The 126,786-nt window shown below is 41.6% G+C and overlaps 1 protein-coding gene and 1 long non-coding RNA gene across 2 annotated transcripts; both read left to right on the top strand.

Moving 5' to 3' along the window:
- Positions 1-4,169: 4,169 nt before the first annotated feature.
- Positions 4,170-10,164, top strand: sost (sclerostin). The gene is made up of 2 exons (XM_067969227.1): positions 4,170-4,543; positions 8,121-10,164. Exons 1-2 carry the CDS (start codon positions 4,324-4,326, stop codon positions 8,546-8,548), a joined length of 648 nt encoding a protein of 215 aa, XP_067825328.1. The 5' UTR covers positions 4,170-4,323; the 3' UTR covers positions 8,549-10,164.
- Positions 10,165-73,456: 63,292 nt separating this feature from the next.
- LOC137300141 (uncharacterized) lies at positions 73,457-117,786 on the top strand. Its single transcript, XR_010958032.1, has 3 exons — positions 73,457-73,547; positions 112,843-113,015; positions 115,365-117,786. It is a non-coding gene; the product is annotated as an uncharacterized lncRNA (long non-coding RNA).
- Positions 117,787-126,786: the final 9,000 nt, after the last annotated feature.

Below are 126,786 nucleotides of genomic sequence, written 5' to 3'. Positions count from 1 at the left end.
AAGCTATTTAGCCTTGAAGAGCATAGCTGCCAGGCCTGATTCCGTTTCCTCATCCGACATCCATGCTTTCCAGCACGGATCATTGCAAGAGGATTTGAGTATGGGAGCAAGGATGTCTTACTGCAGTTATACAGGGTCTTGGTGAGACCACACTTGGAGTATTGTGTGCAATTTTGGTCTCCTTACCTAAGAAAGGATATACATGTCATAGAGGGAATGCAGCGAAGGTTCACCAGACTGATTCCTGGGATGGCAGGACTGTCGTATGAGGAGAGATTGGGTCGACTCGGCCTGTATTCACTCGAGTTTAGAAGAATGAGAGGGGACCTCATTGAAACATATAAAATTCTGACAGGGCTAGACAGACTGGATGCAGGGAGGATGTTTCCCCTGGCTGGGGGATCCAGAACGAGGGGTCACAGTCTCAGGATACGGGGTAGGACATTTAGGACTGAGATGAGGAGAAATTTCTTCACTCAGAGGGTGGTGAACCTGTGGAATTCTCTACCACAGAAGGCTGTGGAGGCCAAGTCACTGAATATATTTAAGAAGGAGCTTGATAGATTTCTAGAAGGCATCAAGGGGTATGGGGAGAGAGCAGGAATATGGTATTGAGATGGAGGATCAGCCATGATCATATTGAATGGCGGAGGAGGCTCGAAGGGCCGAACGGCCTACTCCTGCTCCTATTTTCTATGTTTCTATGGGTCCAGCATGGCATCACTGGACAGCAATCGAGAGCAGGAACACTGGTTGATGTTCCATGCCCAGAGTTGCTGAGGCCTATTGTGATAATCTAATTGTTGTCTCAGCTGAGATCAGTTAACTCGGCACTAATTGGGTATCCAGTCCGGGTCCTTCTGATCCTCATGGCCTAGTTACACGCTGGTCGAACCATCTGAGCTATTGATGGTTTTTAATGTTGAAAATACACTGCAGCAAATCGCACATATCCCCATTCTTTATTGTGTCCTTGTTATTGTAACTTTTTTCCTGATTTTCAATTAATTTTAATCTCAAACGGTCCAGTTTTAGTGTAAATTCCCACCTGTTACTATTTTATGCACAAACACACACGCACACACAAAGTTATGAGCAGATTATCTCACCATTCAAAACCAACTTTACATATGGGGAAAACCTTCACAAAACTGCACAAATTTCCTGTAAAAATGACTGCCTTTTTCAGGTTTTTCAGAATCCCTACCATTGTGACATTAATGACAGATATGGCTGGCAAATTGAAATTGACAACAGGAATCTACTTTGGTATTTCCGTCACTTATTTCAGGGTCATTCTTAGATATGAGGTTAGACAGGTCATGACCTCCTTAGATCTCAAGTGTGCAAATATTTAATGTTGTCAATAGACTCTTTGCTGAAATACGAGTTAATTAGTGACAGTCAACTTAACTAAAGCCCCTTATCTGGCTGTGTCGTTATGTTTATTCGAGATAGTCTGTGTATTTGAGGCAGTGTTTGCTCCAATATTGGCTTATCTAGCAAAACAATGTATTAAGATTAGCTTTAATACCCTTTATTTGCATACCCTTGTTACTAATAATTTGCAGATGTGAATAACAATGAGCAAAGATAAATAATTGAACGATAGGAAACAAAGAGATTTTTTGACTAAAGAAACTTCAACAACCAACACATTTTGATCCTGTCCCTTCCTAATATTAACTCATTGAATCATAGGACTTTCAGCACAGAAGACCATATTGGTTTATTGAGCCTGGGCTGATGCTGACTCCCTACTGGAAGTATCTACTTTAATCCATTTGAAACTTTAATATGAAAGAATGGACACAAAGTACAGTATTACATGACCACAAGAACCAAGCCATATGAGGCTTTAGGCTACTTGTCGCCCATCTGTTTTGGGAGGGGGGATGTGCAGTGAAGATGTTTCTGAATTGAATCAATTATTTGTTGTTTGCCCCGGAGTGAGTCCTTCCCTCACCACCTCTGTTTATCCCAGTAAAGTGCTGGGACCGGGGAGAGGCTGCGACAGACAACAACTGATCAGAAAACCGCTAGCAAATTGTAATCTGACCAAACAAATTAATAATCCAAAATGTCCATTGACAAGGCAAGCGATATATGGGACACCTTTAACTCGTCATTTTATGTTTTTCTAGATAAACTTGACTGAGCTACAGCCTCATTTTTTTCAGGTGATTTGTGTATGTGTGTCTTACGAAGTTGATACTAAGCCAGATTCCCCGGTTTGATCTCCTGCCTGTGCTCCATCAGTCAGGGTGGCAGTAGAGGCTAGACAGTTAGCTGTAGTATCCCTGGGGTAGAGAGGGGGAAAAGGCCAGGCTTCCTGTTCCTGATTGATGTCCAGTGAGCCTTGCTTGAAATTGCAGATACGTGAACATAGGGTGATGCCACCTATAGTCGAAGAGCCTTCCAAAACTCACTGCTAGCCTCACACGGGAAAATGGAAATATGACCAAAGTACTGGAACGACATGGGATTGGGAATCTGTGCCTTCAGGTGAGGGGGTGTAGGTGCAATAATTGGGGAACACCAAAATAGTTGGTAGGTATTTGTGTATGTTTGTGTGTGTGTGTTTCTGGAGGATAAAACTTATGGTGAATAGAGTCTGTGCACTTTGTATGGTAGACAGAAGGGTTAATTATGGACTTTGATTTATGGTGATGTTATGACTTTGGCACGCCATATTTTCACATAAAGGCCACGTCTTTCTGCGGGGCATTTGAACGCAGCCATCAAGTGGTTATTATTCCAAAGTGTTCAGGAAGTTGTTAAGAGAAGAGAATTGCAGCCTTTGTCACTGTTTATTTAACGAAACGTCGCCTTATACAGGAAAAGGAAGCGGCAGCACTACAGTGCATAAAAATACCCTGCCTCAAAAGCTCGGGGGAGTGCCATGGCGACTCTCCTTATCAATATAATAATTTGACCGAGAATTACTGACCGAAAAAAAAGCTTGGAGTCACGCTTGAAATGGAGACTGAAATTATACTGATTTATTTACCAGAAGAATGCAATATCTGGCATTCTTTGGGGGTGCAAATGTTTACCTCGGATGTAAGACGCCACTGCGCTGGCCGAGATTATCATAATAAAAACCTTTAGGCGAGATTACTTGCTCCAGACAATTACACGTCTCTTTTGTTTAAGATTAAACGGCTCTTGTATTTTGAACTCTGCAATTAGTTGACTGTACAGACCATAATTATACTCTTATTATCGTACAGAAGTTCCTTTTAATACAAGACATGCGACATTCAATCGATTAAACAAAAAAATCTCAAACTGATACTATCTCAGAAAGTATTAAACCGATAAGATGAAGTTAATCAGTCCAATGTGTTATGTTCAAACGGCAATATAACAAACAGCCTACCGTGTGTGTGAGGAGCTCACCCTATCACAGAATAAAACAATGATCTTAAAGCAAATGCTACGGTCACTGCCTTTTCATTAAGATTTAGTTGAGTGATTTTTTTTCCCGCAAAGTCCCAAACCAAGCAATGAATGTGTGTGTGTGAGAGAGTGTATGTGTGTAGGGGCCTCTGAGTGCAAGTAAATAAAATGCTATTTCTACTTTTGTCCAGCTGAGTATATAGTAAGTAAACTGGGGCTCACTTTCTCCGGAGCCTTGCATCATCCCATTAACTATTGTATAAAGCTAAATGTTTCTTCTCCCCTCGTCCCCCGGCAGTAAGCTGCTGCATTGATTCGTCACAAATTTACAGCTGTAATTACAATTAACGTAATTATAATTAACATAATTGCAATTAACATAATTACAATTATCATAATTACAATTAGCGCCAGTGCTCTTGAATCCAGAGCACTGCATTCATATTAATGTCTTCAATAATATGCATTAGGGATTCCAGTTTTAACGATGAATACATTATCTGTGGTGCTTCTCAGTAATAAAAGAAACTTGCTGTGTATGTCTTTAAATATTTTATCTTTTTTATTTTAACATGAAAAATGAAATAGAAACGATTATTATTTGACTAATCACAGATATTAGTGCTCCTTCTTTATAAAAAATAGTTTTGAGAGCTTGAGAGGAGGAAAAGTTCTGAAACTGCACTCGACTTTCCAGTAGATGTGAAAGTTTGCAAGTCTTTGGCTCTGGGCCACGCCTCTCAGTAAATGTCAGTCAGCCCCTATCTGAAGATTGGTGTGAAGAAAGTCGACGTAACTCCTCTGCTCCCGACGTTGATGACCAGTTTTTGGGGGGGTCGAGGCTGCCTTATAAAGGAGGATGTTTGAGGATTTTTTCTCCAGGTTAGGGGTTTAGGAGTTGTGGGGCTTTGCTGAATAATCATGGGGCTCCTTCAGTACGTCCAGCCCTGTCTGATCGCCGCTTGCATCTGCGTCCTGGTCCGAGGGAGTCTGAGTCTACCTGCAGGCTGGGGGTCTTTGAAAAACGATGCGACAGAAATCATTCCCGAATACCAGGAGATTGCCACCGAGGTGAGAAATCACAGCATCAACCAGGCGAAACACGGGGGCAGAAGGCGGATCCAATCAGTGCAAGTGCGGGGTAAGGATGCAATAATTCATTTATCTTAAATCATGAAAAATAAAATATAAAAGATTATTATTAGTTATAGATGGTTAAAGCACTTTGGAACAACCTGACTTCGTGAAAGGCGCTCTATATATATATATATATATATATATAATGCAAGTTCTCCTTTCATTAAAGAAAGTTTTTTTAAAAAATCCGAATTTGGATGTATTACATTTGCAATGCAGTTGTTCGCCTCTAATTATTTCTAGCATTTATCTGCTTATTTTGCTGCTCCCTTTCCACCCTGTGCATATTTGCATGCGGGTTGTGTAAGTATTTGCTTATTTTAATAGCTTTCTTGTTATTTCCTTCATGAATCGTGCGCCTGCAGTGTATTGTCATTCGTCAAAGGTGTCAACCAACAGCCGCAAACCCCGCTCTGTTTTATAGCCAGTTACAAATTATAGGATATTAAGGTGTACAGATTCTGTTTCATGGAGTTTATTTTAAAAACTGCCTTGTAACAGACACCGCCTCCCAAAAAAGAAATACGGTGTGTTTAGATTAGACTTTATTCAGATTCCCCACTTTTTGATCGGCATATCCTGCAGCTCCTGTTTGAAATCATTAAGTATTCCTATTTGTCACATGTCCTTTCTTTCTGTAGGTATTCTTGTTTTGTCTAGATCTGTTTCTCCCCCTTTTTAACTGCTGATTCAACCATTATTTCCTGATTAATAATACCCAATAATTGTGGTAAAGTCCTTTTTTAAAAATAAAAATATTTTATACATCATATACACACAAAGCAATAGAGCCATTGCGATAAAGTTTCAATAATGGGAGGTATTATATGTGGATTTGCATCTAGCAGGCAGCTGTCACTCATCAGAATTCTCCCACCAGATTCATACTTTTGTTACAGAAGCAGAACAATCTTTTTAAAAAAAGAGAAACCCTGGGGTAGATTTTCAACTTTTCAATGGAAGTAAAAATTGGTTGGTTTCTATAACGTCGACTGATCCACGAGAATAGGCAGCTAGTTTAAAAAATCTACAACACTGTCTTGACTTGGAGCCTGAAATTTACAAGCAGTTGTAACAGCCCTCTGATTAACCTCAGCAGTTTATAGGAAGTGTATCTAGAATTACCTGAATTTGCCTATTTAGACCAGTGGTCTTAACGGCAGAGGCCAGGTTACCAACACTAGCTAAGCAACACAGCCATGCTCCAGACCTGAAACTATCTGTGAGCAATGCCATGGGAGTTCTGTTAGTATCTCAAAATGCTACAAGAGGTGTCCGTCTTCCTGTGTGTTATAAACTCAATATAAATAAACAGTCTCTGTTTTATAGTTCATTATGCTTAGAAAAATTTTGTTTTATATTTTCATGACCATAACATAATTATATAAAGTACAGTCTAAACTTTGCTGCATTTGGATATGTTGTACGTTAGTTTTCTATTGTATTGTGGCATAGGTGGAATGATACTATGAGAAGCATGTATGTGTTGGGTGTGGGGGCCATCACAATTTTGATTTGACCATCAGTTTGCTCAGCAGTGAAAACTGTAGCAAATGAACAGGGACTGAAAAACCAATTTGTATGAAAGCAAACATACTACAATAGTATCAAGGGATTGCAAATCGACACAGCTTTTGATGCTATATGGTGTAGCTTGTCAACTAAATAGTTTTTTTTGCCGTCTTTCCAGCAAGTATTCCTCTTACTACTACATCAATAGAACCGTTCTACCACAGTTAAGTGATTCAGTACAGACCTCCGCTGTATGCTCATTCAGTATTCTAGGCTCACAATAAGGACTGTTCCATGATAAATAAATAATACTTGCATTTGTACATCACATCATTTCAAAACATCTCAAGATGCTTTGCACAATGAAATACTTTGAAGTACAATGATTCTCATTATGTTTGCAACGTGTGAGCAGACTTTGCTCTTGGGTCATCATTTCAAAACATCTCAAGATGCTTTGCACAATGAAATACTTTGAAGTACAATGATTCTTATTATGTTTGCAACGTGTGAGCAGACTTTGCTCTTGGGTCATAATAGAAGTGTCTATCTTGAAATTAATATGAACAAAATATTTCTTAACAACCTACAACCCATTTTGAGTTTAATACCTTTGAAACAATACAATTGAGTAAATAAATGTATGTCAATCAGTGAGTAAAATGGAGAAACACACCCTAGAATAATTTAATCTCTACTCATATATAAAGACTATGGTATTAATGTGTGTACATATATGGGTAGCTAGTGGGACAGCACATATATTTAACTTGATAGTCTGCTAAAAAGAAAAAAAAATCACACAAACTAGTGTGCTGTACTCGATTGACTCCTTGTTTTCCAGTAGTAATTTCCACATTGTTTATAAAAAAAAACGTTTTCTTTTATCAAGTACAACCGAAACAGACATCCCTTATTCCTGTGCAGATCCTTGCACAAGTCTGTAGTCAATAGACTGCCAAGATTCTGATTTTGGTAGCCTGTGGCCAGTGATTTAGTGTGAATTTTGAATTTCACTTTATGTGATTGATGGGAATGTGCATAATAAATCTGTACTGAAGGTAAATATGACAGTTAACTGGGGAAATTGTTGTATATTGACTTTAAAGACTGTAGATTGTTAAAACAAGCAGATTCGTGCATTGCTGCTCTTGTAACTCTGTTATTTTATAATGCAGCAGTATTTCAGGCTAATAAGAGTATAGGTATAGAGTGTACTAATTCAGACCTGTACTGGCCACAACAGGGTGCATTTTCTTTTGATACAGGTCCTTTCTCTCGTGAAATGGATGAATTTGTGCTTGACTCTCTGGCACTTCATCCCCAGCTCCTTCTGAGTGTCCTGATATTGATTTGCGCCATGTCTTCTGTAGCCTTGAGTCATCAGATCTGTGCTGAATTAGGGCAATGGAACTTTGGCTCAGTGCCCTTGGTTTAGGGAAGGGAGAATTGCCCATGATTCCCATTCCTGACTGCTATCTAGCAACCCCTACTGGAAGTGTGGATGTTAGTTGCAGACAGGATCATGGTTGGCTATGGTTTTCCCCCTTGTGATACAGTAGCCTGCTGACACTTACTCTGTAGGCTCACAAACAGAGAATGGTCACTTAGGCGATGCAGCAAAGGATTCAAAGCCTTCAGGAGAGAAGGAGAGAAAATTGACGGTAAAGGAAAAACAGATGAATATAAACAGAAGTGCTGGAAAGGCACAGCAGGTTGGTCAACATTTGAAAGAGAAAAATAAACATTTTGGGTGCAACTCTTCATCAGAACCATTTTGATTTATTATTGCACAGAAACTTGAACCTATCTCTTTTTCAGATGCTTAATACCTGTTGTGTCTTTCTAGCATTTTCTGGTTTTGTTTCAGATTCCCAGCATGTACCTATCTGTTTTTCTTTTGATTAGGAATGTTTTTTAATTTGAGCAGATTTGAACAGTGAAAATGTTTTTTTGCAATTTAATCCCTGTTCACTTTTACCATTAATTATTTGGCGTATTACACATGTAGCTGGTTTCAGTGGTCATGTCCTTATACTAATCGGTCTGCCATGTCTCTCCCTGTGTAGGGGCAACAGAGTTCAGCTGCAGAGAGCTGCGATCCACCAGGTACATATCAGATGGCACATGTCGCAGTGTGAAGCCAGTGAAGGAGCTGATTTGCTCCGGTCAGTGTTTGCCAGCCCACCTCCTCCCAAATTCCATTGGCCGGGTTAGGTGGTGGAGCAGACATCAGACCTCCGACTATCGGTGTGTACCGGCCCACTCACGCACCCAGCGCGTCCGACTGGAGTGCCAAAACCAGGAGACAAGGACCTACAAAATCCAAGTGGTGACTTCCTGCAAGTGCAAACGGTACTCGCGCCACCACAACCAGTCGGACAATAAGCAGTTTAGGAAGGAAGCTGTTTCGAGGAGGAGAAAGAACAAGAAGAAAGCAACACCCCCCAAAAACAGAGGCAAAGGCAACCACCATGACCAAGCTGACCGATATTAGAAACTTTTTTTATCAAGTATAATATTATGCCCTACTTTTTGGAAATTCATTGCTGGATGAAAAGTCAATATAGTTCCATTTTTCTAAAGCACTTACTCTAAAGTGCGTATAATCCAGCATATAACAATGATTCTTTTTAAATCTGCAGGAACATTGCACTCCCTACTCAGTCTGGGGTTAAATATTTCCGAGCTGAACAAAATGTCCTGACCAAAGTATATTCTAGGATATCCTATTCTAATATATCGTAGAATCCTTCACTTCCTTTTAGAAACAAATTCTACATGTTTTATGGGGAACCTGTAAATTCTACAGTCTGTTACTATGTCTAGCAGGATATAATGTTACCCTATAGGACAGCTTTTATATGTTACAGTATTTAATTTGGAACGAATGTTGGCACTGTTTATAAGTGCAGATGCAATTATTCAATTGGAAAAAGGCTGTACCTCATTTGGGTCTGTAACAGTTCAACTCCAGATTAAACACCAAGGGAAGCTAATGTAAGTGGGGATCCTAAGTAAATCCTATAAACTACTATTTGCCAATATGGTAGAACAGGGACAGGTGACAACATAACCCTCAGTCATTCTACCCTGTGCACAAGCAACAGGCACTAATGTAAATTTGTAATTGCCCCCAGTTATACTGTGGTGTAAATAGGGACACTCACAACTTGAGTATGGGTGGGTCAAAAACTGACATATAATTTCACGGGGAAGTCCAGTAGCTCAAGTATTTGAGTACCTGACATGCTGATCAGAAGGCTGAGAGTCTGAATCTCATTCCCAGGGTTCTCTGCCACTTATATCCATCCATGATAGCAATCAAGGGATAGGCCCACAGACGAAACCTCCCAACCCTCCCAACTAGGAGAGGATGCACTCTGTCAGGGAGAAGAGAGGAAGGTGGAAGAAATAAATCATCCAGGAACAATATATAAATCCTTATTCATAATATGTTTGATGTATATATCAGATACCTGGTACCTAAAGATATCCACAGCAATTTCTGAAAAACCCAAGCTCCAGAAGTGAATTATATTACTTGTTGGGGAATGGGGGGAAACACAGAATCTTTGACCCTCCCCTTCTATTGTAAACATTTTTAGAACTTTTTTCTCTGAATAAAACCAGTTCCATTTTTATCATAATTTACCAATACATTTATAAAAAATGTATGTAACTTCATTGTTTGCTTTGTCCTATATTTACAACCTGAAACAATAAATGTTAAATGGCTGTACATATCTCAAACATTACACTGCTCATTAATTTAATAACAGGATAGGATATGGAATCCACACCAATGGCTATTTTGTGAAGTGTTTATGAGCTCTTTGTATGAAGTTTTACGTGTAAAGTTTCCACAGTGTGATGAAATGGTACAAGAAACTATTGTAGCCTCCTAAAGGGATTTTGAGATAAGTGGCCAAAGTGCATAGACACAAGTAATTGTTTTTAAAAAATAATGAATCATATTTATTTTTCTCATTTAAATTATTTATACTGCCATGTTTCATGTAGATGCGTGAGAACTATTCTTGCCATATAAAGTATTGTATTATTGCAGACTTTTAAATGTCATGAAAATAAAGTAGCCAGAACTGAAACAAACCATGTCCTTGTCTTGTTTTATGTATCATTAGTCATCCCAATTGCTTAAATCAAATAAACTACTAGTAACTGGCAGAAAGGACACATTGAGCAACAGAGACAGGAACAAACATGCCCTGGGTCTTGACTACAGAATACTCAATGACTACAAATAGCATCATAGGTGATAAAATGGCAGTGTGTCTGTAAGAGAAACAGTCAACAGAACATCAGCTGCCTCACGTTGATGTACCTCATGGTTAGATCTAGTGTTCAGAAATTAGTTCATTTACACTCCAGTTTCCAGTTTTGGGGGTCAAATATTGGAATCACGTAATGCATAGTGATGTTCAGCGTGCTTTGTAAATCTGATTTTACAGTGTTTCATTATTGAAGGATTGCATCAGAAACATCTAGTGGTAGGACATAAACACTGTGATCTTACTTTGGTTGTATTGATATTTGTTCACTTTTGATGCTTTCTGTGGTCTCCATTTCATTTAGAAAGAAAGAATTTGCATTTATAAAGCACCTTTCACAACCAATGAAGTACACCTGAAGTATAGCCACTGTTGTACTGTAGTGAAATGCAGCAAGGTCCCACAAACAGCAATGAGATAATTGACCTGTTTTATTGATAATTGCTTGAGGGATAAATGTTGGACAGGAGAACTCCCCTTCTCTAATCTGTCCATTGGGTTTACGGTTAGATCTAACACAGAGGGACATGTGTGTTGATTTAAATTAAGAGTTAGATTTTGAATTAGAGTACCTCAATGAAATTCTGAAAGTATCTTGGGGTCACTAGGAATAATCAATTGTTTTGTGGAAATGGAAGAACATGAGTTTTATGATGCTTTCATGAACACAAAGTTGACTTTAAAAAAAAATACTCAATTGCCTTCTCCATTACTGGAGTTGGAGAGGGTAGTGCATGAAGTTGTGTTGTCCAATAGATAGGGGGAGCATTGATGGGCCTGATGGTCTTTTCTCAATCTTCTTATCATATGTTCATAAACCAGAACAATGTACACCTTAAGACTTGATGTTGCTGTGTATTGAGTTCCTAATCACTGCTACTACTGGATTACTACACTGAATGCATTGCCAAGGATATCCGATAGATTTACCATGGGATTCCTTGCTGTTTATGTGTTGTAGCTTTACAGTATTTACATTATGCAGCTAAGTTACGAAGAGCTCCAGTAAGCCTTTGAGAAACACAATACTATTTGTCTCACTAATGTGGAAATTTTGAAAACAAGTTTTTTGTAAGCAAATAGCTACACATAGTGCAACTAAGAAGCAGGAATCAAATCACAATGAAACTAAAACAGGAATAAATATTTAAATATAGAAAAAATAAAATGTGTTTGAATCATAAATGGTAAAATGTTATTGATTTTTGCTACTGTTGTTTCTACTTCTATGTTTTGATATTTTATTGATGCTCTGAGAAATTAAGCATGCTCATCAAGAAAATCTGAGCAATGTACATAATCTCACAGGCTGAATGAATATGCTGGGCTATATCCCATGTCCACATTGAAAATGATTTTTTGTGCTCAAAGTCACTATTTTAAAAACATTCAACAGTTTTGATAGACTACACAGGGAGAAACTGTTGCCACTGGCAGGATGGTTGATAACCAGAGGACACAAATTTAAGATAATTAGCAAAAGAACCAAGGGGAGATGAGAATTTTTTTACATAGTGAGTTGTTATTATCTGGAATACACTACCTGAAAAGGTGGTGGAATCAGATTCAATAGTAACTTTCAAAAAGGAATTGGATATATACTTGAAAAGGAAAAAATTGGAGGGCTATGGGGATAGAGCAAGGGAGTGGGACTAATTGGGTAGTTCTTTCAGAGAGCTGGCACAAGCACAATGGGCCAAATGGCCTCCTGCTGTGCTGTAAGATTCTATAATTCTATACTTCTAATTCAACTTTTTTACACAGCGAATGGTTAGGACCTGGAATGCACGGCCTGAGTTGGTGGTGGAGGCAGATTCAATTACGGCCTTCAAAAGGGAACTGGATAAGTACTTGAAAGGAAAAAGTTTGCAGGGCTACAGGGATAGGCCGGGGGAGTGGGACTAGCTGGATTGCTCTTGCACAGAGCCGGCACAGACTCGATGGGCTGAATGGCCTTCCTTGCTGTAACCTTTCTATGATTCTATGATCAGAAGTCTACAGAAAATTATTTTGATCGTTGTTGTATGATGCCACATAATAGACTTGTTAGCAAAATTGAAGCCCATGTGATTAAAGGGGCAGTTGCTACATGGATACAAAATTGGCTAAGGGACAGAAAGCAGAGAGAAGTGGTGAACGGTTGTTTTTCAGACTGGAGGGAAGTGTGCAGCGGTGTACCCCAGGGGTCGGTGTTGGGACCACTGCCCTTTTTGATATATATTAATGACCTGGACTTGGGTATACAGGGCTAAATTTCAAAGTTTGCAGATGACTCAAAACTTGGAAATGTAAACAGTGAGGAGGATAGTAACAGACTTCAGGAGGACATGGACAGACTGGTGAAATGGGCAGACACATGGCAGATGAAATTTAACGCAGACCAAGTGATTCATTTTGGTAGGCAGAATGAGGAGAGGCAATATAAACGAAATGGTATAATTTTAAAGGGGTGCAGGAACAGAAAGACCTGGGGGTGTATGTACACAAGTCTTTGAAGGTGGCAGAACCAGTTGAGAAGGCTTTTAAAAAGGCAAACGGGATCCTTGGCTTTATAAGTAGAGACAAGGGAGTGATGCTAAACCTTTATAAGACACTGGTTAGGCCCCAGCTGGAATATTGTGTTCAGTTCTAGGCACCACAATTTAGGAAGGATGTCAAGGCCATCGAGAGGGTGCAGAAGAGATTTACTAGAATGGTATCAGGGATGAAAGACTTCAGTTACGTGGGGAGACTAGAGAATCTGGGGTTGTTCTCCTTAGATCAAAGAAGGTTAAGGGGAGATTTGATAGAGGTGTTAAAAATCATGAACGGTTTTGATAGAGTAAATAAGGAGAAACTGTTTCCAGTGGCAGAAGGGTCAGTAACCAGAGGATACAGATTTAAGGTAATTGGCAAAAGAACCAGAGGCGACATGAGGAAAAAAAAATTTACGCAGTGAGTTGTTATGATCTGGAATGAAAAAAGGGTGGTGGAAGCAGATTCAATAATAACTTTCAAAAGGGCATTGGATAAACACTCGAAGTGGAAACATTTGCAGGGCTATGGGGAAAGAGCAGGGGAGTGGGACTAGTTGGGTAGCTCTTTCAAAGAGCAGGCACAGGCATCTTGGGCTGAATAGCCTCCTTCTGTGCTCTACCATTCTACGATTCTATGATGTAAAAGGTACATGTTTGGAAAGCTGCCAGTAATTTTCAGTATTCAGAGACCAACACTGTCTCAATTTTGAATTAAAGCAGAGGATATGCTGGAACACAAACTTTCTTCGTTCAGTTTCAATTTTCAATTATTGTATTTCCTCCTCCCACCACCACATATTTGACCCACTTCAGTTATCATGATGTAGGGTAGAACTAGATAGATAGAATCCTCAGGATTGCTGAAACTCTCATCCCCCCACCCTCTTTTGTCATTTATCTGGGGTTTCCACAGATCTTCCACCAAAGTTACAGCAGATGATCAGTCGACACCCCATGGAAATTTCACGCCATTGACTTTGGCATCTTCAGACCTTAGCTATCTTCCCCTATTTCTCCCATTGATCTTCCACTTAATTCCTCTCTATTTAGGGGGATTTTAATTGCCTGGATCTCTTCCTTGGCTCTCCACGCCTTTACTCTGCTATTTTCATGCTCTTTTGTTCTTTAATACCTTTTCACTCCCTCATTGAGATTATCTTCATTTATCATCCACCAATTTTCACCTTTTTCTAGCTTTTTTCAACTTGGATGTAGACCATTAAACCAATTAACTGTCTCTCTGTGACAGGTGTCAGCACTCCTGACTCTTGATTTTTACTTGTTCTCTCCCTTTCATTTTGTTCAGTCCTATTAAGGATTTATCGATCTTCCAGTTCTGACAAAGGATATATGCCCAAAATGTTAACTTGCTTTTTCTCTTTGCAGATGCTGACACACCCTCAAGGCTATCTTTAAAATGATAGTTTGTTTTCTGAAGATTGTACTTCATATTCGTGTGATGGAATAGGATCAAGTCCAGCATTTTCTCTATTTATTTCAGATTTCCAGTATTTACAGGTTTTGTTTCTTTTGATCGTGCAATGACGATAACCATATTGATAAAATCAAGAATGAATCTTTTCACCATTCTGGTAAAAAAATTTCCAATTTCCACAGGTTTGTTTGCACCAAAAAATGCTTTGCACCGAAACACATGGACCTCTTGTAGTAAAACCATTAATACAACCTGGCACATAAATCTCAACCAGCCAGAAGGAGGCAATTTTAAAATATGGACAGAATTCAACTTAAAAGATTTTCACCCTTAATGTGATGCTATCAGACTCATGGTGCTGATGAACCCATGGTTTGCTTTCCAGAACTTTTGTCTACTTAAAACATTTAAATCATAAAATGACTTAATCAGAATGTCTGAATCAGACAAATGTTATATTCCATTGATAGAAAACAGCACCAATTACTTCCATGGCACTATTAACTTAATATTTCACATTAAATTCATTGGTGACTTAATAACTGCCTTGGAAATATCCTTTTACATGGTACTCAATATTGAAAACACATGTCTGGATTGGAACTCTGAACTAATACAGTTTTTCCCTGTTATGGGCTCTCATTTTCCTAGGTTGGAAGGTATGATAAATTGGCTCTATTTAGAAAAAAAAAGTATTCAAAAGGTGAACAGTGTATCATAAGTATTACACAAAAAAGTCTCTTAAAATTAAAGCAATTCACTAGATTTTGGAGAAAAGGCTCATCTTTTCATCAACAGATGAAATAAAAGATGGTAAATGAATGTCCTACTATTCTGGCAGATAGTTGTGTGGGCCTCAACAACATCACACAGACCTGCAGATGCAAATCAGGATGTCGTGCCCTTTTTATTAGCGATAGTTTTAAAACAAGCATGTTCAGGCTTACAATTGAGCCAAGTTCTAAAGATTGCAGGGGTTAATCAATCACACTCCAGTTTCCTTAACTTCAAGAATGAGGTAATCGAGCTGATGCACACCCTCAAGGCTATCTTTAAAATGAAAGTTTGTTTTCTGAAGTTTGTACTTCATATTCGTGTGATGGACTAGGATCAAGTCCAAAAGAAAGATCCTCAGTGGAGGACATACCGGAGCTATGGAATCAATTTTCACTCCAGCTTACATTTTCTTTGGCTCCAGTAGGCAATCACAGATTTACTCGGACTGACTTCCAAATGATCCCTAGAGCTGCTCTCAAATTCAGTTTAGAGTTGAAGTCATTCCTCCTGAGTGCTGACTCTGCTAATCATCCTGATAATTCCACTTCTCTGTGACTCAAGCAAGTACTGAAGGAAGCAACCTGACTGCACAAATAACCATCGCAACATCAAGCAAATGTTCAGCTCGAGCCACTGCAGTACATTTGTGGAGCACGTATAGTACCAGTATGATAGTAATAGTAAATTTGTTTTATTTTCTTGATTAGTTTACACAAAAACATAAGAAATAGGAGCAGGAGTAGGCCATGTGGCCCCTCAAGCTTGCACTGCCATTCAATAAGATCATGGCTGATCTTCTACCTCAACTCCACTTTCCCGCCCTTTCCCCTTAGTTAGTGTCCAAAAGTCTATCAATCTCAGTCTTGAATATACTCAATGGCTGAGCATCCACAGTCCTCTGGGGTAGAGAATTCCAAAGATTCATAACCCTCTGAGTGAAGAAATTTTTCCTCATCTCAGTCCTAAATGACCGATCCCTTATCTTGAGACTATGACCCCTAGTTCTAGACTCTCCAGCCAGGGGAAACAGCTTCTCAGCATCTACCCTATCAAGCCCTCTAAGAATTCTATACATTTCAATGAGATCACCTCTCATTCTTCTAAACTCCAGAGAATATAAGCCCATTCTATTTAATCTCTCCTCCTGGGCAACCGTCTCATACCAGGAATCAATCTAGTGAACCTTCATTGCACCCCCTCTAAGGCATTTGTTCATTAATTATATTTACAGGAATGTCCATTGTCCCTGTGTCCATCCGTCTTGGACGAGTGGATATTCCAGAATGAGGCGGATTCCCACACAATAATGTGTTCATTCCCTGTGGCAATGGGTTGATGAGTTTCTAAACTGATTGTCAACAATTTCTTCCACTTATTTCTTCAGCCACTGGTAAGTGTCTACTATGTTTTAGTAAACTTTCAGCAGAGACAGAAAAAATTCCATGTGATCAGTCTTTCAATAAAGCCATTCACTCCAATCACATTTCCACCAAAAATTTGGATTGAGATGCAAGGATTTCCTTTTCCCATAGCACTCCAGCGCAACCTCCTCTCTGAACAGAATCTGTGCAGAGCTCCATGGGCTAAACTTGGAACCAGAATTACGGAAAAAAATAATGAAGGAGAAAACTGAATTGCCTGGGATTTATGGCAGGATAAGTACATACTATACCTAGTACTTACTCCAACACCAAAGTCGCTGATTTCATGAGACTGGCTCCAGGGTGACCACAGAATTAATTGGAATTAACTGCTTGACTCCAGCCATAGTTGTATTTGCCCACAACAGACATATTGAAAATATATTCAAAACCCACACAAATTGATGATCTGGTCACTTGTAAAGTAACCCTTCAATAACTGGTATTCTAAAGAATTATTTGTATCATGAATTTCATAACAGCAACTGAGAAGAAGACAGACTTAGAAGTTCTGAGGGCAATTTTAACCTTATTTGCCCGGCATAACCCGAGTGGGTGGGCAATTAATATTGTTCATGTTACTAACCCGCCCAGAAGCCGCCGGGAACTGACCAATCGCAATTTTAATCTGCTCAAAGCCAGCAGAGTTCTTATTTGCATATGACATCATCGGGACCCAACTGCAATTTTTACTTGCCGGCCTAAACGGGAAGCAACGATAAGTTTCCCGCCAGGTCAAACTAGTGAGGAAGTGAATCGGGGCCAGAGAGGTTCAAAAAGATATGTTTTAGAATTTTTTTTTACTTTCCTTATGATGTTTAAAATGATAATATGATACCATAGAGTAGATACAGGGAGGCTATTTTCTCTGGTGGGGGAATCACAATGAGGGGGCACAGTCTTCAAATTAGAGCTAGGTCATTCAGGAATGAAATCAAGAAGCACTCTTTCACACAAAAGGTAGTGGAAATCTGGAATTCACTCCCAAAAGGCTGTGGATGTTGGGTCAATTGAAATTTTCAAGACTAAGATCGACAGATTTTTAACAGGTAAGGGTATCAAGGGATATGGAGAAAAGGCAGGTGAATGGAGTTAAGGTACAGTTCAGTCATGATCTAATTGAATGGTGGAATAGGCTCAAGGGGCTGAATGGCCTTCTCCTGTTCTAATGGACAGAAAATCATATAGGATACAATGACCTCTACACCTAATTTCCAATATGTGTCCTGTTGTGTCATGCTCTGCACTGGGAGACTGCTGTAAAATTTTGTTTTACGTCACTGTTTAACGTTAGACAGTGTTTAAACAAAATATTCCAAAAAGACCAACAGAAACACCTAAATAAATTAAATGATCTTAATGACAGCCCTTTGTATCATTTATACTTTAAGAAGGGGGGGGGTCCTATAGATTATATTTTCACTGCTATTCCGAGGGCATTTTGTTCAAACCTAAAACATAGGTTTGCAGTTATTTTGAAAATGACTTGTGGTTATTCAATGGCTTTGTGGAGAGTAAGCAGTTATATTCATTCTGAAGGGGGTTGCTTTGGCCAAGAAAGCTACACAGAGCCCACAGGGTGACCATTAGAATACAAAGCAAAAAGCCTCCTTTCAAAACAACATTGCTATCTTTCCTAATTCCCATGACATTTCAGGAAATACTATAAGTCTCTTAAGTGATCATTAAGTTATGGTGGAACATAATAGTGCTGGGGTTAACCACATGATACAGATCTCAATTTACGGGGGATGATCCCTATATATGAAGAATGGTTCAAAGCTAAGGATCTGGTAAATACAGTCACTGATATGCCTCAGGTTTGATCTTACTGTGTGTGCACTGAAGTATGGGGAAGGGACTCTGCAGTTGGCCTAGAGACATAGAAACATAGGAACAGGAGTAGGCCATTCAGCCCCTCAAGCCTATTCCACCATTCAATGAGATCACGGCTGATCTGTAACCTAACTCCATTTACCCACCTTAATCATATAGTTCATCTAGTGGGTAATACTTCAGACATTGCGAAGGGACTTGGACTTGACTTTAGCTTGGAACTTTTCAAAGACTCAAAATTTGGGCCATCTAGAAATCAAAAACAAACTGAACCAAACAGAATGCTCAAATCTATTAACCACATGGACATAGCTTGAAATCCTAACTAGTTTCATAGGAACACTGACCTACTTAGACAGCTCAAACTTCATTTGCGAACATGCAAAATATAAGTGTTAAATATATGATAGAGGAGGGAAATGAGTCCTGATAGATGTACAAAGTAAAAACTCCAGTATGTTGCAAGTGACTGTAAAAAAGTTGAAAAGAGGAATTAAAGTTAATTAAATTAGATGGAGTATATCTTGTTCTGATTACAGACAGGAGGAAATTCTTGAGATACATTGTAAGTTACTGCGTCTGCATTGAGGAGGACTGAATAAATAAAGTACTGGATGCAGTGGATTGTTTAAAGGGCTAATATTAAAAAGGACTTCTTTTGGATTGAGAAGAGTCTTGATCAGTTCCAATTTGACCAGAATATATGAACAATTATGCAACTGACATTTGTTATATTTACCGACGATGTGGCTAGTGTATCAAAAGTCAAATCACTTCTTTAACTTTTTATTCACGTTAGGGCCACCACATTGTAGAACAACAGAGGTCTTAATGCGGATGTCTTCCCATGCAAGTTTTGCTTTTTCCATATTGAAGTTTTGTACAGTGCTTGGATCACATAATGTAAAAAGTGACACAGTGCACGCTCTGACCATTTCCAGCCTAAAATGGCAATCGGGGTCCTAGAACTCGGTTTGCATATTGAAATGAGCCTACAGACTGAAACAGGAAGACACTTTGGGCACTCAGTGATAAGCCCTTTTCAAAATGGATCAGCTGCATTGTCGGGGTTAACAGGGTGATGAGGCTCCTGAGCCCATTTTGAGGCCGTTACTGCCCCATTAATGCCAGGCGATACAATTTAAAATTGACCCCTTTGTGTTCAACATTATGATAAAATGACCTCATTTTCCTTCAGTTACATTACTGTCTGTAGTTACATTCCAGAGGACTGAAGCTTGTGGCACAAGGTACTCGAGTTAATTAGAAATGGTTATAGCAGCTACTTAGCAGCATGGTGTCTAGAACTCATATGACTCACTTGTCATTCTCCCAGTGTTAACGTTCTAAATGATGTGAGTTCTTGCAGTCACGATCCAGTTCGCATTGACTGTGAGGGTACATGAATATCTATTTTTGTGTCTGGCAAACAGGAGTGGTGCTCCCCACCCCAAGATCATGGCCATGATTACTGACTGTTGTGGTTCTCGATTGAATATGCCATAAAATTTGTTCAACAACTCCAAAAAGTTTATATAGCTGTTTTTGCACTTGGAGAAAATGATTTAAGCCCTGTAAGCCTTGAAAAGAATATACAGGATGCAGGTTATGTTGAAACCAGCTGTGACAATGAAAGAGTTTCCAATAGAGTGTTGGCAATTTTTTTACATTCACGTTTCAAGACAATCTGGGTGTGGAATGAATCTGTCAATGTGTTTTTTAAAGGATTACAAAACTTTAGAGTGAAGCGGATGCTCCACTGTTTTTCATGGGGACACTTATACTCAGAAATATTTACACATATAAGGAGAGTGAGTTGGCTTTGCCTGAATAAATAGATGAAGTAAGCTCCTGTCAAATAGCGAGATGCCCCGGAGAAAGGGATACAAAGAAAGTGCAGTACAAGAACTGCCAAGTAAGTTCAGCAAGTTTGCAAGCTTTTTCATACATATCTTCTCTTATTCTTTGACATTTTTCTCTTTCTTTTCTTCACACGTCAGCATTTTCTCACTTTTTTTTCATAGTATCATTGTCATAGTATGTTACAGCACAGGAGGAGGCCATTCGGCCCATCGTGCCTGTGTCGGCTCTTTGAAAGAGCTATCCAATTAATCCCACCCCCCGCTCTTTCGCCATAGCCCTGTAATTTTTTTCCCTTCAAGTATTTATCCAATTCCCTTTTGAAAGTTGCTACTGAATCTGCTTCCACTACCCTTTCAGGTAGTGCATTCCAGATCATAACAACCCACTGCCTAATAAAATGTTTCTTCATGTCGCCTCTGGTTCTTTTGCCAATCACCTTAAATCTGTGTCCTCCAGTTACAGACCCTTTCTGTTAATTTTTTATTTATATCATATTTATTAATTATATCATACCCAACCAGTTCACTAGTTTCCATTAGGGAAGGAAACCTGCCATCCTTACCTGGCCTGGCCTATATGTGACTTCAGCCCCACATCAACAAGGTGACTCCTAACTGCCCTCTGAAGTGGCTGAGCAAGCCACTCTGTTGTATCAAACCACCATAATGCAGCTGTTCAAGAAGGCGACCTTCTCAAGGGCAACTAGGGATAGGCAATAAATGCTGGTCTTGCCAGCAACGCCTACATCCCGAGAATGAAAACAAAAAGTTGGCTAGGCAGTGTTAGCTTTCATCAATCTGCTGATGACAGCAGTCCATGACCTGCTACCTTTCTCCAGTCAGCTCATGGATTTTGCTAGTCACACCTTTGTAGCCCTGGTATGATTATTTCAGCAGCTCAAGTTCCAATGTGGCTGAGGTATCACCCCTCTGAGATGCTGACACTTCCATCCAAATTTCTGCTTCAAGCAATGTTTAAAGTTTTCCCTTGGATAATTAGCAGAGGCAACAAACTTCTTTTTATGGGGGTGAAATTTGCCTTCAGCGATAATGGCCCAGAAATTGTTTGGAAAAGAACGTTGAGCTCAACAGCGCTCACCGTTGTTAGTGGCAAAATTGAGGAGCAAGTTCCGGTGTTCGCACATGCGTAACGAAATGCGGAAATCCAGAACTTGCTCCTTCTGGTTCGCCGGCGATGTGATAGCTTCAAATTAAGGGTATATCGCATGCATTGGAAATCATTGAACCAGCACCAACTTGCTCATCTGCCCAGCTGGAAAGTAACAAAACAGGTACGCTTAAAAATACCAGGTCTAAACTAAGTTTAAATCTTAGTAAATCTTAATGAATGCCAAACAGCTAAAAATTAACATTTAAAAATTATTTGAATAGTTTTTAGTCATTAAATTTTTTTTAAATTAAAAAATGTTTAACATTTTTTTTACTTTTCTCTTCTTGTCTCTTTTATTTAATTTAATTATTTCTTACTCTTTTTTCGCTGTCTATAACTGTTTTTACAATGATTTTAATGTTGTACCTTTCACTTCTTGGATTTAACGTTGCAGCCTACAGAAACAGTTTCGCAGCTTGTGAAAAATGCTGCAAACTGATTGTTCGAGGGGAAAGACTGATCCTCTCACTTGTCCCATGGGTCCTAGCTTCACTGGAGCTAACGCTGGGCTCTTCTCTGCTTCCTATTAAAGGAAGTGCATGCAGTAAATTAATGGGTTAGTAAAAATCTATGGAGTGGCGAGCACTGTTGGTTCACCACAATTTCTGGGCCAGTGAATCAGCATTCTATTTTACACCCTGCCTGACTTGACTCCCAATGACTTCAATGGTTCTAGATTTGCGATCGCCTGTTTTGCGCTATTGCTGAAGACCAATTTCAGCCAAAGTGATTAGATTTTCCATAAAGTTCTGACAGTATGTCATGGGATACCAGTGGTCACATTTAAATGGATTGAAGCCTCAGCTAAATATTCACATGGTTCTGTCCCACCGCGTAATTTCAGGACAAAAATGTATGCCTTTTTTGAGGATTGTTAAATTAAAATCACTTTCACTTCTTTATTCAATTTTTTTTTCAATTGCAGAAAACAATTTCTAATAAAAAATATTGTAAAGTGAGTGCTGCTAGATGCTTGGCACTTTGCTTTCCTGAATTCTCTGGCAAGTTGAGCTTTTCCTCTTTAGATCCTTATTTTCCTAATATATTCATGTGGCAAGTGCTTTTCTTATGTTGGGAAGTAAAAAACATAAGGGGAAGCCAAGGACAAGAAAGGGTCTATCTGCCCATTGAAGCTTGCAAATTACACGTATCCTTTATTTGTTACTGTATCTATAAACAAACCATGTAATACAATACAATCATTGTAGCCAGACAGATATTGCTTAAAAGTCCCTTAGCTACTCTATAAATATATAATTGAGAAGCACCCAGTGCCAAATATTCTATAAATCACAGCAGCAGCAGATGGAGTCGAGTGCTTATGGAAGATATGTGACAAAGTATTTTTCTAACAGAGGAGATCTACTGCAAAATTCCTTGTAATTTACATTTTTAACCCAAATAAGGTTGTAGAAAATTCTAGCTTATTTTAGCCAGAGATGCATTTACGAATCATTGTTTCAGTTATTGTTATGCATCAGTACTTTGTTTAATGTGGAAAATGTGACTTTGCAGTAGTTATGCCAAAATATTCATCCTGTGATCGGTACCATTACAGTAGAGAGGACAGTTCAACCCAGAAAATTAAATACAATTGACCCGCATGAGCATTTCATTCAATGTGAAGTAAAGAAAGAAAAGAAAGAAAGACTTGCATTTATATAGGGCCTTTCACAAGCTCACGACATCCCAAATGCTTTACAGTCAATGAAATACTTTTGAAGTGTAGTCACTGTTGTAATGTAGGAAACACGGCAGCCAAATTGTGCACAGCAAGGTCCCACAAACAGCAGTGTGATAATGACCAGATCATTTTTTTTTAATGATGTTGGTCGAGAGATAACTGTTGACCAGGATAACGGGGAGAACTCCCCTACGTCTACCTGAGAGGGCAGTTTAACTTTTCATCCAAAAGTCGGCACCTCCAACAGTGCAGCACTCCCTCAGAACTGCACTGCAGAGTCAGCCTAGATTTTGTGCCCAAGTCTCTAGAGGGACTTGTAAAACAAGTAAATAAGTCACACTGCTACAACTTTTACGCTGAAATTCAGTAGCAAAAAATTGTCTCATTGTTTACATCTCTAACTTTGCAGGTTACAACCTGTGTAAATGCAGGATTTGTAAACCGTCATATTAGAAGAACAATCTTTGGAGTGTGTGAAAGTATTTTTATTTCACTTGTTTTACTATCTTAAAACTTTTTGCTAAACTTTTGCTTTCACCAAAGTGACAGCTGTTAGTGTTGGGGATTAACTTATTATTTTAACTTTTTGAACTCAGTTTATGCATCAAGCACACCCATCCCTCATATAGTACAGGTCACATGAAATCATGTCTTCATCTGAATTTTCCCAGGGTAGGTAGTAATGGATTTATCTGCATATGTGCCAGGGCAAGTTGTTGCAACTGGTGAAAAACTAAACTGTCCCTTCGCCAATATTATTGAGAAATAAAAGCATTCTAGGGCACTAAATTGAAATCCCTTGTGCCATAGGCACAGGAGTGGCACAGAGGGATTGGAAAAGCTGGATTTTGATTCTCACACCAGTCCTGTGCCAGCCTTGTGCTTTCCATTGAGTCTGTGCCAGGGAGTGTGAGAAGCTTGCACTCGTCCATGGGGAAAGCTTCATTCAATGTGTCTTAGGGGCATACCGGGGAGTATCCAGGTTTCTCCAGACATTACACTCCTTTGCATCACTGGCACAGCACCATTTTGGTTTGTTAGAAAAAGCTGGAGCACAGGGCTATGCAACCAGCACAGCTCCTCTTAAAGGTGAACTCACTGGGGGTAATTTTGGCTTTGGGTGATAGTGTAACACAGGTGATAGCGAATCCGCAGCCCGTTTTACACCTCTCCCGATAGACTTCAATGGAAATTAAAATCGGGAGAAATGCAAAATGGGCTGCCGATTTGCTAATGCCCATTTTACACTATTGTCCAAAGTCAAAATTACCCCCATTGTCTTTGTATCCAACTTTCGTGAGCTTGTTGCTTGCTGTTTGCTGTTGTGCCAGTATATATTTTGTTTGATTTGCGAAGCTCTGTGTACTTCTGTCTAACGTAGAGTGGGACAGCCATTTGCAGATGTGTTCGGGAGCTTGACTTCCACACTCTAAAACATCCACCTTGCCTGGCCAAGGCAATTGGAACCACACCATGGGCATTCCTATAGGGATTTCATCAGCTCACCTCCACTTTTAAGACTCTGCTCCAGAAATTATGCTTCCCAATTACTGCTGCACTCCCACTGTGCCAGGCAAATGCGCTGACATCACAGCACCCATATATTAATGAGGGAGCTGTATAAAATCTGGAAAGGTCACCACAGTGCACTGACGATGCAAAGTGCACTGTGTAAATTACCCCTGCAGTGACAGTGCATCAGGATTACAATGTTAGGCTTCTAATGACTGCCAAGCAGACCTTAAATGCTGAAGTTGCCATTTTTTTTTGCAAGCTGCCAGAGATTACTGAGCAGAAGCAGATAGCAATTCTGCCCGTATTGTGTGTCAAACACCTAAACTAACAAAAAATAATTTACACCACACAGGACTCTAGGTAATTATTATCCCGTAATCGTGGTTGTGTCAACTTAGGGAACCGACTTTTCCATTGGTGGTGGACTTATAACCTCTTCTTTGTAGACTTATCTCTGCGACTGGGTAGTAAAAAATGGAAGGACCTTGCATTTATATAGCACCTTTCACATCTTCAGGATATCTCAAAGCACTAAGCAGTCAATGAATTACTTCTGAAATTTGGCCACTACTGTTTTGTACTGACCACATATCCTCTCCATCACAAAGAATGTCTACTTCCACCTCCATAACATCACCCATCTCCACCCCTGTTTCAGCTCATCTGCTTCTGAAACCCTCATCCATGCCTTTGTTACTTCCAGACTGGACTATTCCAATGGTCTCCTGGCTGGCTTCCCATCTTCCACCCTCTATAAACTTGAACGCATCCAAAACTCGGCTGCCCGTATCCTAACTCGCATCAAGTCCCGTTCACCCATCACCCCTGTGCTCGCTGACCTACATCGGCTCCTGGTCCGGGAACGCCTCGATTTTAAAATTCTCATCCTTGTTTTCAAATCCCTCCATAGTCTCGCCCCTCCCTATCTCTGTAACCTCCTCCGGCCCTACAACCCTCCGAGATCTCTGCGCTCCTCCAATTCTTGTCTCTTGCGCAGCCCCAATTTTCATCGCTCCACCATTGGCGGCCGTGCCTTCAGCTGCCTAGGCCCTAAGCTTTGGAATTCCCTCCCTAAATCTCTCTGCCTCTCTACCTCTCTCTCCTCCTTTAAGATGCTCCTTAAAATCTACTTCTTTGACCAAGCTTTTAGTCATGTGTCCTAATACCACCTTATGTGGCTCGATGTGAAATTCTGTCTGATTATGCTCCTGTCAAGCACCTTGGGATGTTTTACTATGTTAATGGCGCTAAATAAATGCAAGTTGTTGTTGTAGGCACACATGGGAGCTAATTTGCACACCACAAGGTCCCAAAAAACAGCAGTGAGAGGAACGACAGGTTAATCTGTTTTTTAGCGATGTTGGTTGAGGGATAAATGTTGGCTAGGACACCAGAGAACACCCTTGCTCTTCTTTAAATAGTGCAGTGAGATCTTTTATGTCTACCTGAGCAGGCAAACAGGGTCTCGATTTAACGACTCATCCGAAAGACAGCACCTCCAACACTATGGTATTCCCTCATTACTGCTCCAGGGAGACTACCACGAGAAAGAGTGGAAAATTGGACAGCAGACTGGGACTCTCTTAAGTGCTTTTTCATTTGACCACTTCCCTGAACCCAGAAGTTGGTTCCTGCTGGTGTTGGTGTATTGAGGAAATCAGAACCTAACAACAGTTTGCTTTTACTGCTGCTCTCAGGTATAAAATTAAATAACCACTCCTCAATGGTACAAAAGGGGAAAATCCTGTCGTCAACCTCAAAAAACATTCCCTACTGCATCAGTATGACAGTTTCAATAGCTCTGCACCAAGCATCATTATTGTTTCTCTAAGTAACAATGCACAATTGATGCCGAATTATGGAGGATTTTTGCATAATGTGCACTAAATTCCTGAGAAGTGATTTCATATAAGGAATCGAAGCAACGCCCAAAATTTAATATATTGAGTCATTAAATGTTCAAACGTTTGTGTCACAGGCTACTTCTAACTAGAACAGTTGCCTAACCCTTCCATTCTTGTTAGGGAAATGTACTGGGAACAACTTTCCTACCTGCACCCCCTTCAACTCCAGCATTTGTTGGACGGTGCACGCTTCCAATCCACCTGAATGGAGCATAGCTGAACCCAAATAACTTTGTGGGCTTCGGCTTGTTAGTATGGCCTGGCTGGGACCCAGGTGGGAGATTGCCTCAACAATGGGCAAGCACCTCAGTTTTGTGGGAGGGAGCTTGTGTGCTGCTGCAGGTCTAATGCCCATCATCTTCTGGGCCTTCTGACTGCTGTCAAAAACAGCAGCAGGTAGACCTCCAATGACTCTCTTTACCAGCCCAGAACAATGGAAAGTTTACCCTTCTGGAGAGTATAGGAGGTTGTTGGCATTTATTTTCAAATCCTCTAATCTGAAGAGACCGGCTGCAACTTCTAAGGTCTACTTTCACTTAGCAATCTTTTTGGCCGTCCATTTGACAGAAAGTTAGGACAATAATGCAGAAGGCGTTTTGACGTCACTCCTGCGTCATTACCAGGGTGGTCCAGGAAATGCGCATCATGTGCAAAGGGGTAGAGGCCCAGCATAACAGATCTCTACCTTGATTGCTGTGTTTTATGTGCCGAAAGAGATGCCCGGGGTGCAATGCAGAGGAAAGTTGGCCCTATTGAGTACTGATACATCGAAAGAAAAAAGACGAGAATGTAGAAACTAGTGTTGGATAAGTGCTTAATGAGTTTGTATCACATGTATGCTTTAAAACACAGACATTAGTCCATTTATTTTAAACAGGTTAACATCTCTGCTAAAATAGCTGAGAAATAAACAGTGGAAGGACTGAGAAGGAAGTATAAATTAGATTGGATGAATTCAATGTCAAATCAGGTACAGAAAGAGAATTAAAGAGAAGGAAAGAAAGATTGGATTAAGAGAGAGAGAGAAAAAAGTGGCAGAAAGGAAAAGTAAAAAAAAGTAACAATTTTAAATTTTACATTTTTAAAATTTCCAACAACAATTAATACCTGAAGGAATGAGACTCTACACTTGTAATGGTTAATTTTCAGTGCCATGGAAGTTGATTGGCAGTAATTAACAGTTATCATGTCGTTGAAAGGGTACTTAAGCTTGTAATGACAACTCTTAACTTTCTGTGGCGAGTTTAGTTCGTATATACTGCTCAAATACAGTAACTTCACACCATTCAATCAATACATTTCAATGGTGTGGCAGCCAGCGAGATGCCATTTTTGCGAAGCTAAAGGCGGAGTGGCACATCTCGGACAGCACATTTTGGATATTGGCATTTAACCGCATATCTGCTCCTTGCCTGAAGTTGCAGTACCATTTACACGAGCCTCACTGTTATTTTGACAGCAAAATCTGGCCCATTAAATGAGAGACTTAAGCATTCATCTCCTGATACAGCCAACAGTAACTTGGAGGCTCAGAAAACACAAACATGAGATAAGTGCCAGAGCTATTTGTAATGAGTGTCATCATTTGGATTGCCTGGTGGATTGCTTTAATATAACTGAATTATTAAAACTGATACACTGCCAGTGTATTCACCTTCCACAGATATAGTGGCACTCGGTAACTGAAATTGCTTTGCACCAATGCTGAACTTGGAGTGTAAATCAACTGATTCCAAGTGAAGTGGAGGGAGACAACGCTCTTCCAAGGAATCTCACTCTGCTTCATTTCTGTGTTAGGTCAGGCCCTGACGCTGGATTCAGGCCTTTGCACTATTACAGCAGCATTGTTACAAAGCAAGACCACTTTGCACCAACACTATGGTTGCAATATAAATGCACACTACCTTTCTTTCCACGACAACCATGGCATCAATCAACAGTGATCCCAGTGCAAAGTCTGTGCCCCATATGCCCATAGCTATAAGAGACTGCTTGAATCTGATGCTACTCAATAGAAATTGTAGAGAATTAGGAATTTTTGATGTAGTCAGTACATTTACTATCCAATTTTACAACAATTTTTGCCATCTTCCTGCCAGATAAATCTATTTCCCAATGTTGATCCTGACTGCTGATAATAACAGAGAGAAAAAGTTAATCAGGGACAGGGATCATGGAATCTCCCTTCACCCACTGATTTTTCAGAATTAGACACATTTGTTTTCCCGTAACTATTTAGCACTCACCCATATGAAAGTCAAGGCCTATGTTACAATTATCAGTACTGTGATTGGCATAAAAGGCAACATTCAAAGATTTAATGACACCCAGAACTCAGTGCCACCCTGGTAGCACAATCATGAGGGTTAAAGGAGTTCTGGGGTATTATTCGTCGTGCTGGGTGACGTCAAACCGGTGGTATCGCATCAGCTGCCCATTATACGTCCGTTATATGCCCGCTTAGTATTCAGTTCTATTGAAGTCAATAGAACTGATATAACAGGTGAGGAGAATATCAGGTGGGTGGGGAGTATATCGGGTGGGGAGTATATCGGGCGGGGGGGGATATCAGGAAGGGAGTATATCAGGCGAGTGGGGAGTATATCGGGCGGGGAGTAAATTGGACAGGGAGGATATCAGGCGGGGGCTATATCGAACGGCAGATATGATAGCACTCATGTGGTGCATAACGAATTTCTACCTTATAACTGTTCACTTTTTAACTTTTATTTTTACTTTAAAAAGCAATTTTGATGCTCCACACAATCCTGTTAGCTCTATTCTCACTGTAGTGATTAAACAATTTTTGGCCCACACTGGATTAATTACCAGGAGTTTAGATTAGTACAAAAAGTAAGAATTTTCTATTACACAATATCCAGCATTCTTTCAATAGCAATGGAAGATTTTCAACATAAATAAAGTAAACTGTTCCATCTTGGCTTTGAACTTGCTGTAATTTAGTACATTGTTAAAACAACAGAAGTCTTGGAATATATTATACAGAAGGTGACTGATGCGTGCAATCTGCACAAAAAAAACCTTTCATTCACATCACAGGAATCTACAGCTCAAACAATACAGCCAACAGGAATTTGCCTCCAGCATTACTTTCTGCAAGTAAACCAGGTTGAAAGAATTTAAATTAACTTTCTTTTTTAATTTGCTGCAACGGCAAAATTGATGACTAAAGTCATAAGTTAGACCTTTGTGCACCCATAATCCTCCAGTGGCAAATTTATGGCAAAATTTGCTGGAGAACTGACTGGAATCCCGAGGATAGTTGGCGAATCAGAAGTGGAGCAGCCGATGGCCAATGAGTGACAGGCCCTCAGGGCCGCTTCGGTGAAAGATCCATCTTTGTTGTTTCAACCACTGTGCAATTTCTGTTTTATGAACATACGAAATTGACGGGCAGGAAAAGACCAACTGGCCCATCAAGCTTGCCCCGCACTCATTATGACCGGAGCATCATGACTAAATACTTGTCCACCACTCCTCCCTCCCCTGCAGCCATGTAATCTCCTGGGAGGGGCAAAAAAAAAAGAGTAAAAAACCTGGGGTAATAAAGGTAAAAATACCCTGGAAAATTCCTCTCCGACCCCTTCAGGCGATTGAAATTTTTCTCACTACATATGGTAGTAGGTCTGGTCTGGTCTAAGTAGGCACTAATTTTAGAGGAGGAATTTAGTTTTAACTTTTATCTTTATCAGGACATTCAAGAAGCCAAGCTTTTGAGGCCATGTTAAAATAACCTCGAACCGAAGACACTGGCCTAGAAATTCAGGCGCAGCCATTTTAAGGTGCGCAGAGGTTGAGGGGGGGGGGGGGTGCCTGAGGATCCCCCGAAATTGGGCCTTGAGCATCAGTTCCATCAAGCTGGTGAGCTGCCGAGAGTAAGAGACAGCTCGCCAGCAAAGCATATTTGAAGCTGGTCTTTGAAGTAAATGAGGGAAGTTGTAGGTGGGGGGAGACCAGGTCGAGAAGGGGGATAACCGGGTCAGGAGGTAGTGGTGGCCGGGTTGGAGGGACAGTTGGTGGCCGGGAAGGGGCGGATTGGTGGCTGGAGGGGCGGCGATCAGAGGGGCGAGCGGTGGCAATTGGTGGGGGGAGAGCAGTGGTGGCCCATGTTCTTTTAATATGCGGTCACTCCACATTCAGGTAAGTACATTTGAAAAACTTACTTTGTTCAGTGGACGCCAGCCCACTTGTTTGCGTATGCAAAGGAGCTCACGCCTGTTTCAATATGGTGGGTAGCGAACAGTCGGCTCGTAATGAGTGTGCGTTTCCTGCCAGCCATATTGGAGCCTTAGGAGACAGTTTGTCACCTGTAAACGGTCCCAGCACTGCCGAATTTCTTGGCCACTATACCTTAAAGGATAGCTTGTTTTAATTAACAGTAAATCTGTTACATTTAGCAACGAGTGCTCCAATACACTGACAGTACTTACTCATTTCATTACAACAGTATTGACACTTTAGGGGGTCAGATTTGATGTGTCGCCATGTATTGCCCTCCCATTGCTTTAGCACTGCTATTCCCAAAGGGACGTCAGAGAAATACCTTTCTAGACCCTTTATGAAGACTTTATGATCCTCCAGTGGCAAATTTATGGCAAAATTTGCTGGAGAACAGCAAGGATAGTGGCAGATTCCAATATTTACACAAAATGTAATGAGATTCCCATTCAACAATCAATTCCAGTGATACCATTGGTATCAGACATTAAATATAATTTGGAGTAAAATCGGGTGCAAAAGTCACCCTTGGATTTGAGGGCTGTATTGTTATTAACATTTATATAATGAAAAACTATTGAAACCCACACCTCCTCATTGTATTTTGTTCTCCATTAAAAGTTACTTGTTATTAAAGTAGTAAAGTTACTGATAGATTCAGAGCTCCAGTTAATTTATAAAACTAACCTGAAATTGATGAAGCGAATATACCAAAAAGGTACTGACTATATTGATGATCCAATATATTGTGCAGACATTCCTTTATAAATGTAATAGATTTTGTGTTTAAATTGATATTTCAAACAGAAACGGAGAAACGTACAATAAAATACTTTTTGACACTTAATTAAAATCGCATGCATATTTCCTTCATGCATCCCTAGGGTTATATAAAACAGACTCTTTAAAGCAAATAGTAAGAACTGTTAAAATGCCGCTAGCAGGTCACCAGGGTTTCACCAGCGCCATTACTTAAAAGTCTAAGTAGCAGCGGTGTTCAAAGTGGCGTTAATTCAGGAAATTGGCGATCACGATTGATTTAATGGGAGGGGGGAGCCATGCTAATGCACTTCTCACAGTTTTCAGCAAGGATCATGACCGCAAAAGTCCCAGAAAATTATAGTGGTGTAAGTAATAGCGTAAGTCACTTACGCCAAAACTTCCTGGAACTTCTGCACTATAATAAGTGTCTGTTGTAGATGTGCCATTACTATGGTGCAAGTTTTCAGGAAATTCCAGGCCAATGTCTATTTCTGTAGATTTAACTACATAACAACCATAACTGAACTTCAAAGCAATCCATTGTCTGCAAAGTGTTTTGAGATGAATCTGTGATACATGATATTGTGTAGTAGCAAAGTAAGTTTTTCTTTCTTTACTTTTAAAAGTCTAGGCAGCAGCTTCTGGTAACCTCATTAGGGGAACTGCCTGGGAACAGTTACTGAGACGGACAGGACAGATGAGCTGAGCTAAAATCAGCAATTCACCCGTGGTGCGGCAGCAATCTTATTGACTAGCCTGGAGGAGAATCTGATCCCGACAGTGTGTGGGAGTCAATTAACTGCGCACGTTAATTGACCTCCCACGCAGTGTTTTGGATCAGATACTCCTTCAGGCCAATTCTCCTGATGAAATCATAGCATAAGAAAAATACAGAAATCCACCGAGAAAAATAAAAGGATATGAAAGTTAAAGGAGATTGTCTTCATGAAAAAAATGTTTGCCAATAAATTAAAAGGAACTAACCAAACATACTAAGGGGCAAAGTTCGGCATATCGGAAATGTGGGCGTTTAAAGAATCTACATGTCATCAAAGATGAAGTACTTCTGAACAGGCCAGATAGCTGAAATTTCCTTTCGGCATTCTCATGCCGGCCACTATTCGTTAAGTCTCGCAAACGGCATGGAAACAATTACCGCAGACCAATTATCATCAGTTTGGCACCTTAATAAGCAAGAGATGAGCCTCTTGACTCCTATGTGAAACAAACTGCAGAGGTACTGAAAAGAAATTTTACAGCCAAATTGGAAATGTTGACTAGAAAGACGATTGATAGAAAGATGATCCATGAGGTCAAAAAGAAAAATAACCATAATCTAGCTTTCAATTGACAGGTACACAAACTAAAAGTGATGGGCCTCAGAAGATTCTATTGGAACAAAAACCATGGGGCCGTTGTATGATTTGTAGCAATGAGGGACTATTCCTGAAAATAAATAATTAGTGTTTGTAAGACAAATATGACATTTCGGTGACGGTTTAAAAATATTAATGAGAGGTTTGATACTACGCAAAAAAGTTGTCGTGGAATTTTTGGCTTGGAAAGTGGATGGAGTGACAGAAGCCAAAATTAGTATATCTGTCAGTGACAATGATAAGTGCCTTTCTTATCGTATGCTTTTCAAGGCACTTTCCTATATAAGAACTTTTTTTTTATTCATTCATGGGATGTGGGCATCGCTGGCAAGGCCAGCATTTATTGCCCATCTCTAATTGCCCTTGAGAAGGTGGTGGTGAGCCACCTTCTTGAACCGCTGCAGTCCATGTGGTGAAGGTTCTCCCACAGTGCTGTTAGGAAGGGAGTTCCAGAATTTTGACCCAGAAACAGGGTGGTGCAGGTGGTGTTGTTCCCATGTGCCTGCTGCTCTTGTCCTTCTAGGTGGTAGAGGTCGCGGGTTTGGGAGGTGCTGTTGAAGAAGCCTTGATGAGTTGCTGCAGTGCATCCTATAGATAGTACACACTGCAGCCACAGTGCGCCGATGGTGAAGGGAGTGAATATTTAGGGTAGTGGATGGGGTGCCAATCAAGTGGACTGCTTTGTCCTGGATGGTGTTGAGCTTCTTGAGTGTTGTTGGAGCTACACTCATCCAGGCAAGTGGAGAGTATTCCATCACACTCCTGACATGTGCCTTGTAGATGGTGGAAAGGCTTTAGGGAGTTAGGAGTTGAGTCACTCGCAGCAGAATACCCAGCCTCTGACCTGCTCTTGTAGCCACAGTATTTATGTGGCTGGTCCAGTTAAGTTTCTGGTCAATGGTGACCCCCCAGGATGTTGATGGTGGGGGATTCAACAATGGTAATACCGTTGAATGTCAAGGGGAGGTGGTTGGACTCTCTCTTGTTGGAGATGGTCATTGTCTGGCACTCGTCTGGTGCAAATGTTACTTGCCACTTATGAACCCAAGCTTGGATGTTGTCCAGGTCTTGCTGCATGCGGGCACGGACTGCTTCATTATCTGAGGGGTTGCAAATGGAACTGAACACTGTGCAATCATCAGCGAACATCCTCATTTCTGACCTTATGATGGAGGGAAGGCCATTGATGAAGCAGCTGAAGATGGTTGGGCCTAGGAACTCCTGCAGCAATGTCCTGGGGCTGAGATGATTGGCCTCCAACAACCACTACCATCTTCCTTTGTGATAGGTATGACACCAGCCACTGGAGAGTTTTCCCCCTGATTCCCATTGACTTCAATCTTACTAGGGCTCCTTGGTGCCACACTCGGTCAAATGCTGTCTTGATGTCAAGGGCAGTCACTCTCAACTCACCTCTGGAATTCAGCTCTTTTGTCCATGTTTGGACCAAGGGTGTAATGAGGTCTGGAGCCGAGTGGTCCTGGTGGAACCCAAATTGAGCATAGGTGAGCAGGTTATTGGTGAGTAAGTGCCGCTTGATAGCACTGTCAACAACACCTTCCATCACTTTGCTGATGATTGAGAGTAGACCGATGGGGCAGTAATTGGCCGGATTGGATTTGTCCTGCTTCCTGTGGACAGGACATACCTGGGCAATTTTCCACATTGTCAGGCAGATACCAGTGTTGTAGCTGTACTGGAACCGCTTGGCTAGAGGTGTGGCTAGTTCTGAAATACAAGTCTTCAGCATTACAACCGGGATGTTATCGGGGCCCATAGCCTTTACTGTATCCAGTGCACTCAGCCGTTTCTTGATATCCATGGAGTGAATCAAATTGGCTGAAGACAGGCTTTTGTAATGGTGGGGATATCGGGAGGAGGCCGAGATGGATCATCCACTCGACACTTCTGGCTGAAGATGGTTGCAAACGCTTCAGCCTTGTCTTTTGCACTCATGTGCTGGGCTCTACCATCATTGAGGATGGGGATGTTCATGGAACCTCCTCCTCCCATGTAGTTGTTTAATTGTCCACCACCATTCATGACTGGATGTGGCAGGACTGCAGAGCATTGATCGTGGGATCGCTTAGCTTGGTCTATAACATGTTGCTTCCGCTGTTTAGCATGCATGTAGTCCTGTGTTGTAGCTTCATCAGGTTGACACCTCATTTTTGGTACGCCTGGTGCTGCTCCTGGCATTCTCTTCTCCTCAATAAACCAGGGTTCATCACCTGGCTTGTTGGTCAATGGTAGAGTGAGGGATAGGCTGGGCCATGAGGTTACAGATTGTGCTGGAATACAATTCAGCTGATGCTGATGGCCCACAGCGTCTCATGGATGCCCAGTTTTGAGCTGCTAGATCTGTTCTGAATCTATCCCATTTAGTACATTAGTAGAGCCACACGTTGAATGGAGTCCTCAGTGTGATGACGGGACTTCGTCTCCACAAGGACTGTGTGGTGGTCACTCCTACAAATACTGTCATGGACAGACGCATCTAAGACAGGTAGATTGGTGAGGACAAGGTCAAGTAGGTTTTTCCCTCGTGTTTGTTCGCTCACCACCTGCCGCAGACCCAATCTGGCAGCTATGCCCTTCAGGACTCGGCCAGCTCAGTCAGTAGTGGTGCTACCGAGCCACTCTTGGTGATGGACATTGAAGTCCCCCACTCAGAGTACATTCTGTGCCCTTGCTGCCCTCAGTGCTTCCTCCAAGTGGTGCTCAACATAGAGGAGGACTGATTCATCAGCTGAGGGAGGGCGGTAGGTGGTAATCAGCAGGAGGTTTCCTTGCACCATGTTTGACCTGATGCCATGAGATTTCATGGGGTCCAGAGTCAATGTTGAGGACTCCCAGGGCCACTCCCTCCTGACTGTATACCATTGAACCGCCACCTCTGGCAGGACAGACCCAGGGATGGTGATGGAAGAGTCTGGGACGTTGGCTGAAAGGTATGATTCTGTGAGTACGACTATGTCAGGCTGTTGCTTGACTAGTCTGTGGGACAGCTCTCCCAATTTTGGCACAAGTCCCCAGATGTTAGTGAGGAGGACTTTGCAGGGTCGACTGGGCTTGGTTTGACTTTGCCGAGTCCAGTGCTGGGTGGTCCGTCCAGTTTTATTCTTGTTGTAACTTTCTGTAGCGAGATTGTACAACTGAGGAGTGGCTTGCTAGGCCATTTCAGAGGGCAATTAAGAATCAACCACATTGCTGTGGGTCTGGAGTCACGTATAGGCCAGGTCGGGAAAGGGCAGCAGGTTTCCTTCCCTAAAGGGCATTAGTGACCCAGATGGATTTTTATGATAATCTGGTAGTTTCATTGCCACCATTACTGATACTAGATTTTTTTTATTACAGATTTTTATTTAATTAATTGAATTTAAGTTCCCCAGCTGCCGTGGTGGGATTTAGAATTTGTGACTCCGGACTATTAGTCTAGGCCTCTGGATTACTAGTCCAGTAAAATAACCACTATGCTACCGTACCCAACTGGAACCTGTGATAACATTTCTTTCTGCCATGGGGTAGATACATACTTTGGACTGTCAAGCTCTATTTATATAGCAATCAAGTATTATCGAGGCTTGTGCACTCTCTTTCCAGGATAACCTGAAACTTAACTGGACCAGCCATATATATACTATGGTTACAAGAGCAGGTCAGAGGCTGGTGGCGAGTGACTCACCTCCTGACTCCCCAAAGCCTTTCCACCATCTACAAGGCACAAGTCAGGAGTGTGATGGAATACTCTCCACTTGCCTGGATGAGTGCAGCTCCAACAACACTCAAGAAGCTCAACACCATCCAGGACAAAGCAGCCCGCTTGATTGGTACCCCATCCACCACCCTAAACATTCACTCCCTTCACCACCGGCGCAATGTGGCTGCAGTGTGTAACATCCGCAGGATGCACTGCAGCAACTCGCCAAGGCTCCTTCGACAGCACCTCCCAAACCCGCGACCTCTACCATCTAGAAGGACAAGAGCAGCAGGCACATGGGAACAACACCACCTGCACGTTCCCCTCCAAGTCACACACCATCCCGACTTGGAAATATATCGCCGTTCGTTCATTGTCGCTGGGTCAAAATCCTGGAACTCCCTTCCCAACAGCACTGTGGGAGAACCTTCACCACACGGACTGCAGCGGTTCAAGAAGGCGGCTCACCACCACCTTCTCAAGGGCAATTAGGGATGGGCAATAAATGCCGGCCTCGCCAGCGACGCCCACATCCCATGAATGAATTTTTAAAAAATTCAGATCCCAGAACGCAGCTGCATCATACACTGCACCAAAAGACATGCGCACAACCTCTACAACTGTACAAAGTGCTAGCATGAGGATAGCCTCCTACATTTCCATAACTGTGTGATACATTGCCACAGGCGCACTCACAGAGTATGGAAAATTCAAGGTCATTCATGTAGTGTATTCATCCAGAGATTAGAGGGGTTACTAGGAGTTTACTATTTGAACAAAAACCATGGGGCCATTGTATGATTTGTAGCAATGAGGGACTATTCCTGAAAATAAGTAATCAGTGTTTATAAGACAAATATGACATTTTGGTGATGGTTTAAAAATATTAATGAGAGGTTGTGAATTATTTCAGTAGAATTAAGGATAAGTTCAGGAGCTATGCATATGATTAGTTAACTCCTGTGCATTACACAGGCATTTTACACAGCGCATTACACAGGCTTTGCTAAGCTGTAGGCCCCTGTACATCTGGAATGAGACAATGACCATAGATCCAGTGTAGCCCGTGTATCTGTAACCATCTGAGTAACAATACAATTACACCAATTATATGACTCCGAGACTGCCTCAAATATCCCCATTCGACTTATACAAAGGCCCTACTTCAGTCCCTTTAAGGTTGGAGAAGGAGAAATGGTCAAAATAATTTGAGTGTGCCATGACGGGTTTTGATATCACCAATACTATGCAAATGAGAGCTTTACTTTTGCATTGTGGGGAGAAAGTTTGCAAGATATTTAGGTGTTCCACCGCCTTAAATTTGACAGAAAGTCCACTTAAGCGCCTAAACATAGTTTTCGGCAGAATTTCCACTGATGTTACGGCGTTAGAGCAGGAGTAGCCCTGAGGAAATTCACCCCCATCGTGCATTGAGGATCACAGCGTCTCATGTTACCACTTCCAAACAGAATGATCAGATGGCAAAGTAAGATTGCAATGCTAATGCTAAAATGAAGGAGTATACTGATTGGAAACAACATCACACCCAACCTAGTTAAATCAAAGTTGGTGACCATGTCCTACTGAGAAATAATGAGCAAGGAAAACCAATACCCTCATACAAATCAATCATGTATCAGGTCTATTCACAATTTCCCTTTCAGGAACAAGAAGCTCCTGTCATATCCAAAGGACTGTGTTGTTTGAACGTTTATATGTTAAGTTTTAGAAAGTCCAACTATCTGCCTTTTTAAAAAAAATGTTAGCTTACCTTAAAAGAAAGGATGAATGTAGTGTATTCATCCAGACACTAGAGGGGGAACTAAGAGTTTTCCTTTGGCACAAAGACACCTTTGCAGACTTTTCCTGCAAATAAAGAGTCATTGGAGAGTCAATGATAGGGGGGGGGTGTCATAGATTTCCTAGACTTGTGCTCCAAGCAGCGAGAGTGGTAGATACAGAGGTCAGTGGGGTTGCCTTATAATTGATAATAATGGAATACCAGTACCATGTGGAGAATGTTGGAACCATCACGCAAGTAGTGGAAGAAGTGGGTAGGATGAAGATATCGGCTGCTAAATTGGGCTGTGTAGCGCCCGTTGTTTCGGCGCTACACGGCCTCTCTGACATCCAAGATGGCGTCTTGGATGCGCACGTACGTTTCCTGCGTGACGTGCGCCAGACGCAATCTTGGTATGGGAGTTTGTGCAGGCGCAGATAATGAGCGCTGGAATCATGTAAAGAAGGGAGAAAATGGCTTCAATCAGTGTGCAACGCTGATTTAAAGTGATAGACACCATTTTGGGACATAATGCTCAACTCAACGCACAGTCTTAACCGTGTCTTAGAGTGCCTGGAGGTCCCCCACCAGCGCTATTTAAAGGGACCATGCAGGATTTACAGGTTAGTGGCTGGATTATTGCCTCCGGCTGCCGAGACATTTGTAACTGTTTTTGGAGGTCTCCTACACTTGAATACTAGGACGCGGGGACATAGCCTAACATTTAGAGCCAGGATGTGCAGGAGTGAAGTTAGGAAATGCTTCCACATGCAAAGGGTGGGAGACGTTTGGAATGCTCTTCTGCAGACGGCAGTTGATGCTAGCTTGCTTGTGAATGTTAAATCTGAGATTGATAGATTTCTGTAAACCAAGGGTATTAAGGGATATGGGGCTAAGACGGGTATATGGGGCTAAGACGGGTATATGGAGTTAGGTCACAAGTTCGCCATGATCTCATTGAATGGTGGAACAGGCTCGAGGGGCTAAATGCCACGGCCATTTGCTGTCTCTTGATATGCGCCACCTTCTCCTGCAAGAAAGCAGGACGTGTGCCTGGGTGGTGTGCCTGTCATGGTTGAATAGTTGCCAGTGTGTATGGCCTGTGAGTAATGGGTGGGCGGCTTGAAACAGTGGTAATGTGGAAGGGTGAGAGGAAGCATCTGATTGGAAGAGTTGAGTACTGATGGAAAGAGTTTATTGGTATGTGGGGGATGGGGGCTTTAGTGCGTGGTGCAGTTGCTAGGAGAGGCCACCTTGCCCACTCATGTCAAAGCATTGAACTTCTTCCTGCACTGCGTCCATGTTCATGATGCTGTGCGCCTGGCATTGACTTCATCCCCCGCTGTCTCCCACTGTCTTTTGAGTATATGTCTGGGAGGCCTCTTGCCTCCCCCTGCGGATATAGGATGTCCCTCCTTCTGTCCACCTCTTGCACCCAAGGCCTCTAGTGCATCAGCAGAGAACCTTGGTGTATGCACTCTCGCAGGCCTGGTACCAACTCAGATCAGAGATTGGTGAGGTATGGTGTGCAGATTGGAGGATGTGGGATTTAGTAGTGCGCAACCTTTATTCAATGTTTTACCATAACTCATCAGTGTGTAAACATAGGGATGGGATCTGCATCTGTGTTTTACATGTGCGATGTCTGATCTCTTTTCAGACTCCATGCAGACAGTAGACTCTTATTTTCACCAAATTAACAGGTACCAGCTACCTTTAAGAGATTTCTAGGAAACTTCCTCCCTTTAAGAGATTGAGCTCCCTCTGGTGGTGGAAAATGCGAATTCCATTGATTCCACCTGCAAGGCCTGGAAAGGAACGCTGATTGCAGGTCAAGTGCTCCCTTGGGTCTAAACTTGCGTCCTGCCTGCGCAGGGTCCGTCGGGCGTGGGGTGGTAGCGCATCGCATTACCAAGGCCCAAAACGGACCCCTATCGAATTTTTCCCCCATCACTATGATCTCAGGGACCTCTGAGCTTAATATCCACATTTTAGAAGTGGGACAGCATGCGCCCAATTTGCACAGGCATTGGTCCGACTGCTAAATTTGTGAGTGGCCATTTTTTAGGCGTCCCAGGTGCCCTGTTTGTTAACTTCAGCTGGTGTGATGGTCTGAGTACTACATTTGGCCTGCGTGACTGTGGGATAAAGAGAGGGGGAAAAAAAATCTAGGATTTTCAATCCTGGGAACTACCCAGTGAACCCTGTCAGAAAGTATGCTTGTTGGTTGAGGACAAGATTATAGTGGCTCTCCTAGATGAATAGACTTCTGACAATTACTGCCTCGGCTTTCACTTGAATCATATACCAGAGAGTGCCAGTGCCAGTCGAACTAGCATGAAATATCGCTTTTAGGAGAGGAGAATACAGAGGGAGAGGAAAGACGAACCTTTAGTTAAACTATGCTCCTCTTTCCACAGATATGTAAGGTCACATTGTGTGGTGTTTTTTTTCCAGATTAGCATGCTTGTCTCCCTGCTTTTTGAAATGGCTTGTTTTGTGCACTCAGACTTCCATGCTTCCTGTGCCTGTTTAGAAATCTCTCCCGTTCTAATTGAAGACGACAGCGGCTTTTTTTTGATGCCGAAAAGTCAGATAAAGGAGTGTTCTGTGGCCACCAAGGATTGAATTGATTGCAAAAGAAACTGGACAGGATGGATGGTTTCCATGGCAATCAAATAATTTTATAATAAATATTTGGCAAGCAGGAACAAATACTTTTTGTCCCAAATCTAAGAAAAACAAAAAATAGTTTTTGTGATGTAAATCTGGGGTGGGAGAAAGGTGAATGAATGTCTACAGATACGAGTGGACCAATTAGCAATGTTTATATTGTTACAATACCAAATCCAATGGACAAAAGAAATAGGAAATGGAGCACAGATGAAATAACTAATATATGTGACAAGTTTATAAACCAATAAAGCACTGTTATAATTCAATAATAATGGTGTCATAGGATGTTGTATAGTTGAGGCCATATGTCATAATTACCATAAGACTTTGATCCCAATATCTCACCACCTCAGCATTCGAACTGATAACTTTGCATGCCTGCTACATGTCAGTTATTCTCTTATTTTTGTCATTATACCCTGCATTTTATAAAAGTGGGGCAGAACGAAGGGAATATAGGATCTCTGCAGACTTAGCAAGACCCACATTCATTAGGAGTGACAATCATTCATTTTGGTTAAACAGATGTGGCCTATTTTGATGTAAACCATTCTTGAAATATAAACAAAGTTGCATATATTTAAAATAGTTTCGAGGCCGTGTCACTCTTTGGTGTCACTCTGAACATTTCCCTAATGCTGACATCTCCGGTCGCACTGTTCTTGTACTGACACAAATCCAGCTTGGCAGATCTGTTGAAAGAGATGGAGCCATTCTTCTATATTCCCACTTTTTGAGAATAAAGTAAACTTGTATAGAAAAAAATTACAAAGATTCCACATTGTTTGTGGTAGAATCATTCTATTGGTAAATTCTCCCATTAACGGTTAATGTGAAAGGATCTTAATACCATTGATTGTAGTGTTTGGTCTATGAGGTAACACCCATACTTTTTAATGGAGCTACTTTTGTTCCTTATATGGGATCCTACAATGCATTTTCTCTTTCATCTGTGTGCTTGAAAAAAAATCATATGTTAACAAGAAACATTGCCTTAGCAACTGTACCATGGCCAATGTGATCTAAACTAACCAATAAAAATAGCTCCCATAATTACAGGCATGACAACAATCAGACAACCAATAAAAATGCCAAAAATTATGCATACTCAAATGACCTTTTTCAGTTCTTCCTGACAGCACATTGTCAGCGATAGGCCATCATTACACACCACATCATCGGCATCTGTACTGATCTCACCATTCGGTTCATTAATGAATTTCTAAAATTCCATGAGATGCTAACGGACAAACCATTAAGTCGTTTGTCAGAAATTGACCTCTTTGCTACTTTAGTGGAGATGTTAACTCATTTCTTTTAAAAGAGTTAACACCTCCACTAAAATAGCAGAGAGCGGATTTTCAGACAAACACAGTAAAAATCTATATTTTAGTATCACACGTTGTAATTTGAGGGTCTTAGTTTTACCTAAGATTGTCTGCTTTGACCTTTGACCTATGATATAAATGTGAAACACATCAGGTACCCATTAGATATACTATTTATCCAATCGGGACACAATGCCTATTTCTCTACACTTCCTGTCACTTATGGGTTCAGTCACTGGATGAATATTGTGCCCAAGGGATACCAATATATTAAATGCATCATCCTATTTGCTCTTCCTTACTGTGTTGAAACCAAGGTTCATTTCCTGCTGTTAACTCATGCTTTCTCAGGACCTTGAAACTATAAAACTCCTTACCTCCCTTAGTCTTTCCTTCCCTCACAATCTGCAGGCTTTTGAAACTCATGCTTGACATCACTTAATTAATCTCATCTTCTTGCCTGCTCTTATCGACTTTTATAATGTCTTTGGCTCTTAATTTAAGTTACTTATGAAGAAAAAATACATCCTTGAGTGCTTTGTGGGAGGTGTGACTTCTCTTTCTAGTGCCCTGTTGTGAAATTTCACAGCTCTTAAAATCCTATGAATTTCAAAATTAGGTACTTGGAATTCCTCAATGTTAGGCGGAAATTAGAAAATGTGCAGAGGGCTCATTAGCACTGGATTTCTTGATTTTTGCATGTGAGGTTCTAGAATTTTACAAAAATCTTAATTCCAATCTTTCATCCAAGTCTGGGAATCACTGAGAATATTCCCTTTCATTTAGCCCGAAGTAGTTATGTCACAGCAGAAGATTTCAAGCTGCCTGAAATATTAGACATTGGTGTTAATAGCAGCTGACAGATTAATGTTAGATCTTTTCTTTCTCCTGGTTTCAAATGAGACCTATTGACAATTCAGTAAGGGTTTCCCCAAGATACAGCCTTCTCCACTTACTGGCGAACTCCTGTGGCAATGTGTATAACCTAGTTAAGTTTATGATGTTTTTAAGGTGAATTAATCTACCTTGTATCATTATTGTAGAAGCCATATCTGTTACGATGTAATGCAGTGAATTAACTACAGGCATTCTTTAATCTCATTTTACAAATGCTAATCTGTAATGTCAGGGTGGGTGTGTACAAGTTAGCAATGTAAAAATTGCATTGCTGACCGGTATGTTTGGGTTGAACAGAAAAATGGTGGCCAATGCCACTACTGCCATCCATTAACATTTGCCACTGATGCCCACAGAACGGCCTTGGAAAAGTTCCTTCTGAGATGGTTCGCAATTCCTCCAGCAGCAGCAGCAGCGTCATATATTTCACAATGCTATGAAGTCCAAGCTGCCACCAGTAACAGTAGTATTCAGCAGCATAAATCTCTTCTACTACCGACTGTCTTTCTTCTTGACATCCACACATAAGAAGGCAATGACAAGGGAGGCCTACTGGTGCAAAGCATTAATACACTATACACAGACTAGGGGTTCTGATTCTTTTTGTTTTTCTTAGATGGTAATCTGATATCCATAGCCAGGCATAAAACTACAGATGTGCTGGATCCCAGACACACTTCCCAATTTGAATGGACTGTCTGCTTGTCATTTCTAAATAAAACACTTTGCCAAAATCCCTGACTGGAGGAAATCTGCAGTATCTAGTGATCCGTCCCAGACACTAAATTAAAGCATTTCATTTGTCTTTGTACAGTGCACACGAAAAGTAAAAAAAAAACTGTATTCAGAAAATAATGGCTGAGAAAAACTGAACTGTCATGAGCCAGGCTTCATCTCTTTCAAAACTCCTTTTGTACAGGTTTTGACAACCTATTTGGGCAAACATTGGGTGCTAAATTGGGCCGTGTAGCGACCGTTGTTTCGGCGCTACACAGCCTCTCCAACATCCAAGATGGCGTCTTGGATGCACACACACGTTTCCTGCGTGATGAGTGCCAGACGCCATCTTGGTATAGGAGTTTACGCAGGCACAGATAACCAACGCTGGAATCATGTAAAGTAGGGAGAAAATGGCTTCAATCAGTGTGCAAAGCTGATTTAAAGTGATAGACACCATTTTGGGACTTACCGTTCAACTCAACGCACAGTCTTAACCACCGACCATCTGAACATGTCTTAGAGTACCTGGAGGACCACCCCCACCGGCGCTATTTAAAGGGACCATGCAGGATTTACAGGTTAGTGGCTGGATTATTGCCTCCGGCTGCCGAGACAATTGTAACTGTTTTTGGAGGTCTCCTACACTTGAATACTAGGACGCGGGGACATAGCTTAACATTTAGAGCCAGGACGTGCAGGAGTGAAGTTAGGAAATGCTTCTACACGCAAAGGGTGGGAGACATTTGGAACGCTCTTCTGCAGACGGCAGTTGATGCTAGCTCACTTGTGAATGTTAATTCTGAGATTGATAGATTTCTGTGAACCAAGGGTATTAAGGGATATGGGGCTAAGACGGGCATATGGAGTTAGGTCACAGGTCCACCATGATCTCATTGAATGGTGGAACAGGCTCGAGGGGGTAAATATTACGGCCACTTGCTGCCTCCTGATATGCGCCACCTTCTCCTGCAAGAAAGCGGGTCGTGTGTCTAGGTGATGTGCCTATCATGGTTGAATAGCTGCCAGTGAGTTATGGGTGGGCGGCTTGAAACAGTGGTAATGTGTAAGGATGAGAGGAAGCATCTGATTGGAAGAGTTGAGTACTGATGGAAGGAGTTTATTGGTACGTGGATGATGGGGGGATGTGGTAGGTGCAGTTGGTAGGAGCCACTTGACAGTTGATCTCACTCACCTTGCCCACTCATGTCAAAGCATTGAACTTCTTCCTGCACTGCATCCATGTTCATGATGCTGTGTGCCTGGCATTGACTTCATCCCCCGCTGCCTCCCACTGTCCTTTGGGTATATATCTGGAGGGCCTCTTGCCCCCACCCCCCACTGCAGATATAGGATGTCCCTCCTTCTGTCCTTCTCTTGCAGCCAAGGTCTCTAGTGCATAAGCAGAGAACCTTGGTGCATGCACTCTCGCAGGCCTGGTACCAACTCAGATCGGCAGATTGGTGAGGTCTGGTATGCAGATTGGAGGATGTGGGATTTAGTAATGCGCAACCTTTATTCAATGTTTTACCATAACTCATCAGTGTATAAACATAGGGATGGGATCTGAATCTGTATTTTATGTGTGCGATGTCTGATCTCTGTTCAGACTCCATGCAGACATTAGACTGTTATTTTCAGCAGATAACAGGTACCAGCTACCTTTAAGAGATTTCTAAGAAACATCCTCCCTTTAAGAGATTGAGCTCCCTTTGGTGGTGGAAAGTGCAAATTGCATTGATTCCACGTGCAAGGCCTGGAAAGGAACGCTGATTGCAAGTAAGTGCTCCCTTGGGTCCAAACTTGCATCCTGCCTGCGCAGGGTCCATCGGGCGCGGGGTGGTAGCACATCACGCTAACACCGCCCAAAACGGACCCTTATCGAATTTTTCCCCCGTAACTAGTATTAGTAAGGGACACTAATTTATTCCCAAATTATTCATTTGCTGCCTAAGAATTTTTACAGATTTAAGTTTTTGCAAGTACGCGCTTTTACCATAAGAACTATTGCAACAGGGAACCATTAGTGCCACAAAAATAGTCTTAATATGTATTTATGGAGGAGATGTGAGTGACATCATTACCTCATTCGCAATTCAAAGTAGATTTTAAAATGTAAAAAATGGAAATGTTTCTTGAATAAATAGTCAGGAAAAGAGTTCTAAGTATAGCAAGCTATTCCCTCATGAACACTCATGGAGGCTTTTATGCTAAAGGCTGTTTTAAGAACTGAGTCTTCCCCAAAAAAACCTAACCAATCTGTTGACATTAAATGTATATGAAATGTATTAACAGTCTCTGCTTTGGGAATACTCAAAGTAACAAGTTGACAGTTGAACTTATATTCACCCTGGCTTTTTTAAAAAATGTTTTAATCAAATTGGTAATTGGTCTTTTACATTTGATACTGATGCTTTCATTGATGGGGAATTGGGAATGATGCATTTAGGGACAGTTTGGGAAAAGCAATGTCAGTAAATGTTACAGACATCCTGTGGAAACGGCAAACCTGGACACGAGGCAAAACAACTCCTTCAACATTTTCCAGTTCTGTTTTTCTATTCCTACAATCTTCTGCCTTTCTATCATGAACATGTTGACTCTCGCTGGGGTACAACTACCCAGTACTGGCTGCTCTTCCATGCCATAACTTAGTGGCCATTCTTAATGTTGAGTCTATTCAATGAGTGTAGGTAGGCTATTCAGCACAGCACATATCAGAGCCAAGCCTGATCTTGCCCTCACCTGACATCCACACATCTGCACTTTCCAGCAGAAGTTACTGGATAATAATAAGGAGCGGGGAAACTGAATGTTTTTTTCCCTTCCTTAGCTCATGGCCAATTGCAATGTCCAATTGCTGATACCAGCTAACTCAGCACAGATTGTAAATCACACCACACACGATTCTTCAGTCCAAATGGCAGGTGAGCGGCCTGTTTCTAGGACTATCCATATGCTTTATGATCTTTGACAGCTACGAGATGCATCAGAGTGACCTGAAGCGACTTACCCTCCAGGGCCTGGCCTATGTTAGGCGACTCTCTGTACAATATTTAAAAATTGCATTTTTTTTTTAAATGAGGAACTTTCTGAGGTCTTATGCCGCCGGTAGGGCCTCAGACACAGTGGGAGGCTTATTTAAAATTGCATGTCAATGGGTGGAAAATCATGGGCAAAGCAACTGCGATTTTCTGATAAGTTGTCCACTGCGTCCAAGGCCCTGGCCATTGAAAGTTCCACCCAATATTTTTTTCCTCAATTTTACTCTAGTTTTATATAGTATTTACTTACATTAAAAAAATAGGTCTCTATAGTTGTACATGCTGGTATATCAGTGCTACATACTTCAAGATCAGTGTGCTTTGTTAGAGGTTACCTCAGCCAGGTACTTTTTGACACAAAGAGAGATCAATATCCAGAATGGTCGTCTGGGTAGAGAGGTGGGAGAAAATATTCTGGAGCCTATTAGGTGTTATGATGGGGAAGGGGGGAATCATAGGTTTTGATAGAGGGATGAGCTAGATCGGCCGAATAGCCTCCCTAATTATGATTTTTTTTCTTTTTTGAACAGCTCTAAGTATTTACACATATTAGTTGAAATATACATCCGAACACTCAATTGCTAATGGGAAACACAGCTAGTACTTATCTCATTGTCACCTTCATTAGGCTGGGCCTAAATCATATATCATTCTCATCCTCATCTTAATCTCCAAATTAGTTCAGAAAGGATTCATTATATGATGTCCTTGTTAAGCTAATGATAAAATACTTTGTTGTCTAATAACATTTACTGCTGTTAATGAATGTAAGTATAGTTAGACAGGAATCAAAGTTGGAAGTCAGGAGAAGGAGCTACTGAGAGCTGTTGCTCTTCTCTATTCCTCTGGGCTGTGAGTAAAACCTTTTCATTTAAAATGGCTCTATACACTGAAAAAAATTGGGATCTATGTGTTTATCTCAGCTGACAGAATTACAATGATTGATGTTCTTCTAATTTGACACTTCAGTAAGTTGACCATTTTTGACTGGGCCGTTAGTTTTTTTTTATTCGTTCATGGGATGTGGGCGTCGCTGGCGAGGCCAGCATTTATTGCCCATCCCTAATTGCTCTTGAGAAGGTGGTGGTGAGCCGCCTTCTTGAACCGCTGCAGTCCGTGTGGTGAAGGTTCTCCCACAGTGCTGTTAGGTAGGGAGTTCCAGGATTTTGACCCAGCAACAATGAAGGAACGGCGATATCTTTCCAAGTCGGGATGGTGTGTGACTTGGAGGGGAACGTGCAGGTGGTATTGTTCCCATGTGCCTACTGCTCTTGTCCTTCTAGGTGGTAGAGGTCGTGGGTTTGGGAGGTGCTGTCGAAGGAGCCTTGGCGAGTTGCTGCAGTGCATCCTGTGGATGGTACACACTGCAGCCACAGTGCGCTGGTGGTGAAGGGAGTGAATGTTTAGGGTGGTGGATGGGGTGCCAATCAAGCGGGCTGCTTAAGTGGTTGACTTAAAGGGGTCTATAGCTAAATTAATACCTTAACTGGACATTTCTATTGGCTATTCAGAATGCTGCCAGCATATGTTGCTCAACTGATGATACATGGCTGCGCTTCTGTCCCTGAACATTCATTCTGTCAATGCTGAGGCTACTTCAGCATCTTGGCAGCCCGCTCTTAAAATAACTCCAGTTCAGCAGAAGCACAGTGTGCCCTGGTCGTATTCATACTGACCAGCCAAAAAACAACATGTTGCTACCGGCAGGACATTAATAAGGTCTCAGTTAGCCTTAACAAACAATTGCAGATTTTTTGTTTATTATTGCTTTCCCGTTTTTTTAAAAAAGGACAGAAAACAAAAGAGTAGCACCAAAACTGGTGGCTTCAGTCTATCTTCCAGTTTTCCATTTCTGGAGTAGTTGCCATTAAACATGAGTGGGGAAAAGAATTCCTGTTGAGTCTAAAGTTACGGAAAAGTTGGTATTGAGATAGTGGATCAACCATGATCATATTGAACGGTGGAGCAGGCTCGAAGGGCCGAATGACCTACTCCTGCTCATATTGTCTATGTTTCTAGATCACAAAGAATACCCGGGCTCTATTTTCCTCTGCTATCCCTCCCAAAATGAGAGAAAACAGGGCAAAATTGGGCAGTGAGGCCTACCACTGAATATCCAGCCTGATCCTCTCTGCACCCCTGCCTGCCCACCGCTTGCACATGGTGGCAGAGACCGGGGCCCGGGTGCACAGTTAATTTTTCTTCTTGGCGCTCTGTCTCATACGGAGACGGAGCGGCAAGAAGACCAGGGACTGCTGGAGAAAGATGATGGTAGGCAGTGAGGTAGCAGCAACAGGCCCCTCTATGTTGCTTGATGGGGGGTGGGGGTGGACAGGGCCCTATAATGGTGTCCTTTTCCTCCATAATGATCCCGGAAACTTACCTTTTTTGGTCTAAGCCATGGCTGAGGTAAAAAAAAAATTATTCCATCCTCTTTGGAGCTCTTTTGCCCCCTTTAAATCCTCGGCTGCCTCGATGGCTGCTGCAGTGCTGGTCCTGCCAGAATTTTGCAGCCTTGCAGTGGCAGGCTTTCTCTTGGTGGCGGGGACACTGCCTTGCTCTACAAATAACTACTGAACCAAGAAATCGGGTCAGGGTTATGGCAGGGTTTACACCGCTGGGCAGAAGTCCCGCTCCGCCATGACCCCACCAAAGAGAGTCCAGCCTCCAGCGTGCATCGACATGGGCACGGAGGTTTACCAGTTTTCATTGCTGGTTTCTGCTTTCCTGAGTGGAGTAACCTTGAAACAGCACACCATCAAAATGACACATTAAAACAAAAGAATCTGTTTCATGAATAGCGTTTCTTCAAACACAGAGAAAGTCTGTGCTCACTGCTGAGAACAATAAGATACAAAATACGAAACTGTCAAAGGCGTATTTGCCAAAAATTCCATCATGGCACTAAAAGAGATAAATTGCTACCTGGCATCTGCTAGCAATTTAATCCTATTGTGTTAAAACAGCCTGTTTAATTAAGAGTCTTCAAAACTGCCTTTAGGTCTAATAGTTGCAAATCTGGTAGCCAAAAGATAAACCATTGACAAAAGATTTCTTTATTCATTCAAACACACTGGAAGATATTGCTGTCTGTGTCACTTACAGTTTTCTGCTTGAGGAAATAAGAGAAGAACAATTCTATATGAGATGGCATTGCAATGGAAAGTGCTTGTAGATATACTGATTCTATTGTTGTATTATTAAAGCTGAACTCAGGCTTTATTATAATATCGAGAGAGATGAATTAAGGCCACTTATAGCTGTTTATGTCTGGCTGTGCTATGGTATTGGTGGCGATGGAAACTATGCAGTTACAGACCACCCACATTCTTTGTGTTTTTTTTTCTAAAACTAACTAAATGCCTTTGGTTTCTTTACTTAAAACATGGTCATTTAGCTATGGATAGGAACTTCCTGACCTGAAAAAAAGAGATCTGGGTATATTTCCTTCCGTTCATTATTGTTAGTGAAAAGGTTGGTGCCTGTATAAAATGAGCATCCCCACAGTGTCAGGGTTGCAGCAGAATATATCAATACAAAACTTTCAATTGTAAGAGCATGTGAGACTACAATTGGAGAGGGGCAAAATTAGAGGTTATAATTGCTGGTAATATATATGGGTGTCCAGTAATCAATGGCTATCTTGCCTCTTCAAAGTATGCGTTGAGGACGGGTGTAGGAGAACTGCAGTGATCTTCCCTTTGAATGATATGGAAGTTACCAATTGTATTCTTGCCTTCCTTCAAAGAGTGTTTATTTATATTATCTTGCTGATGAGATCTAGATGGTCACTTCTGCTATGCTGCTGGTGGAATATATTAAATATATTTTCTACACCAATGATTTGGTACTAGATTGTGCTATACTGCCATGACACAGGCTATATATACTTTAATTTCATGCCTGATACATGCGCCTTGACAGATATACATTTAAAGCAATGGCTCCTTAGTGTTCTGCCATAACGGAATGTGTATTATGGATGATTCTATATTGTCGCCTATAGGGAAATGATGTGATTTCACATCTTAAAAATGCAATTGCAGTGAATTTGAGCTAGATTCAAGCCGCTGTTACCACTTTGAGGCATCATTTTTGATGTATCCCTTTATATTTTGTACACATCTCTTTGGGTGTCCTTAACCTTATTGTATCAGTCGTGAATCCTGAAATTGAACTGACCACTTTTCCCCAAGATGCATTATGCCTCTCTGATCTCTAGGACTTGTTTGAGAGTCTGGTGGTTCTATCCGAGAATAACATCCATTAATTCTTCCCAACTCTACTTTGACATTTTTGTTAGAAGCAATTTTTTTTAAAAAATTCATTCTTGCAATATGGGTGTCACTGATGTTTATTGCCCATCCCTCGTTGCCCTGAAAAGGTAGCGGTTGGCCTTCTTCCTAAACCGCTGCAGTCCATTCTTTATAGCTGTTTGATACAACTGAGTGGCTAAGCTAAGCCACTTCAAAGGGCAGTTAAGAGTCAGCCATGTTGGTGGGGACTGGAGTCACAAACAGGCCAGACCGGGTAAGGATGGCAGGTTTCCTTCCCTAAAGGAAATTAGTGAACTAGTTGGGGTTTTACGACAATCCGAAAGCTTCATGGTTACTTTTACTGATACCAGCTTTTTAATTTCCAGAATTTTTAAACTGAATTCAAATTCTCAAACTGCAGTGGTGGGATTTGAATTAATTAATTATACAAAATTTGTGGTCCAGGAACCATGGAGAAATATTGCTACTCATCAGGGTGACATTAAAATCTTATTGTAAACAGATGTGTTAGACAATGTTGAGATTCAAAACCATAGACCACATGGAGCTCTGCTACTTAAGATAAATATATAAATTTGAACTGTGTAGAGGAATTGATGTTAGACCGGCAAATTTAAGATGTAGACGGGAAGATTGAGAGACCGCATGATTAAAATATTCCCTCCACAGATAACGGTTGTTCAGATAAAGAAATTGCCAAGGGTTCTTTCTCTTCTTTGTCACATGAGGGTGTTCTCAGTAGTCCTGGCGTTAAGTCAGTAGCTTTTGACGTGCAATACACAATCAATCAGAATGAGGTATTGTCGAGAAGTGGTATGACTGAATAGAATAGGTATTTGCTAGGTTGAAACTTGGATAAACTCAGACTGTTATTTACAGAAGTTAAATGGAAACTTGGATCTGAGCCATGTGTTCACTTTGCTACTGATCTGAAGGAGAAAACAGTGAAAGCAGTGGCTTGAATCTGGCCCAGATTCATTCCAATTTCACTTGTACATTACCATTGGGCTGAGTTTTATTAATTTAACCTGTACCTCATTAAGTCCCATGGTGAGAAGAATTGATGGCCATTTTTCTTGAGTATTATCACCAGGGTAGGAGAGATGATGAAGTAAGTCAAGAAATAGTGGTTAGTTGACACCAACCATGGGTTTCATAGCCCTTAGATAATAGATAGAAGGGATGACTGAGGGAAGTAAGAGGTTTTCTGTATTCATCATACATTATACTGAATGAAAGTTTTCATTTAATTTCCATTCATGGGGTATGATGATTTTATATGAATGAAAGTACAACTACATCTAAAAAAGGTGCAGCTGAGTTTATAGTGATGGATATTTGTTACCTAAAACAATAAGACAAATGATATAAATACGAAAAATTTATCCTTCTGTCTTCCACCCTCTGCACTCAGAGTTTGTAGCTCAAAACATGTGCATGGATAAGGACAGTTTTTTATAAAGCACATTTCATCAGTGTATCTATAATCTATAATTAATGTTCTTTATGTATGTGTAACAACATTAGAAAACACCGCTGGCTAATCCAATTAAACATTACATGTTACTGACAGGAACATTAAAGCTGAAAGCACATCAAAGAACTCTCAATTTTCTAGTAAGGAGCTGATAGCTTTATTTAATTTTTAATGACTGATTTAATGGCAGTGTGAGCTGAGTTCAGTCGGTAGCACTCCCATCTCTAAGTTGGAAGTTTGTTAGTTCTGCTGCCTAAAGGACTTGAGCAAATAATTTTGTTTGGCAGTCAAATACTGTGCTGCAGTGTTGGAGGTGACATCTTTTGAATTAGACTTTAAACGGAGGCCCTATCTACATGTGTTGATAATTCAGTTGGATGTAAACAATCCCATGGCACTATTCAAAGAAGAGCAAGAAGTTCTCCCAGTGTCCTGCCCAACATTCTTCCCTCAATCAGCATCAGCAAAAACCAGATGACTGGTAATTTTACTCATTGCTGTTTATGGGACCTTGCTATGTGCAAAATAGCCACCCCTGTTTGCCTACATAACAACAGTGACTGCAATACAAAAGTAATTGTAAAAACAGAAAGGCAGATTATTATCTGAATGGTGATGGATTGGGAAAAGGGGAGGTGCAACGAGACCTGGGTGTCCTTGTACACCAGTCACTGAAAGCGAGCATTCAGGTGCAGCAAGCAGTTAGGAAGGCGAATGGTATGTTGGCCTTCATTGCAAGAGGATTTGAATACAGGAGCAGGGATGTCTTACTGCAGTTATACAGGGCCTTGGTGAGACCACATCTGGAGTATTGTGTGCAGTTTTGGTCTCCTTATCTGAGGAAGGATGTCCTTGCCATGGAGGGAGTACAACAAAGGTTTACCAGACTGATTCCTGGGATGGCAGGACTGACGTATGAGGAGAGATTGGGTCGACTAGGCCTATATTCACTAGAGTTTAGAAGAATGAGGGGTGATCTCATCGAAACATATAAAATTCCAACAGGAGTAGACAGACTAGATGCAGGGAGGATGTTCCCGATGGCTGGGGAGTCCAGAACCAGGGGTCACAGTCTCAGGATACGGGGTATGCCATTTAGAACCGAGATGAAGAGAAATTTCTTCACTCAGAGGGTGGTGAACCTGTGGAATTCTCTACCACAGAAGGCAGTGGAGGCCAAGTCATTAGATGTATTCAAGAAAGAGATAGATAGATTTCTTAATGCTAAAGGGATCAAGGGATATGGGGAAAAAGCGGGAACAGGGTACTGAGTTAGATGATCAGCCATGATCATTTTGAATGGCGGAGAAGGGCCGAATGGCCTACTCTTGCTTCTATTTTCTATGTTTCTATGTTTCTATTAATTTAATGAGGCGCTTGGAATGTCCTGAAGGTGCTTCTGACATATTGGAGTTCTGTCTGTTTAATATCACAAGAATTTCTACACATTTATATATATATATAAGGAATCTGTGACCTGTCTATAGTATGGCTACTTTAACTTGATTACTGCTTGCTGGAAGCAGCCTATCTGTGTACATGAAATATGCATTGTTTATCTCATATGTCAAAGATAAATACCACACCTCTGCCTAGATAAACTGTTTAATGATTCGGCAGTAGAATAAAACAAAGTTCACCAGGTGTTGGAAATATTGATCACCAGACCATCAATTATGCTTATTCATTGTCTTTTCAATTGGTCCATCAGAGATAGAAAGCTATGCCATTATATGAGAGGTTTTTTTCCACAGATGTAAATATTATATCGGGAGAACCTGTCAAGGAGTTTCTATGAGCCTTTGAAACCAATTTGTGATTGACGGCTTCATTTAATTGTGAAGGTACATTTTTGATTCCCTTGGTCCCAGTTCAGACCCCAAAGCAATGCGAAGGATATCACTGGGCCTGGTAATGCTTATTCTTTATTTCTCTTCATGCTGTAATGTAAACCTGGCAGAAATTAATTAAAAACTCTTGAGTTGTCCTCAAATAAAAACATTTCACGAAGAGCTTTGAAATCTGTTATTATTTTGAAATGGTGCCTGTAAGTTAAGTAAAGGCATTGTAACCTAGTGAAATCTGCTGTGCTTGCTTTTGTTTCTGTTTAATTTTAACTTCTTAATAAACCTGAATCATAGCTTGTTAGAATGTAACTTGTTCATTGGCCAAAGAAGTCTGGATTTATTGGGGTATAAATTTGTCTTGGGCAATAGTGAATTGCCAGCCCATTTTGCATTCCGCCTGATTTTCTTATCCATTAACTTCAATGGAAAAGACATTCGGGCAGAGTGCAAAACGTGCTGGCAATTCGCTCGTCTTGAGCTACTCACCAAGATGAGTTTATGCCCCACTGTTTCCAGTGTACTTATTGATGCTAAATGGTTTCATTGTTCAACAGATTACCTTCCAGATCACTTTGTGTCTAACGTCATGGGCATGATTTTGACCCCGAACCGGGAAGGGGTCGGGAGGGTCAAATTGCGGATGGGAAACCCGGAAATACGTGTTTCTCAGACGTCTTTACGATTTTGATGTAAGGACATCTTTTTTTTTGTCGGTTTGCCATCCGACTGACCAGCCTGATTGACAGGCTGGTCTTAGTCGGACGGGAGAGCAGCCAGGAAGAGGACAGGTAAGTCTTCAGGTAAGTCTTTGATTGTATGATTGGGTGGACATGGGGGCACTGGTGGGCATGAGGGTCAGGGGTCAGTCACGGGGGGGTGTCCATATCGGGGGTCATTGCGGGGGTCCGCGATTGTTGGGAGGGGGTCAGGGTCATCACGGGGGTCCGCAATCGTTGGCGGGGGTCAGGGGTCATCGATCGTTGGGGGAGTCGGGGTCATCGTAGAAGTCCGCAATCATTGTGGGGGGGGGGGTCGGGAGTCATCGCGGGTGTTCCGCAATCGTTGGGGAGGGTCGGGGGTCATCGGGGGGTCCACGATTGTTGGGGGAGTCGGGGTCATCATGGAAGTCTGCAATCATTGGGGGCGGGTCGGGGATCATCGCGGGTGTCTGCAATCGTTGGGGGGGGTCGGGGGTCATCTAGTTGGGGGGTTGGAGATTGGGGAGGGGATTCTGCGATTGTTGGGGTGGGTCCACGACCGTTGGTGGGTCGTTGCAGTTAGGCTTGTTGGGCTTGGGGGAAGTACTCCTGCTCCTCTGGGCCCACAAGCTGTGCCAGAAAGGCACTTACCTGCAGTTTCAGGCCTTCTCGCCTCCTTTCACGTTGCGAGAAGGAGAAGGCCCGGGAATCCCAGGGGTTGAAATTGCACATTCTTCAAAAATGGAGGCCCACAGCCCCCTTGAAAGGTTTTAGTCATCAACCTGCTTCTTGGGAGCGGGTTGGTCGCCCACCCCTCGTCCCACCCTGGTGAAAACCGGAAATGGGCGGGTTGGGGCGGGTCTGAAATGGTTGTGATTTTGAATGTCCCCCCGCCCCCAACCCACCCATTTTTCAATGTTAAATTCATGCTCCATATATCAGTTCAAACGAAGCATGAGTTTGCCTGTGGAGGTGATCTTTTACATTGGACATGAGAAAAGGTACCCGGAGAATGCTTAATAAAGGCTAATCTGTCTTTTAGTCATTTGCCTCTGTTGCCTATGAGCGTTTTTTTTATCGGTTGGCTGTATTGTTGTTCTTCCGCACATGCAAGGGAAAGCCATCCTTGGCCTCTATCATTGCTATAATGCTCTATCAGTCCTCACAGTCCAGGGCTGCCGAAAATTTGACTCCATCAAGAGCACGCTATCCATTGTATTCTGTTAACTTTGTGGGTTTCTAAAGGAACTGTTTGGAAGAGATTCTCAGACAATGGCTTCTCTGAAGATTTTATTGACGAGAAGTTTTCAATTGTGAAACAATGGGAACAAACACTAAATAAAAATATCAACGATGTCACTGTGCAGTGTTCATGGACTGGGAGCAGACTTGCTGGTCCTACCACAATCCAGACAAAGTCCAGAAACACGATACTATGTAATAATAATCCTGTCCATTGTTTACAGGGAACATAATATTTATCACAAGCAGGATGTATTTTTAAAAATGAGAGACACTTTGTCATTAGGATCAGTTAAGTGCTGTGGAGATTTACATTAATACCTTAATTTCCTTTTGAAAGAAAGTGGATGTTTATTGCAGGTCTGTGTAGGGCAGGTGGGACAAGATGCAGTTAAGGCAATACCTTGGAGTCTGAAAGTGCATGGATTGGATCTGGCAGGGCTTGTAATTCCCCATCCCCACCCCCCAAACAAACCCTTAACGAAATGGCACCCAATTTAATTTATTTGTTCCATGGTCCTTATAGGCTTCTTAGCCTTAATCCTGCCGTGTAGTTTAATAGCAGATTCCAGTGCACATTTCCAATGACAAAGAAGTAGAATGTGTGAAAGCAATGGAGTTGTACCTCGCCCCAGGCAAGATGGCTTTCATAGTCATACTTACACTTCTATTATTTTCAATTATTCTAACTTTAGCATGAATAAGCATGAGAGATAAACTAGACTCAAAGGTTGAAATAATCCAAACTTCTCAAGTGAGAAGTTGTGAATACCTAGTTTTGATTTAATTCTTTCCTTTCGAATACGTTCATTCTTAAAAAGAATTGGGGAGGTCTGTCTGGTAAACAGAAGGTGGGCTTCTGCCACACTTCACTTTTGTGCTCACCGTAGCACTCCCTCACTCCAGTTCAGATTGATGGGCACTTGCACGGTACAAACAAAAGCAGTTCTTTTAATCACATGCAAAAGGAAGCTTCGAAAAATGAACTTCATGATTAACTCAGTGTTACATGTATCTTTAACAATTCATTACCTGTTCTCAGTCCTGGCACAACAATCAAACCCTTTTCTTAATACACCTTGTATCACTTGACTTCAACTTACTTGTACATCTTTATATTTGGTCCTTCCAGGTAACCACCTGCTTTCACAAGAGAAGAAAAGGAGTGAGTTAATTAGCCCTCGCAGGACTTTCATTGTTTTACAATAGTGCATCATTTACTTGTTATCAGTTATCTTCTCCAAGCTCAGATTACAAATATTCATACTCGATAAACAACTCATATTTCTACAGTTTTGTGCTAAGAAAGTTATTTCCAGATCAAAAAATGTTGATTTGTTCATTTATGGTCAGTGTGTCCTGCATTACAGAGCTTGGACAATTATCTCACACACTTTTTATTACAATGTTGCTTGCTGAGGCAATGGTGCAATATAAGCAAAGCAGCATGCATGACTTCAGATGCAGATGACACTATCTTGTGTGCTGGCTTCATTCCTACTGTTGGAAAATGTAAATGGCTACTGCCAGTAATGCTTGCTGCCAGGAGTGCCACCTTGTCTCGTTTGCGGGCTTGCTCTCAGCCCACCTGTACTGGCCAGCAATGCAGTTTTATGGTCTTTACTCCCTTTCTTGCAACATTGGGAAGGTCCACAGTCAGCAGAAAAAAGTCGCAACAGGATATCTGAGCAGCTGTGCACCTATAAATCTCAGGCAGTAGTTCTAGTGTTGTGGCTGGAGTTCCAAATCTGCACCATAGTATAAACAGGCTGAATTCAGAACACAGGCTGTCCTATTGTATTACCTATTATCTATTATATTATAGTGGCCAAGCCCTGGTTGTAACAAACTATTGGTGTTAGGAAATGGAGGAGGCTGGAACCGTTAATGGCATTGCTATATTACCACCAGCATCCTCTATAAGCACAGGTTACCGCCAATGGTAACACCTGGCACCTGTTTTTTTTTATATTTCCAATTAGAAGACAGTAGGTGGGCAGGTAAGAGTCGGGTATATCCCATTTTCTTTAAATGATTTGTTTCCTTAAACTTATGATTTATGAAACATGTCTCGTTTCTCTCAGTGCTGTTCTTGGATGAGATAATTAGAGGAAGCTAGAAGGTACAGATGAAAGAATGCTTTGTTCTGCTTTTTTCTCCATTTATGTAAATTTTTTTCACCTATCAAGAAGTACACCTCCAGATACTTAGAGATCAAAGGAATGCTGAAAATGGAGAATCTTTGCAGGTGTTGTCAAAGATATTTCACATTCTTCTTGGCTATCAAACAAACACTGTTTGTCTTGAATTCCCTCAGGCTTCTGTTGACATTTGTTATTCTCTATGGTTATTAACCACTCCGTTAAGTAGACGGACTTGAAGAAACCAATGAAAAAAAAGTTATACTGTTCACAGTAGCCATTGTCAGTTCCTCTTAAAGCCTGCCTTTTTAAACATTAAACAAGACTAAACTATGTTTACATCCTCCAGAGACAGTAGTCTTTAAAATGATCTTTTGAAAAAATAATTTAATATATACCAGTTTTCTGGGTGAATTTTGTGCTGATCAAGGTTCAGGAACAATCAAGCTGAGCCAACCTGATCACTTCACTTGTAAGTCACACTTCACAGAATAGATTGCGCAATAAAAGTTTCAATATTTATTTACATTTGCAAAGATTACAAAATCAAAGCAGTATTTGAAAGGATTGTCCCATGTAAAACAAAATTGAAAGTCTGCTTGCTTTCTGTGCTGCAATCTTAGGATGGCTCACTACGCAGCAATTTCCCTTCATTATATGACTAGTAATTCAATCAGCTGTCCCTGTCTATCTATCTCTCTATCAATCTATCTCTCTTTCTTTCTCTTTCTCTTTCTATCTCTCACTGCATGTGACTGGTTGCTGTATTGTCATTGGCCAGCTTATTTGGGAGCTAGTGTTTCTGGAGACAAAATTCTTTTACTTCTTCAAAACTATAACGTACAACATTATGTTCTACGCAGAGCATTTTTAAAGCTATTAAAGTGACGTTTGAACTAATTTGTCCACTGTAGCACAATAGCAGAAGTGCCTTCAAGTGATCCTCCTGAGATTAAACAAATCAACTGGTTACATACAGTTCATTTTGGATTTGACTTGCAAGAAATGTATGCCTGTGAAAGTGGGGGATTCACACATGTACAAATGCACTCAGGGCCCCAATACGGGGAGGTGGGGAGGGAGCAGTGGAGTGTGTTTGTGGGGGGGTGAAACCCGGAAATCCCGGGAAGGCAGAGATCCTGCCGAATTTAACGGCGGGACCTCATTATCATCTTTTAATTCTGTTTCCCGCCCAGCTGGCCAGCTGCCGGGCAGGAAAGCCTGCGGTAGAAGGTCACACCGGGGATGGTAATCGGCAAAGATCACAGGGCATTGTGGAGGGGCAGTGATCAAAGATCGTGGGGCATAAGGCGGGGGGGTGGTGGTCAGACCGGCAATCGAGAGGAGTGGGGTATTAGGCTCGGGATCGCGGGTTCGGAGCGCGGGGTGCCGATCACAGCAGAAGATTTGTTTGAAGGGCAGGGGGGAGTACTCCTGCTCCTGGCTCACAAGCAGTGCTATAAAAAGCACTTACCTGCTTGATCCAGCTGTTCTTGGGCTGTCTGCTGTTCCCGAGCCCCGGGAAACCCGGCCGGCTAGCCTTAGATTTAAATCAAGCTCCCAACGGCATCGTGGGAGCCTGATTTAAATATTATAATGAACTGTCCTGAAAGTGGGACACAGGCACGCCAGGCAACTCGCTAATTGAGAATGGCGGCAGGCTCATACGCATTACCCGATTTTCTGCTGCGATCGGCTGACCCACCCCTAGCTCCGAATCCCCCACCATCAACATCCGGGGGGTCACCATTGACCAGAAACTTAACTGGACCAGCCACATAAATACTGTGGCTACAAGAGCAGTGATGTGGAGATGCCGGTGATGGACTGGGGTTGACAAATGTAAAGAATCTTACAACACCAGGTTATAGTCCAACAGTTTGACTATAACCTGGTCCAAACTTTGACTATAACAGTCCAAACTGTTGGACTATAACCTGGTGTTGTAAGATTCTTTACAAGAGCAGGTTAGAGGCTGGGTATTCTGCGGTGAGTGACTCACCTCCTGACTCCCCAAAGCCTTTCCACCATCTACAAGGCACAAGTCAGGAGTGTGATGGAATACTCTCCACTTGCCTGGATGTGTACAGCTCCAACAACGCTCAAGAAGCTCGACACCATCCAGGACAAAGCAGCCCGCTTGATTGGCACCCCATCCACCACCCTAAACATTCACTCCCTTCACCACCGGTGCGAGTTGGTGGTGAAGGGAGTGAATGGGAACACCACCACTTGCATGTTTCCCTCCAAGTCACACGCCATCCCGACTTGGAAATATTTTGCCGTTCCTACATCGTCGCTGGGTCAAAATCCTGGAACTCCCTACCTAACAGCACTGTGGGAGAACCTTCACCACACGGACTGCAGCGGTTCAAGAAGGCGGCTTAACACCACCTTCTCAAGGGCAATTAGGGATGGCGCCCACATCCCATGAACGAATAAAAAAAAATTACCCGATTTTTAATTTTTAACTCCCCCACCAATCCTCTCCCACCAGTTATGGGAGGAGGTTAAAACTCCCCCCATGGTTTCAGTTCAGTTCTTGTACTTATATAGCACCATTTATGGCCTCAGAACATCCCAAAGTGCTTCAAAGCCAATATACTGGAATGGTCTTTTGGATAGGGGAGTGGACGGAAAAGCTTGAATCTATAAAGAGGAAATGAGATGAGGTGGACAGCACAGGATTCTGTGGAACGGCCAGGACTTATCTTTGTAAGTATCAAGTTTGTTAGTAAGCATCAAGTTATATAAGAAAACATGAAATAAGAAAAAAAAACATTTGGTCCATTGAGGCTGATTCTACTAAGAAGTCATGCACAGACTGCACTCTCCCCTATTTATTCAATCTCTCAAGGGAGGTGAATAACCATAGGTAAAACTTCCAAGAAGAGGATGCTACACTTTCAATCTGACCAGGATATCAGTCTAACATTGAAGTACAGACTGTTTAACCCTGCCTAGTTTCAGTTTACAGGTGACATGTCCATGGCTCCAGGAGGACTGGCAACATGCAGCATTTGATCATCCTTATAACGTTTAATCATGTCCTTAAACAGATATCCACCCAGTAGCTTTTTAAGGGAGGTAATCAACACTGTTAATTGCTTTTGATGGAAGTCAGTTCCACACATCTACTAAAAAACCACCCCTACCTTCAGTCACGCTTGGAGCTTGTCGTTTTGTACCCATGACCTCTAGTTCTCCAGTCAAAGTTTAAATTAAATTATGTGGTGATGTAATGACTCAAGAGAGAAGGGAGATTGACACACCTGATGGAATGCAACATGATGGTTTTGTTAAATTGTGGTGAATATAAATTCAGTTTTCATTAGTCCTTTGTGTCTGCAATTCAAGAAGGTAAATTGGGAATTCAGTCTTTCAACCGTGGGACTTTTACAAGCTGGCTATCTTAAGGCTCTGATTAAGAATCTCTAGGGTTTTGGTTGAATTCTTGCTAGATACATATTTTGGTGAAAATGAAAAGCAGCTAAATTAAAGCTGTGGGTCAGCTGAAAGGTCACTTATCATTATGGGTAGTTTTCGTTCAATTGAGATGTTTTTGCTAGTTCCTGAGCCCACCCAGGGTTTCTTTTTAGAGCTAGTCTATTATCCTTTTACTGTCCTACTGAGATGTTCTGATGTAACTGAAGACAACCTTTTCATCCCTTTCTGCAATAGTAAAAAAAATGTTTTGCTGCAGTCTGTTTTATTTTGTTATTGCTGTGTATCCTTTTCCAAAAGCTTTCTTTAGGAGCCTTATAAAAATGCTGCCATCCTTCATTTTAAGTTATTTTCCTCCCATGTACAATTTCTCAACTGAGGGGCCAGGCTGTCAACTGGTTCCCTGGCTATCTATCTGGGGCAGATTTTTGTCTTCACTGCCAGGGCAGATTTTTGTCTTCACTGCCTGGGCAGTAATCTGCCAGTGGATCGCCCACACTTCAGTGAACCTGCCTGATTTTCGTTCCATTTATCTCAGTGGAATGAAAATCAGGCGGGGCCTATAAACAGGCGGGCGATCCGCTCCGTCAGATTACTGCCCAGGCAATGAAGACCCAAATCTACCCTTCTGTTCCTGAGCTGGCTGCTAATGAATCTGAAAGGAGGACACAGGTTGATTCACTCTCCAACTTTTTACACCTTCTTGGAGCAAAGCATCTTGTTATCTTCTGATAACTTGAGATTGGGAACTCACTCTGTGGGGATTTGGAGGTGCAAACCAGAGGCCTACTATTCTGTGGCTCCATGTGTAAATACACCAATGAACTGTGCCACTATGTTATCTGGATGAAGAGGGAGTTTTATGTATTTTTTTTCACTAATGAAGGGAGTCTTGAGAAATGAATATTCAATTGGAATCTGCAATACATAAAGAAGTGTTATAGTGAGGAGTTTCTGAAGCTATGTCATGAGATTTGTTCATGAAAATAATTCAAAGGTTGCAGTAGGTTATTTTATTAATATTATACTTTAAGTTTAAGATGTGTTGTAGACTAACTAGATACTTTGCTAGTTTTTTTTTAATATTAGGTTGCTGAAACAAAAAAATACAGCCTAACACTTTTGCTTAATCTCTTAAGAGAAGAGAAAACTCTGACCCTGAAGGTAGTCAACTGAAGGATATCAGTCGAATATTGCAATCCATAATATTCATTCCTGACTAGTTACAACTTACATTCATGGAAATATCTCAGTTTAGTGGATCACCATGTATAGTATTCCATGGAGTATAATGGCATTACTAGTTAAAGGTACAAGGTTGAAAATGAACATACAATCTTAATACAAGAAACATTTGCAATAAGAATTTTGCCCCATGGGCTATGTATTGAATGCATGTGCAAATATATATGCAGGATTCAATCAAGCCTTGCCATAAGCCCGCAGGCGTTACAGAAATTTAGGTCTTCCAAGAGCTTTATCTTATTGAGGTTTAAAGGAATATACTCAGGTTTCCGTCTCAAAATCAGATCTGTATAAAAGTAAACACTAAAATCTGATATTAAGATACTTTTAAAAATGAAGATAAATGTACTTACCTTTATTAAAGCCAGCATTTATTTTTTTTTTGACTTCAGAGAAACTGTCACAACTCAAGTTCATATTCAGTGCCATTTAGAAGCTCCCAGCCTGTCTCAGTACACAACAGCTTTACATGGAATGTAACCTCAGACAGGTCAGCCTACAAAGCTGTGTTTATATTAAAAATCACACCTGTAAAATTAGTGCCGAGGATTCCACCAATTTCCTATTGTTAATGACAGTTTTTTAAATAAGTTAAGCCTTGGTTGCAGTAGGTATTTTTGGGCATCTTTGCAACTTGGGCACCGTCATGGTGGCAACCAAAAACAGTGACATCTCTATGAATACTATGTATTTACATCTCATGTTTCAGCCAGTATGGCACACTTGTGATTCACCTGTTGACATGCTGTTCATTTGAACCTACTCAATGCATGAATGTTGTGTCCAACAAAGACTTCGTGTGTGTGTGTGTGTGTGTGTGTGTGAGTGTTAGCTTGGTATCACAATGTATGTTGAAAATCTTAAATAGAAATCTATAGCAGACCAGTCAGCACCTGAGAAACAACGATAGGTAATAATAGCAATATGGGTAGAAAGTTGGTTGACAGAGAAGAAACAAACGGTTATGGCTAGTTGGTATTGTTCAGATTGGAAAGTGTTGGAAGCTGCGTATCTCAGGGGTCAGTGCAGATCTACTTTTGTTCTCAATGTACATAGACCAGGGCATAGGGAACACACTACTGAAATTTGCTTTTCACAGAGATTTGCTAGAACGTAGAATGCTTTTTCACAGATGATAATTGGATCTTTTAAGGGAAAAGCAGATGAGCATTTGAAGCAGAGGAAGATAGGATTATGGGAAAAAGCAGGGCAGTGCGACTGGTTTTTGGATTATTCTGACAAAGAGCCAGCACAGATATGATGAACCAAATGGCCTCCTTTTGCACTGTATGGGTTCGAGGTTATTGTTTAGGTGGGATTCTTCATTGAAAATCTGCATATTTAAAGGATATTTGGCAAGAACATGCAATTAATGAAAGTGTTTTTTAAAAAAAGAACGAAGTAATTCTGGGTGCACTTCACCAGTCACTCAGTACATTCAGCACTTGTGTCAGACGGAAGAGTTGGAGACCTACTGGAAAATGTTAATCATGTTCATAAAGAAGATCCAAATTATGGAGCATTAAAGATAGAAATATGACCCCCCCCTCCCCCAAAAAATATTATTTTTTTGCACATTCTTTTTAATTCGCAAAGTTGATGAAAGGAAGCTAAAATGAAGGATTACGTAGATGTCTCTGCTTCTGTAAAAGAAATCTCTGGAGAAAGTACCTGGATTGCTGTAAATCTTGTTTTTTTTCTACATTGTCTGAGGCATGTAGAGGAAAGCTACACCTCCCATTCAGGTCTGTAAATGCACACTGAGAATGACACCACTTCCTCCTGGAATCCCCATGACCTCGTGGATTCTTTATGTTTCTTTATCATTGGTTTATGTTTACAACATTCATGAGAACACTTTAGATGCTTCTATTGATGTGGTTGTCTTAGCAATGTGGAGGTCATAAATACAAATACCGCTAACGCCCTCACCTGTTTTAAACTGGAGGCTGAGATTAAAATGCAGTGGTCCCTCACTATAACCTTCTGATACACTCACTGCACATTGTTTACAGCTGCCTGTCTAATACAGAAACACAATCTTAATAGGCCGGAAATTGCTTGAAAAAGAACAGTGATCTCAACAGCGCTCACCGTTGTTAGTGGCGAAATTGAGGAGCAAGTTCTGGCGTTCGCACATGCGCAGTGAAACGCAGAAATCCGGAACTTGCTCCTCCTGGTTCGCCGGCGAAATAATAACTTCGAATTAAAGGGATATCACCGGCTGCAATTAGTGGAATCAATGGACCAGTGCCAACTTGCTCTTCTGCCCAGCTGGAAAGTAACTCATATCGCCACCAAACAGGTATGCTTAAAAATACCAGGTCTAAACTAAGTTTTAACAGCGCAGTAAGTCTTAATGACTGCCAAACAACTAAAAATTAACTTTTAAAAATGTGGAGTCTCATTACTCCTTATTTTAATCATTTTTGGTCATTGAAAAATCAAATTTTTTTGAATTAAAAAATTATTTAAAAAAAACTTTTCCCTTCTGTCTCTTTTATGTAATTCGATTATTTCTTACCCTCTCTTTTTCTCGCTGTCTATAACTGTTTTTACAATGTTGTACCTTTCACTTCCTGAATTTTATGTTCCAGCCTGCAAAAACTGTTGGCAGCTTGTCAAAAATGCTGCAATCTAATTGGTCAAGGGGAGAGAGTGATCCTCTCGCTTCTCCCATGGGTCTTAGCTTCGCTGGAGCTAACGCTGGGCTCTTCTCCGCTTCCTATTCAAGGAAGTGCACCCAGTAAAGACCGGGGTAAGTTAGTGGGTTAGTATAAATCTATGGAGTGGCGAGCATTTTTGGGTTCGCCGCACCGAGCAATTAGGGAAAGGCTGTACTCTATGCAAGGCGGTAAATAGCCTGATATTCTACTGCACAAAATAGCCCTATAGTGACCTTCTACCAGTTATATGATTGTTATCCTGCATTTGCTTATGTCATAATAACATGCACCTACTGGTGTCACTATAGAGGAGTTTTAAGCAGCTCCAAATTCTACTATGTCTCTGCAAATTTACCAATGGAATAAATCAGGTGTATGCCTAACTACACTTCACACCTCCAGGATTCTGATAACATGAACAACTCCCTCAAACTTCACATTTACAATTTATGAAACTTGTGTTAGTACCTCATGATTCCTTCTTTTCTACTGATCCACCAATTCGTACAACTCCCTCTCTGTAAAACTTTAAGGCAGTATGGAGAGAACAATGAAATTAATGTTATAGAAATGAGCAATGAGGAAAAACTTGACAAACTAGGCCTCTTCAGCTTTGAAAAGAGGTATTTAAGATACTTAATAGAGTAGAGAGAATAAGCCCACTACACTATTTTCAGATATGCAGGGCAAGAGTGCACAGCCTCAGGATTGTGAAAGGCAAATTTAGGGAAGATGTCAAGAATTATTTCTTTATGCAGTGTGATCAACAGCTGGAACAGATGTCAGGCTCTTTGAAACCGACCTCTTTGACCAAGCTTTTGGTCACCTGCCCTTCTTTGACTGAGTGCCAATTTTTGTCTGATTACTCTCCTGTGAAGTGCCTTGGGACGTTTTACTATGTTAAAGCTGCTATATAAATGCAAGTTGTTGTTGTTGAAAGGTGGTTGAGGCTAGGGCACCAGATTCATTTAAGAAACCAGTAGATGCTATAATGGGGAGATGGAATGGTTGGTAATCTGGATCAATGAAATCAAATGGGCCAAAGTGCCTTCTTCATCCAAACTATCTTGTGATCTTGAGATGTACCTTGTTAAAAGGACATGGGACAAATATCTGGTTTGTTGAAGATGGTCAGCTGTGATTATTTCTGCTGTTATATGCTTGGATATATTAATTCTTCACCACCAGAGACAAAATTGTGCTGTTGACGTGGATGCTTCAGCAAAGAATGCCGGGCAGATTTTACTTCCACATCAAATGTCTACAATGTGACCATAATGCCTTTCTCACCAGCTGATTTTTATACAAAAATACCTTGTGTGACACAGTAAATTAGCACCCTATCCTTTCACCTCTACAACTTGAATTCAAATCATCAGAAATTATGAGATAAAAGCCTACTCTCACGGTCTCTGTTTTTTTAAGTATTTGACTGCTTAATGACTTTGGGTCGTATCAAACCCGTTCCTAGTGGGCTTGGTTCCCCCCTTAAAATGTGCCATAATTTTATGTAAATTTTTAATTTCACTTAGATAGGCTTTAAAGGGTGGCTGATATGGGAAATTCACACTGGTGTTGTAAGGTATACTCTTCTTGTTGGGCAAAGGTACATTGTAGAGGGGGAGTTTTTCCTCTGAATCTGGTTTGACCTGGGAGTGTTTGATACTGGCAATGGGTGCTAAAAGTGGAAAAATGTTCATTGGCCAGCACTCATATAGTTCACTTTGTAAGGTCAAAAAGTAAAAAGGGTATTAGATCATTTGAATATTTTGAAAGTCACTTTAAAACTTAGCATCCAAAGCAATAACTGTGCAATATTCTGATTTATGGCACATTTTGTGCAATTTAATTTGGTTTATGTTTTAATTTTGTTTTCTTGCCTGTAACACCTCATGTCAAAGTAACTCATAACTTTAATGTGCTCTCCTGCATTAATATAATAAACTAATGACTTGGAGCTAATGGTGCATCAGCAGAAATACACTGTTTCCTATTGAGAAATGTACAGTCAATGAAGCATGTCTGCATTTAACTCACTTCCATTTAAGTAATGACTGTTAAGTTGTAGATTTCCATTTTGAGGACTTTAATAGGCTTTTAACTTAAATATTGAAAGAGTAACTCCACTCCCACTTCACAAACAGCACTTTGAAATGTCCTGGCTTAATTGTTAAGCACTAGATATAATTATATTAATTTGTAGATTTCCTGAAGTGAATGTCTACCCTATCTTTTTAACCAAATCCCAAATTCCTGGCTTCATTCCTAACTGTAATAACCAAAGTATTTTGGTTTCTGTTTGACATGAAATAATTATAAAAATGTAGTCGATTTTGCTTAAAATGTTATTTTCCAGGTCACTAACAATGAGAATATGTTGAGATGATTAGAATCTGAATTGAAAACTAGAAAATCCCCAAATTGAGCCATTACATGTTTCTTCATAATTGTTTGAATATTACTTAACAAGGATTATCTTGTGTCTGGGGTGTTGTGTTCTTTGGAAAATGAAAATGAGAGAGTGAATGAGCATCCGTAACAATGGCAACAAAAATCTTATTTTTTTTTCATTTTTAAATTAGAAAATGAACTAGTGGAGAGGCAGAATGTGCACTCAAGCTCCATTGGGGTTGGCAAGTGGTCTGGTGATAGTTGGATGCCTAAACAAAGCTCTGTAATTCTAGTGGGAAGACAGATTTGCAGAATGTAATACAAATTGCAGATATCCGTTTTGACTTTACAAATACTGTACTCATATTTGGGAGCTTCGAACTCAACTGGTGAAGGAATAGAAACTCTCCATACTAACAATTACTTTAATCTGAGGATATAGGGCCTTCCCTACATCCCTAACAATATGGCTCTAACCCGGTGAGCCCAAAGTACCACAGGCGACATTTATATTCTTTTCCTTTCAAGTTTCGGTTTTTCAGTCCATTTAGTGATTCCACATTTATATTCTACCCTTCAGAGATCGCGTTTAGTTGATATCAGAGTGAGTCAAACTGATTGTAGTTTCCCAGTGTTTACATATTCAATGTTCTGATTCAGTTCATCCAAGACATTTTAATAGCAGCCAAGTATCATTGTCCTGACTGGCATGCAGAACAGATAACAATGCTGACTTCCACTACTTCACATACCGACCTGCATTATTTCAGATGCCAACCTCCTTTACCTCTTATGGAGCCTTTCAATGATGACTCCCATTACTCACATAATCTGAGCAGCTCCCTACTGTGTGGAGAAATGACATGATGGGCCTCTGCAACAATAGAAACTACACTCAAGTTTTAAGCATCTCCTACATGGTAGGGATTTTTGAAAAAAAAAATGGTAGGAGAGGAGTCCTTACATTAAAAGTATTCATCCACACTTATCTTCTTTTTCCTGTCCACTTCTGGTATTTAAAAAAACATCTTTCAGCTATTTTTCTTTAAATGGTGAGTACAATACCATTGTTAAAAAATGGGTTGAAGAATTTATTGATAGAGTGGAGGAACTGAATTAACATCATTCCAGATACTGTTAACAAGTTTCAGCATCAAATCTCTATATCAATTAAACTCTGCTACAGTGTCAGGCTTATAAACTTCTCCAACCCTGCCTCTTGTTGATATTATTACTAGCACTCACTGCTTAAACCTACAGAAATCCAGGAATCAGCAAATAAAAATGTTAAAGTTAATCATAATTCTTTGTAACTGATTCCTGTGAATTGGTTCTCATGGCGCAATTCATCCTTTTAAAAAATCAGTGTTACCAACAGGTTGCCGAACCGTCCAAAAATGAGTTGCATGAAATATTTGCTTGAACAGTGAGTGCATTGGCAGAGTTACTGATTCTGATGTTTTACTTTAATAATAAACTGTTGAGGTAGTCCTCAAATTGTGTTTATTTTTCAATTCGCCTCCTTTTCTCCACTCCTCAATGGAATGGTCTGGGGTACAGTGTCATAGGTGCTAGCAACACTCCAATGACCATTCTTCATGTTTAAGTTTAGACAGTAGGGTTGATTGTCCTAATCCTTGCTCCTGGGAAGCCCATTTCCCTGGGCATAAAGAGCAGAGACATGGTTCACTGGGTTTCTGCCCTTTTATGTTTCCAGGGGATTTCTGCAGTAGCAGAGATGTGCATGAGACTGCGGTAGTTGCAGGGCTGATGGAGCTACATTAATGAGGTAAGACATGTTCCTGGTCTCCTGCCTAATTTACCAGTGTGACAGCCAGCGAGCTCTCCTAGGGCAGGGAAGACCAAAAATTACGATGCTATAACCTGTCCCCCAAACCCCAGCCAACAGGAGAGTTGGTGAGGGTCCTGGAAGCAAGCCAAAAACAAAGAGGAACGCATTTTTTTACAGTTCAACCTTCCTCCCTCCCACCACCCCCCCTCCCCGATGTTTAAGTTTAATCAGGACCTTCCATCTGCTGATCTCCATCAACAGCCAGAAGGTTATCACCTCCATATCCTGACACACAATTTCAGGACATTAGGAAAAATTCTCACTCCTTTAGTGCTGCACTGCACTGAAATATCAGCTTAAATGTATATGTGCAAATCCTGGAGTAGGGTTTAAACCCACAACCTTCTGACTCACAGACAAGATTGTGAACACTGAGCCAAACAGTCCTCAAAGGGTTGTATGATTCTGAAAGGGTTATGAGCAAGTGTATATTAATATGTGATATTTGCATTGTAAGTTATCGACTATGGTCAGAATGAATTTTTTAGTGAGGAATAGCGGAACCTCAATCTGATTAGGACACTTAGCTGTGCCTTATGTTTTAATCGGCTTTGTGTCCCACAGAAACATTCACTTTAATAATCACTTGTACCAGTCACTTCAATTATGGATATCTAATAGCTTCAGATTCAACTATCCCCATCAGCCCAGCTAAGAACTCATTATATATGGAACTAATGAATATTCATGTCAGTAACCCCTGGTTTCCAAACCCACTAGTAAGAAAATGGACAGCTAAAAAATGGTTATTTCTTGAGGTCCCACCCTCCGTTTTTCTTCCTGGACCATTTTCCAAATATTTTCCCCCATGAAGTTTCTCATTTGGACGAGTATCAAGGCAATAGAGCTTTCCATAATTGACTGACAGATGATGGCCTTTTAATAAGCAAAATGGATTACTTTAATGAGCATTCCACTCAGTGAGCTAGCTGAACACCAATAAAACCCACTACAGTTGTGGCAGGTCGGACTCAGAGTTGTGACCATTTGGTTAGTAAAGCTAGAGATGTAATGGCTGGAGAATCAATCCATCCCTAATAAATAAACGGCAATTTCTATTATGTGACTTTCTAATGACTGTGTATCTACTCTAGCTGGACCTAAAATATGATCCTATTAGTTCAATATTCTGCTCTGCTGACCCATACATTCCTCTATTGTGAGTACAATTCATGACAAAGTAAAATTTTACAATATATGCACAGGCAGCTTATTGTGACAGCACCATTTAAGGCCTACTGTGAAAATCCTTTGGTAATCTGATAACGTTTTAAGGAACTAAATTGTTGTTTTAGCACCCACTTCATATAGACAGTGTGGGAACGAAGTGGGCAAGGCATTTCCCTCAGAAGGAATGTAGAAGTTTAATTACGCTGATTCCATCCCACGAGAAAGGGTTTCATTTTTTGGCCCTGACTTGGAGTGGTTACTAGGTAGCCAGTATTCCTGGAACGCTGGCTGTTTAGTCTAATTTCTGCTATGCCAGAGGGCATTCTGGTCTATTCTTACGATGAGGCCTGTGGAATGCTATACATCTTTCTGCTGCATGTCATTCATAGACCTTATCAGTGGGTACACTACTTCTTCAAGCAGTTTAATTAATAACTGCCAGCTTGCAGCAATTTATCATTGGAAAAACAGGAGGAGGGGGACCAGAATAAATACATGGCCAATAAGTTGAAGAATTAATCATGAGATTTTGTTTCTGTCATTCAGGTGACTCTTTTTTGAACTTCAGAAATATGTAACCTTGTCTCATGACTAAAAATAAATGATCATACTTGTAAAGATAACCAATTGCAATTAGGTCACTGTATGTATCTGGACAGCTATCTCCTTAGCTCCATTCAGCTCATTTCTTGCTGAATTTTATTTTGCAGTGAATCCAAAAGGTTAAAACTTAGCCATTTATCTATTTTTCTTAGTGCTGGAAAGGGCAGGCATCAAGAAAGCCATGGTTGCCATAGGTTATTAGTGCCATTGTTGTGTGAATTCATAAGTGTCAGCCCACAAGAATTCAATTCATGAAAGATGAACATTATGTTGCCATTGCAGTGTGATCTCTGGGCTCTTCCTCGCTCACTCACGTTTGCGTGTGTGAATAGTTACTGAACTCAACAATGATTGCAATGTGCTCAATCCCCCTTGTTCGTAACAGGCCAGTTATATGTGCAAACAAGACAGAACTGTTACAAGTTATTGTACTTCTTCCAAAGTCAGCTCGAACATTCTCATTCAGATTTTGAAACGTTAATTTTTAGATACTAAAGGTCATAAAGTCATTGAGTGAGGAGGTCAGAAGAGTGAGGAAGTAATGTCATTATGTGAACAGCTTAGAACTCCCTAAGCTGCTACTATTAAGAATTACTACGTTGAAAGATCATGATGCAAGATCCTCCTTAAGCTACAAGTCATTCATAAAGCCACTGCCTGTGTTTTTACACACAGTAAGCCAACATCGCCATGACCCCTGACCTTGCCAATTCCCACTGGCTACCTGTGGCCCAAAGAATCTAAGATTCTTGTCCTCCACTTCAAATCCCACTATGGCCATACCGTACTCTACCTCCATGATCTCCTCCAGCCCCATTTCCCTGTATGCATCTTCTGCTTTCTGACCAATTCACATTCCCTGCTTCTTCTGCCTGCCATTGGTAGCTGCACCTTCAGTCGTAATGCATCATTCTCTGGAGCTCCATTGCTCAGCATTTCTGCCCTGTCAGCTCCCTCCCTACCTTCAAAAGCCTCTTCAGGTTCCTTTTCTTTGACCATGCTAATGCCCCCTCCTAATCCTCTTCCCATTCAGCCTCCAGCATAGTTGCCATCATTTATCCACTGTTACATAAAGTACTTTGAGATGTCTCTCTGTATGTATTGAGCTCTACAGAAATGTAGGTTGTTGCAGAACCTCACAGGTACGCTTTGGTCTCTAAACAGCAAGTGTTTTATTCATAGCTTTTATAGAAATATTGCAAGAGGGTTCTCCGGTGGTCTAGTGAGTAAAGGTGTATAGTGAAGTTGAATTCAATTGGGGGGGGGAGGGGTTTAAAAATTTTAAATTGCGTTTCGCGACCCTAATCCACTGCGTACGGACCTGCTGCGATGGGTTGCGTGGCGTGTCTGTATCCCACCTTTGAGAGGCGGGACACGTCATTATAATATTTAAATCAGGCTCTCACAGTGCAGTTGGGAGCCTGATTTAAATTTAACGCTGGCCGGCCCAGTTTCCCAAGGCTCAGGAAACCCGGCAGCTAAATGAAGATGGGAGCAGCCGGATTAAGCAGGTGAGTGCTTTTTATAGCACTGCTTGTGAGGCAGGAGAGGCAAGAGTGCTCCCCCGGCCCCTCAAGCAAATCCTCCCTCCTGATTGCTGGTCCCCCTCCCCCTCTTCTACCCCGCGATCTCTCCCGGACCCCATCCCTCCCGACTACCGGCCCCCATTCCCCTCCCCACTTCTGCTCCGTGATCTCTCCCGGTCCCCCCTCCCTCCCGATTGCCTGTCCAACACTCCCTATCAATCCCCGAGCTCTCCAGGTTACCGAACGGTCCCCGACTGCGGCCTTCTACCGCTGGCTTTCCTGCCAGGCAGCTGGTCAGCTGGTCAATCTGACCGGATGTGGGATGGGGAACGGAGTAAAAAATTGATAATGAGGTCCTCCCGTTAAATTCGGCAGGACCTCCGCATTCCCGGGATTTCCAGGATTCCCCCCTGCAACCATGCTCCATAAATATGGAGGCCAATAAATGTGATAATTTGTGGGCTGGTACCAGAAAGATTATCACAAAAACTGCCAGATTGTCGTAAAAACCCAATTGGTTCACTAATGTTCTGCAGGGAACGGAACCTGTCACCCCTAGCTGGTCCGGTCTACGTGTGACTCCAATCCTACACTATGTGGTTGACTATTATTGCCCTTGGCAACTAGGGATGGGCAATAAATAATACAGCCAAAGTTGTCAAAGTCAATCCTTGGTCTGTGCTGAATTAGCTAATCTCAGCTGGGGCGCAGTTGAACACTACAATTGATCTCAGTGCAGTGCTCCCATGCACACTTAGGGGTACCTTTATCTTGGTTTTGCCAATCTGCACTCACACTCCCGGACTTAGATAGGTGGGGTGTGTCCCTATGAGGAGAGAGTGTGCAATCCATATTGGACAAACAGAAACCCTACAGATGGGTGCAGAATTCTCAGTTGCTTGAATTGGAGACTGCTAAACACGGTGATGGGTTTCTATACATGTCAGATACCTGACTGATCAAAAAAAAATCTTCTTTTTAGAAAGCTTCAAAAACCCAGCAATAGTCCTAACTACAATTTTACCAGCATTGTAATCCATTTTCAGACACAAAGCTATTTGATAGAAACAAAAAAAAAGGCAACATAAAATTGACGGCAAGTTGAGTTTTGGAACTGATGATCTCACAAAATTCCTGCAAGCAATCTTTACATGGACCAAACTTGCACAAAGTGAATACATTTGCTGCGAGATCACTAGCAGCTCTGTACAAACATACATGAGAGAATTTTTCCGAAGGGCAAGATAAAAATTACTTAGTTATCACCTACTTCAATATTGGCATGTTGGAAAAAGTTAGGAAAGAATGAAACTTTGTTTGATCCCTTGGGACACATTTTTCTACTTGACATTTAGAGCTGAGGATTGCAGTTCTCTAGGGCTTTATATTGGCTTATGTTATAATCAAGAATGTGTTGCCCCACATACATTCCATTAATTATTTCTTATTGTATTTTAGATGTTATTTATATTTTACTGTAGTATTCTAATTCTTCTAGGCCTGTTGCTTTCTCAGTAAACATTTCAAAATTGGATTCTCAAGAAAGTACATTCATATTTTATAAAGTTGTTATATATATAGATATATATTCATACATAGATTTTATGAAGCTATTATACATAGAATTGTAGAAATTTACAGCGCAGAAGGAGGCCATTCGGCCCATCGTGTCTGTGCCGGCCGAAAAAGAGCTATCTAGTAATCCCACTTTCCAGCTCTTGGTCCGTAGCCTTGAAGGTTACGGCACTTCACGTGCATATCCAAGTACTTTTTAAATGCGATGAGTGTTTCTGCCTCTACCACCCTTTCAGGTAGTGAGTTCCAGACCTCCACCACCCTCTGGGTGAAAATATTTTTCCTCAGCTCTCCTCTAATCCTTCTACCAATTACTTTAAATCTGTGCCTCCTAGTTATTGACCTCTCTGCTAAGGGAAATAGGTCTTTCCTATCAACTCTATCTAGGCCCCTCATAATTTTATACACCTCAATTAAATCTCCTCTCAGCCTCCTCTGTTCCAAAGAAAATAACCCCAGCTTAGCCAATCTTTCCTCATAGCTAAAATTCTCCAGTCCTGGCAACATCCTCGTAAATCTCCTCTGTACCCTCTCTAGTGCAATCACATCTTTCCTGTAATGTGATGACCAGAGCTGTATGCAGTACTCTAGCTGTGGCCTAACTAGTGTTTTATATAGTTCTAGCATAACCTCCCTGCTCTTATATTTTTTGCCTTGGCTAATAAAGGAAAGTATCCCGTATGCCTTTTTAGCCACCTTATCTACCTATCCTGCTACCTCAGGGATCTGTGGACATGCACTCCAAGGTCTCCCTGTTCCTCTATTCCTCTCAGTATCTTCCCATTTATTGTGTATTCCCTTGTCTTGTTTGCCCTCCCCAAATGCATTACCTCTTACTTCTCCAGATTCAATTCCATTTGCTACTTTTCTGCTCACCTGGCCAGTCCATTGATATCTTCCTGCAGTCTACAGCTTTCCTCCTCACTATCAACCACACGGCAAATTTTTGTATCATCTGCAAACTTCTTAATCATGCCCCCTACATTTAAGTCTAAATCATTGATATATAACACAAAAAGCAAGGGACCTGGTACTGAGCCCTATGGAACCCCACTGAAAACACAGTCACAAAAACACCCGTCAACCATTACCCTTTGCTTCCTGCCACTGAGCCAATTTTGGATCCAACTTGCCATTTTCCTTTGGATCCCATGGGCTTCTACTTTCTTGACCAGTTTGCCATGTGAAACCTTGTCAAAAGCCTTGCTAAAATCCACATAGACTACATCAAATGCATTACCCTCATCGACCCTCCTTGTTACCTCCTCAAAAAATTCAATCATGTTAGTTAGATATGACCTTCCCTTAACAAATCCACGTTGACTGTCCTTGATTAATCCGTGCCTTTCTAAATCATGATTACTGCAATGGGTGTACAATCAAATATATTCTATGAAGCCATTGCACCATTAAGGGTACATTCATGTTTTTATTTTATGAAGTCACTGTATATTTTGGTGTGCATTCATGCCCATTTTCTGAAAGTGGGCACTCCCATTCATAGTTTATGAAGTTACAATGCATCCTGCCTGCACAGTGCGTGTGGGAGTAATCTATTGCCCCATCGCGCAGCTTGCACTGGGAGCTATACAGGTTCAGGAGCAGAGGCAGCTTGTTTGTCCCAGAGTCCTGGAGTTGGTTACATTTGGAGGCGGTAGGGAGCGCCTCTTTATACTGGTGGTTATGTTAGTTGAGGTCAGTGCTCCTCATGGCTAATTAGGCCTGTTTCATAATGAGATTAGAGGTATGTATGCATGGGTAATTACTATTAGAAAAGAGGTATTTCAGTTTTAAACTGGAAAGGAAACATTTGGGTTGTAATTGGCCTGCAATATTAGTAACAATCGTGTTAATGCATTTTTATGAAATTCCTCTGCCTGGTGTTTAACAAAGGTATTAGCCCTCAAGTAATGCCTTCATTCAAATAGTGGACAAAAGAATTTCATAGACATGTATTAGCACATTCATTACTAATCTACCACAGCCCAATTCAACCCAAATGCATTTTTTCCAAATGAACTCTAAGGGTATATTTTACCAACTTACACTCCTGGCATGGAGTTTTGCCCTTTGGGACTGCATATTAGAAACTTATGCACAGTCATTATTTTCTTGTTTATTTTTATTGATTTGCTGTATATACTGAGCCTTGGCTCAGTGATAGCACTCTCACCTCTGAGTCAGAAGATCGTGGGTTCAAGACTCACTACAGGGACATGATTTTATCGAGCGGGCGGGGGGTAACCGAAAGTATGGGTTTCTCTGATGTCCTTACGATTTTGACATAAGGACATCTTTTATTTTTTTTTTAACGGTTTCCCGCCTGACAGGCCAAACTGATTGACAGGTTGGCCTCAGTCGGATGAGAGAAGAGGAAGGAAGAGGACAGGTAAGTGTTAGATGGGTGTTTGGGTGTTCATCAGGGGGGTCAAGGATCATGGGGGGGGTCGGGAGTCATCGGGGGGTTCAGTCATTGGAGGGGTTGGAATCGGGGGTCATCGTGGGGGTCGGACATCGTGGGAAGGATCGGAGATCGTGGGGGGTGTCAGAGATCGTGGGGGTGGTTGCTGCAGGTAGGCTTGTTGGGTCTGGGGGAAACACTCCTGATCCTCTAGGCCCACAAGCTGTGCTATAAAGGCGCTTACCTGTAGTTTTGGGCCGTTTCATCTCCTCTCACGTGGCGTGAAGTAGAAGGCCTGGGAATCCTGGCCCCCAGCGGTTAAAAACAAAAAACCTGTCAAAATGGAGGCCTGCAGCCTCCTTGAAAGTTTTTACTGACCGACCCACCTCCTAAGAGTGGGTTGGTTGCCCACCCCTCATCCCAGCTCCCTGAAAACCAGAAGTGGGCAGGTTGGAGGCGGGTTTTACATTTAAAACATTTTTACAGCCCTTCCACCTCCAACCCACCTGTTTTTCCCATTTAACATCATGCCCCAGAAACTTGAGCACATAATCTAGGCTGACACTTCTGCACAGTACTGAGGGAGTGCTGCACTGTCGGACGTGCCGTCTTTCGGATGAGATGTTAAATCTTTCAGGTGGATGTAAAAGATCCAATGACACTATTTGAAGAAGAGCAGGGGCGTTCTCCCAGTGTCCTGTCCAATATTTATCCCTCATCAACATCACTAATACAGATTATCTGGTCATTTATATCATTGCTGTTTGTGGGAGCTTGTTGTGCGCAAATTGGTTGCTGTGTTTCCTACATTTAAAACAGTTCTTCCTTGGCTGTAAAGCACTTTGGGACGTCCTGAGGTCATGAAAAGCGCTATTTAAACGGAAGTCTTTCTTTTTCCAGAGTTGGAAAGCATCAGTGACTTTTGCCATGATTAGATTTAATAAAGCAGATAAACTGTCTTACCTGATTTTCAGAAGCAAGACTATCTAGGCTCTACAGTACTAGCCTTTTCCGATGAGAACCTTGGATGATAGATTTAACCTTGTTTTACAGGCAGACAATCAACCTGTTCCCAGGCGAATGCCAATCATGAACTGGCTCTTGGGAGGTTTATAAAAATAATCCAGGGTGAATCCCCCTCTGATGTACCTTCCCTTCCCTAAACTCTTATTAATCCTTTCACCTGATGGTACAGCTGAGATCAGGAACTCGCTATGTAAGTAACTGCAGGCTTAAACCAGTGTCCTGTCCCTCCATGGATGCAGCATGCTAGAACATTAATTATCTGCATCACTACATATATGCCGATAACAACAAACCTTTTCCCCTCCTCCATCAATCTCAAGACTGTTGTTTCACTCTCCACATGCCTCTACTCTTAACGCAGGTTAATAAGGCCATTAAAAAGCAAACCAAGCACCAGGGTGCATTTCTAGAGGGATAGAATTGAAAAGCAGAGAAGTTATGTCAAACTTGTATACAACCTTGGTTAGACCACACTTGGAGTACTGTGAACAGTTCTGGACTCTGTATTTTTAAAAAAATATAGAAGCACTGGAGAAGGTGCAAAAAAGATTTACTAGGCTGGTACCAGAACTGAGAGGTTATACCTACCAGGAAAGGTTGAGCAGGCTGCGGCTCTTTTCTTTAGAAAAGAGAAGACTGAGGGGTGACCTGATCGAGGTCTTTAAGATTATGAAAGGGTTTGATAGGATAGATATGGAGTAAATGTTTCCACTTGCGGGGAAGACCAGAACTAGGGGCCATAAATATAAGATAGTCACTAATAAATCCAATAGGGAATTCAGGAGAAACTTCTTTACCCAGAGTGGTTAGAATGTGGAACTCTCTACCACAAGGAGTAGTTAAGGCGATTAGCATAGATGCATTTATGGGGAAGCTAGATAAACACATGAGGGAGAAAGGAATAGAAGAATATGCTGATAGGGTTAGATGAATTAGGGAGGGAGGAGGCTCGTGTGGAGCATAAACACCGGCATGGACCTGTTGGGCTGAATGACCTGTTTCTTTGCTGTACATTCTATGTATTCATAGAATGACACAGCACGGAAGGAGGACGTTTGGCCCATCGTGCCTGTGCCGGGTCTTTGAAAGAACAATCCGATTAGTCCTACCGACCTGCTCTTTCTCCATAGTCCTGCGCTTTTTTCTCCTTTTAACGTAAATATCCAATTCCCCTTTTTGAAAGTTACTATTGAATCTGCTTCCACCGCCCTTTCAGGCAGTGCATTCCAGATGCAGGAGGGGCGGTGACCAGAGGACACGGATTGGTGAAAGAACCAGAGGTGAGATGAGAAGAAATGTTTTCGGAGGCCGCGAGTTGTTGTGATCTTCCTGCTCTCAGTCCTCTGGTTGCCCCTTTGACTAGTTTGACCCTGTGTTTCCCTGTGCTGCTCTCCCCTACATTAATCTGCAGGAATATTCCACATTTCCCATTCCCATTCACTCTCTCTCCATTGGATCATCTCTCAGGCGCCGCCTCTCCAGGTCGATATTAAGACCCAGATATGCTGAAGTTTTCTACAGCTGAATGTTAGCAAATCCAAAGCATTCTTGTTGGCTCATGCCAGCACCAGTTCCTTGCTACCATCGGTGGGTCCTCTTTTAGCCAGTGCCCTTTGGAAGTCCTTCCCCAAATGCATCTACCTTGCCTTTCTGCATTGAAAAGCCTCCTAAAAACACTTGTCTGACTGGGCCATCGATATCCTGTCATATTTTCCCCTTTTCCTTCCTGTTTGGAGTCTACTTTTTTTTCTCGACCCTGTAAAGTGCTTTGAAATGTCTCTTTGTACATGAGTTTATGTATTAACTAAAATAAATAAAGACAATTGTTAAAAATATGCTTCTTAAAAGTTCAAATTTCAACCGTCAGAGCATCTACACCCCAATGCCACCCAGAGCAGAACTTAAGTAACGCTCTCTTCCTAGCTTTTGGGGAATTAAGCTTGATGGAATAACAAGACAATAACATACTTTTAGTATAACTAGAATCAGAGCCTGAAACAACTGGGATTAGTAGTGACATGATTCTAGCATGCTAGCCTAGAGGAATGTTTGAAGTGCAGTGTTACTGCAGGTAGCTGCAGGTGTGTCGAAATAAAATTTTGGCCTAAAGCCATCAATCTGATTTCTCAAACAGTATGTTGTTAGTTCATATTGAAACTACAGAATCCTATTTTTTGTTGGGGTGAGGTTCCCCATCCAATTTCCTCCCCTTTACTCCTGAAGCTTTTTGAGTTTTGCTGTGGTGTGGTTGCATGGACCTTGGCATCCACTGATACCTCACTGAAGTGGCTATTCTTCATGCACCAGCCTAGACAGTGAGTGCCGGCCGACAGCTCGACAATGGGAGTCATCACAGTCAAACCCAGCCAAACGATGACACGTGTGGACTTTCGAACAGGAATAGTAATTGGGAGCGCGGGCTGTATCGGTTTCAGTATGAGCATTTAGAAATGTTCTCAATGGGGGTAGATTTTAACTTTTGATGCTGGTGGAAAATCGGCAGTAGTGGATCAGCAGGTTCTGTACCTTGCCTGATTTCCGTTAAAATCAATGGAAAGGAGAATTGGGCGGGTTGTATAATGGGTGGCTGATCCGCTACCGCCAGATTTTTGAACGTTACAATCTACCCCACAGAATATCTAAGCAGAGGCTAATCAGCTGAATATAAAGTTGTTTATAACCACATTAGATATAGTTATTATTCCTTTAATTTTCAATGCTGGATTATTAGGAACCCTAACTATAGTATAACATAAGACGACAATACTGATGATCAGCCTGGTTGATTTTTTTCCCCTCCTATTTCGCAGCTTAGGAGTGCTGAGGCAAAACGTAGCGCCTCTATCACTGCGCCAAGTGGGGTCAGTTGACTCAATAATGATCTGGTAATGAGCCTTGAACCTTCTCATCTAGTATCGTACACTCGTATGTTGCTTTTACCAACTGAGCCATTGGGAGGTTCTGAATCTTATGAGGGAATGCGGGTATTAGACTTTTTTTTCAACACAGAGCACTGGTAAGAAAGTAGACCATTGTGCATAGCTGTTCTATTGGTCAATTACAGAGTTATATCACATAGACGTTTTAGTCAGAAGATCTAAGTAAATGTTGAGGTGGCTCTCACGTGGGACTTTATGAAGCTAAGTGACCTATATCTGAGCTCTCTGTGGTTTTGCAGTTTGAGGACCTTGGGGCCCTGATTCTAATCAACATTCAGCTGTCTTTAACTGGTGTCTCCACAACTCACAGTTTTAATAACTTATGCCAATTTAGCACAGCTGAACACTGATTAGAATCAACCCCATGACGCCATCAGACTTAAAAAAGGACGTTTTATTAGAAACAAACAGAATTTAAACAAGGAACATATTTTTATGCATTTAAGATTAAGCCATTTAAAGTAGTATTAGAGAGAGGAATTTATTGTTTGCAAGCCAGAAATCCCAATATGTATACAGGGACCAATTCATATGAGTATATAAAAAGTCAATGATGAGAAAAAGCCATTCGGGCCATCTCATAGAATCATAGAATCATAGAATCATAGAAGTTACAACATGGAAACAGGCCCTTCGGCCCAACATGTCCATGTCGCCCAGTTTATACCACTAAGCTAGTCCCAATTGCCTGCACTTGGCCCATATCCCTCGATACCCATCTTCCCCATGTAACTGTCCAAATGCTTTTTAAAAGACAAAATTGTACCCGCCTCTACTACTGCCTCTGGCAGCTCGTTCCAGACACTCACCACCCTTTGAGTGAAAAAATTGCCCCTCTGGATCCTTTTGTATCTCTCCCCTCTCACCTTAAATCTGTGCCCCCTCGTTATAGACTCCCCTACCTTTGGGAAAAGATTTTGACTATCGACCTTATCTATGCCCCTCATTATTTTATAGACTTCTATAAGATCACCCCTTAACCTCCTACTCTCCAGGGAATAAAGTCCCAGTCTGTCTAACCTCTCCCTGTAAGTCAAACCATCAAGTCCCGGTAGCATCCTAGTAAATCTTTTCTGCACTCTTTCTAGTTTAATAATATCCTTTCTATAATAGGGTGACCAGAACTGTACACAGTACTCCAAGTGTGGCCTCACCAATGCCCTGTACAACTTCAACAAGACATCCCAACTCCTGCATTCAATGTTCTGACCAATGAAACCAAGCATGCTGAATGCCTTCTTCACCACCCTATCCACCTGTGACTCCACTTTCAAGTATTAACTCTTCCATCATGACATGTAATTAGGTTGGGTATCAAACCCAAGAATGGCTGGGCAGTCTAATTTTTTTTTGACAGTTTCAAAGATATAATTTAGATTGTTCGGAAGATCATGTCCGAGATAGTTGCTATGAATGTCATGTTTAATGACATTGAATCTTTTCCCCATGATCACATGGGAATTTTTAGTTTGCAAGCAGAAATTCACAAGCCATTTCTGCAATATGTACCAATGTTTTGTCAATGGTGGAAAAGGTTGAATGGTGGAAATGCGATGTCCTGAAATTTGTGATAAAGGAGCATTGTGTGTAATATTCTGCAACCCTCTTGTTGCTTGTTTGAAAGTATATAATGGAGCAATATAAGTTGCATTGAAATGCATCATCATATCACTTGCGCTTGACTACACTGTGATGGAAGGATGAGTGGGTTTCCCAGCTCACATCTTTGCCCAAACAGTAAAAGTGTGACAAGCATTTTTTCAACAAGAGACCCTGCCCCTTTAAAAGCAGGCACCTTTTTGTAAAAAGTCCTACTATGGAAAGGCGGATCACATGTTTACATCTGTAATTCTCCACGTGTTGAGTTTCATGCCGCAGAGAAGTCGGGGGTTGGTGGGAGTGTCAGTGAATGGTGCCAGCCAATTCCACATGGGAATGAGATGAAAACTCAGAATGAATCACTTTGTGATTCTCTTATTTACATCCCAATTTATACGGCAGCATCAACATAGTGAATTCTTGAACTCAGCCCTGCCATCATGAAGAAGCCATAGGGAAGGGGCCAAAAACTTCCACATTAGGAAGGAATCTTGAAGGGAGATTTCTCTGGGCAACTGCAGTCTAAGTTCAGGGCAACATTTCTTGATTAACCTCATCCTAATCTTTTCAACATGGGTGTTATCCTGTACTATGAGACCTCACCTGGTTTTCTCAATTCAAAAAATTGCAGACCTCTGATATATCTGGTCAGTTGTGTTATCTTGGACAGAGAAAGCTTCCCGAGAGGAGAAATGATGAAAATTAATTCAAATATTGTTTTTTTTTTAAATATATAATGGCTATAAATGTAACTGCATCAAGGCTACAATGAGTCTTATTTCCAAGAATCCAGCTTTGCGTTTGTTCTGATTTATTCTCAGTCTGCAACTTCTGTGCTGTTGGAAAAGTGACATTTTTAAGGGTTTAATGGTGGGCTTCAATGCTAGCACGTCTGGAATATAAGAACAATTATGGCTAAAGAATTATTCATTTAAAAGAAATTGAGGTTATTAGAAATGTAGATGGGGAAATCATAAAAAGACTGACTGTTGAAGGAGCTCCTGTTTGTGTTTTCTTTTCATTGGAATGTCAAACCAGTGAAAACGTATACCATCACTTGGCAGACAGCATCATAAAGCAAAGACTATACTGATTTCACTAGTAACGGAAGGACCCACCCAAGTTTAAACTGCATTCACTTCTAAAAAGGATGTTATTACTTAATGTGTTTGAGTGGAAATGATAAAAAAAATAGTTTGATGTATGCCAGCAACCTACCATTATCAAGCTATGAATACACTATTCACCTGGGTGGTCTTTTTTTTAACAGACTTTCAATGGTGCAGCAGAATTACTTATGAATTATGTCCAGAGTGGAGTGCATATATTCAGCAAAGGTAGGGAGAAATAATTAAAGAAAATGTCAGTATGGCCACCCCCTGTTCAAGGTACTCACGCAGGATTAACAAGAGCAATGAAATTCTGGCATGGGATACTAACGTAGAAACATTTAACACATGCAGCTTCAATTCCTTTTTGAGCCGACATGTTAACACACTTTCTTTAAATGGGATTTAAAGTCAGTAAGACAGTGAAGAGAGGAATTTCAGATGAACAGGTTAAGTGTTTGGACGCTAGTTACTCGCGGCAGCATTTGTTTGGAAATAGTTTAGATTTTACGACAGAGAGTGAAAGTTAGCTTGAAACAATAATTTTCCCACTCTTAGAAACAACAGATCCTTACAAAAATCTCAGAACTATTTCTGCAGAAAGGAATATTTTTTCAATCAAAGAGTTATTGTAATTTTCTGCTGCTACTGTTATTACAGCGAAGGATAGTATTCTAGTCACTGGTAAAATGAGCAACGTTGTAGATGTATGTATCATTTAAAGATTATGGGTTAAATTCTTTGGCTTCAAGATTCCAAGGTCCCAGCCACACCGGTGTAAATACAGCAGGGTTGGACTCCTACCTGACCATAGTGACAGACGCTGAACCTGCCCCTAATGCCAGGGATGGGAGCATTACCACAGTCCAGGTAAATGAGCCGCTGGCGCCTGTAAGGACGCATCAGAGGCATCTGCCCCAACAGTAGCGCGGAAAATCAAAACAGCGATATGAAGAGGCCATTGACGAGCCAAATAAATGCAGGTAGGTTCTGCCCTCTTCAGCTTGCAGAGATTAAAACAGACGGATGGAGAATGACCTCTAAGCGCCCCAACAGAATTTGTGCCAGCTCTCAGCTGGCAAGACTTCCACAAAGGCCTACCAAATTCAGAAATCCCAGTGTAGCCTGGAAACTCCTCTGGATTTGTCTCCTTGATGATGGAAGACTTGTCTGGTGCCCACCAGAATTTTTCTGGCCTTCTTAGTTGAGATGGATCCAGGTGTAACCAGGTCCTGTCCCAAATTCTTGACCCCTCCCTCCCTGGTCAGAAATCAAGCTTTCCACACTCTCCGGCCCCGGAAAGTGTGGAGACTATATAACTTTGCATAGGCTCATTCTGTGTTTTGTTCTGTGACTCAGTGGCAGGCAAAGTTTACGCCATTCTAGAGTTGCACTTTATTTTTGCATTAATGTATCCATGTAAATTCTCAACAAAGAAAGATTTTCAGGAAAGTGATGTGACTGGTAGCTGGGTGAGATACCTCCCTGTGGGACATTTGTGACCTTGGGATATATTTCCTTTGGTCGCTAATGTGTCATCTAGCCACTAATTCTAGATCCATCTCATCTTCTCTCCTTGGTGTCCTAAACTATAAACCTTGGCCCTTCGTTTAGCCTGCTCAATTGAGAAAAAAAACATAAACTTGAACATAGGAGGGATCTTATAATTGCAGAGTGCAGATTTGTTTCTTTGTTTGTACATTTTCATTGTTTAAATTTTATAAGGGACGGATCACAACACAGGCCAATGCAGGTTTAAAAATCTTTTTTGGATACACTCTGAGGTCAGTCAGTATCTTTGAAGAGAACAGGTGAATTCAAGTTTCAGGTGTAGACCCTCCATTAGACAAAGGGTCTACATTTGAAATGTTTATTCATCTGCTCTCTCCACAGATGCTGACCGATCTGTTGAGTGTTTCCAATATTTTCGGTTGTTTCAGATTTCCAGTATCTGCAGTGTTTTGCTTTCAGTTTATTTTTTTGTTTCCTGTTGCTTACTGCAAGACACGGTGACACTATGGGGCAAATCTGTCAAGAGGGCAATGATGGTAGACATCTGGAGGATAACAGAAGATAATTTGACTGCCAAAGCTATCAATGATGAAATTATATGAAATCACATTTCCTAAGGTTTATTGGTTACATTTATCACATGTTTGTGCACGGGGCTTGTAACATAATCTACCACATGTGTAGAGGTAAAGAAAATAATTTACATGTAGTACCTTTCCCACCTTCAGGATGACCAAAGTGCTTCAGAACCAATGAATTACCTTTCAGGTGCAGTCACTGTTATTTAGGCAAACATAGCAGTCAACTTGCACACAGACAGCAATAAGACCAGTTAATTTGTTTCTTTGGTAGTGTTGATTAATAGGAATTTATAGTAATTGTTAGGAGGATGAACACCATTCATGGGGGACAATCTTTCTTGAGACATAAAGAAGGTTTTTTTTTCTCTGCTGCGAGATCTGTTTATTCTTTGCAAAGAACATTCTGGAAGAAAAATATAGCACTCACATCTACACCGTACAGCTTAAGAAACATTTCTGTAATTACACAACAAATCAAAAAGGATTTTTTTAAGAATGAAAACATAAAATGCTGGAAACACTCAGCAGGTCAGGCAGCAACTGTGAAGCAAGAAAGAGAGTTTCAGGTCGATGACCTTTTGTCAAAACTCAAGGAATTTTCATTACACAAAACGGCATTATAACTATGTCAAAAATTGCATCAGAAAAGGTGGTCTATATAAATGAATAACATTGAAGTCAATTGAAGTGAATATCAGACGGGGCATCTAACAGGCGGTCAATGCAATTCCGCCCATTTTGCTCTTCCCCTCCCAAGTCGAACTTCGACCCCATGATCTCCTGAGGTTTGCTTGAACGCGTGGGTGTCGGAGGGGAATTTCCCAGAGGCTTCACTGAATTGGCTGCAGGCTTTTTTTTCTCTCTGTTTTTTGCTTCTCTCAGGAGAGTGTGTGGTTAGGGGCTGGGTCAGTCACGTTCTGGGTCAGTCACGTTCTGGGTCAGTCACGTTCTGGGTCAGTGACGTTCTGGGTCAGTGACGTTCTGGGTCAGTGACGGTTGCACCATCTTTGAATGGGATGGGCTTGATGGGCTTTTCCCACCCTTTCTTTTTGGATGTTCATGTGCCTTTTGTAAAACTAACAATCATTAAAGAATCCAAAGTTGATGTGAACTATGTATTTAGTGGGAATATCATCAAAATTTTCAACGCTTATTATTTAAAGGGTCATTGTCACCGGCTCTTCCTGGTATGAGAAAGGTATCATCATAATATCATAGAAGGTACAGCACAGGAGGAGGCCATTTGGCCCATCGTGCCTGTGCCGGCTCTTTGACAGAGCTATCCAATTAGTCCCTTCAAGTATTTAAGATGCATCAACTTTACAATTACTGAAGTCAAAACTTTGCCGGGAGTGAGATTTTATGGCAGAGAAAAGACAATGGAACAAATAATTTACTGTAGAACAGACTGTGATGAATAGAGCTGTATTTACTTTTTATGGTGAGATACTGTAGTTTGAACGTTGTAGCCTTAAAGGAAAGGATGAAATATCTGGCACAAATAAATACAATAATATAACCAGTAGGTCAAGAATTTTTTAAACAAATTTTTTCCATGAATAGCTTGGCAGAATGCAGAGGCTGATTAATTTGTGCTTTTTATAATGTGGTGTCTTCTCAGACAGGGAAGCTGGCTTTGCATGGAAATGAACAAAATGAGGGGCATTAGGCCATGGGAACCCAGTGATAGCAGCCTCCTGTCTCGCCACAACCAACCACTAGCAAGGTTACAAGTACACACTAAATCAAGTGGGCTGCTCTAAAGCTGTGAAGTTTGCTGACAGTTAACTTTTTTTTATCCACAGCAGAGATACAAGAGGAAGGGGCAACTACTCATGGTGACGTAAAGCAGGCGATATCGGATCGGTGTTATTTATAATCTGTAAATTTAAAAACTAGGTCCAAAGACTCCTTATTATTTTGAGTATGTGTTACAGTTTGGGCTTTTTTTTAACGCAGCAAGTTATTATGATCTGCAATGCACTACCTGAAAGGGCGGTGAAAGCAGATTCAATGGTGACCTTCAAAAGGGAATTTGGATATTTACTTGAAAAAGAACAATTTGCTGGGCTATAGGGAAAAAGCAGGGGAATGGGACTAAATGGATAGCTCTTTCAAATAACCGGCACAGGCACGATGGGCTGAATGGCCTCCTTCTGTGCTGTATGATTCTATGATTCTTCCAATGCTTTTTCCTTCACAGCAGAAAGACAGTTATTATAGAATCATAGAATCATAGAAGTTACAACATGGAAACAGGCCCTTCGGCCCAACATGTCCATGTCGCCCAGTTTATACCACTAAGCTAGTCCCAATTGCCTGCACTTGGCCCATATCCCTCGATACCCATCTTCCCCATGTAACTGTCCAAATGCTTTTTAAAAGACAAAATTGTACCCGCCTCTACTACTGCCTCTGGCAGCTCGTTCCAGACACTCACCACCCTTTGAGTGAAAAAATTGCCCCTCTGGATCCTTTTGTATCTCTCCCCTCTCACCTTAAATCTGTGCCCCCTCGTTATAGACTCCCCTACCTTTGGGAAAAGATTTTTACTATCGACCTTATCTATGCCCCTCATTATTTTATAGACTTCTATAAGATCACCCCTTAACCTCCTACTCTCCAGGGAATAAAGTCCCAGTCTGTCTAACCTCTCCCTGTAAGTCAAACCATCAAGTCCCGGTAGCATCCTAGTAAATCTTTTCTGCACTCTTTCTAGTTTAATAATATCCTTTCTATAATAGGGTGACCAGAACTGTACACAGTACTCCAAGTGTGGCCTCACCAATGCCCTGTACAACTTCAACAAGACATCCCAACTCCTGCATTCAATGTTCTGACCAATGAAACCAAGCATGCTGAATGCCTTCTTCACCACCCTATCCACCTGTGACTCCACTTTCAAGGAGCTATGAATCTGTACTCCTAGATCTCTTTGTTCTATAACTCTCCCCAACGCCCTACCATTAACGGAGTAGGTCCTGGCCCGATTCGATCTACCAAAATGCATCACCTCACATTTATCTAAATTAAACTCCATCTGCCATTCATCGGCCCACTGGCCCAATTTATCAAGATCCCGTTGCAATCCTAGATAACCTTCTTCACTGTCCACAATGCCACCAATCTTGGTGTCATCTGCAAACTTACTAACCATGCCTCCTAAATTCTCATCCAAATCATTAATATAAATAACAAATAACAGCGGACCCAGCACCGATCCCTGAGGCACACCGCTGGACACAGGCATCCAGTTTGAAAAACAACCCTCGACAACCACCCTCTGTCTTCTGTCGTCAAGCCAATTTTGTATCCAATTGGCTACCTCACCTTGGATCCCATGAGATTTAACCTTATGTAACAACCTACCATGCGGTACCTTGTCAAATGCTTTGCTGAAGTCCATGTAGACCACGTCTACTGCACAGCCCTCATCTATCTTCTTGGTTACCCCTTCAAAAAACTCAATCAAATTTGTGAGACATGATTTTCCTCTCACAAAACCATGCTGACTGTTCCTAATTAGTCCCTGCCTCTCCAAATGCCTGTAGATCCTGTCCCTCAGAATACCCTCTAACAACTTACCCACTACAGATGTCAGGCTCACTGGTCTGTAGTTCCCAGGCTTTTCCCTGCCGCCCTTCTTAAACAAAGGCACAACATTTGCTACCCTCCAATCTTCAGGCACCTCACCTGTAGCGGTGGATGATTCAAATATCTCTGCGAGGGGACCCGCAATTTCCTCCCTAACCTCCCATAACGTCCTGGGATACATTTCATCAGGTCCCGGAGATTTATCTACCTTGATGCGCGTTAAGACTTCCAGCACCTCCCTCTCTGTAATATGTACACTCCTCAAGACATCACTATTTATTTCCCCAAGTTCCCTAACATCCATGCCTTTCTCAACCGTAAATACCGATGTGAAATATTCATTCAGGATCTCACCCATCTCTTGTGGTTCCGCACATAGATGACCTTGTTGATCCTTAAGAGGCCCTACTCTCTCCCTAGTTACCCTTTTGCCCTTTATGTATTTGTAGAAGCTCTTTGGATTCACCTTTGCCTGATCTGCCAAAGCAATCTCATATCCCCTTTTTGCCCTCCTGATTTCTCTCTTAACTCTACTCCGGCAATCTCTATACTCTTCAAGGGATCCACTTGATCCCAGCTGCCTATGCATGTCATATGCCTCCTTCTTATTTTTGACTAGTGCCTCAATCTCCCGAGTCATCCAAGGTTCCCTACTTCTACCAGCCTTGCCCTTCACTTTATAAGGAATGTGCTTACCCTGAACCCTGGTTAACACACTTTTGAAAGCCTCCCACTTACCAGACGTCCCTTTGCCTGCCAACAGACTCTCCCAATCAACTTTTGAAAGTTCCTGTCTAATACCATCAAAATTGGCCTTTCCCCAATTTAGAATTTTAACTTTTGGGCCAGACCTATCCTTCTCCATAGCTATCTTAAAACTAATGGAATTATGATCACTGGTCCCAAAGTGATCCCTCACTAACACTTCTGTCACCTGCCCTTCCTTATTTCCCAAGAGGAGGTCAAGTTTTGCCCCCTCTCTAGTCGGACCATCCACATACTGAATGAGAAATTCCTCCTGAATACACTCAACAAATTTCTCTCCATCCAAGCCCCTAATGCTATGGCTGTCCCAGTCAATGTTGGGAAAGTTAAAGTCCCCTACTATTACCACCCTATTTTTCTTGCAGCTGTCTGTAATCTCCTTACATATTTGCTCCTCAATTTCCCGTTGACTATTTGGGGGTCTGTAGTACAATCCTATCAAAGTGATCTCTCCCTTCTTATTTTTCAGTTCTACCCATATGGACTCAGTGGGCGAACCCTCGGATATATCCCCTCTCACTACTGCCGTGATGTTCTCCCTAATCAAGAACGCAACTCCCCCTCCTCTCTTACCTCCTGCTCTATCTTTCCTATAGCATCTGTACCCTGGAACATTGAGCTGCCAGTCCTGCCCCTCCCTTAGCCATGTTTCAGTAATAGCTATAACATCCCAGTCCCATGTACCCATCCATGCCCTGAGTTCATCTGCCTTGCCCATCAGACTTCTTGCATTGAAATAAATGCAGTTTAATCTAGTCTTCCCTTGGTCTTTGTCCTGCTTTCTCAGACCATCTGTCCGGTCATGTTCTGTACACTCTCCCTTACTGCCTTTTGTTTCTGTCACCACTTTATTTCCCACTGACTTCCTGCATCGGTTCCCATCCCCCTGCCACATTAGTTTAAACCCTCCCCAACAGCACTAGCAAACACTCCCCCTAGGACATTGGTTCCAGTCCTGCCCAGATGCAGACCGTCCAATTTGTACTGGTCCCACCTCCCCCAGGCTGGGCCTGCTCCGCTCAGGTTTTCTGGGCATGGATGCAGCCTAGCAAAGGGGTCTCCACCAACATGGGAACATTTTTATTTTACAGCTTGATATGGAGCCAGGAGGAGCACGAGTGCTCTTCCCAACTCCACAGCTCTTCTGAGGACCGTTGGCAGCCCGCTATCAGTCCCCCTCCTGTTCTCCTCCCCCCACCCCCCCCCCCCCGACCCCCAACTCCTGCTGCCGTGAGACAGGTGGCCCAAATAGGAACGCTGGCAACGGGCGAACTGCCTCTGGAGGCAAGTCACAAAGGAATGGTCACCAGCAACAAGGTAAGGCTCAGGGAGAGGATTTCGGGAGGGAAGTGGGGGAGCCCGAGGCAGGAGAGGCCCGAAGGAACACTCATGCTCCTCACAGCCCCACGAGGAAAATAAAAGAACCTACCTGTTTGGTTCTCTTCTGGTCCCGGATCCTATTGCCGCTGTCTTCACCTGACAGAAAAGCCACAACGGCTTCTCTGCTCAGGTCACAGTTAAAATTGGAGTTGGGGCCCGATGACGTCATCAAGCCCCAATCTGCATATTTAAAGAGCTACTCTGCCAGCTTCAAGCTGGCGTCCTTGCTGCCTGCCCGGAAGAGCAGGTTAAAATTGAAGACGGTAGGATTGGTGCGGGATGTAGATACGTAAGTCGCCTGAGTGATTTTAACTGCCCACCTGTCCTCACATCCACGCACTTGACCATCAGGAATCAAAGACAGAGTCAGAGAGCGATAAGCAGGGCTAATACCCAGCTACTGAATATTAAGATATATCTTTTTTAGACCATTTGAAGTGAGCTGTCTCTCTTCCCCATCATTCCAAAGCTTTAGCTGCACCTTCATATTTAGTTGTTTTGATTCCAGTCACAGATGTCTGTCGACCAGGAAGCTTTCAGAGTGACGTTTTACACTGAGTAGAGGGGCATTTTGTTCATCTAGGACTGTGCGTCACTATTGCATTAAGAGAGCAGCCATCTACAAAAATGAATGTTCTAAAATGGGCTAAATTGGGGTATTTGAGAATAAACCTCAAATGGCTAACTGGAACATTTTGCTTTGTATATCTTATGTGTTGCTTATCTTTACCATCTTTAAAATAGATTCACACATCAAATTCAAATGAAATGAAATACAACTGATGGTTTTAATATAGAAATAGTATTTTGTCAGCTGTTGTTTTAATTTCCTGCTATTTGTACAAAATCTTTTGAGTCCAGTCCCAGTTCCTGTAATGTTTATTAAGCCAGCTGCATTGCCTAGATACCTGTCAACTTCTGTGTGGCCAATGTAAGCAGTAACTGTGCTGGTACAGGTGTGCCACAATTACTCTTTACTAGTCAGGATAGTTTTACATTGCATTTCCTGAATTGCAGTGTGCTGAAGGAACTGAGATGTTTTTACAGCAACAGACAAAACAAATCCATTGCTCAAGGGATTTAAGGAAGATCTGTGCTAAAGGAAATGTTAAATACGTTAAGAATGGAAGAGATAGTTTTATGCTTGATGGCACCTCCCATTCCCATCCCCCACCCCCCTCAATATTGCGTTATAACAAGATGTCAGGTAATTAAGGTTTACCGTCCCATACTTTCATTATATAGGACCTCACACAAAATATTGTTATTTCTGACACTGAGGGGATAATTTTTATCTTACTGTTCGGGGGGTAAAACTGAAGTTGTGGGTCGGATGCCTGTCATAAAAACCGTTTTGTTCTTTCCATTGAAATCACTGGTAAGGAAAATCGAGAGGTTTCTATAATGGGCACCCAAACCCACAAAGCCAGTTTAACACTCTGCAGTAAATTGAGAATTACCCCCTGAATTCTCATCTGTAACATAGCTGCAAATAATCTACACATTCTGCTGAAATATCTTCTTGGATTCGCTTGTCTGCATCATGGGAATGGATTCCAAGAAGCTGCATTGCATGTGATCTTCAGTTTAACAATGGTCAAAGGGATTATTTTGAGGACAACTAAGAACCCCCTCTTGGAAAAGAAATGCCCAACACCTTGTGGGTTTATAGGTTTTAAACTGTTTGACAAAGGCATATCTGTGACTGCTCATTCAGACCTGAGCATTTCTTGTGTTACAATAACAACTTGCATTTATATAGCGCCTGTAACTGTAGTAGAATGTCCCAAGGTGCTTCACAAGAGCATAATCAGATAAAAATTGACACCGAGCCAAGGAAGGAAATATTAGGATAGGTGACTAAGAACTTGGTTAAAGAGATAGGTTTTAAGGAACGTCTTAAAGGAGGAGAGAGAGAGGTAGAGAGGCAGAGAGGTTTAGGAATGGAATTCCAGAGCTTAGGGCCTAGAAGGCTGAAGGCATGACTGCTAATAGTGGGGTGAAGGAAGTGGGGGATACCCAAGAGGCCAGATTTGGGGCAACTCAGAGTTCATGGAGGGCTGGAGAATGCTACAGATGTAGGGAGGGGTGAGGTCATGGAAGGATTTGATCACGAGGGTGAGAATTTTAGAATTGAGATGTTGGTGGACCAGAAGACAATGTAAGTCAGTGAGCACAGGAGTGATGGGTGAATGGGACTTGGTGTGGATGAGGATATGGGCAGCATAGTGTTGGATGAGCTCAAGTTAATGGAGGGTAGAAGATGGGAGTCCGGCCAGGAGAGCATTCTAATAGTCAAATCTGGAGATAAAAAAAGCATGGTTGAGGGTTTCAACAGTACATAAGCTGAGGCAGCGGCAGAGACGGACAATGTTATGTAGATGGAAGTAGGCGGTCAAATAGGATGCCAAGGTTGCGAACAGTCTGGTTCAACCTGAGACAGTGACCAGGAAGGGGCATGGAATCAGTGACAAGGGATTGGAATTTGTGGTGAGGGGGGTGGGAGTGCGATGACGATGGCTTCAGTCTTCCCAATGTTTAATTGGAGGAAATTGCAGCACCTCCAGGACTAGATGTCAGACAAGCAATGTGACAACACAGGCAGTGGAGGGGTCGATACAGCTGGTTGTGAGGTAGAGCTGGGTGTCGCCAGTGTGCATGTAGAACCTGATGTCTTTGGATGATGTAGATGAGGAATAGGAGGGGGCCAAGGATAGATACTTGGGGGACTCAAGAGGTAATAGTGCAGGGGTGACAAGAGAAGGCATTGCAGGAGATTCTCTGGCCAAAAAAGGACAGGTAAGAGTGGAACCAGGTGAAGTTCAGCTTTTACAAAGAAAGGTTCATTCAGCCCACTTAAGCACCATAGCACCTGTGAAAAGAAAACTAGCGTTTCCAAAGCTGAGATAGCAGTACCTCATGCAATAAAGGCAACTAGGATCGTTCTTCGATTAATTATCCATGAAGAAAAGCTAACAGAGTTAAATCTTTCATCATTTGAATGAAGACTTGGAGGAGGTGAGAATGACACAAGTCTTTAACACTACCTGAAGTTCCTTGTGCTGAAGCAGACAATGACAACCAAGAAACTTTAGGCCAGATCTTGCCGGAGCAGGGCATCTCGCAGCGTACACCATTAGTTAGACTTTTTCTGCGTCCTTCAGCTTGAAAATATTTTGTGCTACAACTTGCTGGAAGTGCGAGCTGATAACGGCTTGGTGAGGGCAACGGGGCATCTGGGACCTTAATGAACGGTGGGAGCAACGCTGCAACTCTTTAACTAATGAGATTTAAGGATTGAGAAAGAAAGAGGAACGACGGCACAGGAGGATGAATTAGGGTCAAATCAGATACAGAAAGAGAAATAAAGAGAAGGAAAGAAAAGATTGAGAGAGAGAGAGAAAAGAGACAGTAAGGAAAAGTAAGAAAAAAATTTAATTTAAAATTTGACATTTTAAAAATCTCTAACAACAATTTACTACATGCAGGAATGAGATTGAACAGTTTAAACTGTTCTCTTTCTGGGCCAGGGAGGTTGATTGGCATTGCATTAACAATTACCATGTCGTTACACAAGTTAGGTTCCAGCCCTAGCTTTCTGTGGTGAGTTTAATGTGTAAATCCAGCAAGCCCTTAAAAATAATTGCTTTCAAAATAACAGTGAGCCCAATGGCACTCACCATTATTAGTGGCAAAATCAAAGAACAAATCACAGCAACTGCACATGCGCAGTCAAATGCAGAAATCCAGAACTGGCTCTTGCTGGTTTGCCGGTGATCTGACAGCTTCGCCTTAAAGGGATATCGCCAGCTACAATCAACAGAATCAACGGACCAGCGCCAACTTGCTCTCCTGCCCAGCTGAAAACTAACTAATATCGCCACAAAACAGTTACACTCAGTTTTTTAAGCCTAAACTAAGTTTGAACAGCATGGTAAGTCTTAATGACTGCCAAACAACCTCACTGGCACTAAAAATGTGGAATCTCATTACTCCTGATTTTAACAGTTTTTGGACATTTAAAAAAAAAATTTAATTAATTTTTTAAAAATCTTTTTCCGACTGTCTCTTTTATCTCAGTCTTTTAATCTTATCCTCCCTCTAATTCACTTTCTCTATGTCATTTATCATACCTTATCAGGCACATCCAGGTTTTTAGTCTGCGCGGTTTGTCTATGAACTGCACTTCCTGGTTCTCACAGAATGGCTTGCTTCAAGCTGATTGGTTAAGGGGCCTTAGCGATCCTTTCACTACTCACACAGCCCGGGAAAGGTGATGATATTTGAATTCGTGGTTCAAGGAAGTTGCCACCAAGAAGTAGTGAAGGACACCAGGATCCGAAGGTGTAACTATTTTCTATTTAAAGATATTGGGCACAATTTTAATATGCCGGCGGGAAGAGTGGGGGGTGATTTGCGGTCGCCAAACCCAGAAGGGAAGTAGGTGGGATCACAATCCTAAATGAGGCCAATCAAAGCCTCTTCTGGGTTTCGCGCCCGGCAGCCAGCCTGATTGACAGGCCGGCTGCCGATAGGAGCTGCACATGGTTAGGGGGGAAGAAAGAGAGAGCGAGAGATCTCATTGGTAGTTAGGATAGAAATGGGGGGGGGGAGAACAAAAATTAGAGTGGGAACATCGGACATCGGGATCAAAGGGCAGACATCGGACATCGGGATCAAAGGGCAGACATCGGACATCGGGATCAGAGCGGGGCGGAGGGGTCCAGGCAACATTGTTTTTTAAAGTTTCACCAGGTGTGAATCGGAAGCCATGGGAAAGCCGCCCAGGCAACGTTAAAATCTTTTTAGCTGTCCAATACACTAAAAATAAACTACCTTTAGTAATAAGAAGTACATTTGCTCCTTTAATTATTAGCCCGCCAGATTTAAGTGGGGGTGGGATTTCCTGGCGACTGCTGTGCGCCGCACACAGATTTGCCTGAGTCGCATTCAAAAATGTGCGGGTTCCAGCCCAGATGTCTGTCCTCTCCCAAAAACAGCGATTTTGATTGCCCCGCCCCCAACCCACCCGTTTTTCCCTTTTAAAATCGTGCCCATTCAGTTATGGAATAGACCATCTCCTCACATAGTGAATCCAAACTCGGTTGAAAAGAAAGTCAGATATTCCTGACTCGGCAAGGAGCAGGCAGCTAGAGGTTTCGCTCCAAAGAAAAAGGAAGATGCAAATGCTAAGTGTCTGCCCTGAATGTGGACTCAAATGATTACGCAAGTTAAGTGATGATTGACTTTCACTGATTTCTACCTGATAATGTACAGGGCTCCAATTTATAGCCGACCAGAAAAAAGCTAGCGGATTTTTCAGTTTCGCCATTCAGCATTCCAATCACTATCAACATCCTGTTATAGGGTTCAAAGCAAAATGTTTCAGCATTCCTATATGCTGGCTTTCTTTAGTTGTCTTGACAGTCAGTTTTGCAAGTAGAAAAATGTGGTTACTTGTGACAGTTATAGCCTCTGGCAAAAGAGTTAACTTTGACTCCTGTCATCTGCTCACGTTGTACCACAGTTGAAGTAACCAACCAACCTTTGTCATCTGTTCATCAGATAAACTTTTAGCTGAAACCACGAATGATCATTTAAAAGTTGTAAAAAAAACATCACTGGCTGTGGGTTCAAGATAGTAGGAACTCCTAGAAGACACTGCAAACAAATAACTTGGTACTTTTGGTCCCATCTCATTGATTCAGTCCCTTCAAATTGCTTTCCACACTTTTAAGTCAATGGGAAAGGAAGTGAAAGTCTGGCACATCATTAAACAGCCTTTCTAAGTGCAGTATTTCAGACAAGATGGACTTAGGTTACAAACACAACTTATATGCGATGTATATTCTTTCACACCTAAAACAAACCTACACGTTTGAAGGTCTTGCATAGGCATGTTTCCATCCTTGGTAAATCGTGCTTAATTTGCACCCCCAGCCTGAAATGTAAATTTTTAATTTTTTATGCAGCAGAATAGACTGAACAAAACTAATAATATTTAATTGTCTTATTGCGCACAGATGCAAAAGTGCAACCGTAGGCCTAAAAAAAATGTTTAATTAACTTTTATTATAAAGCGTTCTCTCAATTTTTACAATCCAATTCCTGTGTGACGTATCGGTTTTCGTAGAAGCAATTTGATCCCAGTGCAATATTGCAGCATATAATAAAATGCAATCGGTATGTGAGATAGGAGACAGCTGCTTCCTGGAGACCAGAGCAGCCTTGTCACTGCTTGAAATCTGGTAATTGGCAGGTGCCTGTTTCCTGTTATAATTACAGGTATTTAATAAAAGTTATAATATTGCTACTTTCTCCATTTGGTTTAGGCAGGCAAACTTACATTTTGTTTCACTCACTGAGAGCTTTCCAACAAGATTAGATGACCGTGGCCCCCATCACCCAGGCTTTATTAAAGCAACCAATTCTGCAAATTCCACTTTAATTAAAACATGATAAACATCTGGCTTCTCTTGCACTTAATTGAGTACTTCGGCTGTAAATTCCTTTAAAATGAATATTTTCTTTTCCACGGAACACTTTACTAGCTGTACTGGCCAAATTACACACAGCTGCATCTTATATTCCATCCGACAGAGGAAATATCATTTTTTCCCCCCCCCACTTTACACCAAATTATATAGGAAGCAACAATTAACGTAGCAGAATAAACTCATTAAACATGTTTAACCCTTTCAGTGGTGCTGAACTGTTTTTGCACAAAACTATCAAAAATAAATATAAACAGTTCTTTTACTTTCCGAAGCTTGGACAAGTACAGCAAGAAAGATTTGAGTTCAGGATATGTAGAGAAAACATAATGTCTGCATCCCATGAGATGCATTAAATACTGTGCTAGGTTCACTATTGGATGTGCTAATGTAGGAATTAAAAATGACACAGAAAGATTTCCTCTGACTGCTGTGAATTAGTGACCTAACAGCAAATTTTCCTCCAATCTCTAGTTCTAGAACACTTCCACCAATTTAAAATAGCAAACATAGCAAATCTTCCCACTAAATTTAGAAAGAAATGAAGAAAGAACTTGCATTTATATAGCGTCTTTCGTGACCTCAGGTCATCCTAAAGCGCTTTACAGCCAATGAAGTACTTTTGAAGAGTAGAAACTTGTAATGTAGGAAAGGCATCAGCCAAATTGCGCACAGCAAGGACCCACAAACAGCAATGAGATAATAACCAAATAATCTGCTTTTTAGTAATGTTGGTTGGGGGATAAATGTTGGTCAGGATACTGGGGAGAACTCCCCTGCTCTTCTTTTGAAATAGTGCCGTGAGAGGGCAGATGGGACCTCAGTTTAACGTCTCATCCGAAAGACGGCCCCTCCGACAGTGCAGTAACACAAAGCAACCTGTGGAAATCTTCCCCTCACCAGTTACTCCAGAAGAATACCTGATGCTTTTATATTTATTCTTATTTCAAGAATATGGTGAGATCCATAGTTGTGTTTGTTTGTAATATTTTGACATCAGCAAATGAGAGTTATTCAGTTGTGCAGTTGTTCAAGTGCAGGAGAGATTATACCCTCAAAAATTAGCCACTCAAACTTCAGTTTATTATATCTCTTCAGTGAGCAAATTTTTTGTATCTTTAAGCTATTACACCCGTGTGATCTTTCTGAATGGAGAGAAGTGTTAACCAAATAAAATTATGCTTCCTGCTTACTACCTTGACAAGGTGTCTACTGTAAATTAAAAATAAAGACAGAAGCACCAGCATAGATGATGTACTCAAGTCTCTGGAGTGGGGTTTGAACCCACAACCTTCTGACTCAGAGGCAAGAGTGCTACCATTGAGCCACAGCTGACAGCTAAAATGGACAGAAATCCCATATGAATCATCAATGATGCACTTACTAACTAATGGATTGTAATCCCAAGACTTTTGGCTTCGATGGGCTGCTACCCATCATTTCCTCTGTTCATGTTGCTGATAGAGTTCACGATGGAGGCCATTTGCTGCGGTTTAAAAAAATTCCAATCACCCACTTAAGAGTAACCCTGATAAACCCCATTTAAAAAAAAAATAAAGAACCCATTCATTGTTGAAATAATATCAGTACGTCTCCTCTGTGAATTCTGTAATTCATTTCAGTGAAACAGATGTGCAGAGGTGATGTAAGTCCCAGAGATTGTTATATCAATCCTAACTGCTGCCCATTTTTCAGTGTCTGTCAAACGTTCAAATGTTTTGGATTGGTGAGATGAAATCTTCCTCTCTTTGCTGCCTGTAAAGCCCTATGTGAAATGAGCTTGGGCAGTCTTAATCCAGTGGGCACATGTCCGCAGTGCAAAAGTGGTTACAAATGGGTCTCAGTTTAGAATGGGCACAAGAGTGGCCTTTGTGGGAAATGGAGATGCCACAATGGTGCAATAAGCTGGCCCTTTGAGTTGGGGATGAAAACACTTTGTTGGGGAACAGTATGGAGAGCTGTACTGTGCATCTAATCCCATTCTAAAGCTGGCCTTTGTGTTTGGATGCTTATATTGGGTATGAAAAGTGAAAAGGTTCTCCATAAAGCATGCCTCATCTTGATGAGCACAAAAAAAATTCACCCTTTTAAAAAAAATAACATAAGAAAGATACAGTATGCATAGGGGTGCAAAAGAGAAAGATTTAATAAACTGATAAAATGAAACACAAAAGGTGGAAAGGAGTTGTATTTTATACAGTTTAAAAGTCCACCAGGGACCACATGATCTGTTGCATTGGTGAGTCTGACCCGAACAAATAGTTCAGGGCAGGATGTTGCCACTGTACCAGTAACTGAGAACCCAGAGGTCATAATGCAAGACAGGATATAAACTAGAGATTCACATGGGGGCAATGACATGCAGAGACAAACAGTAGCTAAAATCAAACAACTAATCTCATATCGTCTCAACTTTTCTAGTTGGTGCATTTACATCAAACTATAAACTTGGTTACAAAATTCAGATCAAACCTGTCACGACAATGGAGAATCTTCAAGTATTTTTTTTTCACTGATTACTTGACTAATGTTCTGACTATATTAGGAGCATAGCTTTTTATTAAGATATGTTTTCATATGTTGACTTCTAAATGAATGTTACTGCAGATTCCAATTGCTTTAACTACAATTAATGTCACTAGCTAGCTGTTTGAAGTTACATTCTTGTCATACCATGTACTTTCAGTGAAACTCCTATGAAGGGGGTTTCAAATGAAGCTTTGAAAAGACTGGGTGTGACTTTTCTTTCAGAGAATACTTCACATTTTTTTCCTTTTATTTGTACTGTGTCCGATGAATGTTTCTGTTTCACACATTATTGGACCATTTGACAGGTTTTTTGGTTTTGAAACTGGATCCTATTGTAGTCTCATTGAGGTGGGATGTCATTAGAATATTTTGACAGTGCAGTGATAATAAAACAATTATGATACTGCAGAAATGCCATTAATTTCCTGAAACTGTCACAGTTTTTATCTCAGTGGAAAGAGATGGGCTTTTAGTATGGGTTTTTAATTTACCACAGCTATTAGGATTTGTATAATTCATAAGTATTTCGATAAAGACTGCAACTACCATAGAGTCTGCAAATCACTGCCTACTGGTGCAATATGGTATTGTGTCTGCTGCTATCAAATGGCTTAAGGTAGAAGCCCATGGTTGTAAATATCCCTGATCTCCATTAGAAAATGTTAGCAGTTTTGCTATTTATGAAAAATAGCCTTGTTATCAAACTTTTGACACATGTACCCTAATGACAATTATTTTAAGTACGTCACTTAAAAATTCTACCAAAACATTAAGGAAGAACCAAGGCTTTGTGACCTTACATTAGAAGGCAACATCATTAATTCTGATGGTTGCATAATCCTAGTCTTTTGAAACTAGTCTACTTGAATCCGTATCGGAGGTTTGATACTTGTAAAGATGCTGAGAGGATCAGCGTTGTCTCAATTGCACTTCACCTATAATACAGACACATGGAAATAGTTCACAGCTGGTGTAAGTGTTCACTGAAGTACTCTAAGATTTCCTGCCACAAGTTCCAGATACAAAGCACTCTGCACATAAGTAATTATGGTCCAAGCTTCTTACACTCTTAGTGAAAACAGACACTTCATTTATCCAATTGTTCCACACCATTAACGGCACGTGTGCTGATCCGATTGGCAGTAATGAATCCTATAAGTGTCCAAGAATGAAAGTTATTTACCAATCTCAAGTCTAACAGCAGGCTTGCATTAGGTAATTGCGGTATAAAAGCAGACCATTGAATTCCCTAAGACTGAATCCATTGTACAGATTCAGAGGGAGGTTCTGAAAAATGGATTTGAGCAGTAATAATAGCTCCACTTCAGCTGTTTTTCTTAATGGTGTTTACTTAGTAAAAATGCATGGATAAAAGGAGCACTGTGCATTCCACAGAAGTACTCCCATTAAGAGGCTCCTTGTATGCTCCTCAGAGTTATACAGTACTGCTTTTCACGTGGAACCCTGAACTGTTTTGAAAGGATATCTGTGGAAGAAGAGCACTAAGCATCCAAGTCTTGGAAGTTTGAATTTCGGGTTCAATATTTGAACTTGACTGCTCCCGTTTTGGCCACTTCTAAGCCAGGATGTTAGATAAAGCAGTTACATCTTCCAGAAGCACATCTCTTTTTGCCAAACACAAAGAGCACCAAGTCATGCTTGAGATGTGGCCTATGATGTCTTACTGTCTAAGCGGAGGAGAAAAGGATACAGTGGGAAGGAGCAGTGGACTGTCAAACAGGGTAGATATAATATTAAGTCATTAGTCAACTGAAGCTTTTTAATGATAATAGACAGCAAACAGAAAATATAAACCTAGAAATTACTGTTGATGGTAATAGTCGACAAGTGTGTTTGCTGCTGCTCTGTCCACTATTTTCATGCAGTCAATGAATGACTTAAAATATGGGGTTAATGCTTGGGTTAAAATAGCAGAGGAACATTATACAAATACATTAAGTGTTTGTCTGCTAATATCACCAACAGTAATTTCTCGGCTATGGAAACCAGCTGGCAAAGTTGGGAAAATAATTTGTAGAAATGTCAGGCTAATCACTTTAAAAAGAGCTGAAAGTAACAAACTTTTTTTAAACAACTAAAAACTGTACCTTTGATTTACTGTTTCTGTATAAATGGACAGCAAAACAAATGCACGCTGAGAATGTATTTATTCTTTATATGTTTCTGTACTTTTCAGCATTGAGTATTGTGTAGTATTAGACTCCTTCTGAGTAGCTGAAAGCTAAAAAAAAAATGAGTAACAATATGACCCCTCAGCAATCATTTGTCATTGTGTTAAGAGACAGCATTGATGGGAGTAATGATAACCTTATTCAAAAGAAAAGACACAGTTAACAGTTTAATTACCAGCTTTTACAGCAAAACGTGTCTGATGACAGCCAAATCAACAGCCTGCATCAACAACAGATCTTATCTCCGACCTCTGATATCAGCAACATCCTCCAATACTTGCAACACCTGACCTGGAACTGTCTTTTCCCTTTCACCTTGTCTGTTGTTCCTTTTGTACATGGAATTACAAAACTGCTGGAAATCACATACTTAAAATAAGGGCCTATAGAATACACACCCAGACACTACAAACACTGGATACCTTAAATTCTCTGCATCTTTGCTTGGTTCTGATTCTTTTTTCCTCAGTGCATCTGTGAATTCTAATGAACAGTAGAAGATCTCTTTGTTTTCCCTTCAAAACACTGGTAGCGTTGTTACTGTGGAGAAGCTGCATTGTCCCTCTGCCTTGTTAGGTTTCTAATGACAATGCAAATCTCCTGCTGTATGACTGACTATGGAAAAAATACCTGGATGTAGACAGACATATAAACACAAACAAAGCTCCCGGTGGCTCCATGAGTAAATACATTGCCTGATGTGGTACTGAGCCATACAAATTAAAAAGATCCCTGGTATGTGCTAAGTTAGCTGATCCCTGGACTGGGTAGGGGGAAAATTAGTTAAGATTCTTGCTCCTGATTGACTCTTGCAGGGAAGTGGGAGTAAGGAGAGGACCGGGTCAGGATCGACTGTGATCCCCTCCCAGGCAAATTAGAATTATATGAGATGAGTAGAAGGATACAATTGCTGCTAGTTTCCCTCCAAAGTAGCTCCTCTTCATGTTATCTTCATTTGAAATGCTTCAGAGATGTTATTGTAAACATTGTCACAGAATTACATTCCATTTTTATTTTAAGATATATGCAAATTTGAGGCAAGAGTTTCTGTCACAAATTCCAGCTGACGTTATCCCTTTGGTATTAAGAACTCCTTCTGTAAATTACATTGTCCCTCCCAGTTACCTCACTGTTTTTGGTAACAGAAGTTGGGTTCTGTTGGTTGCTTGCCTGTAACTGTAACTCTGGGATTGCTCCAAAATGAGTTTGATATTAATATTTTAATTAACCAATAAGTAAACACGTCTTTGTTTTGAAAGTGGAGGTGAGGGGGGTGACATTTGGTAGCACCTACAGTGTCTTGCATGTCAACCACAGCACCTGTTATTCCCTGTCGTATCACCTTGTTGGCTGTGATTATCATTTTAGCCTATTTGTTGAGCCATTCACCATCTATACTCACAAATGAAGAATGGCCACTTTGGAAATGGAAATAGCAGCAAATGTATCCTTCTACTCATCTCACATCTTGTTCCTTTGCAACATTACCTCTGTGCTACAATTGCGTTTTTCAGATAGAAAAAAAAACTTAATAAAGCTATTTCTATTGGCGATACAGCTGAAAATATACAGATGATAAGATGATTCAGGGCTGAAGGTGGTAGCTAAGGAGGTCATCACCATCTGGGGCAATCCCAGAGTTACAGTTACAGGCAAGCAACCAACAGAAGCCAACTTCTGTTACCAAAAGCAGTGAGGTAACTGGGAGGGACAATGTAGTTTACAGAAGGAATTCTTTATACCAAAGGGATAACGTCATGTGGAATTTGTGACAGAAATTCTTGCCACAAATTTGCATATATCTTAAAATAAAAATGGAATGTAATTCTGTCATAATGTTTACAATAACATCTATCAAGCATTTCAAAATGTGAAACCTTTATATGGATTTTTTTTTATATGAAGACTGCACTTTGTTACTGTTGAGAATGAAACAGGCTTTCACTTTTTCCCTCGAATTTTCTCCTAAAGACGCGGATTCTTGGTGGGGTACAATTCCACAAACACTGGATGCCTCTAATGCCTCACAGTGACTATTATGAGCTTGGACAGTGATGTTGATGGGGTATTTGACCATGCCCTGTTCTCACCTTTGTCCACACACATGTTTTCTAGCAACGGTCACCTGCTGCAATATTAAAGTACCAGAGAAGTCTTGATTCTGTAATAAGGCTGGAAGAGGTTACAGAGATAGGGAGGGGCAAGGCCATGAAGAGATTTAAACACAAGGACGAGTATTTTAAATTTGAGGCAATGGGAACTGGGATCCATAGTAAGTCAGCAAGGAAAGAGGTGATGGGCGAGCAGGACTTGACTTGGGACAGAATATAGGCAGCAGAGCTTTGGATGAGCTGAAGTTTATGAAGGTGGAGGATGGGAGGCTAGCCTTCAGAGTATTGGGATAGTCAAATCTGGAGGTGACAGAGGTATGGATGAAGGTTTCAACAACAGGTGGAGTGAGGTAGTGGCAGAGGTGGGTGATATTGCAGAGGTGGAAGCAAGTAATCTTTTTGATGGAGAGGATAAGGAGTGAGGTTGGCATTGAATAGGAAGCCAAGGTTGCAAACGAGAAAGCTGCAGTCTGTCGCACCCTAAAGTCATCCCTGCCAAATGGCATCAAGTAGCTCCTGAGGAAAAAATTGTTCGAAACAGAGACAGCAGTTTCGTTAAAAAAACCCAGCTCCAGTGTTAATGCTGCAATGTAGAAAATTACCACGTATGGAATTTGGATTGCAAACATACTAAATATATAACTCATTCAGTTAGGCTATTTGAATGGAAAGAATGAAGACAAAAATGGTTCTACTAATTTACTTTGTTACTGTTGAGAATTCAACAACAGCAATGGCCTCTCAAGAAGCATTCAAGCTAAATTGACTGGAAAAGGGTTTAATAAACATGTTCCATGACAAAAGACCAATAGACCGACTGCTCTGTATTTATACATACCGTACAAAATATATCTTAAAGGGAAGTTTTTTTGCTTGTCTTCCTAAGCCACATTTTTAAGGTAATAAATATATTTAAACAATACAGGTTTAAGGATATCCACATATTGGAGTAACTGTGCAACTCTGTGAAAGGGGCTAGTCTCTTCCCCCATCCTGGCTTTTAATGAAAAATGTACATAGTCATCGCTCATCCTGGGAAAAACTCACAATTCATCGGATGCAGGCGTTTGTGCCTACATTACTAGAATAGAATTAGATGTGGCCTGAGAACTGCATTTGGAGAAGGTCAGAAATGGAATGAGGGGCTGATGGAAACTGATATGCCCTTTCACATATCTCCACCCCTGGGAAAAATCTCTTAGATGCCATCTACAGAAGCCAGGAATCCCACTATATTCCCATTGTGTGCTGTGCCAACTGATCGTGCTCATTTGAATAATGAGAAAAGAGATGCCCCAAAGTCATTTCTGTTTAAACAGGCAGACAAAAAGGAAGACATCCTGTTTTGCTACGCTAGTGATGTGTTTTTGATTAAGTTTATCTAAAGTATGTTTTTTGTCATCCAAAGATTGTGAGACCGATTAAAGCCTTAACATTCCAACACACCGGCTATGAAGTTCAGGGTTTTCTTGCTCCTTCTGGCTGTATTTGCACAGTCCCCTTCTGTCAGGAGGGCAAGTGATTTGTGATGCTGTCTCTATCTATCTCTATCCCATGAAACATTGCAATCATGAGGTACTCCAACTAGTAGCCCAGCCAAGGAATGGCAAAACCTACAATGAGAGGGCTTATGAGTGTCAGTTGAATGCTGAGATTGATACCATGATCTCTGAAACATTGAATTACTGCACTAGGGAGGATATTTGAATGTTTCAATATTTCAGTTTGTGAGGAATATTAAAAAAGGCGAATATTGTGTTCCATAACTGAGGTTCAAACAACTAAATGCATATGGGCCTTCCACCCTTTTTAGGTGAGTATAAATATAGGTTAACGCCATCCTAAGCATTGTCCATTCAGATAAGTAAATTTAATATGCAAGCATGTTTTCTAAAAGTTCTCATTTTCCTCAATTTGTGCCAGTGCGTTTGCATTCTTTTATAATAAGCTAGATGAAAATTCTGAGTATATACAAGGAAAATGTAAAATTAGTGAATAGTCAGTGGGCAGTGCCCAATTTTTATGCCAGTCAAATGGTTTCAATCAATGGGAGACATAGCTTAAAATACAATTAGCAAATAGATATGTGGTGGTATTGCTGACCAAAGTAGCAAAGCTGTACATTTTTTAAAAAATGAATGCCACCTCACATCCAACAACATTCCCAAATACAATAGTTTTCTGTGTTGGGGAGGGTGGGGCAAAAATACTGACACACTCCTGAAGACCGCTTGCAAATATTGACTCACTCACGGAGAATCCTATCCAATTTTGTCGACATGCTGAAAAAACACGGAACGTGGACTTCTCAAGACACTGCGCTTGTGGTGAATGTTATCTCCCTCTCCCTCTCCACAGGCAGAAATTAAATGATTCTTTGCCCCCCTCGGGGCTGGAACCTATATCCTAATACTGTGATGTACATTGTCAATACTGGGGCAAACTGATCAATTGTTAATACATGGATGTGTGTCAGTTTTATGGCAAGCCCTTGATCTGGAAGTAATAGCTGTATGTCTGTGAGGTCGTCTGCTTTCATTTTATTCCTTGGTGTTTGGTAAATCCTTAACACCGTCTTATTATTTCACTCGAGCAGCATCCCTATTGTTCACTGCTTGTCAGAAAAACCTAAAGGATTATAACATAAATTACGTCTGCCACAGTTTGACCCTAAACTAGCAGGGGATCAAAATCTTTGGTTAACTGTCACCATATGAATGAATTTAAAAAAAATATTGGGTTCATTTACCAACACCCATCCTTTGTTCCTTTTGTCTGAGTGTGCGGCTCCTCTGGCTTTCAAATTCATATCTTAGATTAAACCTTTTTTTGATCAACCTTGAGAAATATATTTTTCACTTACATGTTATGCTATAATTGCAGCGTTCTGAAATTGTTTGCACACATTTTTGAACTGTAAGAGCTGTCTCTCCTTTCACAGATTACTTGATAAGTGCCACAAATTGAGTAATTCATAGCAGTGCAATGCAATTTAAATACCAACTTTTATATAAACCTCATTACATGACGAATTCATTGCTGAGGCTTCTCAATAGCCAACATTTGTGGATTTCCTGTCCTTTTTCTCCTGTCTGCTCAAGTCGAAGAGTTATTTTGACTTTACTATTTTCAAAATGTTTTGTCAAATCTTCGTTTTATGTTGGAGTGAATGCCCAATGTGGACTGCATATCTTGTTTGTCAAAGATTTAAAGAAAATTCTGAGTTCTGATTGTGTCGACTTTCCTCGGCCTGTGATAATACAGTAAGTCAACTTTTATTGCTATGTAAATTGTTCACAAATAATCTTCCCTCCTGCCCAATTTTTCTTAGACAAAGGTAATGAAACAGAATCCATGACAGACAACTCTGTGTTCAATAGTTTCAGTGTGCAGTTATAAGTCACCAAGTAACACACACTGGTAATCAGGGATGTAATCCAATGTCATATGAAATCCAGAATAGAAGCAGGGGTGATGTGACACTCTGGATGCCTCTCTCAACGTGGCCCTCAGACCTTCCATGGCAGCAATGAGAGCTGCCTTGGAAGCTGTCAGAACTGTCAGCAGAGACTCCATCATGGTTGATGTCACTGTCATGTACGTGGAGCTCACCACTCGCTCAATGATTGATGGAATGGTCTCCATGCTCTGCGTGAAGCCCCAACACAATTTGGAGCTGGACTCCTCCATGCTCTGAGCCATTTTGTGCAAGCTCGCTGGTGAGCTGCTCAGTGCACCTGGTATATGCCCAGCAGAATTCTTCGGTAGCCTGGGCCCTCGAAGCCTGTATCGGAGTCCTCTGCAGCAGTGCTAGTATATGAGCTTCCCCCAATAACTTCATGGACAAGTGGACTATCTAGTGTGGTACTGAACATACAGAACAGCAAAGGTTAGTTGGGCCTAAATTTTAACCCAGAGCCAGGAAGGAGGGGGGGGGGGGGGAATTCCTGATGGGAAGCCCGGAAGTACAGGTTTCCCCGACTTCTTTACGATTTTGGCGTAAGGACATCTTTTATTTTTTTTTGTCACTTTCCCGCCGAACAGGCTGGCTGTCAGTCGGACGAGAGAAGTGGAAGGATGGGGATGCGAGAACGTAAGTCTTAGATGGGTGGGGGGTGGGGGTCAGTCATGGGGGGGGTGGTGTCAGGCTAGGGGGTCGTTGGGGGTCAGGGGTCATCAGAGGTCGGAAGTCGTCGGGGTCAGAGGCCATTGGGGCTGTCGGGGTTGGGAGTCATCGGGGAGGGGGGTCGGAGATCGTGGGGGGCCGAGATCATGGAGTGGTCAAAGATCGTGGGGGGTGGGGGTCACTGCAGGTAAGCTTGTTAGGCTTGGGGGAAGCATTCCTGCACCTCTGAGCCCACAGGCAGTGCGATAAAGGCACTTATCTGCTGTTTTGGGCCTTCTCGCCTCCTCTCATGTGGCGTGAAGTAGAAGGCCCGGGAATCCCAGCACCCAGGAGTTAAAAATAAAAAAGCTGTAAAAATGGAGGTCTTCAGCCTCCTTGAAAGCTTCAATTGACCGACCTGCCTCCTGAGAGTGGGCTGGTCGCCCGCCCCTCGACCTACCTCTGTTAAAACTGGAAGTGGGTGGGTTGGAGGTGAGTTGGGGGCAGATTTTTAAAAATTTTTACTGCCCCCCCGCCCCCAACCCACCCGTTCTTCCAGGTTAAAATTTAGGCCTTGATCTCAGTCAGTGCAGCAGTACCGATGCTACATTTGGCCATAGAGTCCCTGGGCTAGAGAAGGGAAAAAATAGCCAGAAATCCTGTACTTGATTACTATTCAAATCCATGATGGAAAGTGCATGAGTGTGGACATTAGATGAACACTGGATTGTGCTCAATGGTGACGCTCACTGTCATCATATAATGGCCTGCCAATATTCACTGTCAGGGCTTTTAATTTGTTCTTGGAATGTAGGCAACTCTGGTAAGGCTGCATTTATTGCCTATCCCTAGTTGCCCTGAGAAGGTGGTGGGTGGGCCTTGTTCTTGAACCACTGCAGTCCTTGTGGTGATGATGCTAGGTAGACAATTCCAGGATGGTAGCCCGGTGACAACGAAGGAAAGGTGATATATATCTAAGGATGGTGTGTGATTTGGAGACGAGCAACCCTGATGATGTCCTGCCCTATGGACCTTCACGTAGGTTCCTCAATAATAATTTAAAAGAAACACAAATCTTACCTTTCACATCCCTGAATGCCGGTGAAAAAATAATTAAAGAGATTTTTGAGAAAATAACAGTTTGCATGTAGGAACCAAGCCCTAAATTGAGCTGACAGCAAACACAACATACCAAAGAGACCACAAAATTTTCCCTCCCTGTTATGACAGGCCCAAACCCAGACAGGCAGATGGAGCTGTACTAATTAGGATTATAAGGCTTGTCATTCAGAGACATCAACCTTTGAGACTTGTATCTATATCTTAAAGATTAAAATTTTAAAAGTCAGGCAGTTTTAACCAGCAATTAGGTCTGGATTGCTGGTTAGAAATTAATCCTAGTGCATAAAATATAAATTGGCCCACAACACCACAGCTGATTAAGATATTGTTTCATTTCTTTCAGTATGAGATTTTTATCCCTGTAGCCTGGAAATTATTCTTGTTGATAATAATCAACAAACACTTATTACATTTGTACAACATTCCTCTGTCCACTAGTTTAACTGTGGAATCAATCCATTAAAATTAAATGGGTTCATGCCTCTATTAAAATAGAAGATAGCGGAATATCAAATAAATGTTTGCAAATGTCAACAACAGTCAATTCTAGATTCATATGTTCAGTATTTTTAAAACGTTGAGAAAACAAATGTGAAAATATTTAATTTGTGGAAAAAAATATTCATTTCTGTAATTCTCTTGACAGATTCATATCAGGGTAAAATTGTACGGAAAAAGAAAGTTTTTTTTCATGAGAATGAATCCTTAGACTGTTTACAGGTCCAGAGAAACTCCTGCCTCCCTTAGTGCGGTTTCAATTCTGATACAGAAAGGAGATCTACTAATAGGCCAGTAATAAGACTACTCAAGCATGAACAGCACTTTATTATGTATTGCTAACCCTACACAATCAAAATAAGCACTAAAGAACCACTCTCCACAAAGATTAAAAACATTTCAAGTGGGTCATTTTAACTTTTGGCGATAGCGTAGAATGGGCACAAATGTCACGACTTCAATGTTAAGGAGAATCAGACGGGGTGTTTAACGGCTGGCCGATCTGATAGCGCCTGCTTTACGTCACCACCGAAAGATGAAATGGCCCCCAAAGACTTTGCTTGTGGGTCTGGCACCTTGCACTCACTGGGGATGAAGTTGCTATTGGGTGTTGGTGCAAAACAGGCGATAGCTCATCGGCAGCCCATTTTCAAAATCCACTCAATTTTCTTCTCCATTGAAGTCAATGGAAAGGAAAATGGAGAGGAATGTAAAATGGGCTGCCCATGCGCTAATGCCCATTTTGCCCTACTGCCCAATATCAACTTCACCCCCAATATCTCTCACTAAAGTTGTGCTCATTGCTAGTTACTTTCACTTCAAATTGCTCTTTCTGCGTTGTAGTTGATAATGCTCCACTCATCATCCAACCCTATCCACTCTTTTGCTCCATTCTACATTCATCAGCTTCCTTCAGGCTTCAATGAAAATCGTGGCCGAGAAATTCGATCGCGCTAGAAACGGGTGCGCAGGGGATGAGGCCCACGCTGCAGGCGCCTGCTCACGTTAGCGCACGGATAACTTTATGCTGGCAGCTCATTATAATGGGTCAGGCATGCAGCCAGTGCGACCCATGCTGCTTATTGACTGCGTGCCTGTTTAGGTGGGGTGGGGGGGGAGGGAGGGGTGGCGGGGAAAGCGGGCTTCACTGATGCCACTTAAAGGTAGTCAGGAGCTCTTAAAGGAGAGGTGCACAGTGGCTGCAGACAGCAGGGAAACGATGAATGGCTCACAATGGATGCAAGAGCCCCAGAGGGGGCACCCAGGTTCTCAGATGCAGCATCGGAGCCCAGGCGGTGGACTGGAGAAGGGAGGCCCTCCTTCCCCCCCATGAGGCAGAAAGCCCTCCAGGCAACTGCGGGAAGAAGGTTGCTGAGGGGATAAATGCCAGGAGCTTAGCTCCAAGAACATGGCTTCAATGCCAGAAAAAGTTTAATGACATCACCAGAGTTGTTAAGCTAAGACTCTTACCTCGCACCTCAACTACTTTCTCCTCACATCTGAAGCACCACTACTCACAACGCTCCCCTCCTCCACCTCCCTTCACTCTCCTGCAACCATAACACCACAGTTCACTCCAATGCCCTCTCCTGCTACACAAAAGCTGCAACTCATACTCTAACCACTATTGCAAGCCTCACCTCCCCACACCTCACATCTTGTATACAAGCGCACTATTAAACCATGACAGGTACATTCTCAAAAAAGCTCACAAAGCTGTCACTAACACACTCCCTTCTTTCTTGCAGAAGGAGATTGTACATACTGCCCCGGCCCAAGTCTGAAGCCAGGCCCCCAAGAGCCAGAGCTGTTCGAGGTCATCCAGCACAGCCATCTGAAATGTCCTCAATGGAAGCTTAGCAACCTTCCATCTCCCAAGCTGCAGCCACAGAGGATACACCTCATAGGAGCACTAGGATAGGTAATGAGCACAGAAGACTGACACTAAGTGGTTGCACAAGGGTGATTCTTAATTATTCCTGTTAACTATTATGCATGTATGGAATAGAGTTGTTGGAGTAATTTTTTTCTGGATTTGGTATAAAATGGATGCAGTTCAATTGAATTTCTAGGCCCTTGTTTCTTCCTATTCTTCAAGGTCACAGTTACTTCCTTTGTCTCAAAAGTCAAACCAGCAGCTGCTATCCTTAGTACATTCTTGGTCGCACACTCTTCTCAGGGTCAAGAACATCCATATTTCTTCCATTGCTAACGGTGCCTCCAAGTTTTATCTTCCATGCCAACATTTTTTTTCCTCTCAGCAACTCTTAACTCTGTAAAGTCCAAGTGCGTCCAAGACTTCAGTACTGCTCCCATATCTGAAGAGGTGCTTCAATCAACTCTCTGGCACTCCTGCACATGATATAAGGAATTTGTTGTCTAATAGATGATTGCTGTCTCATCTCTAGCCACGTAACTCTCCATCAGAGGTTGTCTTTGCTTTCTCTATTTTATCAATACAACTATGGGCAGTGCTCCTCTCAACTTTCCCCTTCCATACCACCAAAACTCCACATACCCTATTCTACACACTTCTCCTCCTTCCTACATTCCCACTGTGTTAAAACCAAGTCTCATCATGCAGTGTCCTACCGTTACTCATTCAGTCCCAGCTGAAACTCCTCAACTCCTTCATTCATTCCTTCCTCCTGCAATCTTCAGGCTTTTAAAATCCAAGCCTGTCATCAATTAATCAAAATTTAGCTTTTAATCTTCTCAACCTTGATGCTTCCTACGCTATGGGCCTTGGCCCTTCACCTTGGTTTCTCAATATTAAAAAAGCAGGTCTTTCATGTTTCGTTTTCTTCATCAAAACAGGAAGGGGAGGCCAATAGATAAGTGAACTCATTAGTAACGCCAGGAAGCAGAGCACAATTCAACTAGTGAACTCATCCTCAGCACACCAGTAGTTTAAAAAATCGTTCTGAAAGAATGATCTTAAATTAAATTGAAATTTTATCATATTTTCCTCTTTTTGTCATTTGTTTTCTCTCTGTGTGTTTAAATGTTTCTCTTTCACACACCCTGCCCCAACTGTAAGGAAATATGGTACTGCTTTTGTGCTGAAGCTGAACCAGTTTGTTTTCAATGAATGGGATGTCCAGGCCTCGGGATAATAATTGAGCAACTTGTTCGCCCATTCCTGTTCGAAACAAGCCAATTCTGCAGACAATGGAGCTTGGAGGATGGTAGAAGCATAACTCAGTTCCCCAACTACTTCAGGCATCATCTTAATGGCCATAGCCCTGCCAGGAACCACTACTGAGAACTGAGTAGTCTCATTGGACTGGGCCCAATGAGGTTCAAGCTAATTGGAAACAGAATTGCTCACAGGCTCCAGTGTTAAACATGGTTGGGTCTTGAAACCACAACCACAGGACAGCAAAGTGAAAGCCTCCTCCGCTGCTGCTGGCTCAGTAGATGATCTACGGTTTTAATTCAGCGTTTGGCTTTTTTTTTGGATTGTGTGAAAGGCCTTGCAATCTTAGATTGCAAGGATACAAGTAGATCCAGATGACTGATGCTATACCACAATCCCAGCGACCACACATGAGACACTGAACAAACTATTTAAAGTAAACCTTATTTCTAAAGTTACAAAAGAAACCTAAGCCAGCAGTAGATTTTGTCACACCGCTTACTTAAAAAAATGTCCGCTCATCTCTTATGTGTAGCAGGGATTGTCTGTTTAGTAATCCACTCCTTAAAAAGCCTTCCACCCCCCGCCCCCAACACACACACACAAACCCCTACGCATACAAACAAAGCGTTCTAGCATCCTTTTTGGCACGTTGCTTCACCTCAGATATCAATGCCAATTTAACCACAGGGCAAACTACTAAGCCAAATTCTTGTCTGTCTCTGGATTTGGCCTATTTCCTGTAATTGTGATGGAGACAAAAAGAACAGACACTCCTGGTTTTCAAAACATCACAGGCCCGAGACATTCATAGTCGAAGCACTTATACATAATTGTCAATATCTGGCATAGTTAGGATGTTTTTTCCATTCATGTAAGGTCCTGTATTTTGTGTTCTATAGAGGTAGGTGAGCCTCCATAAATCTCGGGGGGTGAACCAGTCCCACTAAACTTCCTACATTTTGACAACCCTCACCAAAATATCCTACCTGATAATACTCCATTCAGAAACCCTGCCAGGATCCTGTAGTTTTGGAGCATAAAGAAACACTGTTTATTGCTCTGAATGTTTAAAAACATTGTCTAATAACATACACAAGATTTTAAAACTCCGTTTTCGTTCCTTTTCAGGTGATATGTCGGCTGGTCCATTTGGAGGTCCTGTTTCCTGAAGTTCCCTTGAATGATTCTTTAGCCATTAAGTTAAGCGAGTCCTAACTTCTTCCTAAATTCATTCTTGTGTCTTTCATTATGAAGCCATTTGAGTTTGCATGACAGATATCAATTCCAGGAATGTGCCTTTCTGCACTTGCACTATTGACCTTTGTTATTTCTCCCAAGTTCAGATTCCTGTGATTGGCAGGAACCCAGTGCCAAAGAGCAAAGGTCAGCAGGTGAATACATAAAAACTGACCTTAACTGTGAAAGCTTTTACATGTATACATTTGTTTAAAATCAAGTAGAATTCTTTTTCTTCCACTTTTTGTTTGTCAGGAAAAAATAACTTATTTTGTTGCAGTTCTAATCTTTATATAAAGCAATCCAACATTTTTAGGGGAATTATTTTTATCACTTTCCCTCCTTTTTTCCACTCTTCTGTCATGAACCTTCACCAAGGCCGGGGTGGAAACTTGCAGCCCTCTGCCGTAATTGCTTTTTAGCCACCAGTTAAGAAATGAATGAGAGGACGCTGTGTGACTCCCTCTCCAATTTTTCATTCATTGTAAGTAGTACAGGGTCGCCAACTCTGGGTGGGTGTTTTCCTGGAGGTTTCATCACATGACCTCCCGCCGCGAACCACACCGCCCCCACACTCCCGCCATTGGTCCATCATGCAGGCGCACTGCCTTCCTACACCAATTGGAAAGGGAACAGTCTCTTTGTTACCCAATTAGATTAATCTTGATTGTTCGTGAAACAATCATTTTTTCCCATCTCCAATATTTTTATAACTAATAAATGAAAGTGTTCAAAGAAAATTAAAAAAGCACAATTTTTTTCAGTGCCCCGATGATTTTTCTCCTGAATTGCTTGCAGCAGTGTCCTGGGGATTAATCATCAATTCCTGGAGACTCCAGGATAATCCTGGAGGGTTGGCAACCCTAAGGTAGTACTAGACCTCCACTCAGGGCCTCCCTACAATGAACCACAAATTCAAAACCACTGTCTGTCTGCCTTTCTGTGAGACAGTAGGGGTAATTTTAACCAGGATGGGCAGGAGAAGGCTAGGGAGGGGTTAAGGTGATAAAAATGGGAAATCCGACCCCAACCTGCCGCGAAAGCGCCTACTTCCAGTTTAACTGGGGGGGGGGTGTTGGGGATCAGGCGAGTAACCTTCTCTTGAGAGGCAGGTCGGTAATTATAATATGTCTACAAGGCTTTGTGCCTCAGGTTTTGTCAGCCATTTGGATTTAACCCCTCCAGCATGGGTTTCTTGAACCGGGTAGATAAAAGGAGGCGAGAACGGCCGGATCCAGCAGGTAAGTGCTTTTCTAACGCTGCTTCTGGGCCAGGAGGAGCAGGAATACTTCCCCCCAGCCCACTGAGCAAACCTGATGCGATTTTCAGACACCCCCACAATCATCCGATCCCCACCGCGATGCCCAGACCCCCCTCGCCGTGATCTCTTCCCCACACGATCTCACCTCCTCCCCCGCGATCTGCCGACCCCCTTGCTATTCGATCTCTTCCCCCCCACCGCCCCCCGCGATCTCTCCCTCCCTCCCTCCTCCCTCTCCGGTTCCTGGCTGCGGCCTTGTACAGCAGGCTTTCCCACCCAGCAGCGAACTGAATAAAAAAATTCTAATGAGGTCCTGCCATTAATTTTGGCAGGACCTCCGTCTTTCCCTTATTTCTGGGTTTCCCAGCCATTGACAGGTGCCCTCGCTCCCTCCTCACCGCCCTGTAAATATTGGGGCCAGTGTGTTGAAGCTCTAGCTTCAAGTCCCATGTCTTGAGCACTTGGAAGTTACTAGTCATAGATCAGTATCCTGACACACAGAAAGTGGAAGAAACAAGTCAGGAGTGTGATGGAATACTCTCCACTTGCCTGGATGAGTGCAGCTCCAACAACACTCAAGAAGCTCGACACCATCCAGGACAAAGCAGCCCGCTTGATTTGCACCCCATCCACCGCCCTAAACATTCACTCCCTTCACCACCGGCGCACTGTGGCTGCAGTGTGTACCATCCACAGGATGCACTGCAGCAACTCGCCAAGGCTTCTTCGACAGCACCTCCCAAACCCACGACCTCTACCACCTAGAAGGACAAGAGCAGCAGGCGCATGGGAACAACACCACCTGCACGTTCCCCTCCAAGTCACACACCATCCCGACTTGGAAATATATCGCCGTTCCTTCATCATCGCTGGGTCAAAATCCTGGAACTCCCTTCCTAACAGCACTGTGGGAGAACCTTCACCACACAGACGAAAGCGGCTCAAGAAAGCGGCTCACCACCACCTTCTCAAGGGCAATTAGGGATGGGCAATAAATGCCGCTCTTGCCAGCGACGCCCACATCCCATGAACGAATAAAAAAAATTGACTGATGTCAGATGTATCATCTTTCACTTATTCAGACAGTGGCTCAATTACTTCAGTTTAAAAATGTAACGTATTGTTATAAATCTCACTCTTCGTAAGACAATGATGTTTCCAACCTGTTTGCTTTTAGAGCAAAGACCAAGGATTGAAGTTGAGGTGTTAATGCAGTTTGCCTATAATTAGAAGCATAGATGCCAGAGTTGCAAGTACCAAATGATGGGATTCAATTTTTTTTATTACCAATCTTTAACTAACAGTTGATTTTTTTTTAAATTTGAGGAGTACTTGCTACAGTAGTGCCTCCCTTCGTTGGTTCAGCTCAGTGCCCTATCAGCTCTGGGATTTGTGTTCAAACCCTGACCAATTTCTAGTGAAATCCAGTGAATTTTGTGCTCATCAAGATGAGGGTGCTGGGAAATGGAACACTTTCCCATTTCATGTACCTAATGTCAGCCTCTAACATTCCAGGTCAGCTATAACATGATTAGATGAGATTAAAGTTTCCCTCTACTCTGGCCCAATTATGTACCCTACCTCAGAAGCATATTCCTACTGCACCTTTGTGGCAGCTTTCCATTTCTCAAATCAGCCATCCTGTGGCCTTTGAGTAAAATTGTCAATTAGAGAAGAGAGAAAGACTTGCATTTATATAGCGCCTTTCATGACCTCAGCTCGCCCCAAAGCATTTTACAGCCAATGAAGTACTTTTGAAGTGTAATCACTGTTGTAATGTAGGGGCAGCTTTGTGTTGTGGGGCCCCCACCCATTAGGAACTAGATTGAAACAGGTCAAACTCATTTCACATAAAACGGTTCCAGCCAGCAGCAGAGGAGATTTTACTCCCATTAGTCTGGATTGAACCCAGGTTCAACAGATCAAAATAAAAGTACTTTTAAAAAACAAAAACAGCACAAAAACCCGAGTGTTAATGTTTATCAAAATGCTGTAGCAGCAGATTAAGGTTTATGCACATAATTCCACACCCAGTGTGTTCCCAATCCCAGTTATCAAGGGACAGTACCTTGAGGGCACCCATTTCCCTATAAGATGTAGGCTCCATTTAGTGACACCACAAGTCCTGGCCAGAATGGAGATGAGTGGGTAATTTCCCCATCAATCATGCCTGGAGACCGCACTGCTATAAGTGACTGGGATTGATTTTACACATGTATGTGACTATCCTCTGCTCACTGCATTGGTGCTGGAGAACTAATCCTTTAATTGGGAGACTGTTTAAATGGACTCTGTTTGTTGAGTAAATAGACTCTGTTTGCTGTAACACCTGCTGTAAGTCCCGCCCTACCTCCAACTCATTGGCTGACACAGTGGTGTCAATACTCATTCCTTAAGAAGTATGCAAGATCAACACCTAAATGACAAAGCAAGATTGGTCGGGGATTGGCAGCAGGCCCTTCCTCAGCTCCTTCAGCAGAGGTACATGGTGTGAGGAAACTTGAAAAAGATGAAGAATTATTTCAAAATGTGGGGATGGGGAGAATTAATTAACTAAATATTCCAACTATAAAATGGTGCAAAGTCAAAACATAAGCCTCAAGGATTCAAAATTAATGCTTAACAGATTATTCTGCAAAGCAAGTTGATGTAGTCAGGGGCTTACTAATCAAAACTACGTTTGTAAGAACGTAAGAACGTATGAGTAGAAAAATCTTTGGGTCACAAGGGAAAAAGGACATTGGAAAAGCCGTTATAAGACGGCCAACAGGCCAAAGTTGTCTCCTTCACTAAGCGCTGGCAGGGCGTAGCACACAGGAATCGCGCATCATGTGCCTTGTGTGCTGTTGTTTGTTGTCATAAGTACAACCGCACACAGGGATTCGGCAAAGCAACAAATTAGACACATTCCATTTCCCTGATAAAATCAGTGCAATTTTATCTGATGGAAACATTGATCAGGTGGTGTTGATGACTGGGGGAGGGACAGGATTGAATCTCCTCAAGGATTAACATAATAGATTGAGACTTTTTCTTTCCTTTCCAGTCTTCTCCCCTCCTTCATTGTGGTACTGGCCCACGGGCACTGGCAGCCCTCTGGCACCATGACCAAATATTGGCTCATTTTCATACCTCTGTATAAGTCACTGAACTTCTTTCTGATTCTGAGCCCAGGGGGTTCAGGGGCACATGGTTCACCCAATCAGCAACTTTATGCCAGTCACGTTGGTACCTGGTCTTGATGGCGTCGACTCCCGATGACCTTAGAGGAGCCTTCCTTTTTTCCAAGACTGTATTTACAAGTTCAGGCAGAGATCTGTCTGTGAATTGAGCTTATCTTGTGCAGCCCCACAATTGCACGCTGTGCAGTGCTTAACATCGATCGCTGTCACCCATACTAGTTACTAGGTGGTTGTTAAGTCACTTCAGATGTGTGAAACTGCCGGAGATAAGGGGGAGATTTGCCAGGTTCCTGGTGTTAATACTAATGTCAAACTTGCTGCAAAGATATGTGGGATTTCACATGGATGAATATTAGCATTACTGAATCCAAAGAATAGGAATATTAACGCTCTCAGAACCAAAGGGGCAAAACATACCAGCTGGTGATACATCCATTTGTGGGATTACAGCGGTGCAGGGGAAAATCACATCTAACAGGTGTAGTGACTGAAATCGAGGTACATATAAACCTGAGATGATAAAGGAGCATCCCATTTTGTTTTTTTTAATGAAAATGTCTTCTTTTAAGTTTTTTTTCCCCGGCATTCTGGTTTATATTCAAAACCTCAATTATCTGTGAAAATCAACTTATCACACTAAAAAAAAATGAAAATGATATAAAAACAGAATATTTTTGTGAGAAATTTGCTGAAAACAAGTGATGTTAAGGCACTTCTGTGACTCCTAGTGGTCAATGCTAGAATGGCAGGCTAGAGTTGGAATTTTGAGCAGGATGGATGATAGGAGAGGGGTGTGCAATTAAACTTTAGTGGAACCCACTTGGCTATAGCAAGCTCAGTCCAACAATGGAAATATATTCTCGAAGAGCAATTCATGATATTTTCTAATATTTGAGGCCGTCTAAACAGATAATGTGAAGTTAAAGATCTATACTTCTCTGACCCCATTCATACCTTTGGAAGCTCCATCCCATAATGGACCAGAGGTTTGAATGTGAGCTCAGGTTCTGCTGTTTTTGCATCCTACTGACGATTATACTGGATCGTTCTTAATCTCAGTATAGAACAGCTCTAATAACCAAGTGTCCATTTTAAATACACTTTGCCCAAAATTTGTCCCCTGGTCCTTGAGAGATAAACCAGTTATTGAAGTACAGCACTCATATTTCAGGTTTGATTACAAGGGAGAAATTAAAATGTGCCACAGGCTGCCCAGAACATACATTGCTGGAGTTGCTGCGCGACATGGGAAGATATGCAAATATTTGTTGTAACCATCCTAATTAAGTGCACGAAGCATAAAACAATATCCCCTTTATTCAGTCCTCTTGGCACTACTACACTTTGTAAAAGTTTCACACAACACCCATTCTTGGTGTGGCTATATCCTGAGGTACGTTTGAGAAAAGTCAAAAAGAGTGTATACCAGGTACACGAAACTGTAACCCAGGTAACTTCTGTAACATTGTTACATCACCAGGCTTCTCATCAATTCATCAGGGCCTGTAGCCAGCCTTTACAGTAAATCTATTGATGTAATAATTTCAATTTTGATCCTCTATTTAATGTTGGGATTCAAAACCTAATCTAAAATGGGAAACCAAACTGGACTGATTCGGAAACTACAGATTTGTCGCAATATGGACCTTTTTTGGATATGCTTGGCCCTTTCGTTGTGTAGTGGAACACTTTAATATTTCTGTCTCCCTTTGATTACGGTGGATATTGGCAGCTGGGAGTGACTTCAAATTGAAGTTTTTTTCAGATATTATTTTAATACTGTGCCCCTCGCTCCTGTGGTTGCCGTGGTGACCTAGTGGCTTTGTAATCATTTGATTGTCCTTGGATTCTGGGTTTCTGGGTGGCATGGACAAGACTTCTTATTTGCATATATTGTTATTTCTAATATCTGGACTTTGAAAATGTAAACTCTGATCCTGAAAGTCTGAAGCATGGATTTATCTGAAAGCTTGCCCCTAATTAACCTGAGGTATGTTGAGTCACTTAATGCATGGACAGCGCATCAAATATATAGCTTGAATGCAGCTGTTCAGGCGCGTTAAGGCACATGGGTGCATTAGGATGAGCTAATACTAATTCTCAGCTGAGTGACCAATTGGAAAAAACCTGAAATCAACTACTAAACAGCCACTTAACTAATAGCGGACAGTGGACCAATCCAATGCCTAAATACACAGCCAATCATTCAACCTGTTGTCACCCTGAAGTAAGTTTCTCTTAAGATATGGGTGTCGTGGGCACAACCAGCGAACAGTGCATTGACGTGCAGAGTTCTGAGGAGGTTGTCAGACACCAATTGGACAATCATAAAGTGGCCGCCTTTTCTGGTGATGAAAATCAGAGGATGTTGCACAGTTTCTCGAATGGCCACATAGGTACAATCAACGGCGCCCTGTACCCTGAGAATGCTGCATCTTTCATTCAAGTTTGCCAGCCTTTCATGATCCTTACCCTGCTGCATGTCGGTGCTGATGTCAATGGAGTCACCAACATATTGAAACAGAGCATCTGCAACCTCAGTTATGCAGTGGTAAGCCATAAAGTAGCTGATCCTTGCCAAGTTTTCTGCCTTTGCCTGGAAGGTTCTGATGGCAAGAAAATGTGAGTGTTGTCACTTTACTGCTACCAGTAGCACAGTGCTGATGTTACCCCTTGACTGCAGGACTGGTTCCAGGAGATCAAACAATCCATGATTTCCTTAGTGAGGTATAACCATCACACTGTATCCCTCCGAAAGTTCGATATCTGTGGCGCCTCCTTTAAACTTTTATCCAGTTTTATGATGTGATTTAATGAGGGTATCACTCACTAATATTTGTTTTCTCATTTCAAGTTTTGATGTTCTCTGGTGAGGCACTGGTTAACTTGCTTGTGTAGAATTACTCCCTGACATTTTAATAGTTATTGGCCTCTTTATTTTAAGTGGATTAATGAATACATTAAAATATTGCACAAAGGAATTCCACACAAATGCATTAACCAGTGCACCTGCGAAGAAAATTAAACCCTGGCATTTAAATAAACTGAGCCTGAAATACTTCGGCAAATTTCTATGCTGTAGTTTCGAAGTAACTCGATGTACAGATGCCTAAACAGAGAGCACAGAATTAAAACTGATATAAGACTACTCCAGGATTAACAGAAAGAATACAAGTGATTGTTTTGATTTCAATGAACATTAATATTATTAGAAACATGTGACACAAACCACAACTTCCCCTGTCATTGTTATGATTAGCGACTAACAGCCTATCTGTTCAGTGAATCTAGCTGCAGCCATTCCGTGTCTACATCCTCTGAGGTGTTTTATCAATTGTTAACTAACCATGTCCAACACTATTGCTTCAGTCATTGACCTATCATTGTTTAAAAATACCAGTACAGCTGATGTATGATTTTCATAACGTTGGATTGGATAAGCTGATAGAGTTATTGTGGACATGCTCAGAAGAAGATGGCCCAGTCTTAGTTCAACAATCTTCCAGCAAAGGTATTTTTCGAAAAAGATGTTGGCCAGCATTTTCCCTTTGCTCATTTTTTTTGGTGGAACGGGGCATGGATTAGATCTGTGCTCCACTACATTCCCACCCATTGTCAATGTTGTTCTGCTTTTTTTGCTCGAAGTGATGAATAACATACGATACACCTCTGCGGCCTTCCACAGCCAAATTCCACCACCCCATTCCCAACCCGCAGGTGAAGGCCGAGGACCTCACCAAATCAGCCAGGGTCAGGGTCGCATCCTCGTGCCGGGCGGAAGTAACGGGCACGATGGGCCGAATGGCCTCCTTCTGTGCCGTACCATACTATGACGTCCCTCCATGTCAAAGGTGAGCTCCGTTTCAACAATAGTGGAATGTCTCCCAGCTTAAGCCCCAGGGCTTAAAAAGCTCCACAGCATTATATTTCGCAAACTATAAACAAGGCAGAGGTTGTGTTTCCCTCATTTGCATATGCTTAGCATCTGCCCACCCAAACCAGCCTGCAGAAAGCGATGGAGCGCACCGCTGAGTTGAATTCCACCGCCGTCCTCCCCAGATCCACTGAAAATTTGATTTGAGAAATAGATGGAAAACATAGCCTTGAGTGTCATTGGACTATTGACCACCATGGCATCATTTCTGAGTTCAATCTCCTCCCTGCACATATAATCTCCTGTAGTGTGTCACTAAATAGCAGTCAGAAGCAGGAACCATGGCAATTTTTTTCTTCAGCAATTTGGGAACACCCGGGCCAACTGTAACACCCTGCCCCGTTTGAGATCAGCTAATGTATCACAAACCAGGAACTGAACATAGTCTGTTTGGCTCAGTAACACCATTACATGGTGCATTTATCAATTGAGTCTTCAGGGGAGCCCAGTAATCATATTTTGGTCTCGGTTTACATGATATCATCTTGTCTGTATTGTACATCTAAGAGTTTTTTCAAGGTTTCTTTCTTTTGTTGGTTTATTTTCACATTTCACATTTTTTCTTTCTTTCTTCAATGTTTCTCTCCCTTTCTCTCTCTTTGTTTCCTTCCTCGTTTGCTTCTCTTGCTATGTGAAAAATTGTCCATATTTGTAAAGATTATCACAACTGTACAGGAAGGACAGTATACTCACCCCATCTACTGTCACACAAATTACATGCTAAAATGATTCTAATTTCCCCTGTATATTGCTTGCTCTATCATTATTATTTATTTCTATCTTATTTTGCTGCCAGAATGTTTCTCTCCATCTTTGTCTGCCTCCTTCTTAAAATGACTATGCCTACTCCTGTCCACTAAATTCATTCGTAATCTCTCTCTCCTCCTCTTTTGTCTCTATCCTCCAATATCTCCTGTGTATTTTCCTGATTTCACCATGTCTTTCATTATCTGTCTGCCTGTCTCCTTTGTTCTATTATCCTATTTTATTTAAGCATCAACTTTCACCCACATTACATTGTTATACTGAGCCGGTGGAATAACAGACACTATCCATCTCGAAGCTCGGTGTCTTCAGTCTTCATGGAACACTGCTAGTAGAGACAAAGTTGAGTTTCCAAAATCTATGGAGACATAAGGTGAAACTCTGTGATATTAACCTCAACAACAAGAAAACAAAAAAAAAGTATTAATAAATAGCATTTCTTTATCCCCTCCCCCAGGGGACACTATAAATTCATTATATCATTGAGAATTTTGGAACAAGGAATTCACTTGTTCTCGGGGTTAACACTGTTTGAAGATTGTGAGGCCACACACAGAGTGCCCTATAGGTATCCTCACTAGCAGTGATGTTATCCTGAACATACTTTTCAAATGTCATGTGGTGCATTATAGATGAAATTTGACTTTTTCCCCCTCATTTCCCACTTTAAAGTTAGTGGCAAATTAGTGTGATCAAACTGAAGACACCCTGTTCCTATCCATTTATGGAGTTGGGGAGTTACAACCTCAGCTTTTGAGCACATTTTCCTTTTTTTTAAGTTAACTCTCCAACCAAGTCAAAGTACTTGGATCCAGATTGTTTGAACCAGCATGGGTAAGACCTATTGCTCCTCAGACATTGGATTTTCTGCTCCTGCTGTCATGCAATGTAATGTATGCATTCCATTCTGGCTACCCCACTGTTTGAAGCATCATTCCTCAAACAGTCATCTGATAACAGCTGATGCAAAATACAACCCTGTTAAAACGTCTGGTCTAGTGCTGAGAGTTTAAAAGTTCTGAAAATAGGACAGAGTCATAACTTATGAATGTTGGTGCATAGAACTATTGTAGCAATGTCAAAAGGTTATGGGATCAAAGGAATTAACTCTTTCAAGGCTCAGTTCCATTGGGATATGGCTGTCATGTATTTAATCTTCAATTCCTGCCCCATCCTGACAAAGCCTTTTGTGTCTCCTGTACTGGATGGGTGGGTGTGTGGGGTGGTTTGGACCTAGCAACAGAATTTGCCTTAACCTGTACCAATCCCTGTCTATGATCAGAAAAAGGCCATGGCCAATTTCAGTTCTTCCACCCCCTTGAGTTATGTTACCTGGCATTTAGCATGAAAACAGATGAAATTGTAACATGACAAGATTTGATTGACAAGAAATGTAGGAACTCAAAAGTGCATCCCCATGGCTTGGGAAAGCAGTACTAAAATTTCTGCAGGAGAATAAAATCCCTTTGTTAATATAGTTTGGCAATGATGTTGTTCATCAGTTTCTGGAATTAATCTGGAAATTCCTGCTGATCAACAAACAAGCCACTTGGCAGTCTCCAAGATCCCACAGACTCCGAGTCTGTTGTAATATTTGAATTCTTAGCTTCCTCCTCCTTTCAGGTCTCCTTGTATGACAGTCTATGTCTCAACCAAAAGGCCATGGAGTCTTCCAGACTTATGTCCAAGCTGCTCTAGATCCAGCTACTAGGAGCAGTTTGGGAGCAGTCCAGGTTGGCTCTCCCATCAATGTCACCTCCCTCCCTTGGGAAAAAGTGCCTGCCACTGCTTAGCACCTGCCCCGTGTCGATATTTTCAATAATATGGCTGAAGGGAAGAACACTGGATTGAGTTGCCATTACTAGGTGATGGATGGAAGATAGTGGAACTTGAACTCTGTGACTAATCTGCCTAGACCTCTGAGGAAAATAACATACCCTTATAATTCTCACTATGTCCTACGAGTTCTCCTAAAGAACGTCCTAATGACATTCAATACCACAACTCAAATGCCATTGCATGGTCCCAAAAGATGCAAAGACATGACACCAGTGCTTCTGAAAGAGCAATGGAGATGGTATGTGCTGACAGACGGGTGTGAATTTGTTAAACTGGTTTAAAAAAAAAGAGCTTTTAAATATGTTGCAAATCTCTTTGTCTTTTCTACTGGAA

This window comes from Heptranchias perlo, chromosome 30, assembly GCF_035084215.1.
Source record: "Heptranchias perlo isolate sHepPer1 chromosome 30, sHepPer1.hap1, whole genome shotgun sequence".
Classification (NCBI taxonomy): domain Eukaryota; kingdom Metazoa; phylum Chordata; class Chondrichthyes; order Hexanchiformes; family Hexanchidae; genus Heptranchias; species Heptranchias perlo.
The sequence above is the reverse complement of the archived record's forward strand: the minus strand, read 5'-3'. Positions and strand labels throughout refer to the sequence as shown.

What these genes read in the sequence shown, in the direction of transcription:
- sost (XM_067969227.1), top strand. Translation starts at nt 4,324, where the DNA reads ATGGGGCTCCTTCAGTACGTCCAGCCCTGTCTGATCGCCGCTTGCATC. An exon ending in CCAATCAGTGCAAGTGCGGG is followed by an intron (nt 4,544 to 8,120) that starts GTAAGGATGCAA and finishes CTCCCTGTGTAG; the next exon opens with GGGCAACAGAGTTCAGCTGC.